Source organism: Chlamydotis macqueenii, chromosome 8, assembly GCF_036417535.1.
Source record: "Chlamydotis macqueenii isolate bChlMac1 chromosome 8, bChlMac1.mat, whole genome shotgun sequence".
NCBI classification, from domain to species: Eukaryota; Metazoa; Chordata; class Aves; order Otidiformes; family Otididae; genus Chlamydotis; species Chlamydotis macqueenii.
This window is the reverse complement of record NC_141563.1, coordinates 26,172,820-26,302,819: the sequence shown is the minus strand read 5'-3', so window position 1 is coordinate 26,302,819 and position 130,000 is coordinate 26,172,820. Positions and strand designations below refer to the sequence as shown.

The 130,000-nt window shown below is 51.4% G+C and overlaps 3 protein-coding genes across 10 annotated transcripts; 2 read left to right on the top strand and 1 right to left on the bottom strand.

Annotated features, from left to right (window-relative positions):
• Positions 1-46,365: 46,365 nt before the first annotated feature.
• HYI (hydroxypyruvate isomerase (putative)) lies at positions 46,366-49,102 on the top strand. Of its 2 annotated transcripts, XM_086754149.1 has the most exons (8): positions 46,366-46,561; positions 46,660-46,771; positions 47,678-47,792; positions 47,917-47,995; positions 48,163-48,212; positions 48,406-48,475; positions 48,618-48,752; positions 48,965-49,095. In XM_086754149.1, the coding sequence occupies exons 1-8, from the start codon at positions 46,366-46,368 to the stop codon at positions 49,051-49,053; spliced, it is 846 nt and encodes a 281-aa protein (XP_086610275.1). In that variant the 3' UTR covers positions 49,054-49,095. The 2 variants fall into 2 exon arrangements, with proteins under 2 accessions (XP_086610275.1, XP_086610276.1); XM_086754150.1 differs by lacking the exon at positions 48,163-48,212 and having other exon boundaries at positions 48,965-49,102.
• Positions 49,103-49,702: 600 nt separating this feature from the next.
• Positions 49,703-108,232, bottom strand: SZT2 (SZT2 subunit of KICSTOR complex). 7 transcript variants are annotated; one of them, XM_086754142.1, is made up of 73 exons: positions 108,202-108,232; positions 107,815-107,940; positions 107,475-107,648; positions 106,962-107,132; positions 104,951-105,082; positions 101,315-101,474; positions 100,734-100,840; positions 100,340-100,550; positions 98,710-98,880; positions 92,697-92,928; positions 91,901-92,030; positions 90,473-90,615; positions 89,663-89,815; positions 89,198-89,312; positions 86,459-86,664; positions 85,773-85,997; positions 85,283-85,361; positions 84,840-84,937; positions 84,411-84,579; positions 83,799-83,913; positions 82,585-82,698; positions 81,886-82,083; positions 81,654-81,766; positions 81,060-81,201; positions 80,370-80,534; positions 79,464-79,668; positions 79,134-79,246; positions 78,410-78,668; positions 76,808-76,973; positions 76,639-76,731; positions 76,378-76,459; positions 75,958-76,239; positions 75,454-75,592; positions 75,100-75,216; positions 74,922-74,985; positions 74,376-74,561; positions 73,967-74,305; positions 73,638-73,827; positions 73,167-73,241; positions 72,827-72,965; positions 72,471-72,591; positions 72,085-72,214; positions 71,835-71,987; positions 71,619-71,721; positions 71,118-71,235; positions 70,775-70,886; positions 70,198-70,316; positions 69,641-69,805; positions 68,969-69,053; positions 66,759-66,947; positions 66,440-66,637; positions 65,914-66,083; positions 65,561-65,727; positions 65,022-65,119; positions 64,757-64,889; positions 64,515-64,642; positions 64,088-64,218; positions 63,421-63,603; positions 62,710-62,980; positions 62,402-62,481; positions 61,927-62,052; positions 59,991-60,196; positions 59,775-59,868; positions 58,842-58,922; positions 58,354-58,428; positions 57,341-57,406; positions 55,881-56,094; positions 55,422-55,605; positions 54,716-54,838; positions 53,952-54,453; positions 53,511-53,627; positions 53,043-53,111; positions 49,703-50,444 (listed from the first exon to the last, which is right to left on the bottom strand). In XM_086754142.1, exons 1-73 carry the CDS (start codon positions 108,229-108,231, stop codon positions 50,301-50,303), a joined length of 10,983 nt encoding a protein of 3,660 aa, XP_086610268.1. In that variant the 5' UTR covers position 108,232; the 3' UTR covers positions 49,703-50,300. The 7 variants fall into 7 exon arrangements, with proteins under 7 accessions (XP_086610268.1, XP_086610270.1, XP_086610269.1 ...); XM_086754144.1 differs by having other exon boundaries at positions 59,775-59,865; XM_086754143.1 differs by having other exon boundaries at positions 72,471-72,588.
• A 55-nt stretch (positions 108,233-108,287) lies between these two features.
• Positions 108,288-118,219, top strand: MED8 (mediator complex subunit 8). Its single transcript, XM_086753469.1, has 7 exons — positions 108,288-108,359; positions 110,859-110,977; positions 112,088-112,232; positions 112,904-113,044; positions 113,463-113,544; positions 114,413-114,661; positions 117,744-118,219. Exons 1-7 carry the CDS (start codon positions 108,354-108,356, stop codon positions 117,806-117,808), a joined length of 807 nt encoding a protein of 268 aa, XP_086609595.1. The 5' UTR covers positions 108,288-108,353; the 3' UTR covers positions 117,809-118,219.
• The last annotated feature ends 11,781 nt before the right edge of the window (positions 118,220-130,000 follow it).

Below are 130,000 nucleotides of genomic sequence, written 5' to 3'. Positions count from 1 at the left end.
TTGAAGATTTTCACAATTTTTGTGTTGTCTCTGCACTACATTCCTCTGATACCAAGAATATTTCGCTTTGTCATATTTAATGACTGAAACCATCCAGCAGTATTCTGTCTTTTGTTTTTGGGTGCAAGCCAGCCTTTAGCTATTAGAGGTCAGGCTGAGAACGTGCTGAGAACAGAGCAGTCCACGTGTCCCATCAGTTTTTACACCTTCCTCTGCATCAGCTGCTGCTGGTCATGGCACGGCATGGGGCTACACGGATGGCTGGGCTGGGCTGAACTGTTCTGTGTTCCTGTTTCCCCAAGATCTTTGTTGATGCTGTTCAAGGTACCCCCTCAAAATTCACAAAACCAGGAAAATTATAGTCCTTTTTTTTTCTATTTTGCATTCCATGGGATGTTAGCAGGAAGCTAGCTTCTTGAAGGTGAGGGTTTTTTCCTCACATTTATACTTTGTATTTTTAATTACAGTAAGAACTCCACTTTTAAAAAAGACCCTGAAAGAAAATAGTGGGATCATCAGATCCATGTTTGGATTAAGTGATGGACTCAGTTTCTGCTCTCCCTATCCTCCAGCGGTTGAGTGGAAAAGAAAAGGAACAACTGAGTTCAGGAGGAGAGGTGTAATAAACTAGGTGATTTTTTAAAAAGCAAGAAAGAGCCCTGAATTCTCAAACAATTTGCCTCGGTGATCAAGAAATAAAACTGCCACTCAAAATCTCACTCTCATAAGATACAAAATGAGCTGTAAAAAAACTGTATAACTAAGTTCCCTTGGACATTCCTGGGGCACACCACAGTGTCCTGTACTGTCTCAGGAATTGATTTAGAGCAACCGAAACCAATAAAAAAGGAACTGCAAAGAAGGGGAGACAAGCCAGCTTCAGCTGCTGCAGTCAGGTATGGATCTGCTGTGGCAGTTGGGAGGAAGAGGAGCCCTTTTTCCCCCCTGTCTTCCTCCCAGAAGGTGAAGGTGTGCACGGGCTGGGCTGAGGAGCTGTGGCAGAGGGAAGGCAGGGCTGCTCTTCATGGCAGGGCTCCTTTGCGCTGTTGCTGGTGGACAGCTGACACTCCTTTCTGCAGCAGTGATAGTTTATGATGGCCTAAGTTATATGTAAAATTACAGCCTAATGTGAAGGGCATTGCTTTGTGCCTACTTTGAATTTAAAAGGCTTCCCTGGTTTAAAACATATATCAATACTTCCAGCCGTAAGACCAAAAGCACTGCATGCTTTGGTTCTACGTTTTGTGCTGGCGGTGTAAAGCAGCTGTAAATTCAGGTACCTGCTTTACATTGCCTTTGGGGCACAGCACAGCCAGCACTGGGGTGGAGCGGGGATGTACTTCATCCTTTTATACGTTGCATCAGAGAGACAAAAGGAGAAGAGAACTTCTGTGCTGGAGAGTGATTCATCTCCACCCTCCGGTTTTCCCGTCTCTGAGCAGGGAGGCAGTCCCTCACGGTAGCAACAGTAGCAATCCCCCCATCCCATCCCTGGCAACAAACACCCTCTTCTCCTCCTGTTTCCTCTCCAAGTCTCCATCCCAGTTCCCCAGCAGGATGCAGAGCCTGCGCCTTCCCGTTCGCAGCAGGCTGGAGGCACTGAGAGATGCTGGAGGGGAAGCGGAGGGAGGAGGGAGCTACTTGAAGGTAATCGCAGAGGTTTCTTACCCAAGGGGCATGAGCTGAGGATGGAGAAAGAAATAGGAGAAGGTGACCGGGATATAGACGTTGGCAGCTCTGCCACCAGAAACCTCCCCTCAGGTGGTTGCATTATGCCCCCAGCCTGCTGCTGGTAGCATCCCCCCTATCCCACTGCCCTCTCCAGCCTCCTGCTCCAGCACGGAGCTTCCCTAAACCCAGCTGCCCTCTCCCAGCCCTCCTCCATCCCACCCGCGAGCCCACTCTGGCTGCTGCCAACTCTGCCGTGCCTTTGGCAGGCTCCAGCTTCGGGCGATCTATTGCATCCCTTTGGAACCTGTTTAACTCTATTGCTGTTAAAAATGTGCATCTTAATTTCTAGTCTGAATTTGTCCAGTTTCATCTTTATTAGCTTTTATTATGCGGCTCTAATTTGCTAGAGAGCCCTTTAGTACTGAAAGGCTGGAGGCAGCCAGAATCTTCGCAAGATCTGGGTTCTTGTTTCAGGAACTGCAGCATATGCTCCTTGCAGAAAAGCTTTCAATTTGTTCAGTGTTCTCTCTATAAAAACATCCAAATGCAAGTTTATATCTGAATACCACTTTTTTTTTGAAGGGCGGTCGTGCTGCTGAAACTTGACTGTCTGGCTACAACTTTCTCCAGGTGCAGGGATTTTAGCAGGTTTCTGTGTTGTCCAAACCAGGCAAATGGGGATTGGAGCTACCTCTGGAGGCAGGAGGTAGATGTCCAGGCTGGGAGAAGATCTCTAGAAACATCAGTTTGTTTATGAGGAGTTCAGACAGCGCCACAGAGCACGTGGGCAGTGCTGTGGTGTTGTCCCCACGCTGTCCCATGCCGCCTGTCCCTGGGGAGGAAGGATTTGAGGAAAGGCTTGCCATGGAGATGATGTCCCTCAGAGTCTTCTTGGGGTGCCTCCTCAACCAACTCATTGCTCGCGTCTTATTTATGTCTCCCTAGTGCATGACCAGACGTGTTGTGAGACTCTGTATGAAAATGCTATAAAGTAAAGAAGAGTTTTTACTGCATCGGCTTAAAGACTGCCATCAGTCTTTCAAACGGCGTTTAGTATTGCCACTTTGACTCTATGGATACAGCTTTGTCATGCTGCCATCATAAACTTCAACTTACAGCTTTGACCACGCGGCTGCGCTTGGCAATGACAGCCCAGCCAAGGAGGACGCAATCCTTTCCCGAGCTGGAGATACATAACCCCGCGGAAAATAATTTGTAAGTGGAGAAAACACACATTAGCGGGATTTGTTGTTTGTATAACCCGAGAACAGTTTTAATTAAACAATAAATCTAAGAACCAATTAGGCAAAAAAAGGGGTTGAGAGAGAATTGGTATTTTGAGAGAAAGCTGAGCTATTGCAGTTTTAAAATCAGCCGGGCTGCATGTTCACCAAGGATCTGCGACAGCACCTGTGGAACAGCCACGGCATGGTGTTGCATAAATAGATGCCTATCAGGCGAGAAGCTCCATGGGTAGATATGTAATTATACAACTTAAAAAAAAAAAGAGCATAATATTTATACTGCAGCCTGGATTGGCTTCAATCATGTGCATAATACATTTATTTGAAAACATCTTAATTATGTGTTTACCTGACAGAAGGAGCCATTACAATCACCCTGGCATGTAAACCCATTTTATAAATCTGCCTGCTTTTGCCTTTACCCAGGAGACCTGCACCAACTGCACACTTATGATTATTTATATAAATCTGTGAAATATATAAATAATAGTATTCTTAAAAGGTATGATCAAAACATTCTGGACTTCTTTTTCTCCTCATTCTAGATTGCTGGGCTTTTTTTCTTGGAGCTTTTCCGAGCAGGGACATTGCATTTTATATGCAGGGAAAAAAAAAATGCATTCTTAACAGTCTGGAAATAATAACAAACTCCTTGAAAGATTTAAATTAGTTTGTTCCCTGAATTAAATGTCCCATCTGCTTCCCTTCCCTCCCCAAGCCTCTTCTCGCCACCCCCCGGAGTGCCTGCACATGGGTTTGGTTTGTGGGTTTGGTTTGTTTCTTTTTCTTTCTGGGTTGCTTCCGAATTCCAGCAAATGCACGGCTATTTCAGCCTGCTGGGGTTGTTCGGTGAAAGTCAGGGTTGGGGTTTGTGCTGGGCAGGCGGAAGGGCCAGGCTCCACACACACAGGCGCTGCGGGGGCTTTGCTGCGGTCTCGCCTGCGCGGCCAGCGGAGCAGTGGCCGGGTCCCTCGTGTCGGAGAAACACCGCGTGGGGGCCGTGTGCCTGCTTTACGCTGAGAGCGTGGGAGCGTTGGGGGGGAAGAAGGCTGTCGAGTATTGAGAATCCCAACAAGTTTGCAAACAGTCGTATGGGGAAGGGAAGTGAGTCTGGGGCTTGGAGACCTTGATAGTGTCTTTCTACACGATGTGGTTGTCTCATGTACTCGAAAAGCTAAAGGAAATTCTTATTTAGGGCTGACTCCATCCCGTACTCACAGGGCTCGCTGTCTGTCTCGATCTCTCTCTCCCTCACCACCCCCCCCCCCTTTTTTTCCTTTTTAGAGAGAATACTCCAGTCATATTAAAGGATGGCCTGGCAGCCTTAACTGCACATCATCTTCTCCCTCGTTAGAGATGAAATAGAACGTGTAAATATTTTCACACATGATGTTTTGTTGAATCTTTTTCTGTAAGTCATCCTAATCATTAGCTTGCATTTTAGGCATTTATAATGAAAATGTATTCATTTAAATTTACCCTTCCTTTTGGGAAATTTTTTTTTTTTTTTTTTTGGACAGGGGGAGACGTGGTTCTCCTTGCTGTTGCATGTCCTGCCAGCCTGATTACACAATCTGTTACAATTACGCTGAGCTCTGCAGACCTTCAGGGAGCCATGTATACAGTAGAATGACTGCTAATTGCTAGGGGTAAAACCTTGGGCCCGCCGAAGTCAATAGTGAAATTTCTACTAATTTCATAGAGAGTATTTTTGAGACCATCTTCAGAATGATAAACGTCGATATTATTTAAGGTACCAACCTAGCTGAAAGGAAAACGAAGTCTATCATTAATATTATACAGAGGCTAATAAAATCAGTTTCTTGAACACTTAAGTTACTTGAAATTTTAAAATCTTTAGGTCATCAATGTTAAGAAAAACAAAACTTCTTAATTTAAACTGACTGAGCTATTTCCTTCTAATACAATTTGTTATGCCATGGAAAATTTATGATGGAAAGCTGTATGACATGTCTGTGGTTTTTTTTATGCCCAGACAAAATGCAAAATGGCACGACAGATTTGCTGAAAGGCTTAAAAATGTCATCTGAGCTAGGATTCGACATCCAGCAGAATTTGTGTAAGGCAATTATGAGCAGCTTAAAGGGAATGTCTGAGATGTAGATGTATTTCAGCCATAATAGCTGTCTTCCCTTGCCGTAGTGTGAAAGGTGGCACCACACACTGGGGACACCGGGGATGGGTAGCTGGTGCTTAGGTCCCACCTCCTCAGAGAGCTGTGGTCCATCTGCTCCAGCATCACCTAGCTGTGCCTGGCTGCCTCCATCCCACTGCTTAGCTCCCGTGAGCACAGTGCTTCGGCGTGTGCCGTATCCCTTCTGCATGGCCTCCCTACAACTAAATTCACCCTCCCCTGAATTGATTTCCAGAACTAAATGATGAACGTACTAAACTATGTATACAATTTTTTAATAAGGTAGGGAGAATTTGAGAGAGGAATTGAAAATCAGAGCCATGGTCAGAAGCAGGAGAAAGCTCTTGCCAGTACTGACTCATGTGCATCCTTTCTTCAATTTCATATTTATTTCAAATTATCATTTCAGCTTCGGTTGAGCAGTATTTTCCGTTGCCGGAAGATAATCGCAAGCCAAACAAATTTAAGAATCAGCAAAGAAGAACCTGGAATCCTGACTAATCTTCATCATTTTTTAAAAGGAGAATCAGTCAGGGTGAAACTAGAAAGCTATGCCTAACATAATTAATTTTTAAAACCTTTTTTTTTTGGTAAGTGTATTTGGAATGAAAACAATCCTAACAGTAATATTGGTCTATTACTAGAAATGATGAAATTGTAAAAGCACAATTTGTTATAAATCATCATCGTCTGTCTTCAGAAGAAAAGATAGATGACATTGTCATGTTAAATGATGGTGAGACATAATTACCTCTCGTTGATCATGGATGGCAATGCATAGCACCATTTTAAAATCAGTAGCTTAGATAATTTGCATCTGAGAATTTTGTAGGAGCCAGTCAGGAAGCTATTCAGATCATTACTGTTGGTTTTCAAGAAGTTTTGGAACTAAGAAAAGTTCAGGGATCTGCTAAAAAACTTTTTTTTTTTTTACTATTTAAGCAGATACACAGTTGTCAGCCCTTCATCTGCCTTCGTGCCACAGCAGAAGAATGAAATGACTGATAGAGCACATTGGTGGAGAATTGAAACTGGCAAATGTAAACCATCCCCACTGAACGTATGGAAAATACCAAGCTAATTTGATATATTTTTGAATAGGTGACAAGTTCAATTTAAAAAAGTAATAGTCTATTAATACTATCTACAGCTAGACTTCTAATTGACTAATACCAAACAGTCTCCTTAATAAATGAGAAATGTGCAAGTAAACATGCTAAAGATTAAATGAATTGGAGAGTGGCTCCTTGACAGTTTTGACGTGGGTTTGACAGTGTAATGGTAAGTGAGGAACGCTCACAGGGGGAGATGTGACTGAAGAGCCCAAAGCCATCAGTTCCTGGCCATGCACATTTAAAAAGTTTTAGCAGTGAAGAAAAAAGAAAATATAAATTGTTAATCATTAGTTTGTCGATGGCACAAAAATTGTGGAAATACTCGAATCTGGAAAGGCCTGATACTAGATGAAAGAAGACAGCCTGCACCAAAGGCTTGTCTTGGCAAAATGCCTTCTTCACAGTATGCCCTAAAATAGCAATTGCATTCTCCATCAAAGGCTAAGAATATACCAGAAACCATAAGCTTACACTTAATACTTTTTATAATGCGTATGCAGAATGTTATACAGTTTATAGAAACCTAAGAACGTGTACTCAGTCGCTCAGGCCAGGGCGGAATTAGATAGAGCTGCAACACATCGGCACTTTTCAGCTTCTAAAAGAAAATTTGCAACCGCAGGATTGCGTTTCATTGCCACAAATGTGCCTATCCTTCATGAATATGTCTAATCCCATTCTAAGCCCATTTATACTCTGCAGTATCTTGTGGCAATGAATTCCAGCATTTTATATATATGGTTTATATATATATTTTTATATATATATCTCATGTGGGAAAGTACTTCCTTTTGTTGGTTTTACACCTGTGACCTATTTCAGCTGGGAGCTTGCCAGTTCCTGTGTAGTGATGAAGAGTGAGTAGTTTATCTTGGATCACTTTCTCTGTATCATTTTTTTTTTATTTTATAGGCTTCTCTGGTATCTCCTCAGCTCTGCCTTTTGCAGGATGAATAATCCTAATCTTTCCTTGCACAGGCGTTGTTCCACCGCTTGCTGCCCTCACAGGCCCCAAGAAGGTTATGGAGGCTTACACCAAAAGTCCATGGAGACCAAAGATAGGACAACAGCAAGTGCCTTGATGGTCTGCTCTCTATCATCTCACTCGTCACAACTCAGGCTTTTCCTAAGCCAGAAAAGGTGAGCCTTTCTTCGGTTTATAGACTATGATAACGTTTTCTCTAGTTCATAAGTTGCTTCGTGAATGCTATGATCCTTCGTCATGCTCAGCATCCTCTGCAGCAAAGTTCCTCGGCTCATTTGCTACTCCTCCAAAAGGGTATCTCCTCTGGTTGGTGCTGAACCTCTGTCTGGTCGCTTTGTTCATGCTACAAACCTCTGGTATTGAAAGAGGCATTGGACAGTAAATCCCCATTCAGCTTTTCCAGACTGTTCAGGACCTTATAAACATCCAGTACAGTTGTGTCAGTTCAGGTTAGGACTCCTCATCTGTTCAGCCATTCCTGTATCCCTCTGTACTTGGGGTTTTGAACTGCCCTCGATACTCTGCTCCCCTTTTTTCCAGCTCTGCCCTCTGCTTTTCCGACAGGGAAGGAGCTGCACCCAGCACCCACAGTGCGCAGCTTTTATACCGACTTGATGCTGTTTGCTGCTGTGGTCTGTATTCCTTCATCAGTGATTCTGCTTGCTTTTCTGATCTCTGCTGAACACTGGGATGACATTTCTAGACATTCCTCTGTGATAACCTTGAAATCTTTTCTCTGTGTGGTAACAGTCAAGTCACAGACCAACACATGTACTTCAATTAGATTTGTGTATTCTCATTACAGCACTTTGCAGATACCTACATTGCTTTTAATGACATTTTATTGTTCAGTCATTATAAATTGTATGATGCTTCTAATCTCTTCATGGTTAAGTTCTTGTCTTGTAACGTTGAATAACTACTGTCAACAAATTTTGTCACTTCACTATTCAAACTCTTTCTTTTCCAAACATCTGGTGACTATGCTGATAGCGTAGGCTTTCATACCTCTTCCTCTTCAATTGACATGATCTTGGAGTAGGGAGGGAAGGAAGATGAAGAAAAAAGAAGGAATCAGTGTTGGGTGCATTATTCAAGACATGGCTGTAAGGTGAGTTTAGAGAGCTACAGTGATTTCGTCTGGTTTATTCTCCACTCTTTTCTGAATAATCCCTGATCTTAGATTTACTTTTTTAGGCTGGCGCTCAGTGGTAAGGTTTTGTTTTCAGGGAGCCTTCTGCAGTGATTCCACAACCCCTTTCACAGGACTAACAGCTCCTTCAGGGCCCATGATTTTATATGTAGAGTTAAGGTTAGTTTTTTCCCCTGTGTATTATTTTGAAGCTGCAAACACTGAATTTCATTTTAGAACTCACTGAGTCAATATTATGAGATCACCCTCCACTCTTTGCAATCAGCTTTAGTTGTGTTTAGCTTCATTTCAGTAACCTGAATAATCTCGTATCATCCTCAGAGTGTGTCATCTCACTACTCACCCTCTGCTTCCACGTTTCTTCAAAGATGTCTCAAGAAACCTGTGCGCCTGCGATGGAGCGAGGGAACCCAACAAATGGTGTTTGCCAGCCTGCCAAGGATAAGTGGGTGGTGAAGGAGGAAAGCGAGCGCTCGTGTTGCCAGTTCCCTGCTTTGGGGAAGAAGGTCCCTTCAACTGGCATGAACCGTCACGCTGCCTGCCAGGAGCGGCGGCTGTTACCCCACAGCTGCCCGTCCAGGCGTCGCAGGTGATGAGCAGCAGAGAGTCGCTCACTAGGCAATCCAGACTGTGGTCTGTAAAACAGGAGCAGGCAAACAATATCTGTCTCAGTATGAGCAATAGTAAACTCATTTATCTAAAAACAAAGAAGAGGGCTACAAATAGAGAATGAGGACTTTGGAAGCGGTGACTCTGAGAAGGACTCATGGGTCTTGGCGGGGAATCGCTTGCAGTCGAGCTGCCAGAATGGTTTGGGGCCAAAAGAGCTGGTAAAGCTCTGGGGTGTTGAAATAGAGCACCCAAGTGCTGTCCAGGAGATCCCATTGCCTCTGTGCTTGGCCGTGGTGTGACCTCTTTGTTATTCTATGTAGTAATGTCTGTATAGCTGTATTATAAAAAGCTTAATTTATTCATATATAATATGTATATTATAGAAAGCTTTATTATTTCCCTTGATATAATTATTTCTTTTGATCATAGCCACTGGATGATGGGCTGACGTCAATCTCAGCTATTGTCATACCTCAGAAGTTAATTGAGACTGGTGAAATGGGGGAAGTGGGATGCCAGTGGGGTGAATGACAAGCAACAGTAAACTGCAGCCTGCTGATTGTATGGAGTTTTCAGCAGGTTGCCACAGGCCTAGTACTTAGGCAGAGTATTAATTAACTTCTCTAGTAATGATCTGCAATGGAGTATTAATAGCACACTGTGTGCATGCAGATGATCCTAAAGCCGGGGGTGTTGTACGCACCAGTGAAGAAGGAAAAATAATGCAAAAGGGTCATGAACCTCAGCAATACGTGCAGGAGCTACCGCAGTAGATGTGCTACACCTGGAAAGACATGAGTATTTTGGGGGGAGTAATTGAGACAATGGGGGAATGGAGTCCTGTGTTTCATTCATCCTTGTACAGCCTTTCAGAGATGAATATATTCTGCCTGGTCAAGAGATCGTGTTTTTAAGGTAAATCTCTACAGGGTCACGGCTCCTGCTGGAGGACTTTTACCTTTGCAAGGAGGTGTGATTTGGGCACCTGGAGATCTCAGGAGTCCCCCTTGGTACCGTTCTGCATACTTGAGCACCAACATTTAAAAACGTATTGTATGAACCTGTTGTGTTTGTACAGTGTCATTTTTGAGGGTCATGGTCAAAGGAGGACAAACTGCTGAGCTGTGAGTCTGTGAAGTTTGTGGAGCCCAACATGGGAGGCTGTGAGAGGATATAAACAGGAATTCTGGGCTGAAATCAAATGGAAGAAACTTAAATTAATAACAAAATGTTTCCCATGATGGTCTTACTGCAATGAGGGACACATCCCCAACACCAATGGTGGAAAGGAAAGCCTGCCTTTGGGAGCACCTTGCAGGGAATTGTGTCCACTGGGGAAGAGTCAAGCTGGTCACCAAAGAGCTTTAAATTGTGCCTGTGCTTGCGATCTCTTGCCAGCACCTGCCTAGGTGTCCCCTGAGGTCAACCTAGGATTGTCTCAGGCTCCAACCAAAAAAACTCCACGGGGTGGTTTTGCAGATGTGACCTTCTCAAATGCCTCTTCACCACTGTGTGGCAGCACTGGATACTGGATTTGTCCTCACCTGAGTCCTAGCCAGAATCTGCTCTGGATTTATGGAAGTGGGAGTAGGACCCTACCCTCCAAGGAGCTGCTCCGACACAGCCATGGGGATGGGTGGCAATGCCTGGTAGGTCTTACTGGAGTCTCCCTCCTGCCTTCTGTCCCAAATGGAGTGGTGAGGTACCCAGCACCCACCCTGACATCTCCCTGAGGAGAGGCCGCTCTGCCAATGAGACACTAACCCAAGCTGCCTGTCCCAGTGGGAGTGTGGAGCCCTGAGCTGCTGCTGCCTCAGGATGGGACAGGAGACAGTCCCTGCTCTGGGGCCACCAGCAGCTTCTCTCCACAGCAAACACACAAACCCTCCAGCTCACAGTGTGTCTCTGCTCTGCCAGGTGTTGTTTTGTTGGTGAGCCAGAGCTGCAGACTTCTTTCTGACTTTTATCTACAATTAGCAGTGCATGAGGAGTGGGCTCGTTGGCTGCTCCTTGCCACCATCCCTCCTGCTCATCGCTCCAACCTCGTGTGCCACAGGGAGCCGAGTGTCCTGGCCGGGGATGCTCACTGCTGAGGACGTCTTACATCCACCCTCAGCTTTTCCTCCTTAACGTCAGGCTCCTTGTCCTGCCATCTTCTGAGACTGTGAGTTAATTCCCTTCCTTCATTTATAGTTATCTTGAAGGTATTTATAGAGCAAGACTGCATCCCCTCTGACTCTTCATACCGCTATTTTATAAAACATTGATTCCTTCAGTTTTTCATAACCACATACTTTAATCCTGGCATCATTCATATTACTTACCTATTACCTGTATTTCTTGAAAGAGAGGGACATTTTTTTGTATTTTAAAGAGGGAACAACTTAAGTGGACACGCACTATGCCATGCTGCCTGCACCTCTGCTGCTCGGGTCCTTCTCCCCATGGGGAGGCAGGAGAGAAGAGCCCGGTGCAAGAGGGGTCCATCCTGAGGGCTGGTGCACAGCTGGCCCCTTTTTGGAACAAAAGAACAGGGTGAGGGACCACGCCGGCAGTGTTGCCGGCATTACCAAGGGCTGACGCCGGAGCCAGCACTTGCATGGCAGCTGCCGCACAGCACTCTTCCCAGCCCTCCACACTGAATGGCATCAGCTCTGTTCAGGACTGTTAAACTGCAAGATTATATGGTATTAGCTTGGCTCTCACCCCTTAGCCTTGATCTCACTGCTTTCCAGCTCCCCAAGCTATTCCTCTTTCTCTCCAAGGTTCCTGACTGCCGTTTGTCAGTGCTGGATCTTGTTGCATTCAGCCCGTGGCTGTAATGTTCCCAGGCGGATTTGGAGGCATCCGAGGCTGTGCTCAGTGCCCACTGGTGACACTGATATGAACGGTTTTACCTCATTCTCTGCTTAATGAAACTTTAAATGCAAGTGCCAGTCTTGTCTCCTGTGGTAACGTCATAAAACTGTTCCCAATTTTGAAGTTTCATTTTTATGGTTACTACCTGAGTCTGTGACTCATCAACCAATTTCTAGCCCACACCAAATTCTTTAAATCTACAGAGTTTTCATTCCGTTTTTAAGAAAACTTACTTATAGCACTAAAATAATGACTCTGAGAGGACCTGCCTCACAGGAGATGGAGAAGCAGGCTGCATAATGAGGATGATCTGTTCAAAAAGGGAAGAAAATGAGTTGCAACACATAGGGACAGAGTGGGTGAGAGCCAGAGCAGCCCCACCTCCACACCTGCTCATGTCCCTTCGGGTTGAAGAGAGCATGCGGTTGGGTTCCTTGCAGCAACTGATTGCAAAGCAGCTCTGATTACTGCCGAGGTCCCTGAACCACAAGCTGCTTGTGAGGCTCAAGGTGCAATCCTACATCGGCTTCCTCATCACCACATGTTTGCGCACTCAGCTGCAAGGTCTCTGATTCATCCCTGGCATGAGCTGTGTACTGGGAGGAGCTGGGCAAAGGGGAGTTTCCCCATCCTCAATAAACTTCATACCACTGATTCACTCAGCTTTTGCTCCCCACATCATACCAGCTCTCTCACATCTTGGTCCTTTCCCAAAACAAGAAAGAGCTGGAGAGGGGGGCAACGCATCTGCTTCCCAGCGAGGGAGAGAGATGTGCAGCTGCTCAGCGGGTTACCTGAGAATGGAGGTTATTGAAATTCTTATTTTCCAGGGGCTGCACTTAAAAAGGCTGTGGGTTGAGTATATGAGGCGCTGGAGTTTGAAAATAAGATGTAGAGTTAGCTTTTCCTCCCCACTGACATCCAGTTCCCTTTGGATTTGGGAAAAAGAAAAAAGCTCCATGTGCAAAAGCAAAGGTGGAGCACAAACACACCCGCTCCGACGTACGGTGAGGACTCAAACAGGGCTGTGTGTGCTGGCACGCAATGAGTACTGCGGGCAGGCTGCTTGGCCTCTGGGCTCCTGGCAGTTCTGTGCAGCCCTGGGAAGAGGCTGTAGGCTCTGTAACGCAGTAACAAGGAGAAGCAGAAAAGGAGGAGATGGAAGGATGAGAAAAAAATCCCAGTTTGAACTCTCCTGCCTGAGATCTGTGGGCAGGTGGGCAGCAGATTCCCGCCCCATATTCTCAACCTTTGGTTGTAACGAGGTGTACATTTGGCCTCTCCCAGGGCCCAGATAACTCCTGCGATGAAGGGAAGATTATTTTTCAAGATTGTCTTCAGAGATTTCTTTTAAAATTCTCAGGCGCACTGTGTCTGGACCTGCAGATTTACAATATGTAGGCTGAGTTTTGTCAGATACTCTTTTACCATCTCCATGTTTATCTTTGCTCTTGGCCTCTCCAGCTGCTCTCTCATAAATCCTCTGCTTCCTGCAGAAGAATCCCCAATTTCTTCATTATAATTACTGAAGGTAAGTGAGAGCCGTTCTTTCCAACCCAAACCGCCCTGGAGTCAGCCCAACTCAGCCTTCAGTTGCTGGAGGACTCGGATTTATTCCCTAATTCCTCTGCCCTTCTGTTCTTGTTTTTAAATAAAAATATTAATGCACAAACACCACAGTGTGACTAGAGCAAAGCTGCCCATGTGGAGGATGTTTAAAATACACAATTTGAGCATATATTGGTTCAGGTATACATTGTTTTGGCACTTGCTCGCCTTCATGTGGAGCTGGTGTGTTCATATGTTTGATAGATTAAATGAGTAGGGGATGGCTCTGCCCACATTTATGGACTATTTTCTTATTTCTTGTACCTTAACTCTCTCCTGTAATTTTGATGCTGTTTTTTATGCTTTCCTAGCTATGCATTTCCCATCTGCCATTTTATACCTATGGATTATCTATGAATCGCTGTGCTCACCACCCGACCACTCACACTGCAATTCTCTCCGCACTATGTCCTCCCAGCAGTCATTGCCCTGCTTGCAGCTAAATGAGGAGAGGACAAAGGTCCAGGCACTGACCCGCTGGCTCTGCCTAGTGAGTGGATTTATGAAGATGTAGCAGCATCTCCAAGGAGAACCTGGAAAACAGGTAAGTCATTGCCGAGCACTTGTGATGTCCCCTTGCTCTTGGGAGGTGTGGGGCTCGCCACCTCTGTTTGCTACTGCTCGACACCAAAGTGGTGGTGAAAACTCTGGACAGCTTCTGCTGGAGGGCTTGCATGTCACTGGGAAAGGGTATTCAACCTGGAGCCTGATGTTATTAACTATTTCCTTTTGATCACCGTGGGCATGATTCTGCAAGATGCTGAGCAGTGAGACATAGACACAGCAGAGCATCTGACACATCCACATATCCAACGTATGTCTGTCAGGACTCTGAAGCCTGGAGCTTGTAGGAAAGACTTGGTGCTTAGCACCTCCTGAGGCTGAGCCTTTTCAGTGAACCCCTGTGTATGGCATACTGATGTCTGGTAGCCCGAATTTAGATGCGGAAAACAGCATGGTTATAGAGACCAAAGGGAACAGATCAGTCTGGGTATCCCACACTCCCACAGAACTGGGGCAGGGCTCTTGGCAGAGCTGTCTCTCTTGGATTTAGGCAATTACCGGGTTTCCTACGGAAGGAACAGTCCACAGCCTATTTTAATCCTTTTTGCTGCGGTGGAACTGGCAGGACAGGGCTTGTGCAAGACAGGCTCTGCAAAGCCTCCTCCTCCTGTGCCAGACCCTGGCTGGCTTTGTGTTTAGCCGTGCTTAGCACTGCTAGCGCAGGCTGACGTCCCAGGTAGCACGGTTTTCGGGAGGCCAGGATCCTGCCATGGAGCTCACTGCCCCCCTTTTGTCCAGACCCATAGGGAACACCACATTTGTCCAGTGGGCACACCACATTTGTCCAGTGGGCACAAGAGAAAGACCCCGTGAAGACCCAATTGATAATCTGCTCCAGCGCCAAACGCCCACCTGGGCTTTCACAAGACAGGCCCATGGATGGCTCACCGGGGTTCACAGGGCCTGCGAACAGCAGGCCGGCGTCGGGCAGCAATCCCAGGGTCTGCTTAAAGGGTCTTCGTCTCCATGGCTTTAGCCTTTCCAGCGCTTGCTTCTCCGCCTGCCTAACGCCAGGCAATTTCTGACTGCAGCACTTCTCTCCTGAGGAAATGCGGGCCATAGATTTAGGAATAGATATTGCCAAATAGTATATTGTTTTCATAAATCTCCGTAGATCCGCTTTATATCCTAGAGGCTAGACATTCTAATTATTGCTTCTATTTTATCTAAATTGGCAACAAAGCCATCATAGCTCAGCTCAGAGCCAGTACAGGTAATTCTGCTAGACCAAATTTTGACCTTTTAAAGTTCATCCTGAAGTGTCTTCTCTGCTCTCTGCGGTTCTTACCCGACTCTTCGGTTCTGCTTTTTTAGACCCATCACCCGATTTAAAATAGCAGTCACCATAGCTTGAATACATCATACCTTAAAGATGGAGGCAATTACTGTGTGAAATATCTCAGGAGCAGGACTAATATCAAAGGGCATTCTCATACCCTTATAACATCCAAATAGCATATTAAAGATCTTGTTGAAGTTAGATTTAAGCTTGTCTCTTCACAGTTTATTTGCTGAAGCAAATGTCCTTCATTTCACAGTGATTTTTTTCCCTTTTGCTGAGAATCTGCCTGTCATACAGTGGTTTCACAGAACAATGTTAGTGTGTTGCAGATGCATTTAAATAATGTAAACCAAAGCAGCTCCCCCCTTAAGCTGGCTTTCAGTGACAGATACAGAATTCCCTCCATCTGAAATTTCTTACCCTTTCAGTAACTCCCAGATTTTCTATATTATCTTACATTTTTGCTTTACCCCTTAAAAGTGGGATTTTTTTTTTTTTTCTGTTGTGGAGAGCTCATTGAAGTAACCGATCTTTGGAGTTTAATGTGATATTCTCTTTCCAGACAGCCTCAGCCCAACCAGATATCTGAGAATCCTCCCAGGTTAAGTCTATTAGAGCAAATGTTTCTCCTACTTTGCAGCTGAATTTTTTTTTCAAATGTAAATGACATTCTGTGCGCCGACCTTTAAGCTAAAGTGGGACTCTGTCGCAAAGAGTGGGGAGTGGCACGGGGTGAATATCTCCCTAGATGTCATCCTGTGGCATTTACAGCAAAAATATTTCTAATTTCACAATTAGGAGAGGTTCTCAAGTGGCGCATCTGGATAGAATTGTTGGAAATGCATTACCTGGTGCTTGTTTAAAGACAAACAGTGTTGTATGTTATTATTCTTTTTTATATCCTAAATGCGAAGCAGTCTTTGCTATAGGCTCCTGATTAATTCCCTTAACTATTGTATGCTCTATTGCTTTCAAATGGTGATTTGCAAAGCGGTTTGTGCCCTTCCCCAGTCCCAGGCAAGGTGCTTGCTGCCTCCCCTCCAGCAAGCTCGCACTCTGCAGCCCCTCGCCCCGCGCCCATCGCCCCTCTGCCCACCACCCCTTGCCCGCATCCAGGGCTTAGGGCAGGGCTGGCTCAGTGCAGCACTGTCCAGCGCTCCAGTTTCAAGGATGCTTCTATAAGCCCATCTTTTCAGACATATTCGCCAGTTCTGAGCAATTTATTTTTGTCTGGTGAGGAGGAAGAAGTAAGTTTATATCCCACAAAGTTTCAGAGAAGGGTATCAAAACATAACGCAGCAACCTTCTCGGAAGCTGGAAGGCAAACAGCACCAAATATACGATATTCTGGTGCAATATACGATACCTCGGATCGAGGTATGGGGTTTTAGTGCTTGGCAATATTGCCAGCTTCTGGTGGCTGCACACCTGTTTCTCAATTTTTGGCCTTGAAAATTTCACTGCTCACTTGAACGTATTTGCCCCTCTGCAAGGGTTTGCTCTGCTGACATTCACTGCACGTGCAGTCTTGTCTCTGCCCTCTCTGCCAGAAGGCACCCTGGCACGACTCTGCCACTACCAGAGAGAATTATTTTCTGCTTCATTTGTGGCGTATTTGACTAAATGTGAAACGATTTTCGCCTTGCATTTCCAACAAAACTTAGAAAATAGGGACTCCCACCTGTCAGAAAATGTCTTACTCCCACTTTCTTCATTTTTTTTTTAGCTTTTTGTTTTGGAGATGATGCAATGTAAATAACTGCTTATTCTGCAGAGAAGGATTTAGAGCCTGGATGGCGGCTGCCAGCCTTTTCATCCTCCTGTCTTTAGGCGAGAGAGCCACGTACGGCCCGGCAGCCAACCTGCTGCCCAGGCTGAATTTCACCCCAAAAGCCTCTGGCTGAGGTTCAGGTTATGGCAGTTTCTCACAGCCCTCTGTAACTCATTTACTTAATGATCTTCTCCATACAAGCCTGTTGGTTATTAATGAGTCACTAAGTTTTGAACAATCCTATGTTTGAGCTTTAAGGTTTAAGCCTGTCACACGTACATCCGCTGATCTGCATTGCAATTAATTATGAATAAAAATGAGCTTTTCTTCTAAACAACAGCGGAGCCTCCCATGCGCCCCATGATCGGCACCAAGGCTCCATCCCGGTGTAAAAGGGCTTCACGGCTGCAGTGGTGGCTGCTGCCTTTCCTGTCATCTCCAGGATTTTGCTAATTCCTCCTCTTCGGTGTGCCTACTCAAGGGGCTGGCAGGCTGGTGCTCCTCTCTGTGGTTCCCCTCGCCGTGATCCCCACTGGTATTTCTGTCACATACCCTCCCACCAGGCCTCTGCAATGCCAGCTAAATCACAACCATCTTCATGCATGAGAACCTCTTATTCCCCTGCCTATCGCCTTGGTTTCCAACCTCAATGCAGAGACAGCTCTGACATATTTTGCTTATTCCCTGTCTAATTCTCCCTCTAAGTTGCCTATTCTCATCACAGCCTCATTTCCTTGCCTGTGCAGAGTCAGAAACCCTCATGCAGAGCCCTGATGTGGTGATACACCTCCTCTGGACCCCTTGGACCCTCTTCTTGCTGAGGGGGTGGCTGGTGCAGGGGCTCTACAGGAGATTAGCAAAGGAGATGAGCTCATTTCCCGAAACAATGCTTCTGTGTCCCCGCCGGGGCTGTAGCTGTTGCCCAAACAGAGACAAATGGAAAAACAACTTCATGAAAAATATCAATCTTGTTTCTGTTTTGCTTGGGTCCAGTGAAAGCTTTTCCTTAATTTGTTTCAGTTTCCAAAACCTGAGCCTTTCTGCACACCCTCCCTTGTTTTTATCCATCCACATTCTCTCCACCTGCTTCTTCATGGATTTCCCTTTCCTTCCCCTTTTGTGATTCCTTGAAAAAAAAAAAAAAACCAAATCCCAAACCCCTGTTTTTCTTAGTCTGCCATTCCAGATCACCAGAATTAGTGCTTCTTTTTTTTCCTCTTGTCACTTTTCCAAAGTTGAGGAAGTTTGGCCCAGTTCCAGCTAGAGAGGGAAAAGTCATAAGGCAGTCCCACCCACCATCCTTCTGCTCCACTCCGGAGCTGGAACAACTAATGGGAAAGGGTGGGAGAAGAGGCAGGGGAAATAACATACCAAACTTCCAAACTTTTTTATTTCACAAAATAGGTGTGTTTTCTTAAAAAACCAAACAAACTCAGAGCGTTGTTTTTGATCTGCAGCATTTTTTTTGCAAAATGACTCACTTGCACCTTCCAGAGAGGAGCAGGGTGCTTGGAGAGGTGCTTGGGTAGGGGCATGGACAAGGTGTGCTGATAGGGCTCGGCTTAGCACAAGGAGGATACCTGGTGCTGATTGACATGCTGCGTTTTCCCAGCATGGTCAGGATGTAGCCTAGAGGACATGGAGCAGAGCCACCGGCAAAGGCTCAGCATCCCAGACCACCTCTGAAGGACGTCCAACCCCGGTGCGCTGAGCAGCTCCCTGACCCTGCTGACCTGGACTCTCCATCCTGGGAAAGGAGGGAGAGAAGGAAACAAAATCAGTCCTGAGCCACTTCCTGCCGCCTGTGGCATGCAGGCCATGAACATCTTGAGGCCATCACATGCAGTCCTGGTGTCCTTAGGGCAGCCTGAAGCACCCTTGGGTGCATAAGAGGTTGTGCATAACAGGGCTACGGAGCTTCCCCAGAATCTGGATTTACCTGTCTCACATGCAGGAATTTGTTGTGAAATTGGTAAGTCTGCTGCCTTCTAGTCAGTTCTTCCAGCATCTCCCGCCCTCCTGCTAGGATCTTGTACCTTCTTTGCAGGCTGAATTTTTCTAACTTCTGCTTCAGCCTTCAGATCTTGTTGCTCCTCTGTGAGACGGCGACTGCTGAACTGTCAGGAACTCTTCTTGCCGAGGCCGGGGCATCTCTCAATCTTCTCTCCAGCAAGCTGGGCAGTTTGTACACTTCCAATCTCACACCAGAGCTTGTTTTCTGATACTCGGATGGTACATACGGCTTTCCTTTGTAGACCTTTGGTGTCCTTTTTAATTCTGGACACCCAAGTTGGAAATAATATCCATAGTCATTATTTCAACAGTAACGTGAATGAAGGCGAGATTGCTCCCTTAATTTTGTTTGATATTCTCCCATTATATATTCAAGGAAGGTGTTAGCTGCTTTCAGCGTGCTGTTGAAATGAGAGCTCGTGTAGAGGCAGTTACCTGCAATCATTCCTGAGCCTTCTTCTGAGTCGCAGTTTTCCAGGCCCCTTCCTGGAGATAAAGGCTGCAGTCTTTGTTTCCAGATGCTTTCCCTTGCATGCAGATGTATTAAAATGTATTTAGTTGGATTATGGCCATTTCACCAGGCAATTTGGAAGATACTAGAACAGCAACCTGGCCTGCTTGTTATTAAGATCCTTGCCAATTACTGCATCGCTTGCAGACTTCACCATCACAGCTTTTTTATGATCAGGTTGATCACTGGATAAAAGCATAAATAGCATTGCAACAGGAACAGGTTCCCCAAGGGACCCCGCTAAGGACACCTCCACCCTCTGAAGTCTCCCCAGTAACCACCACACGGTGAGATCTGTCCGAGACAGATTTTAGTCCATCTAGTGTGTGCCCTGATAATTCCTTCTATAGCATGGGGGTTTTTAATCCAAATGTCATGTAGTAATAAGAAAAATGCCTTGAGGAAATCCAAGTTTGCTATATTGGTACACCTGCCTTTATCAACCAGATCTTTAAGTCTGTCTGAAAAAAGACCCCACAAAAATGCATAAACAGACCGGTTGGTGTGCAGGTCTCAGGGCTGTGCCTTTAAATTTTTCTAAACACTGCAACTATGCTGACATTTCTCCAATCTTTTGGAATTTGCCCATTTTTCTAAGATCTGTTAAACTGTAGCATTGGCTTGAGCTAGTTCCTTCTAGACTCTTGAGCATCAGCTGTCCGGATGATCTGCAAATGCTGAATTCGAGGAGATCATGCCTCACATCCCCCATTGTTACAGATGGTAGGATTTATATTCCATCCACAGTATCATCTGGAGATGAATATATCCTCCTGCTTCATTCCAAATACAGAACAGAAATATCTACTAAACATTTCTGCCTTTCTGCACCAGTCACCATCTGGCAAGAGCCGGTAAGAAGCAGTGCTGAGTGCCAAGCTCGAGCAGTCCCGTGGGGAGGCTCGTGCCGTCCATGTGCCCCACACGCACCGGCGTGCCAGGTGGCCTTGGGGCACCCCGTACCCTGTTGCCCCATACCCCATCCCCATGCCTTTGCTGGCACTAACCAGTGTGGTTCCCTGCTGTGCCCTGGCAGTGGGCAGGGGCCTGGGGCAGACCCCCAGCCCCTACCACCTGCCCCAAGGGCAAGTCGGCAGCAGGGCACCGGTGAAAATTCCCCATTTAACCCTGGGCTGAAAGGGCCATTACCATGTAAATCACTGCCTGGAGGAGGCTGGAGGGCAGAGACTGGGGAGCAGCCTTGATGGAAGAGGTTGAGATAAGGGAGCTCTTACTGAAATTCAGAAATCTTTTTCTTTCCCCCCCAGCCACTCAACCAGCAGCTGAAAGCCAAACTGGGGCTTGCATGAAATCTGTTGGGGGAAAATACTGCAAAACACCCAAGCAGTGCTGCAAATGCTTTTCTTGGAGCGGGAGTCACCTCTTGTGCCGTTCATGTCATTCCCTTCCTCTTGTCCCCATCATGGCCTTGAGTGACATCCCCATGCCCTCACACCATCTGGGCTTACCAGTGCTTTCCCGGCTTTCTCTGGTCCCGCCGGTGGAGCGGGCAGCCCCATGGCCCTGCAGACTCCACTGGCATGGGGCCCTGGACCCCTGGGGCTGGTGTGAGTGTGATGCTGGGTAAAGGACTCCCAGCCTTTCCCTTGATCCTTTTTTTTTTTTTTACAACAGTGTTCTTTATTTACTCCTTATTGCATATGGCAAAGCCAGGAGGAGAGAAGGAGAAGAGAAAAAAGGCACAAAGTCTGCAGGGGAGAAAAGAGAGGCGTTATTGTGAATGTGTGTGTGTCCCTGGCTGGTGGCACAGCTCCTCCGTGGGATGCGGGATTCCCTGCTCCGAGGGCTGGCTCGCTGCCGTGCCGCAGGCAGCGGGGGCTGCTGTGGGAAAGGCCTGCGCTGGTGGCAGATTCATGCCTGGCAGCCATCACTGCACAGGGCAACAGTGCCAGGTTGGCCTGGCCGTGTCCCCCTCAGGAGCAACACGGACTCCGTTAATAATTAACCAGGTGCGGAGACAGGCATCACGTATGTAAGGGCATCGCAGACATCTGACACTCCTGATGGCCTCCTCGCACAGCCTCCGGCGGCAGGGCTGGCGGCTGACACCATCACCGCTCCTCAAGGTCATCTCTGCAGCCCTGTCTCCTCCCACCGGCTGTGCCCAAGCCCCTGCTGCCCGCACCCTTCGCCTCACGTCCCACCTCCGGGCAGAGGGCTTGGCACAGGGTCACAGCTTCACCCCTGGGATGGCTTTTGGGGCGAGTCACCTTCTCCGCAGCTGCCCTACTGCCTGCGGGAGGGCAGGGAGGTTCTGGGAAAAACCAAGGTGGGGTCCATCAACCAACCGTACTGCTGGGGTTGCTAGCAAGAAGCCATCCTACCTTTCATACAAATACATCCGCCCAGAAGCCCTCCAGTGCAAGTCAGTGGCCCCTGCGCCTGGGCTGTGACATGCAGCATCAGCACTGACTGCGTGTGATGGCTTTGCAGCCCCGTGCCCAGGTGACATGTGTGTGCGGCTCCTTGAGTGCTCCCAAGCTGTTAAAACACGTCTGGGGGTTGGCAGTGACATCGGGCACAGCAGGTCATGAGGAGGCACCAAACAAGGCCGCAGGGAGGGAAAGCCACCAGCAGTGCACGCGGAGTAGCGGCTCGGGCATCGCTGCAAAGGCTGGGGCTGCGCTGGGACTGGGGCACGCAGCCCCGTCCCCCAGCGCCACAGAGGAGCCTCTGCTGTGGAGTTTGGCCCTGAGATAAGGGACTGCTGGAGGCACCAAACTGCAGGGAGTCCCTCTGAAGAGACCACCCTGTGGTGAGGAGGCACCGAGGTCCCTGGAAGATGAAGGGAAAGGTTCAGGTAGGGGATTAGCAGGTGGGATTAAAGGCTCAGCGGCTCTTGAGATGGATCTAACCACCCTCTGAAGCAGCCGACCGCAGCACTGAGCAGTGAGGAATGGCTCCTTGTCTGGTTTAATTACACCTCATTGCCATGCCTTGCTTGCTGTTTGCGCTCACCTTTCCCTGGGGTCACAGCCTGGGTGCCCTGTGCGTCCCCGAGGGCAGCTCAGCCGTCACCGTGTCCGGCGCTGGCGTCCGAGGTGAGGGCGAGGAGGCCAGCAGCAGAGCTGCCACCCAAAATTGGTTTGGAAATGTGGAGAAATGTCGCTCATCCGTCAAACTTCAGTCATCAGCTAAGAGAATTAAATTTTAAGCACTGTTTGATTTTAAAGAGCCGGAGTCTGCCGCCAGCAGTGACGCGCTGCACTGTGACTTTTCATAGTCAGGAAAACTCTCACGTTTCCAAAAACAACTGGGGGGATGGAGGAGGCTCTGCCTGATGGTTCCTGTCTCCTGCTGAACGCCAGTAGCCCTGGGAAAAGGGCTGTGCCAAAGGTGACTCTGCTGGCAGATGGGTGGACGAGTGTGGATGTGAAAGCAGCCGAACGGGGGCGGGTGAAGCCGGCAGGTGCTGCCAGGGCTGCCCGCTCTTGCAGACCCCACAGATACGCAGAAAAAGGGCAGAAATGGGGCACGTGGGATGTGATCCCCCTCAGCAACCACCAGATCCGGCAGCCATCAGCTCCACAGTTTAACTGTATGTCGTAAGAAAATACTTCCTTGATTTTCAGCCTGCCAAATCGTCTAATTTGGGTGCTCTCCTTGTTTTGAGAGATACAGTGAATACTGATGAAGACTCACAGGCTACTGAATTTCTTCTAAACCGAAAACTTGACCACAGCTTGTGATCCCGCCTGAATGGTGCTGGGTCCCTCGCTGAGCTGGGACAGCCGCTGGCTGCACTCCTCAGGTCGTGGCTCTGCTGCAATGGCATGTGCTGCCCAAGTGGTCCCTGATTTCCTTGCAGCATCTGTCCATCCCTGTCCTTGTGGCCTTTCTGAGCACCACTGGTGCTTCAGCGAGGAGCCCGCAGGGACACCGAGGTCTCTTACCCAAACGGCAATTGAAAGCCCTGTCGCGTGTGAGCACTGGGGTTATTTTAATGCTGTGTGTGGCATTTTGCTTCACCCTGCTGCATTTCACTCCCCCACCACCACCGCTTTGCCGGTCTGTCTGTGGCCCTGGGGGACTGTGCTGGCTGGGGACACCGGGTGCAGAGGGGACACGGAGGGGACACAGAGGCGAGCAGGGCAGATGCTCCCCCCCGTGCAGCGTTGTCATATCAACAGGTTCCCTGGGGGAGCCCCTCGCTACAGATGCAGCTTTTTCGGATGCCGTGATGCGAGCCCTCCCAGCTCACTCTGAGCCCCGCGTGCTGCCATGGCCTCACGTCCCCGTGGGTGCACTCTCCTCTCCTCCTCCTCCTCAGGGCTCTGCCAGGTGATGCCTCGGGTGCGTTTTGCTTCTCCTGGCGTTGCCGGTTTGCAGTCTGCTGCCGGCACAGCAGAGCAGATCTCTGTCGCGCAACAGCACCTGGTCGTGAGCGCAAGGCAGCGACGTGAGCAGCTGCAGCCAGTGCTGAGGGGGACGAATGGGACACCGAGCCCACGGCTGGGCAAGGGAGGGAGCAGCGAGGATCCATGGCTGGTCCCGAAGCCCTGCAGCGTCCCCTTCCCTGCAGCGGCAGCGGGGCTGTCACCCCAGCCCACAGAAGGCAGAAGGGGGCCAACGGGAACTGCCTTTACTGATTTAAGAGCAGGAAGGGGAGTTTTATCCTCTGACACCAGCCGAAGCACCCAGGCAGTGGTGCTGGGTGCATCGTACTGAGACCCTCTTCCAAGACCTCTCCTGCCCCAGCATGGCTGTGCTCCGGCTGTCACAATCAGTGAGAAACACTGAAATCAGTGAGAAATGCCAAAATCTGTGAGAAACACCCCTTGACCGCTGGCAGGGTTGCATGGCGGAGACTTTTCATCTGGAAAAACCGGTCTGAGCAGGGGGCTGAGGCTGCCGGAGTGGGGTGGGGATCACCACCACCCTCCACCGAGGCTCCTGGCGGGATGGGGTGACAACGTGGGGTGCCCCCAGGAGGCTCCCGGGGAGCTGGGTGGGGAAGGCGGCGAAAACACGTGTGGGGTGAATGAAAACAGGGGACTGCAGGACAGCGAGGGGCGGCCGTGTCCCCGTAGATCAGGGCAAGGGGGCCTCGAAGTTGACAGAGGAGGCAGAGGGAGAGGAATTTGCTCTGGAGGCACTCGCTGCTTCAGATAGCTGGGATGCCGGAGCCGGGAGGGTGTTTGCATTCCCGCCCTTATCTGCGCGCAGGCACCCGTGGGGCCTCTTTCCCGCTGAACTGGGTCTCGGGGGCGGCAGCGGGGAGCTGGGCGCTAGCACTGGCCCTGAACTCTTCTCGGTGGCTGGGGTCGCCTGCGGGGATGGAGACATCGGATGGGGCAGCCGTGGGCCAAAGACCGATTGACCTTGTGTCTGCACGGGGCGTGTGGGCTGGGCGCTCCCCAGAGCACACCCCATCTCTCCTTCTGCATCCACATGTCTCCGGCTGGAATCTGGGAGTGTGTGTTGACTCTGAGTGACCCATCATGGTCTTGCTTGCTTGGCATCGCCTGGCAGGGTATAAATCCCCCTTTGCTTCCTGCACCTAGGAGACACGCATGCAAAAGGGTCCCACAGAGGAGCAGGGGGTTGTGGCATCCCCAAATGCGTCCGCCTCACCATCGTGCCGCGGGCAGACGGAGCTGTGCCCTGACCCTGGGGGCCTGTGGCTCTGCTCCAGAGGCAGGCACGGGCAGCACCTCTGGGTGCTGAGCCTTTCCCACCCCAGGCGCTGGCAGGGCAGAGGGTGACTCCAGATACGGGACATGCACAGCAGCGTGGCGTTGCCAGCCTGTCTGCTCACTAAGCTGAGCCTCGAGCGGGAGCTGCGTGAGCTCATCGCTTGGTTCCCCGGGGCCCACGCAGTGTCGCTACGTGCACTCGCCACCCGCACCCCCCAGCCGTGCAGCCCCACGGGCCCCCGCCAGCGGAGCAGCCGTGGGACGGTGGCTGTGCGCAGGGCAGCCGGAGCAGGGCTGGGGCTGTTCCCCGCGGCCAGGCTCCGGTGCTGGGGAAGCAGCCAGCTGTGCAGCGATCACGTCCGTCTCTCGTCTGGGCTGGTAATTGCCTGTTAGCAGGCGGGAGGGAGCCGCGGCCGTGCTGGCAGGGCTCTTGCCAGGGCTAATGACAGCAAAGCGGCAAACTGGACTGGGTAGCACTGCCAGATGAAGGAGGGAACTTCCTCAGCATGTGGAGCCGGAGGCGGCTGCGGGAGAGGTGGAAACTCCCAGAGCCCAGAGGAGAACAAAGGCTCGCTGGGGCCATGCCATGTGGCACCGTGCGCTGTGGGCCTGGGAAAGACACGAGCTCAGTGCAGGCTCTGCACGCTCCCACCTGCATCCATGCGTGGGCTGCCCATGAGCTCCGTGCCCCGGCACTGCCTGCAGCAGCCCCCTGGCTGTGTCCCTGCCGGGAGAGCTCGGCCCTGCCGGCACTGCTTTGCCCGTCAGCAGCCTCATACAAGAGCTGTGTGCCGAGATGCTGTGTCAGGACACTATGCGCCATGGGCGGCGTGGGAGAGCCCATCTGAACCCCAAAAGCCTTGGCCATGGCACCGGGGCTTTGCCACGACCTGCCTGCAAGGGCAGCGGGGGCTTTCCATGCCCACGGCGCCGCTGCTGGCGCTGCCATCGTGGGAGCAGAGGTGTCACCCACCCGGAGGGGCCGTGCCCTGCCCTGCACAAGAGCCTTGGGGTGGGGGACAGAGCCCAGCAAGCCTGGTGCTGCCCCAAACCACATCTCTGCTGCGATAACTATGGTGGCATGGCATGGGCTGAGAAGTGGGGACGGTACAGGGTGGTCTGCACAGCCATGCAGCAGTCGTGCCGATGCTCCTGCCCTCCTCCCTGCCAGGGATGCTTGCTCCAGCATGGCTCCGCGACTCTGCCATGACCTGCATGCCAGCACCACGCCTGCCACGTCCGACAGCCTCTCGGACCCTGCTGTACCTCAAAAATCCTGTCTCACACATTGCTGCTCCTTCTCTGCAGATTCCTCACGAATATGTTAAGTGACACAGGGCTGCAGCAGAGCCTGCAAGCCCCTGCAGCTGCCCTGCGCTGGGATGACAACTGCCGTCGATTCCTCCTCTGCTTTCTCTCTCTTAGTGAGCCTTTGATCCGTGGCAATACTTTGCCTCTCGCTCCACGACAACTTAATTTCTATAGTAACCTCCTGTGCTGGATCTTGTCAAAAGGCCTATTGAAAATCTGAATAAACTATGTCGAGTGGTTTTTCTTCTGCCCACTCTTTACTGAAGTATTAGGAGAACTCTAATGTAACAAATGAGGCTGGATGCTCCTGTGCAGAAGCTGTGCTGGCTCAAGCTGAGCGCCTTGCAATCTTCCAGCCACTCAGGTTTTGATAACCGGCTCCGTCAATTTGTCAAACACAAAGGATTTTTCCTCAGGATGCTCCCGCGGCACTGGCAGGGCCACCGCTTCCACAGCGGTCCCCAGGGACAACCTGGGGAGGTGTTCTGGGAGAACCCCGCTTCCTCCCTGGGCCAGCAGCAAGGGGGAATGCAGCAAACCACTTCAGCTCTTTACAAAATTTTAATTAATCTACAAAAATTTCTTATCTGCAAATAATTCAGACCTTATGAAATTCCAATAAAACCATTTATCACAGCTGGCAATTTGATGTTGCCAGCAGAGCTCTTGGACGCTTGGGGAGTAATTGATAGCCTAATATAATTTTAAATTAGGGTTTGTGTTATTAATTTCAGCCCTCTGGAAACACCTCTTTGTTTGGCCTAAGCCCCACTTCTCCTGCTGCCCTGCAGGCAGAGGGCGCATGCCCAGGGGGCTGGGGACCCCCAAGCATCCCCCGTGCGGGGCTGTGGCAGCGGAGCGGGGCCGGCTGGTGAGGCGGCTGTGCGTCCCTTGGGAGCAGGGGTGGCTCCCAAGCTGGGAGGGTTGCGGAGGGGTGGCAGAGCCGAGAGCGACGTGCACCCACGCTGGGGTTGAGTGCACCCCCGCACCCCAGCTCACCACTTTCGCAATAGCAGGAGCAGTGCAATGCTCAGTTTGGGTAATCTATGCTTACACATCCGTCACCTTTGGGGAATGTGGGATCCCTCTCCCCCTGCTGAGTAATTTCCCTGTGTGTCGCTAAACAGCCACTACACCCTGCTGAGGGCGGCTGCGCTTTGGAGGTGGGAAAAGGAAAATGATCCCTGTACTTACGGAGTGGTCTTAACTCCGAAAAGCGCTCCAAACCTTGCACAAGATGCCGAGCAACTGAATGTGTCATGACAGCCGAAATGTGACAGGCTCACTGTCCCTCTGCCACAGCGCTCACCAGTAATCCCAGTGACGACAGGAGCAGCAAGGCTCACAGCCCGTGGTGAGGGGGTGTCACGGGGCCCGTGGGCACCCCACTGCTGAGCTGGGGCCCCCTGCCGAGGCCAGGGCTGCCTCCGCGGAGCCCCAAGCCAGGGAAGGGGATGGTGGTGCCAAGGGGCCTGGGAAGACCTGGGGGTCAGGAGAGCCCGGCACGGAGAGGCCGGCGGGATACAAGGCGAGAGCACGTTTGATGTGGTTCGTTAGTTAATGGGCATGCCAGACTTTGAAAGTGCAAAGTACTAAAGAGGTGCAAAGGATTTCATGTTTTAAATTATTTATCTGGGCTTTTTTTTCTCTCCTTTTCTAACTAGACGCTGTGAGGAGCAGCCGTGCGTGCCTGACCGGGAGCAGCACAGCCGCTCTCGAGCCTGGCAGGGACCAAGTGCCTCTGCGTGGCAGCAGGGGAAAAAAAATATGCAGGGCTGGGTTTAATCTGCTGCTGCCGAGCCCTGGGATCAGCGTGGGAGCCAGACCCACGGGGCGCGGGCCGTGTGTGGGGCAGCGTGGCTGGCACACGCTCATCCCCAGCCAGGCTTCACGGGGCACCAGGCAGGTCTGTGGGCACTGAATGGCAGCTCTGGGGCATCGTAAAGTTGTTCCTAAAAACAGCCCTGTCCCCCTGCTGTACCCTCATCCCAAGAGCATGGCAGAGTGCAGCTGCTTGGGCACTTTCTTGGGGACCATCAGGGGACTGAGCCAAAGGCTTATTGAGCTGGGGAGCTATTACCATGTTAAAAATCTGGACACGACCCCGTAACGAGATTTGCAATTTGTCCCAGGCAGGCAGGCTGCAGCGTCCTCTCCCTGTTAGGGGCTGCATGTCGTTAGCAATCGCATTAGTGGGGCTGGGATTTAGCAGCAGGAAGTCAAAGTGGTCCCTGCAGACCCTGGCCCATCGCTCAGCGAGCTGGGCACCCGGCGGACACGGAGAGGCTGCTCGTCCCCACATGCTGCCCGGCCACAGCCTGTGCTGGGGTCTCCCCTGCTCCCACTGGTGCTGGAGCCATGAGGTCCTCCTGCTTGGTCACCCAGCCGCTGAGCTCTCTGGATGTCACCCAAACACAGTTTGTTCTTCTCTGGACTGTGCCAGAGCTGCGCCAGAGCAGCCCCCAACTCCTGGGAGCCTCCCTCTCGGCCATGCTGCCCTCGTTCACTGTTTTGTTCTTGGGATCTATTGGTTAAACAGATTTTAATCTACACACTCTGGAGCTATTGATGCCATGCCATGCTAATTTGTTAGCCGGCTGTCAAGTAGACGAAGTGAAACGCCAAATACGAAGTGAAATGTATTGTGGGGGCTGGCGCTGAGGTCCCTGTTTCCCGCGGGGGTCCCGCTCCTGCGCGGGACTCGGGGCGATTTGTACATCTCACCCACTTGCACTGGCTGCATGTCACCAGCCTGGGTCCCTCGTGATGGGTGCTCTTGGGGTACGCGCTGGCAGGTGGGACACCCATAGGCCCCGTCAATTTGAGGGGGGGACCAAGGATTGCCCCACTCTGTGCAGGAGCTGAGATGTCTGCCCCTACCCAGTCCCTGGTCTCTCACCCCTCTGTCCGCAGTGGGAGGATTGCAGTGCTGCACCCCAGCACCCATGACCCCCCCAGCTTGCTGGGTGCCCTCCCTGCCCCTCAGTGCGTGGCCCAGGGAGTGCTGCCAGCTCTCAGGGGATGGCAGAGGATGCTCTGCGCTGTGGGCTGGTGGGGGGGGGCGGACCCACTCCCTGAGCGCCGCGCCTGGGAGATTATTTATTTGGTGAGTTACGACTTTGTTTTCCCTTGTGTAAATATCTGGGAAGCGCAGCTAATGTTCTGTGCACAGCCAAGGCAATTACAGCCCTCAGCACAGCCCGGCCGTCCCCCGGCCCCCTCTTGCAAATCAGCTGTGCCCCCCCCGTGCCCCATTTAAAGGAAGAAACTCACATTAAACCACCACTGTGAAACATGGCCAGTGATGCCTGCAGCCCTCGGCCACCCCACTCCGGCCCCAAGGGGCTGGACATCCTCTTGGGGCTGGCCCTGGGCAGCCCCACATGCCCCAGCTGTGTCAGGGTCACCTTTCCAGCTGTGCTCCAGGTGACCCTCCCAGGTGCGCCAGGGTCACCTTTCCAGCTGTGTTCCAGGTGACTTTTCCAGCTGTGCCAGTGTCTGCAGATGTGCAGAGGTGATTTTCCAGCTGTGCCTGAAGGTGCCTCTCCAGCTGTGCAGGGCTGGCTCTTCCAGCTGTGCAAGGAGAGCTCAAGCTGCCTCCAAAAACTCAGGGGAAGAGCCCCACAGCCCCGCACAAAGGGGTACAGCCCCAGACCACTCTCCTGTAGACAGGATTGGGGCCGCTGCTCGTTGGCGGTAACGAGGATGGGTGTACCCATCTTGCCCCGTCCGCACCGGGGCCACGGAGCCTGGATGGTGGCGGTGTCTCCCAGGTCCTGGCCTGTCAATGACAGGCAGCCCCGAATCAGCTTCATTAAGAGCCATTGATCTGTTTCCTGCTTAATATATTTTTCATTTCCAAATGTTTTTTTCCAGGCTCCACGGCGTTTGCAGCTTGTACCAATTAAGGCAGCAGCACAGAATGAGCACTGCAGCCCATTAATTAAAATTATAGGGGGAGATTAAGTGCCCACTCCATTCTCCCTGGCAGCTCTCTCTGAGCAACAGGCATGCTGGGGACGGGAGCAAGGCTGAGCGCTCCTGTGCCGGTCGCCTGTCCTCTCTCCCTCCTCGCCATGTCCCCAGCAGGTGACACAGCCCCCATATCACTCAGCACCAGCCCCCGACCCATGGGTGCTCACCCCTGGCACAGTGTGGGCTGCGGCATCACCTGCGTCGGGAGAATGAGGGGTGCCAGGCTCCCATGCGCCAGGGTGGGCTCCTCCCGGCTCCACTCGGAGCGAGGATGCTGAGCTCAGTATCTGCACGTCGGTGCATCCATTTTGGGAAAGGGCGCAGAGCACATGGGGATGCTGCCTTCCCCCATGCCTGCAGGGACGGGGATCAGCGAGGACAGGCCTGCAGCGTCCACGCTGGCTCGCACTTGTGGAGGAGGGGCACCACTCACTGTGTTATGGTGCTCTTGAGCGGCTTCTCTCCCTGCCACGGGGCACGGGCACCTTGGCGAGGAGGTCCCCGGGTCCCCCCACTGCCTCTGCCGAGCCGGCTGTGGGCACAGCTCTGCCCCACTCCCTCAGAGCAGTGCTCAGGGACCAGCCATGGGTTTGCTGGGGTGGAGCTCAGGCCCGTGGGAGCCCCTCGCATCCCATTATTGGCAGCGGGCACCCACGCCATGCTCGTTCCCTCCAGGAGAAACACACCGACGCCTGGCTCCAGGCGCTGGCACTGACGCCGCCGAACAGTCGGCACTTGCACTGTCACACGGCATTGCCATGGAAATGATCACACTGTCACACGCTGACATCCTCCCACTCAGGGCACCTGGGTGGCCCCGCTGGCACCCACTTTGAGGCTGGCAACGCCGGCAGGCGGGCAACCTGCAGCCCTGCAGCAGGAGGGGATGCGGTAGGAGCTGCGCGGGTGCAGCAGAGGCAGGTCTCTGGGCACAGGTAACCTGTGATGGAAGTGATGGAAACGGACAAATGATGGAAAATGGAGCTGTGCTCAAAACCTGGAGCCTGGCCCGAACCGCGTGCCAGAGGCAGAGCCACTTTCCCCAGGACCGGGATGGCACAGAAACAGAGATGGTGCAAAAAGCAAAGACCAAGTGGGGAGATGCTGAGCTCAGCAAAACAGCAGAGGGTTCATCTGGGGTCACACCAAAGAGCTGGGAGGGGAACTGCTGCGTATCCCACACCAGCTGTGCACAACAGACCCGCTGCCTCTCTGGGCAGGAGCAGAGCCTGGCAGCTACGGGCAGCAGCACCAGCAGAGCACCACTGAAGCCCTGGTCCTCACGGGGAACTTCAAGCACCCGGATATCTGTTGGAGAGACAACACAGCAGAGCACAAACAATCCAGGAGGTTCCTGGAATGTGTGGCTGATAACTTCCTTCTGCAGGTGACAGAGGAGCCAACGAGGAGAGGTGCTATGCTGGGCCTTGTTCTCACCAACAAGGAGGGGCTGGTGGGGGATGTGGAGCTCGAGGGCAGCCTTGGCTGTAGGGACCATGAGATAATGGAGTCTGAGATCCTTAGGGCAGTGAGGAAGGTGCACAGCAAGCTCTCTGCCCAGGATTTCAGGAGAGCAGACTTTGGTCTCTTCAGGTCTCTGCTTGGCAGGGCACCATGGAATACAGCCCTGGAAGGAAGAGGGGCCCAAGAAAGCTGGCTAATCTTCAAGGACCACCTCCTCCAAGCTCAGGAGCAATGCATCCCAACAAAGAGGAAAAATGCCAGACGGCCTGCGTGGATGAACAAGGAGCTCCTGGACAAACTCAACACAAAAAGGAACCTTACTCCCTTTGGTGGTGGAAGCAAGGAGAGGTAGCCTGGGAGGAATACAGAGAAATTGTCTGAGCAACCAGGGATCAGGTTAGGAAAGTCAAAGCCCTGATAGAATTGAATCTGGCCAGGGACATCAAGGGCAACAAGAAAAGCTTCTATAGGTACATCAGCGATAAAAGGAAAACCAGGGAAAAGGTGGGCCCTCTCTGAAAGGAAACAGGAGCCGTGGTAACTTGGGACAAGGAGAAGGCTGAGTTACTCAAATTTTTTGCCTCAGTCTTCACCAGCGAGGGCTCTAGCCACACCACCCAAGTCACAGAAGCCAAAGGCAGCGACTGGGAGAATGAAGAACTGCCCACTGTAGGAGAAGAGCAGATATAAGACCTTCTAAGGAACTTGAAGGTGCACAAGTCCATGGAACCTGATGAGATGCATCCACTGGTCCTGAGGGAACTGGCGGATGAAGTTGCCAAGCTGCTGTCCATCATATTTGAGAAGCTGTGGCAGTCTGGTGAAGTTCCCACTGACTGGAAAAGAAGAAAGATAACCTCCAATTTTAAAAAGGGAAAAAGGAAGACCTGGGGAACTACACACCAGTTAGTCTCACCTCTGTGCCTGGGAAGGTAATGAAGCAGATTCTCCTGGAAACCATACTAAGGCACATGGAATATAACGAGGTGATTGGTGACAGTCAATATGACTTCACTAAGGGCAAATCGTGCCTGACAAATTTGGTGGCCTTCTACAATAGGGTTACAGTGCTGGTGGATAAGGGAAGAGCAACTGATGTCATCTACCTGGACTTGTGCAAAACATTTGGCACTGTCTCAAATGACATCCTTCTCTCTAAACTGGAGAGACATGGATTTGACAGATGAACCACTCTATGGATAAGGAACTGGCTGGATGGTTGCACTCAAAGAGTTGTGGTCAACAGCTTGATGTCAAAGTGGAGATCAGTGACGTGTAGCATTCCTCAGGGGTTAAGGGAGAGGATCTTCCCCCACTGCTCCATTCTGGTGAGACCCCACCTGCAGCACTACATCCAGCTCTGGAGCCCCCAACATAAGAAAGACATGGACTTGTTGGAGTGAGTCCGGATGCCCCGTTCCCGGGAACATTCAAGGTCAGGTTGGACGGGGCTTATTGAAGATGTTTTAGCTGATCTGGTTGAAGATGTCCCTGCTCACTGAAGGGGGGTTGCACTAGATGACCTTTAAAGGTTCCTTCCAACCCAAACTGCTCCATGATTATATGAATCTATGATTCTATGATTTCTCTCTAAGCATTTCACTTATTGCCACATGACATTTTGATTAAAAACTTGTTCTACGAGGAATTAAGCGGGCACAGTAGATGGATTAAAAACCCACTCATGGACAGATTCCCTAAACAGCCTTGTTAATGGGGAGGCATCAAGGAAGGGCTGTGCCAAGGAGAGGCTCTGGGGACCAGAACTGTTGACTGTTTGCACCAAAAGGCAATGTGAGGATGAAAAACTTCACTGGTATGGGGAAGACTTGTGAAATAATAATGAGGAAGAAGATGGTTAGCTGCAGCGTCACAGCCTGAGCTGCTGGGGAGAGTACAGCAGAGAGAACCGCAATGCAAGGAGTGATACTAGGAAGGTATTTAGGTGGAGATTTAAGGAGAAATGGGGTGTCCTCCTTCTCAAAATACATTTTAGTGCAGCTCTGTGGGCAGAGCACATAGACCCCTGAGATTTCTGTTTGTTCAGGTTTTCACCTTCTTGTGAATGTTTGCTCTGAAGCAGGACAGGATGCTCGTGGGAGAAAACAGCCCCCATCCCTGCTTTGGGATGCCCCACTGGCCGCTGCCCTCTGCTCACCCGACACCACCTGAACGCAGGGCAAAGGCACCCCACGCAAGGGCCGGGGTGAAGGGAGCACCCTGCCCGGTGTGGGGCACCCACCACCTGGGTCCCCATCAGCGGGGCTGGAAATGCCGTGCGTGGCTGGGCTGGTGGGTGCCAGGGCCGGACCACCCTCCCCTGCCTACGCTGCCATCGGTACCGGCATGGTGGCACCTGCTGCGTGACTCCGTGTTTCCCTGTCTCGTTGCTTTTGATTCAGCAGTTGCTAGAGAAACTAAAAGTTGCAGTTTGGGGAGCATCTGCATTTTAATTAGTAATTACCAGCAGTGCTGCTCCGGCCCAGCTGTTGCCGGCAGGGTCCCTGCTGCCTCTCAGGGCTGCCCGTGCTGGGGTGGGGTGGAGATCGCGGCGCTGCACCCGCCTCGTGCAGGGTGTCCCTGGCAGGTGCTGAAGGCGGCTGCGATCTCGGTGCTGGTGTGGTGCCCTGGCTGGGATGCTGCTCGGTGCCCTCCAAGTCCCCGCTCTGGGCAGCCAGAGATGCCCTCGCCCTGCCCACCCTGCGCTCCTCCCCATGCCATGAGCAGAGGGCAGCCTGCTGAGCAGGGCTCCAGTGTCCCGGCCGTGGTGCCGAGGGAGAGGAGCATCACTGTGCCATCTGCGCCCGCAGCCGGTTTGGTTTGTGCCTCAGTGGCTCCCTCCCACCCACCCACCCTGGCACCTTCCCTTACTGATGCCTGCGCTCGTCCCTGCTCCTCCACCTGAGTTAGTTCCTTGTGTGGCTTCCGAAATGCTGCCGCGATGCCTGGAGAGGGGACACCTGCCTGTCCCCCCTGCCTGGGAAGCAGCTTGCTTGGGAGAGAGCCTGAGGGAGAGTCCACAGGCACTGCAGCAACCTTCCCTTGCTCCCCTCTGGGGTGATGCCCGCCATTCGCATGCCCACCCTCCACCCCATGCCGGGTCCCCCTCTGCAATTCCCACTGTGTCCTGCCCCACAGCTCCGGGACGTGCAGGGGTCGAGGGCAGGACTCCCCTGCAGAGCCCCACTCCCGGCTGCTCCCGTCCCCTCCCTGGTTCGCTAGGCTGGCGGTTCATTTTAACAAGGCTTTTAGGCTTAAGTGCTGCTTGGCGTGACTGGGAGAAATTGATATTTTGAGAATGATCTTGCGAGGGGTCATGAATAATTCACGCCGGGGCGGTTCTGTTCCCATAAACAGGCTGCTAAAAAAACCAACCCAGTGCTTAACACGGAAACCAATCCCCATCCTGCAGAGCCCCAGACCCTGCAAGGCTCAGCCTCCGCTCAATTTTTCGTTTCCAGAAAGGGGTTCCCACACTGTGGCAGCAGCGAGGGGAGCCAGCCCCTGTGCCCTTTCTGGAGCATCCTGGGACCGTACCTGCTTCATGTGCTGGGATGGGTAGCACAGCCCCGGGGGACTCTGCCGGGGTCACTGGTGGCCGTGGCACCGAAGCCGTGCGAGCCCGTGGTCAGCAGCATGTCGCCAGCTCCATTAGGCCCTGTTTCACCTCTTTATTTCGTTAGGCCCCTCATTAAGAGCTACCCTGTGGGAGGTGGGTGGTAGGGCAGCATCCCCTTTGCCATGGCGATGGGGACAAGCGGGTGAAGTGTGTCACCCAGGGTGACTCTAGGGACAGGGATGGGACAATTCCAACCCAAGGGCAGGGAGCAAGGGACACAAAATGGCTGGAAGGAGTGTGGACAAGGAGCTGGGGAGGGGAGCCGAGCTCAGCCCTGCTGGCACAAATCCTGCTGTTCTTCCAAGAAGGTCCAAGACCTGCATCCCCCAGTGTGCTCTGAGCACACTGCAAGGATGAGCTCCCGGGAAGGTGCAGAGCTGCTGATCTGGAGCACGGTGTTGGCACAGGGATGATAGCTTTGCACTGGCCATGCATAAATTTAGGCTGGAAATTAGAAGCATGGTCCTCACTGACAGAGCAGCCGGCCCCAGCGCAGCCCCAAGACGGGGCTGCCCAGGGCGTGAGCCAGGTTGGGCTGGAGATGGAGCGGAGCCGCGTGTGGGGATGGATGGGTGTTGGTGGGATCCCAGCTCTGTGTGCCCTTCCTCCTGGGTGTGCCCACCCCGTGCCACTGAGGGCTCTGGTGTCCATCCAGCCAGACCCTTGTCCTCCTCTGCACTGCAGCTGGGGGACCTCCTGCGCAACCCTGGAACATTGCCCACTTCACCTGGTGCTGGTGTGGGGAGGTTGAGACCCCCTTCCCCACATGTTGGGGAAAGGACGGGGTCACCTGCTGCTCCCATCCCTTGCATGGGTCCATTGGGAAGTGCATCCAAGATCCTGCTCCCAGCACCGAGCTGGCAGCCTGCGCATGCCGGAGCCGCTGTGCAGCGACAGCAGCGTCTGTTTGCTGCCACCGAGGATCGCTCTCTCCCCAGTTGCTCATTACTGGACGCCTTCCAAGCGACGGGGCTGGATGACACGAATCTGGCTGGTTTCACTGCAAGAGCCCACATCGGCAAAGGCTTCAGCAGCTGCTCCACCACAGCTCTGCCGGGGAATGGGGCTACCAGGACTGGAGGCTGCCCAGATTTGTGCAGGGATCCCAGAGCATCCCAGCAAGGAGGCACCCTGGGAGGCAAATGTGGGATCAGAGCCCAGCTGGCAAGACTATGACCACCAGCACTGAGAGCCACGTGGAACCAGCTCCGCAGACGGCTCCCCCTACTCCCGTGCCTGCAGGAGAGGCAGACGCCGTGTAGCCCAGCCATCCCCTGTTGCTGGGAGGCTGCCAGAGGGGCTGGCACAGCAGCTGTACAGGGTCACCCTGGCAGTGCTGCCCTTCTCACAGGTGCTGGTCCTGTCTCCCGTCCCAGGGACCAGGATGCTGATGTCTTGCAGGGGTGTGGTGTCGTGAGACAAGAGGGCTGGAGCCAGTGCCGGGGCCTGAGGATGCCCAGTGAGGGGTGAGAGGGACAGTGTGGGCATCTGGCCCCTCCACAGGTGCCCGTGGCTGTGGCTGCAGCCGGAGCTTTGCAGCCCCTCTGCCAATCCAGCCCGACAGGGACTCAACCTCCCCCAGGCTGGGCATGTGGTGAGGGGGCAGAGAACCCCCCCGGCCTCTCCAGCAACACCCCACATCCTGGGGACAAGGACCCCCAAAGGGGTCGAGGGCCAGGCCAGGAGCACGGGGAGGGAGACACAGCACCTCGTCCCCGGGGAGCGGGGCGGGAGCCTCGGCACAGAGCCACACGGCGATTAGTGCGGAAGAGCCCTGCAGCCCTGCCCGCTGCGCAGGGAGAATTAACGGTAATAAGTCATGATCATCCCCTGATGACGAGCACTTAATGTGTGCCGGTTCTGCTATCAAAGTGCCTCTTAAACCCCAATCGCCCTGTCGATAGCCATGGCAGCAGCTGATGGATCCCCGGCCCCCCGGCCGCCTGGCCAGGTCGCTCCCGGCATGCCACAGGCAGGAGCATCGATTTCCCACAACTGCGAAGAGGCAAATATTTGAAAAGTGATAAATAAGGGGAGCTGCCGGCTCGGCTGCACGCGTCAGCGCCTGGGATTAAGGAAACGAGGTGAGACTGCCCAATTAAATCCCAATGAAATGGCTGCAAATTCAATTTTTCCCTTTGCCCGTATCCATCCTGAGGGCTGGGGGGGCTGATAACACGAGGTTCATCGATTGGCACTGCCGGGAAGAAATCTCTCTGAATTCAATTAGTTGGGAAAACACGGGAGGTGGCGCGGGGAGCGGGGCCGGGGCTGTGTTCCCTGGTCATACGCAGGGGGATGGAGCACCCAGCACCTGCTGCGGGTCACCACAGGACCGCTGGAGACAGCGGTGACAGCACCAGTGGGTGCCCACGCTGCCCTGGAGAGATGGGGGAGAAATGCTGTGCACTGGCATTTCTTTTAGTTTGCAACCCTTGGGGGTCACCCCGGGTCTGGTGCCCCGCAGCATCTGCGGGACACGGTGGCAGCTGTGCTGGGGAGCTGAGCATCCTGCTCCATCCCGGCGCTGATGGTGACTGACAGGGAACAGCTTGCGCAAAACTCGCTGCATCCCCAAGGGGTGCCTGGCCTGCGCGGACCCGCCTGGAGCCGGACTGGCCCCAGTGGGGACCAGGCTGCGGGTGCTCGGTGGGTCCCCACAGGGTGGGGAGCCGGGATGCTGGGCTGGGGTCTGCAGCTTCTTCCCAGCCCCTTCCTCCGGGGCTGCAGCGCAGAGGGATGACCCTGCTGGGATGAACAGCCATTACGTCTCATTGCCTTGGAAACCAAGCAGCAGCTCTGAGAAGTCTCTCCACCACCTCCTCCTCCTCCTCCTTCTCCTCCTCCTAGCTGAGCCCCACGGGAAGGGGCCAGGGGATTTGGGGTTTTGGGGCTCCCCAGGCTGTGCTGCTGGGTGCAGGCGGGGGGACTGCCCACCCATGCCAGCCACTGGGCACCCCGCTGCCTGCTGCCTTGCTTGGTTCCTCCTCCCTGGATGCGAGAAGTCATCTCCCATTAAAGCATGTGATGCTCAAATTAGTGTGAGCGATGGAGGGGGTCCCACTCTGTCCCCGTGTCGGGGACATGGGGCGAGATACAGTTCCAGTGGGTCCCTGCTGCTGTGGAGAGAAGAATCCTGATGATGGGTGAGGAAAAGCCCTCCCCAGCCCGAGAGCAGGGCTGTGGAGATGAGACTGCTGGGGCTGTGGAGAGCAAGCACCAGCATCCCTGGGGGGTGATCCTGTCTTCACAGCCCCCCCACCCTGGGGTGCAGCCTGGGCTCACTGTGCACTGGTGGGGACAGGAGCCCCAAGGCTGGGAGTGGGAGGCTGGGGGTGGGAGGATGGAGGCTGTTGGGACAGAAAGACCCAAGACAAGAGGGTGTCCCTGGACCCCAGCACGCCCCTCCTCTGCAGCACAACACCCCTGCACGGGGCATCACCATCAGCTGGCAGCCTGCATCTGGGGCCAGGCAGGGACCCCCGCTCTGCTTTCGGGGATACGGGGGCCGTTGTGAGGGATGGGACGGGGCTGTCACCCTGGCAGAGAAGGAAGGATGGCATTGGGAGTCTCTGGGGCAGCTGTGGGATGCTCTGCTCCTGGGGAAGGTGCTTCTGCCAGCTGCGGGCACAGCTGGGACCATGCTGCCTTGTGCACAGCCTCGCCTGCCACCAGGCCGAGCAGGGGCTGCGCGCCGGAGCGTGAGGGCTCAGTGCAGCGGTGCGGGCCAGCGAGCATCCTCCTCCCAGGGGGCCGTGGCCTGCTACGGGCCTTTCCTCGCCTGACAGCATGCGCTGCGGGCTGTGGGAGCACAGCCTGCCAGCTGCATGGACCCTGCCTGCAGCCTGCCTTCCTGCGGGAGCACGGCCTCGCACGGGGAGTCCTTTTGGCCCCATGCAGAGCATCCCCACGGCCCCACACAGGGCATCCCCACGGCCCCACGCAGAGCATCCCCATGGCACCACACAGGGCATCCCCACACAGGGCATCCCCACAGCCCACAGTGGTGCTCCAGGCTCACTCTGCACCAGGGCTCATCCCCTGCCAGGGAGGCCGTGCCGCCTCTCCCCGCCCCAGCCTCGCCGCAAGCATCCCTGGCAGCAGGGGATGCTGAACCCCACACAAGACAGTGGGTGAAGGGCTGGGGGGCCCAGCTGGCTCAGAGGACAGGACCCCCTTGCAGCGATGGCGGCCCCGTGCTGAGATTGCAGCGGTGACACGCAGCAGGGGTTTGCTAACTCTGAAGGCAGCGCGTGCAGGCACGGGGCCAGCATCGCCTGGGCCAGGAGGGAGCAGGGTCAGGGCAGGTCTCTGCCTCCCGCTGCCCTTTGCCTCCTCCCCCTCCAGCGCTGCAGCACCGAGTTGCCCGATAACCCTCTTCTTCCTCCTTCCTCCTCCTCCTCCCTGCAGCCCAGGAATGAATGTCTTACAAGGGTGAACTGGGCTGGAGATGGATGGACAGTGGTTTTCGGGAGCCCTATAGCCCCAGCCCTGGTGCAGGCTTAGCTAGTACAGAGGTTAGGGTCCGTGGCGCAGCGGGAAGCCTGCCCCAGAACACTGCGGGGGGCAGGTAGAGGGGCCCATGCAGGACACATGGCACAGGTGGGTGGTAGCCAAGGTGTGTCCAGGCCACCTGGCCCCACACACACGCTTCCACTGAGCCCACAGGAGCAGGCAGAGACCCCCCCACCCTGGGCATCCCCCCCCAGCCTCCCCTTCCTGCCTACAATGTCCCGGAGCGGCTCTGCACCCCAAAAGCTCCTGGGGCCTGAGCTGAGACTTGATATTCCACCCGCTCCCCTACACACATTGGCAATTAGATCATAATTGTAATATTTGCATATTCATAACAGCTGAAATTAATCGCATTTGCATAATGGTAATGAAAGGGACTTCATTAATTACTGTTTTTTTCTGGGGATTTTGCATACAAATGGATTCCATTAGGCAGGTTGAGCTGTGGCGGGTGTAGGGGTGGGATGGGAGTGGTGTCACCGGATTGGGACGGAGCTGCCAGGACCAGTGGCACCCCCACCACACCCCCTGCCCCAATTTGCGGTGCTCCACAGCCAGGGTCAGCCATGGCATGAGGGCTCGGCCGGTGGTTTCTGCCTTCCCCTTGCCACACTGACCCCACACCTGCCCCACACATCCTGCCACAGACACAGGAGTGCGGGTGGGAGCATGGGTGGGCTCCGGGGCTGCTGCGGCGGTGGGTTTGTCTTGCTCAGGGCAGCAGCAAGGCTGTGGGGACACAGAGAGAAGCTCCTGCAGCCACTGCAGGAATGGCGTCCCGCCCCATGCTCACAGCGAGGGTGACCGCTGCTGCCAGCACCTGTGCCTGGGGTCTCCCCATGTACAGGGAACCCCTGTCCTGCCCCACACCTGGCCCAGCACGGCTCCCTCCTGGGAATCGACAAATGCAGGTGAGAAACGTGTCAACGAAGCTCTTGGTGGGTGGCAGAGTCACAGGAGGTACTGACTGAAGCCAACGGAGAGAAAACCAACTCCAAGCAACAGCCGAATCTGGAGACAGGAGAAAGACAAGGAAGCTGCGGCTTTGGCATCTCTCTGTCCATCCCCGGAGAGTGAACACCTTCCTCTGCCTCTCCGCCCTCCTGCGTGCGTGGCCACCAGCCGGGAAAGTGGCAGGGTTTGATTTGTCCCCGGCCACGCGCTGCCATGGGGACAGCCCTGCTCTTGGCAGGAGGATGCTCTGGCCACAGAGCACCTCTGCTCCGCTCTGGCCATGCTTCCCCGGGAGACGGAGCTGGTTGCTTCCTTATTGATGGCTCCATCCCTCCTGCACGGCTGGGGAAGAGGCCTGCGGAATAAATCAGTGCACGAGACAGATTATGGCAGCTAAAGACTCCAAATGAGATGATAATTGCTGTGGTAATGACAGCGAAGACCTGATGCTGCCAATGAGGAAACATCTCCACTGCTGGTGGCTGGTGCCCGGCCAGGGGATTGGCAGGGGGACAGGGCTGGGGCACCCCTCCCCGTGCCCACCACGGGGCCCGGGTGCCCAGGGCCGGGGCTGTCGGTGCTGGTCCCCTGCCGCAGCGGGGATGGGATGGGGGCGCTGGGGGCCGGGCGAGGGGTGCGAGGCAGGCAGCCCTGGTGGGGCCGTTTGTCTGGGTCTCCCGCCGGCTGCGTGTCAGGTCTAATTAGGCAAACTTCTGTATTCATTGCGAGCCCAGCCAGCGGAGAATTCCACAATTGAATTTTAATGCCCTAAAAACACATTACAATCAGCCTGATTAATTAAGAGATGGCTTAACATGGTGACCGGGCTGCAGAGGGCCGTGCTGGCTCCTGCACCCCACGGCACGGGGCACGGGGCTGGAGTGTGCGGGGCTGGTCCCCGAGCCCCGTGGGGCTGCGGGAGGGGATGGGAGCCAGGGCCGGGCTGCGCCCTGAAGATGCCGGGCTGCACGGGACCCCTGCTCCCCGAGCCGGGGGGGCGGTGGGAGCATCCCCTTCCTTCCCTGGGCACCCTGGGGAATCCAAAGGCCCTCCTGCTGCAGCAGGATGAAGGGAAAAGGGGAGAATCCATAACCGCAGTGTAAAGGAGAGGTTGCAACCGGCAGGATATAAATCAGAGGGAAAGCGATAAAGGGAGCGTCTCGCCAGGAGGGGCCGGCAGTGGAGGGAGCATTGGCGACCGCATCTTGAGGCCAAAAGGAATTCTGGCAAGGCGATAAATCCTGCAGCTGCTGGAGCCTCTTGGGTGCCAATGATCAGGTGAACACGGCAGCCACGTTTAACAAATATTTCTGCTCTGTATTTGAAGAGAAGTGGGACAACATGCTTGAATCATACAAGAGTGATGAAGACCTCCATTAATTACTGCCGGGAATGTTAAACAACATCTGCCAGCTCAGCGAGCCCAGGCACCGCCTGCCCCGGCCTCCTCCAAGAGCTGGAGGAGAATTTGGCCTCCTCATTAATTTCCCATGAAATCTTGGAATAGCAAGAAAATCCCAGCCGGCCGATCAAGAGCCCACCCGCGCCGGGAGTCATGGGGACGTGGGAGTGCTTGGTCCTTGCTGGCTCTGCTGGGATTTATATCACGGTCCCACTCACCTGGTTCGATCCTCCCTAACGAAGAATAGCCATAAACTGGCAAAGGTTGGGCATTTGTTTCCCGTAATATGATGTATAGATTTTCCTTTTACCCCAGTGTTTTGGGAGGCTGTAAGAAAGGGAGGCCTGAGTGGGGCATTGTGCTCGTTAAGGCATCCCACAGAAATCATCATCACAGCTTTGGGAGGGGCTGGCTTCTTCCCCGGCATCTCCCAGGTGCTGCCCAGTGCTGGGGACCGGAGGGATGGAGGGCAGGGAGGGATGGGAGATGAGGGATGGAGGGGATGGATGGGGTGGAGGGAGAGGAGCAGCAGGACGAAGAAGAGGAGGAGGAAGAAGAAGAGGAGGAGGAGAAAGGGGCTCCCACCAGGAGGAGAGGATCCAGCAGGACTAGGATAAGCCCTGGCTACAGCACAGCCTTGCTGCCACTTGCAACGCAGGCAGGCCCTTCGTTTTGGGAGGGGAAACAGGCTGAGCAGCAAAGGTGGCTGCAAAGGGCACAGCAGACTTCAACGGCAGTAAAGCAGGTGGCTTGTCAGTAAAAAGAAGCTAATTAGCAAATTAACTCTGCAATGTAAGCACGGACCGAGGTACGTGGAGAAGGACCTGGCAGAATGATGAATCCAAACAAGGACTTCCCAGTGGGAACCAGGGCTGGCATGTCCCTTCGGTGCCAGGTCCCTGAGCCAAACCCCCAGCGGTGCCCTGAGCTGTGAAAACAGGGAGCTCCAAGGAATTGGGGTGGGATTATGGGCTGGGCTGGGAGGAGAGTTGGGGGTACAGGCGCAGCCGGCCGGGTCGCACCACGCAGCAAAGCCTGTCCCAGTGCGGCTGGAGGGGCAGGGAGCTGGGAGGGACGTCCTGGTGGGGCTAGGGGTGGCGGGGCAGAGGGCACAGCCATCACGGGGACACATTGGCCTCAGGGACACGGGTGGGAAATGGGGGCTGGGTCCCACTGGAGACAATTTTCATCACTTGGTCCCTTCTCATCCAGAGGGGATAGGTTTGAGGAAGACCGTTGGTGAAAAATCATGAGATTTAATACAAGCAAAGCTTTTGCAGCTGCCTCCCTGAGGTGCCAGGTCACACGTGGGTTATTTTTCTCAGCCTTTTTCTACACATAAAACAGCTAAAATTTACTCGCCTATAAAAGCCAGAAACCAAACATAGTTGCAAAATATTGGGGTGCTTTAGAGCAGAGAAGAAAGGCCAGGGAGGAAGGGACTCCCACAGTGCCCCCTCCCAGCCCCAGCCTCGCACAGCCGTGGGGCACAGGGGGAGCCAGACAGGTCTGGGGTGCCCAGGAGGGACGGGGGTGACAAGCCCGGTGGCACCCAGCCCATGGTGCCTCGGCCCTCCCAGCCCCTGGGATGTCAGTTGAGCCGCCCGGGAGCCCGGAGACAGGTAGTTAAAATACAGAAATGTCAATTTAAATTAAAAAGTGTTTCATAAAGAGGGAGAGAGATAAAACCTTCCCTGCAGCACAATGAGCTGCGGGATTCATGGGGTGCTGGGAGGACTGGTGTCCCCACTGCACTGGGCTCTGGTGGGGGGCTGGCTCAGCTGCTGCTGCTGGTGCCACGGGGTGCCCAAGGCACTGTACTGGGGCGTGGGGGCCACCCCCAACCTTCCCACCCTGGCAGTCATAGCTGCCGGATCCGGATCTGCACCGAGATGTCAGCTCGCTAATAAAACGGTCAGGAGCTACGTTTTCTTTGGGCCAATAAAACTGCCGAGCGGCGGCAGGGATGCTCAGCACCCAGCTGCCCTCCTGCGCCAGCGCCCCGCTTGGGCCCCTCTCCGTCTCCCTGGGGGGACATGGGGGCCCACCTGACCCCGCGCTCGTGCCAGCCCCCCAAAGCAGCGGGGGCCAGGCACAGTGCCGGCGTGGCACACCACTCCAGAGCCACCAGTTGCAGGGCAGACAGTAAATCCACTGCACCCTGTCAAGGTAAAGTGACAAAACACCGGCCTGCAATGCAGGAACCGCAGTTATAACGAGAGAAAATCAATGCGATATATTACCAGAGATATAAAGACGCCATCAATGCCTCAGCACGGAGCCTGGCTGCTTCGCTTGCCGTCTGCAGGGCAGGATTGCTGCGAGGGCTCCCCGCATTCCCATCTCGCTGCCCGGGTCTCCCACGCACTGGGCGCGGCGGTGTTAATTTGCTGCCCTGCCAGAAAAATTCTCCTGCTCCCACCCGCTGCCTCCTGGACTTTGCCCTTGCCACCTTTGCTGCCCGGAGACGTGGCCAGGAACGCCGAGGCTGGCATGGCACATGGCTTTGGCGGGTGCCTTCCCAGCCCCATGGCTCAAGGACCCAGTGAGGTTGCGCCCCTGAGCCAGGCAGGTGCCACCCTTCGTTTGGGAGCTCCCCGTGGCTGCACGGCTCTGCCACCCACCTGCCCGCGGGTGCTGGGCCCAGCGCACCCAGGCACCTCCTGGGCGCCATGGAAGAGCATGAGAAGCCCAGTGCACCGTGCAGCGGGGCTGCAGGAGGACGTGTGGAAGGCGCAGCGCTGCCTTGGCACAGCAGCTGCGGGCGAGGAGCAGCCCGTGTGCTGGGGACACGTGTGCTGGGGATGTGTGTGCTGGGGACACAGAGGCTGCTCCCCACAGCTGTCCATCATGGGGACAGTTTGGATTATTACTGAGAAGTTGAGCCAAGCTTCTTCTAATTGATTAATCAATAGCTTTAATTGAGTTGAGACTCTTTAATGGATAGCTTCGCCACTGCTTTCCCCTTTGCTGGCCCAGCCCTGACCTCCCACCGAAGCCCCCTGGCCATGGCCGACCTCTGCTGAGGCAGTGCTGCCGCCGGGCTCTCCCAAGGCACCGTGAATTCCTGGGCCACGGGACTGGGGGCTGCGGAGGACTCCTGCCGTGGCCATGGAGCAGCCAGGGCATGCCAGGCTCCCAGGCAGGGGCAGGCAGGTGGGAGCCCCTAGGGACAAGCTCAGCACACAGGGCTGTGAAATGTCGGCTCACGGTGGCACCACGGCTCATGGTGCCACCTCTGCCAGCCACGGCCCAGCCCCTGGGCACCCCCCCACCCCTGCCACCCGCGAGCTGGGCCTGGAGGTGGGCAGAGCACAGGGGACGGGGACTGGGGATGCAGGGCTGGGCAGGGGCACCACAGAGGTCAGAATCCCGCACACCGGAGCCACAGCTTCACTGAAGCGGAGATGAACATTTTACGGTAAAATATGCAGAGCGTGGGACAAAAGAGAAAGCGTTTCTGGCATAACGAGCCACTGCTGGAGACGAGCTCCCCGGGAAACCAATTAACACGGCGCTTTGCGTGTGTCAGGTAACACCTGGAAAAACACCTTTCCCACGAGGATGCCAGCCACGCCGTGCGACAACCACCTCCAGCACGGCCCCGTCCCGCAGCCCCTCTGACGAAGGCAGCAACCCCACCTGTGTCACAGGGCGTGGGGCCGCTGACCCACACGGGCCCCATGGGTGTGCACCGGGGCCGTCACCGCGCCGGCCGCTCGCTCACAGGGCAGCCAGAGCCGTGAGCTGCTGGGGAGAGGCTCCAGCCCTGCCCTAGCTGACACGGGCTCGCTGGCAGGCGAGGACCTCTCCCTGCAGCCCCACGCGTGGGTCGCCGCTGCCCACACCAGCCACTCGCCACGGCCCCGCCCCTACAGCCAATGGCCCCGCCCCTCTTGCCCCCGGCCCCGCCCCGCCGCCCGCCATGGCGCTGCGCTTCTCCGCCAACCTCTCCTGGCTCTTCACGGGGCTCCCGGAGCTCCCGGCGCGGCTGGAGGCGGCGGCGGCCGCCGGCTTCGGGGCGGTGGAGGCGGCCTGGCCCGCGGGCTGTCCGGCCCAGGCGCTGCGGGCCGCGGCGGAGCGGGCGGGGGTGCAGATCGTACTCCTCAACACCCCGCCCGGTACGGCCGCGCCTCCCCCCCTCGCCGTCCCCGGGCTGCGCGGGTGGGGGGCGCGGGGTTGCCCCGGTGCCGCTGACCGCCCCGCCGCTCTCTCCTAGGGGACCAGGAGGCGGGCGAGATGGGGTTGGCGGCCGTGCCGGGGAGGCAGGCCGCCTTCCGCCAGGGCCTGGCCACCGCGGTGCACTACGCCCGGGCGGTGGGCTGCCCCAGGTAGGTGCGAGGCTGGGCCCCCGGCCCTGCGCCCCCCGAACCCCGCGGCAGCCGCTTCCCGACCCCTGTGGCACCAAAGCTCCCCCCCGCCTGCCTCTTTCGAGCAGGACTGGCCCTTTGCACCGTGGTGCCTGCAGCTCACGGGGTCACGGAGCCTCTCGCCAGCAGCGTCACCCTGCTTGGCTGCGGCAGGCAGAGCCCTGCATGCGGGGTCACGGCCTTAAGGCGCTCGCTGGGAGCTGAGCCTCTCTCGTCGGACCCTGCTTTCTGTCCTGGGGGCTCTTGTTCACACCTCCCCACACCCTTCTCCATGATAATCCCCCCTTTCTCCTCCCCCATTACACTGGTCGTTTCCCCTGGGACACCACAGCAGTTGCTTTATTGAAGGCCACACTGATTACAGCACTACAGAGACACCGTAAGAGATGCAATTAGCCTGGCACAACCCCTTCAGAAAACCAGCATGGCCCTTTTATATCAGTTACTTTGCATCCAGAGCCCTGCGGAGGGCAGGGGCCAGGCAGGCTGGGGGTTGCCCAGACCCATTTGCACTCTCCTGCAACAGGCAGAGTGAAAAGGGTTTTGTTTCAACCCTACGCTTTCCTGAAACTCGCCGAAGAGCCTTGCTCTCGTTCAGCCCCTGAGCTTTGCACGGAGCCTGGCTTAGCCCAGTGCTGGCCCCCATCCCCTCCCTGCTCTAAACCAGCAAGTGGCAAGCTGAGGCATGGTGCAGGTTTGTGTCCCTGCAGCTCTGGTGCCTGTTGTGCCTCCTGCACAGAAGATGGCTCCTCTTACCCCCTTCTGTGTCTGCTCCCCAAGCCTAGCCCCATTTTCCAGCTGGCAGAGGAAGGTGCATTAGGTGCCACCAGCTGCCTGAAGAATGGAGCTGCTGCTTTCTCTGTGCAGGATCCACCTGATGGCTGGGCGCGTTCCCGTGGGCACAGACCGGGCAGCGGTGGCTGGTGAGATGGAAACCACCTTAATTGAGAATCTCAGATACGCCGCTGACCTCCTGGCCCAGGTAAGTGGGGAACAAAGAGCTGCTCCCTGGGTGCAGCTCTTAGGGTACCAAAAAATAGAGAATCCCCTACTCCATGCTGCAGAGGTGATGGGATGCTCCATAGGGTAACATTAATGTGTTACAGGAAGACATGATTGGACTGGTGGAGCCTATTAACAACCGCATCACTGACCCTCGCTACTTTCTGAACACCCCACACCAAGGTAAGGCAGACATCTTTCCCCAAAATCTCCCCAAAGTCTGAAAGGCAGGAGGTCACCTCACCTGCAGGGAGATGCTGAGGGAACACCGTTGATGAAGGGAGGACTCAGGGCTTCACCACAAAGCTTCCAGGCTGGAGGTGATGGTCTCTGCTTTCTTGCACACTTAGCTGCTGCCATCCTGGAGAAGGTGGGACAGCCCAACCTGAAGCTGCAGCTGGTGAGTCAGCGCTGAAGATCTCTAGGGTCCACCCTCCACCAGGGAACCTTGCACAGGCCCACAGGGGAGTCCTAGGGGCTGTGGGCTTGTTATCCCCTCCTGGGGAGGGGGGGGAGGGAGAGGGACCATAGCACAGCTGTCCTCGACGGCTTGCTGCTGAACAGCTGCACCATCCATCTCCTCTCTCCCACAGGACCTCTTCCACTGCCAGATCATGGATGGGAATTTATCACGCAACCTGGAGACTTACTTCCCACTCATCGGTAACACCCTGCACCCAAACTGGCTCCTCTGCAGCCATGGGGCAGGAGCAGCTTTGAGATGGGGCCCTACTGCCCCACACTCAGCTGTGGCTGGTGGCACCTAGAGAAGGCTGCGGGCAGAGCTGCTCCCTTTCCCTCCCAGGTCACATCCAGATTGCGCAAGTGCCAGGGCGGCACGAGCCCGACAGCCCTGGGGAGTTGAACTTCCCCTACATCTTCAAGTTCCTGGAGTCCCTTGGCTACACTGGTTACGTGGGGTGCGAGTATGCTCCAAAAGGTGAGCGGGCCTTTGGGCCGTGAGTGGTCCGAGCCCCAGTGGTAGGTCCCAGCGTGGACCAGTTGGCTGGGTGCTGTGCAAAGACAGGCAGTCCTGGAGGGTGGCAGGTAGTGGACATCAGAGTTCCTACCTGGGGACTTCTGCCCTGCCTAGAGCAGAAACTGCTCCAGCTCACTGGCGGTGGCAGCAGGAGACCTTGTCTGTCACTGCAGGAGATACCCTGGAAGGTCTGGGCTGGCTGCGCTCCTACTGGGAGAGCCGAGGGCTGCAGCATGGTGGCAGCAGCAAGGCAGCCGAGTAAAGCAAGGAAACCACTGGAATAAAAGTCAAAGCAATGGCTTCACATAGGAGCATGTCTGTCTTCTCTATGAAGAGGGGGTGGTGGTGGGTGGGATGATTTCTAGAGCAAGGTAAGGAGCATCTTTGTTGCATTTCCCTTCCCCAGGCCCTACTGGGCCAACCCAGCCAACCCTCATCTACACAAGGTACCATCTGCAGCATGGCTTGGGCACTGTAGGTGACTTCAGGTACACAGGAAAACCTTCACTTCCAGGCTGCAGGGGTGTCCAGGGAGAAATTTCCAGCGTCCCCAGCTGAGGGGAGCATTCAGTCCTTGGAAGGGTGTGAGTCTTCCCAGTCCAGCTCCAGCTGGTGCCTGGAGTTGTCGGAAGAGGGCTCTGGGCTTCCAGGCTGTGCAGTTCTCAAGGCTGCTGCCAGTGCTTGGCCCTGACCCTGCAGCAGGTGGGGAAAGTGAAGTGTGCAGCTCCCAGGCTACCCAAACCAAGGTAAGAGGCTGGGGGCTGCCTGCCCATGGACCCTCGGGGCTGTCTGTGCTGCTGCTCCTGCTCCGGAGCAAGTGTGAGGCTCTGGTGCAAACTCAGCCAGCCCCAAAGCCAGGGTGGCCTCTGCATTCCCTATGGGAGGCTTTCTACACCCCAACCAATGGCCTGTGAGCGGGGATCTGGTTCAGTTTATTTCACAGACACATCAATGGCTCTAATGTACATCTCCATAAAACCTTCCCCTGGTCCAGTTCACCCTTCCTGTCCCATTCGGTGCTCTCCTGATGAAAGCAAAGGGCCAGAAGTGGACAGCCTCACTGCCCAAAGTCCCAAAGTCCAGGAGTTTTTCCACCTAAAGCTAGAGCGCTGCGTGGTGCTGCCCTGTGCAGAAAAGGTGCTGTGCATGCTCCACGCCTTCCTGGCAGGCAGAACTCACCTGCAGATGCCAAAGCCATGTCCCTGAGAGTCGCTCTGCTTCAGCCAAGCCACAGCAGCCAAGCTCCTGCCCTTGCAGTTCGGTTCAAGGTCATCCAGTATCAAACCCACCGAAAACAGCACAGCAAGGGCCACCCCAGCCAGCCAGCGAACAATGGACCTGCACATCCCCAGGCTCCTCAACTCAATGCCCACGTGTGCTGCTAGCAGCGCTGCCTGCAGTGCCAGAGCACAGGTCCCCCCGGGCGCCTGTTCTTCCCCATCGTCACCCACGGCACAGCCATGCCAAGAGGTCCAGTACATGAGCTGCTCCAGGGCGTGGATGCCGGTGCTAGAGCAGGCCTGTCCAGAGGTTGAAGCAGGCAGTGTTGATAACCGACTCCAGGTGGTGGTACGTGGACACCAGCTGCGGCAGAGGGCTCTCGCTGTTCTGGGGCTGCACTGGGAACGGCTCCCGGAAAACGACGGTGAGGCTCTGCCGATAAGAAGAGCAGGTCAGGGGACAGGATTCAGAGAGCACTGTGCAGTCCCTAGCCCAGGTGTGTGGGCACTTTTTTGACAGTGTCAGGCAGATACTGGGAGAAGTCCCAAAATGCCACTAAGCTAGTGCCTCCTCCTGTGACAGAGCACGTTTGAGCCTCCTCCCACTTTTCTTAGTGGAAATTAGGTACAAGGACTTGCCCACTCCCTCTGTCCCAGCCCCCATGCATCTGCAGTTATACCAACCCCAGCAGCAGCCTCAGGAGAGGAGGGGATCCTACTGCCTCCACAGTAATAGGGGCTTCCAGGGAAATTAGAGGGAAATTTCTTCTTCTAAGGCAAAGAGTAGGAGTGCAACAAATGGGGAAGGGGAGGAGATTAAACATAATAACTGCAATCCTAAAAATAAATGCTGGCTGCTCCATTCTCATTAGTGAACGTACTGAGAAGACAGGGCAAGGGCAGAGGGGAGCAGAGAATAGGGTTCAGAAGAGAAGGCTGCAGGAACTGAAGCAGAAGAAAAACTGAAACGACTCAGTGCACCGAGATCAGCATCATGGAGGCAAGATATGGGGACTGGATGTTCTCCAGAGCTGAAACGCAACACATCTAGTAGCCAGAGTCCCCTAACAAACTCAAAGCCATGAGAACAGCTGTGTAACTGCAAAACTGCAAATCATCAAGAGAGAAGAGAAAATTATTTGTGAGCCTAACTCACAAGACTTTAGAGCAGGCTTGGAGAGAATGAACTATGAAGAAAACGCAGCTCTGTGTTACCAAAGTGATGTCCTAACGCTAGAGTTCTCTTTGATAAGGTAATATTTCTAGACAAAGGAATCACGGTATATCTTATCTGAGCTTCAGGAAGGATTTGATGTAGTGCCACATGGGAAATTTGGGTAAGCTGAAAAGATAGGAATTAACACAAAAATTATAAGGTGAAAATGGTTGTGCTGAAAGTAGAAGTAGCACGGTGGAGAGAGGCTACAAATGGAGTTCCTCTAGGACAGGTTTTGGGACTCACGTTGCCTAGTACTTTAATGAGTCTGGCACGAAGATGAGAAACACGCTGATAAAAATTGAGGCAGTAATACAAAAGTGGATTGGGATAACACAAAAAAAGCCCTGGAGACTTTTGAGAGGCCACAGGAATAGGATGAATGTTAAGCGTGAAAGAAAAAGTGGGGAACATGAACGATTTCTGTTATAAGAAGGGAGGCATTGGAGAGGTGACGGAGAGCCTGGGTGTATCCTGTTAATGACCACAAGGTGACACTGTGACCAGGAGACGACCATGAAAAGGCAAATACCACCCTAGGCTGTTCCAAAAGCACCCGGCAGGGGCAGAAAACCCTTAGCGCAATCACAGAAGGCTCTGCTGAGACTCCTCAGGAATACTGGGTGCGGTCCTAGACACCTGTATTGACAAAGACTGACCTGAGCCCTGAAGGATCTGAAGGGCTCTGAAAGACAATGAAGCCATTGGAGAAGGAAAGGCAGGCTTAAGAGCTCGGCTTCCTGAACACAGCAACACGGAGTTAGCAAAAATTCCACCTTCAGATGCGGAAGTGAACCTAGGGGACTGGGGAGAAAGCAGGTATCCACACAGTAAAGAGCGGTTTCAGCTCCGAGCTACCACTGGCATGAAGAGGATAGAACTGGCCACGCCAAACATCCAGCAAACGGGAAGGACTCTTCACCATCAGGTGGCAGGAGGCACTGAGCAACCTTCCAGCAGGCACCTCCTCTTCTGTCTCCTGTCCTGTCTCCCCTACCTGCTTTTCAGATGGAGTGTGATTTATTTACAAAGGGATCGGTTATGCTGCAGTCTTTGCAAAAACCTCGCTGTGGACTGGTGTATCGCCTGCTCTCACATGGAGCTGCATTCCCTGGGACCCACCCTGCACCCTGCCTGGGAGCACAGCTGAAAGCAGAGTATTTCTGCCCTCAAGGTGATGAAAGCCAAGGCCAGTGCAGGTTTGCTGGGACACTCACAGTGGAGGTCCCCTTCCTTTCTGCCCAGGTAGGAGCAGCCTGCAGCACTGGCAACCCCTCCCAGCCAGACTCAGCATCCTCTGCCTTTTGACAGAACACAAAAGAACTCTGTAGCCTGGACAGAGAGACAGCTGAGAGCACAATCCAAAAGCAACCCTGTGAAGGAAAAGGGCATCAACTGCTCACTGTTTTCCAGTGAGGGGAGGAAAAAAAAAAAAAAAAAAAAAAAAAAAAGAACGGGGCAGCACAGGAAAAGAGCAGAAGGAGGTTCAAAAAAGTCCAGGAAGGTAGCTCTTCACCTACACTGTAACTGGATCATGGAGCAGCAAATCAGGGGAAATCATGGATGCTACACGTTAACCAAAGGAAATAAAGCTGTGGAGGGCTATTAAACAAATGCAAAGGCCACCTCTAGCTCAGGACAGGCCTGGGCTGCAGTTTGTCAGATGTTGGGACAGTAACAGGGAAAGGTGTTAACAGGCTTCTTGACTTGCTCTTATTCTCCCCATGGGCACCTGGCCTTGGCAAGTGCTGGATGAATCCAGACAGACTCCTGGCCTGAGCCACTACAGCTGCTCTTATGTTCCCAAATTCTTACCGTCTTTCCTGAATGGGAATCGAGAAACACAAGAACAAAGCAATCTGTGAACTTCTGGTTGAGCACAACCTGTCAAGAGAGCCACAGCACACATTGCAAAGGAGACAGCACAAACCTCAGGACACCACCCACGCAGGGACATGCTGACATGCAGGACGAGCAGCATGATAGAGCCGTGAAGGTGCAAGTCCACCTGGCTCACAGGTGGCACTGCCAAACCATGGGGATATACATGGCATGAGGCTCTGGGTGTGAACAGCGTCCTGCCTGCCTGAGGTCAGACAGACACTGCTCTACCACTGGAGCACACACCTCATGCTGCACCAGAAGCAGAGTGGAGAGCAGCATAACGACAGTGCCCACACTGTCATGGCAGCACGCGCCAGGCTCACACTGCGAGAAGCCACAGCAGGCGGGGGCCCTGGACAGGGGAGAGCAGCTGCAGGTGGGTGATGGGCTGGGACTTACCAGATACTGGGTGCCGGTTTCAGCATTGTGGAAGTGCCGGCAGCTCTGAGGAAAGCGGCTCAATAGCACTTTGATGAGGCTCTGGTACCAGGAGACTGTCATGGTAAGGAAACATCCCTGAGGGCACAGAAAAGGGCTAATTTCAACCTCCCTCTAGCCACAGCATCAGCAGCCATAATGCTACAGCAGCCTACAGACCCCAAATCAAATGTATTCATCACAGCCCACTGAGAAATGCTGAACAAGAGCCCACCAGAAATGCTACTCTCCATAGACAAGTCTATGCAGCCTTCCCCTGCCAGCTAGGAGCTATGCTCCTGCCTCTATCTTCCCACCAAGCAGGCAGAGATGTGCCCTGCAGGCCTTTCACTCAGCACCCCACTCCCTCCCCAAAGCAGAACAGCAGCTGCTGTGCACCATGACTCTGTCCGTGCTGCTCACCAGCTGGGGGTCAACATCAGCAATGGATTTCCCATGCACGGCATCGAGCAGTTCCTCCAGCTCCACCAGCGAGAGCTTGCCCAGCTTCAGCTTGTCAGAAGCCAGAGGCTCCAGAAGGAAGAGGCGCTTCCAGAGGTTGTCCCTGCGGCAGTGGCACTTGGCCAGCTGCACCATGCTGCTGAGCTGCTTCTGGGCTGAGGCTACCTCGGAGGCCAGCAAGGGGAAGAGCGGTGAGGTGTAGAAGAGCCCAGGCCCCAGTTTGACTTGCGTGCCCCCCACATAGAATTCACTGCTGTCCTCCACGTCCTGCCACATATCCCGCTCCGCTGGTTGCTGCTGCCTCAGGCTCGTCTCCGGCTCCGCTGCCTCCCACGCTGCCCGGCCCACCACAGGCTCCAGCACTTCCCGCTGCAAGTGCGGCAGCTTTTTGAAGCGTCGCATATCGGCCGTGAGTCGTGGGAAGAGCTCCCGCTGGCTAGTCATGATGACGTAGAAACGCAAGCTGAGAGCAAGGAGACACTCGTTACCTGGGGAAGGGCTGCTTCCTTCTCAGTTGGGCTACAAATGAATCATGGGCCTCTCCGTCCCTGCCAGTAATGGTGCTTCTCTGCCCAGACAAGGACAGATGCCTAGTTCCCTGCGAGGATCCTCCCCAGGCAGCACCAAACCTGCTTGTGATGTCCCAGATAGAGCCAGTCCCTCCCAGAACCCTCCTTCCCAATCAGTAAGCTTTGGCGTCACTTCGCTGGGCCCCCAGTGCTCACCGGAGCATGCGTCTCTCTGCCTCACTCTGCTCCTCAAACGGTGCTGCACTGTGACACACCAGGAGGGATACATCGAAGTCATCATGATGACGTAGACCTTCAGAGTCTTTGTAGGAGCCCGAGCTGGGAGTAAAAGCACATCAGCATGAAGGAGACATACATACGATGCTTTATAGAATCATAGAATAGTTTGAGTTGGAAGGGACCTTTAAAGGCCATCTTTTAGTCCAACCCCCTGCAAGGAGCAGGGACATCTCCAACCATCAGGTTGCTCAGAGCCCCATCCAACCTGGCCTTGAATGTTTCCAGGGATGGGGCATCCCCCACCTCTCTGGGCAACCTCTGCCAGTGTTCCACCACCCTCATTGTAAAAAAAAATTTTCCTTATATCAAATCTGAATCTACCTCCTCCTATTTTAAAACCAGTACACCCCTTTGTTCCCCTATAGGTCTTAGTCACAACAGAACTACTGTGCACGGGGAATTTGACACAGCAGGACTCCTCAGAAGTGCTACAGGAAATGCCAAATGCATGTGCACACATGCACAACTCTCCTTTTGGCCGTCTCAGAAAAGCTAGGCAGAACTGCTGCCTGGCACTACATAGAACAGTCAGCTTTGCTGGCACCTTGGGGCAGTGTCCTCAGGACTGGGGAGTGCCCACCAATCTCTGGCAGCTCCGGGAACTTGCAGCAGATGCACTCACCTGTTCCAAATAGAGACCAGTGCATATTCGTTCTGCTCTGTGCCTGGTGTCCCCTTCTTGTTGTCACTGCCCGCAGCCGGCCGGGCCATGCGTAGGGGTTTCATGTGGTAGGTATTGGCGTGGTCAGCGATGTAGTTGTACAGCTGGTGTGCAGTGATCATGTTGGTGGGCAGGGCCAGCATGCCTAGTGGAGGAGGACATACTGCTATCACAGGAGCCGCTCAGTGCCTCTTACCTGGTGTCCTACAAACTACTCTGGGGGACAGAGCTCTAGAGCAACCTGCCTCCCTTCCACAACAGGGCAAAGACTTCCTCTGAAGCTGGGTCCCTCATGTCACTCTCCCTGTTGTCTCCCTGGGTACTCCCAGGGTCAAGTTTATTTGTAAAGTACTTGAGAACTTTTTGCTGAGTTATGGGCTGGTGATGAACCCCAGACTGATCATATGTTGAGCTACTCACCTTGGAAAACATGGTTGCGGCCAAATTTGGGGATGTCGGGGTGGTGGGCAATGAAATCCTCCAGGAAGCTGGTGAGATGGTAGCCCTGGCGGAGAGTCATGTGGGAACCCAGCAGATACTGGTGGACTATACGCAAGTGGAAGTCGTAACTGAATGAATGCACATGCATGAGGTCGCGGACTTTGTCACACTCCTCCGTGAAGAGCATGGAGAGCTGTGGAGGGACAGGGAGTCAAGGCAGGAACATTATCAGGCATGTCACACCCTCCTGCAAAGCCCTGCTCACAGCAAGGCATCACAAAGCCAGTGCAGCCACCCCTGCCCCGACACCAGAGCAAGATGCAGCCAAGAAGCTGTGTGCACAGTGCAAATAGCAGACCTGCAGGTCTGACCCCTAAGGATCCAGCTTGGTGGCTCCTTCCACACTTGACCCCACTCCTGGTCTCCAGTAGCAGCACGGACTGAAGGACACTGCCTCCCTTTTGGCATAAGGTTCATCCCCACCTTGAGCTGAAAGCCATGTGGCTGGGAAGGAGGACACAGCCCCCTTTCAGCCAAGTGTTGCTCTGCACTGCCTTGTCCCCAAGCAGGTACAGGACACACCAGAGCTGGAGGCCCAGGAAGTTCTAGATCTACAGGCAAAGACTGACTCCCTGGATGTCCCTTGAGAGCTGGAGGCAGCACAGGGGCCTGTGGGGAGTCGCTGGACCCAGAGATGGGCAACAACAGAACTGCAAATGCCCTGTGCTCAGTAACTACAGGGACCTAGGCTGGCTGCTGGGAAGCCAGACCCAGCGGTGGCTGATGTGTCACAGCTGTGCCCAGAGAAGATCCCTCCGGCACATGGCCATCACCTCTGCTCAGTGTGCTGGTCCTTTACTGGGGCAGCACCAGCCTTCACACACACACACCCCACACCACAACCGCAACTACGGTGCCAGACGACAGCGTTGGTGAAGGCCTCAGCATTCCTCTCAGGTCAGGAGCCAGTTTTAATGCGTTTTGGCTCTCTGACCCCTTTGAGCAGTTGACCCACACCATAATCCCTTGGTTTAAGAAAAGGGCAAGCAGGGAAAACCAGCAAGCATGAGGCATTGGCACGAGAACAGACTGCCCCAGCTCCTGCACCACCCGCATTGCTGCTGCCATGAGCCAGAGGGCAACCCGCACAGCCAGGACCAGCCTGAAGAGGAGCCTGTAGCTCTGCCCCAGGAAAGGCAGGATGAAGAGCAAGAAACACAAGGCACTGTCCCCATGCCAGCACCCAGGGCCCACCCCATCCTCCTCCCAAGCTGGGCTGCCCACTGTGGCATGTACTGCTACAGAAGGCACTGGCACAGAAGGCAAGAGGCAGCTCCTGCTGCCGGGCCCTGGGGCAGGAAGCACAGCCAGTGGGAGGTTCAGCCCTGCACTGGCAGGTCCTGCTGTGCCCAGCACGGCAGTGGGAGGAGAGGACGTACCGCAGACTCAGAGACGGAGCTGGGTCCCATGCAGCTCTTGCTGCGAGCTCTGGCTGTAAGAGTGCCCTGATGGAGAGAGATGCACAGCCAGTGGGAAGAGGGACAATGCACTGCCCAGCCCTGTTCCTGCATCCAGCCTGCCCTGCACAGGCTCAGGGTGGAACAAAGGGAGAGAAGGGGCAGAGGAGCCCAACTGCGTCACCTGGAGGAACTCTGGGCTAGACCCAGCATGTGGGAAGGCCAGCCAGGCCCCTGCAGCAAGCCTCACGCCTCTTGCCCACTGCCCACAGGACCATCCCTTCCCACTGCAAAACCAGGCAAAGTCCTTTCCCAAGGCAGCCAGAGACAGCCTGGATGTTCCCTGCAATGCCAGCTGCAGCCTGGTAACCCTGCCCTGTGCACATGCGGGCTTTCCAGGAAAGGCTCAGCAAACCCTCAGGCGAGGTCCTGGCAGGCTCTAAGCTTAGGACAGCCACTCTTGGCATATATAAGACGCAGCCTTGCTACAGAGCCACCTTGGAAAGGACAGTATGGTCGTGCACGCCTCTTGCTCAGACAGGCTGGAGCTGGCTAGCCACTAGACAGCCACCCCAGTGCCCTCGGGACAGGCAAGAGACACCCTGACATACCAAAATAGAAGGGAGCAGGCAACCCCAATGGTGCTGTAGAGCAAGGCACAGAGGTATCAAGAACCAGGGCTCATGGTACATAAAGTTATCTCCTTCAGCAAAAGGCAGCCATCCATGTTCACAGGTCTCTGTTCCCATTCTGCTTCCCTTTTGCTCCAAGGTAAGCAGAGAGCTTCTGGCTTTCTCCGGAGCAGTCTTCTTTGCCAGATTTGCTCTTGCTCCTCCCTAGCCTACTCTATGTTACTCCCCAAGTCAGGACACGAGCCTCTTGCCAAACCTCCCACTCCCTTTCACTGTACTACAGATCTGCTCAAACAGATCGCTGCCTTCCCCAAAGCAGCCCCTGACCCTGAGGATAATCAGCTGTGCCTGCAAAGCCATTACCTGTGAGTTCACAGACTGGCCCATGGGGATCCGTGAGCACTCCAGCGCATACTGCTTCACACAGAAGTAATAGCCCTGGAAGAGAGAGCACATGAGGACAGCACGCACCTTGCGCCTCTCCAGGGAAGGAGAACAGTCCCCATGCTTCACTCTCTGAGCTGGGTCCCAGATACTTTTGCTCCAGGTTTTGTCTCCTCTCCTGCCTGAACCAAGCTGGCCCAAGCCAACACATGGCCGAACACAGAGCATACTACCTGGTGCTGAGCCGTTGCATCTTTTATTAGGCCCCCCTCCAGGCAACTCTTGCTGCTCTGAGCCCTGCAAAACCATCTCTAGCTAATCCACAGTCCTGCAGGACCATGGAAGAGGCAGGACAAGAGAAGAAGGATCACATGTTCCTCCTGCACCACTCCTCATCACTCACTTTGTCACCTCTGAAGACCATCCCCGAACCCCCAGATTGTACTTTGTTTCTTGTTCTTTCTTACCTGGAAGGCCAACTCCATCAGCACAATCCCACCTGGAAGAGCTCTCTGTAGATGATAGGTGGCAACAGCAGGGCTTGTGCTCTGGGGAGAGAAGGACAAAGCTGGAGAGGCTGCATGGCACAGGAGAGCAGCCTGCACACCAGGGTGCAAGGCTGCCACGAGGCTCTGGGCAGAGGTGGAAATAGAGGAACCTCATCAACCAAGCACCCTCATTGGAGGGAGGAGAGCTGACATGTAAGCTCTTGTGTTCACAAAACCTTTATCAAAAAGCCACTGTTAACTGCTGCACAAAGAAACATTCCCTTTTGCTCCCAGTACTTTCATTTGACAGTGCCTCGGTGCTGTATAGAATAAGACAGCAAGGAGTCAATCCCTTTCCAGGCTACCTGCGATTTGGTAGAGCTCTGTCCTGTCCCTCCACTAGTCACCACTTCTTTAGAAATGAAAAGCCTCAGCCTGCTCTTGCAGTAGAGCCACTGCAGGCTTATCTTCTCTGATCTCTTCAACTTCACCATTCATCTCACTTTAACTAAAGATCCTTCTGCCCCAGAATTGCCCTTCACCATAGATGTTGAGGCTTCTTGGACAGGTAAACCTCCAGAACCATACCAAAGACAGCTGTCCTGGCCCCAGGTCACCCAGTTCCTCTTCTGAGCCCCCTACAAGTTGTTGCCATCCTTTTGGGATCTGCCCTGGTCCACCTAGTCCCAGGAAGGGGCTGCAGGAAGACATGCAGGAGGGCAAGGAGGTCTCATCTGACCCAAGATCCTAAAGATATGATGGTCTAGACAGGCTTTTTTTGACTTTGGTGCTTTCTCTACCCTCTTACATCCTTTCTGTCTGAAACCAATTCAAAAGGGAACTGTAAGAACTGCCCCACTCCACAGCCTGACTTCCATCCCAGTTCCACCCCTCTAACAAACATACACTCACCTTTGGACTCCCCTCTGCTTTTGGCTTTGTGTAGGAAAAGGACCCTCTCCCCTCCACACCCATTGCTGCTAGAGCTCGGATCCGGCTTGTGCTACTGGAAATGACAGCAGAGAGAGCCTTGAGCAGGGGAGACAATGTCTCCTGTTGCATCAAACCAAGGCATAGCTCAGTGTGTTGGCCCTTCTCCAACAACAGAGTTCCCAGAACGTCACTGACCTGCGAGTGGTGGGTGAGGGTGGCCGCACCTGGACCAGAATGAAGCCCATGCTCTGCAGGTACTGGATGTATTGCTGCAAGAAGGCACTGCACATCTCCTGCAGCCAGGGCTCCTCCTTCACCTTGCAGGGCAGTGCTTCCGTTGAGTCACAGCTGTGGCTGCGGTCCCTCCCTGAGGCTGTAGAGTCATTTGAGCGGTGGCGCTTCTGAAAGAGAAAATAATTTCCTAAGGAGACCTGCTGCCTCTGGCCCTAGCAGGTGACACTTACTGGGACACCATCAGATGCTCCGGTTGAGCAGGGGGCAGATCTCCCTCTGCCAGAAAGCACTAACAGCTGGTTTCCCAAACACTGTCCTAGTGCATGTGCTGAAACACAGGATTCAAATTTTACCCAGCCATGGACTGACCTAACAGCACTCCAGCAGACTGCAGGAAAAGGTGCCCTGGCAGAAGGGGATAATTCACGTCTTCCCCCACAGAACAGCTTCCACAAAGTTTTAGTGGCTCACAACTGGTTCACACAAGGCTCACAGAGCTTCAGCTCCTACTGCCACTTTAAGAGTCCAATTCCCTCATGAATTCTGCTGACTTCTCAGGATTTCCTAATAGCTCAGCAGCACGGAGGAACAGGAATAGTGTTTCCTTTTAACTATTTTCAGTTCTTCTTTTGCATCTTGAATACTCCTTGTCTTTGTGCTGTGAAAGACTGAGGTTTCTTTTCTTGATCTCTCAAGCCTGTGGCTCTTATATATTTCTATCTGCGCTTTCATTCACCTGGGGGTCTCTCTGGCTACTCTCTGACCTTCTTCCAGTCTCTCTAGTTCAGTGCCTTTGCCACAAGTTGCTTGGTCTCACACTTACTGTCCAGCTGAAGACTTTAATACACTAGTATTTTAGAAACTTATTGGAACATTACCCTTAATACTAACACCCCTTTCTGATGTACTTTTGTACACCAGAACAGTTTGCCTTTTGTATGCAACTGTTCAGAAATTGAAGTCCACTGAGCTCTCTGCTCTGTACAGGCTCTGCAGTTAGTGTAAAATACAGAAGGAATTAAAATTTCTCTCCACACTGTGCACTATTTTACTGGGAACCAGGTCCCAGCTCTCACATTACCTCTCATTTCACAGGCTACTCAGGTCCCTTTCGAGTTCCTTGCAGTCTTTTTCTGTTCTGACCAATCTGAACAGCCACATAGCATTGCAAAGCTTGGCATCTCGTATGTACTGCGATAAATGATCTGGAGATACAGAACCCGATACACAACCTTGAAATCTCTGCTGCCAGGCTCTTCAAATTGAATAACCAATTTTCATTTTGCTCTGTTCCAAAAAACAAAGTGAAGTTTTCATTCTGTGATGATACTTTTCCTTTCTCTTGTGAGCGCTCAATTTCTGTAGCAACCTCTTTTTAAAGACCCTGTCAGAATCCTTTTGACATTCAGATAAATTACAGCAGCCTGTTCTTCCCTTCTGACACACAAACAGACCGTGAACAGCCGGTGCGGGCCCTGCACCAGTTAGAGTCTGTCAGGTTGCAACCTGCTCAGGATTCAGCTGGTTTGCTTTCAATTGTTCCAGCTATTTGCTGGGTCCAGACAAGGTTTACCAGGTTTGGCTGTTGAATGCATAAAGTGAAGTTTTGTTTCCTCAACAGATCAGTACCACACAGCACTCTGCGATGGCTTTGCTAGACTTAGCTCTGAATTCCCTGGGTAAAAAACAGAAGTCAGTCTTCCCCAGGGATGGTGTGGCTGCAGGTGAAAGGCTCTGAGAACCCAAGGATTTTCTCAATCTCCGTCTAACAGGGTGCAAATTCATCCTGTAATGCAGGGCTGAGCTCAGAGCAGCCCTGGTCTTGAGAAAAGATTGCAAAACCATCCTTTGCCTCAGTGCACAAAGCCTAACCCCACTGGCGCTTGCTGACACTCACCTTCCCCTCTACCTTGCCCTGCTGGTCAGTTTGAATTTGCTGCCGGAAGGCCGGGTCGAAGAGCAAGGGAGTAGCACAGTAGTGAACCAGGCGTGAGGATTGTTTCAGGGTCTCCAGGTCTGCCAGCTGCACAGCACAAGAGGAACATGGTTACAGCTTGACATTCCTTGTCAAGCCTGCGAACAAGCTGTTGCAACACTGTGCTGTTGCTTAAGTGGAGATCAAACTCTACAGGAAATGCCCCAGCTTTACAGCCTTTCCAGTGCTGGGCAGCAAGGCCCCATTCCCAAGTCTGGTGCTAGTGCCCAGCAACCCCAGAAGTTCAAGTGGAGAGCACTGCTCCACTGCCAAACACCATCCCCAACACACAGACTGCTCTGAGCCCCAGTGCTCCCCTTTGCCATAGGCAAGCTGGTGTTCCCAGCGTGCTGTAAGAAGGTCCAACCTGCCACCCGCCCGCCCGGGCTGCACTCACACTGATGGGCATGTTGGATTGCGCTGATCTCTGCTGCCAGGTAACAAAGAGATTCTCAATCTTCATCTGCTTCTCCAGTTCTGGAGGAAAGAGAGCAGCACCAAGAGTATAAAAACACAGCCCCAGGTATTGCCACTCCCCTTCATTCCCATCCTACTCAGGTCGTAACCCATCCCTCCACAGCACCTTGGCAGGAGCAGCTGAAAACCGTCCCCTCTTCCAGAACTCTTGTTCTGCTCTTTCTGAGCTCCTTTTTCAGGAACAAGACAACTAGGCAGACTCCTGTGACATCAAGCCCCTTGCTTTACCTTTCCTCTCCATGCTCTTGATTTCCAGGAACTGGGCCCCATGCCGAGACACAGGATCAAAAGGTCCTGACTCTGGCCCGTATGGTATGCGCTTGATGGTGGTAACATCCCGCAGAGCTTCGTCAAAGGGCACCACATCGGGATGGAAGTGCAGAGATGGCAGGCTGCGGGCAGAGCTGCTCAGCCGGCCTTGTTCCTTGCTAGGTGGAGGGCTGGAGCTCCGGATCAGTGCATCCACCTCCAAAGTGGAGTTTAGGAAAGGATTTGGCTCCTAAACAAGCAGACACAGCCATGAAAGCTTCCTTGCTGCCAGCCTTGGAGAAATGACCCACAAGAACAGAGTAAATCCACTTTTGGCCATCTCCAGACATATCTGTTGGCCTTCTCTGTCACCAGTCCTTAGGAGAGCAGGCGTTGGCCCAATATGGCCCCAGTGTGCAGTGGGAAGCCCATTCCCCAGCCTCCTCCATCCCAAATAATCTAGTCACAGGTAAGTGCTGCCAACAGCAGAACCTGCTTCCGTTGTCACTCCAAGAACAGACAGCAACAGCCTGGCTGGACACAGCCACAGTCAAACACATGAGCACCTGGGGACGCCTTGCCAGCCAGCACACAAAAGCACAGAACTGACTGCAACCTTTATCAGATTCCCAAGCCACCAAGGCCCCTCCTGAAGAGGAAAGGACTGCCCTACCTGGCAGGGTGCCCTACCTGCTTGCTGTCCTCATGCCATGGTGTGTCCATGAAGCAGTGGTGGTGGAAAAGTCCCAGCTTCTGGCTGAGCAGGCAGTGCACAATGTGGGACCGGGCATTCTGCCACTGCAGCAGGCGAGTAAGTGAGCAGTTCAGGTTGGCTCCCAGGTCTGGGGACCAGTTGTAGGTGTAGAGCGTCAGCTGGAGAGAGAGGAGGGAGAGGAAGGCTGAGGGACCTGCTTAGAGAGAGCCTGCATGGTGACACAGGCTGCCCCAGGTGCTCTGAGCGGTACTTGCTACAGCTCCAACCAGTTTCAAATGGCAACAGCTCATTCACGGCCCTCCCTGTTAACAGGGGTACTGGTGGTGGTACTTGAACTGGCAGCACAAGTGCCCAGCCTGATGTGGGCCTTGCTGTGGAGAGGGAAAGGGCAACTATAGACCCTATAGTGGGGCAGCCGAAATCAGAGACAGTGACGGCTGCTGACCCCCCACAGCACTCCCCACAGTGCTGTATGGAACCCTCAGCTCTGCTTGCAGCACGAAACGTCCTGCACAGCTGCTTTGGAGGGCTCCTGCCTAGGGAAGGTTGGTGGCCTGCAAAGGCATTCTTCCTCTCCTCTTTCTAGCCCTGGGACAGCTGGGAACAGCTGGGCTTTCAGGAGACAACAAGCACCACTCCTACCTTTTTGTCAATGATCTCCAAGAAGAGGAACCTTTGCCGAGGTGCCAGGTCTCGTCCGACAAGGCTTGGGTCAGAGCCTCTCTCTGCTGAGCTGAATTCCATAGCTTCAAAGCGCTGGAGCCCTTTGTGAGCTGCAAGAAGGCAGAGTTATGACCCTCAGACCAGTTCATCCCACTTTTACAATGCACATGCTATTAAGGTGGCACGACAAGATGTTTTGCCACAGTACTGCTGAGCTGATCTTGAAATAAGCGGTTATGAAATAAGCAAATTTGAGAATAAGGTCTCAGAAGATGAAAAGAGACAACCCACTGTCCACCCCCAGGCACAAGCAGTCTGTCCCACCAAAGAGGGGAACCCTGCTCATACATTTCCCAACCCAAGAGCCCCCAGCACACAGTCCTGCGGACCCTGGTCAGGCACTCACCCTGTTCTGTGCTGCAACGCCACTGCTGAAAGTTGCGTCCCAGCAGGATGAAGTGTCTGACAGCCGCAGGACGAGGGCTGGCGCTCTGGCCAGGCTTATAGGGCAGGAAGGCGGTGCCCCGATGGTAACTGCAAAGAAGAGCACCAAAGGTAGCTGACAACTAGAGCCATGGGACTAGAGGCTGGCACAGCTGACTGGCATTTGCTGGTGCCAAACAGCTCCCTGTGAACCGAGTAACTCACCAGATCTGCTCAAACACCTTGACAGTGGTGTCGCTTGCCAGGGCAGTGACCAGGCTCACCACTTCCACCAGGATGGAGGACAGGAGGAAACGGGACACAATCTCCATTGAGCACTGCTGCACTGACGGGCACCCTGCATGGAAGAAATACTGTAGGACAAGGTGCCAAACTGCTCCAAAACCAAGCCTTGCCTGCTCAGGCAGCAGAGAGGGTAGAAAGGCCCACTCCCAGCCCATCTGGAGGAGCTGGGGCCCGAGACACATACCCAGGTGGTTCATGAATGCCATCCACTGCTGGCAGGTTTGACTGAAGAGTGGGTGCATGGTACCTACATCCCCTTCTTCCAATTGGCAGGCTCGGCGCCTGGGAAAAGGGAAGAGAAGCACAGTTACACCAGAGCAGTCAACAGCAACGAAGGCACAGAAGTGCAACGGTCCCCTCCCAGCTTCAGAGCAGAGCCCTGGGAGCCTCCTTTTTCAGTTGTTACAGCCCTTGAGCTTGGTCTCTCTGGCTCAGCAGCTTGCAGTGTCAGGTGTTGCACAGCGCCCCACAACGCAGGGAAGGGATCTCTGGCAGGGAGAACCAGCAATGGTCCCAGCAGCACTTCAAGAATAAGGATTGAGGTTTTGTGTGTGGAAGGCAGGTCCTCTAATCAGCTGTGTAAGGGAGAAACTACAAGGAAAGCGGACGTGGTCCAGAGGGTTGAGACACATATAGAGCCAGCAGGATGTTAGGCTGAGGAGTGATGTACAGCAGATGGAAGGGAACTACACCCCAGCTGCCCAGCCTGCAGGCTATGCTTGCCTCTGTGCCTGTTCCAGCTCAGCTGTGGCTGCGGCCCGATCCTGGCTCAGGTGCTGCTTGACACTCTCAGTCTTGTGCCGCCGCCTCGTGCGAGCCTCTTCTGGCCTCTCCAGCACAATGTCATCAGTAGTCTTGGGGCTGCCCAGCTCTGAGGACTCTGTCTTGCTCTAGGTAGAAGCGGGGTAAGTCAATGCTGTGCACATGCACAGCCCAGCTAGCACCCTGATTTCAAAGTCCCTGCTACCAGCCTGGCCTCCCAACACCAGCCAGACCCCTCCACTCCACTCCTCCTGGCCTGACACACCATCAGGACTTACAGGCCCTGCTCCTCACTGGTCCCTCAGCAACATTACCAGCATGTCCCAGAAGCTGCGGCGTCCCAGCTTGCTCGTGGGTGTCACTGGCTCCCCAGAGCTGGACGAAGGGGCAGAGGTGAAGTGCAAGGGTGGAGGACAGGTCCTGCCAGCTCCACCAGTGGCCAGGGCCAGGCCCTTAGTCTCTGACATGGTTCTCCTTAGGCCTCCTGTGGGGACAGAGCAAATCAGACTCCCCGGAGACTCCCAGGGTGACACTACTGATGTTCCCGTGTACCCCACTGTGGCTGGTCAGAGCCTGGCTGGAGAGAAGGGGAAGAGCCCTCCAGCAAAGTGGATTCAGTCTTGGGGAGCAGACAGACCTTTAAATATCTCTTCCAACCCTAATTTCTACGATGCTTCTTCCCCGAGCATCATACAGCACAGTTTGCAGAGGGGAGAGCAGCCTCCTCCCTGCCAGCACCCCCAACCTGAGTCTCCCCAGCACAGCCAAGCTCCCACAGACCAGGTGGGAGGAGTGAGGCTGGCTGGGGGCTCAGGGTGGCCATCCTGGCCAGGATCTCACCTGCAGAGCTCAGCTCCTCCAGGTCTGCAGCACCCAGGGGACAGGCAGTTTCCACACAGAGTGGGGCCGGCAGCACGAGGAACTCCATGACGGCATCGCAGAGAGCGTGGCGCAAGGCCCCACGCAGCTTCTCCGACAGCTGCAGCAAGCTGATGTTACCCTTTTCCCAGATATCCAGGCGCACCAGCACACGGGGCTCTGTGGGGCAAGCACAGTCCTGCGTGGCTCTGAATCCCCACCTTCACTAGCCCTCCTAGGTGCCCCAGGGGATGCAGAGGCAGCAGAGAAGTGGCAGCTTGCGGCCTGTTTCACTCCCTACCTGAATGCAGGGTGCCAGCCTCTGGCTGGTGCCTGCTGACTGCAGTGAGGCTTTCAAAGTCGCTGTCCTGCAGCAGGCCCACAATGGGCGAGGAGGAAGGCAACTTCAGGGAGTCAGGCCTCTCCCCGTGGAGCAGCGAGGTGGGGTTGCCATGCTCATCCACAAATGTCAGTGCAATGCACGCGATTCCTGCGTGGGAGAGCCCAAAACAGCCCCTGTCAGCCCAGCACTGAGTACAGCCCTGCAAGGCCTGCCTACAGCTTTCCACCCCGCACCTGGGACCGTCATGTCACACAGTGCCATGTGGCAGGCAGGGCCCATAGGAAGGGATGCAGCCAGGGGAGCAGAGGCTAGCTGTGCCTGTGGGGAGCCAGGGTAAGCAGCATGGTATTTGGCACAGAATGTCCCCATCACTCTGAGAATCTCTCTCACGCAGAGTCACAGCAGCTTTCACCTTGCCCTGCAGGAGCTTCCTGGGTTGTCCAGCCTCATATGCAAGGGGAAAGTATCTCCACTTGCCCCAGGAGGGCCTTTATGCAGACACATGACACCTGGTTGCAGATTACACTCACAGCCCCCTCCTCACTGTACACCCGTACAAGATCAGATGCCTCCCCCATGCACTCCAACCAGCACGACTGGGGACAAAGCAGATTGACACCTAGTATTAGCCTGGAGTTGCTGCAGAGTAAAATTCAGGCCCTGCCTGTAGCCTGTCTATGCTGAGCCCTACACACACACAACGGGACAGTTCAGAGATGTAGAGCAGTAGTGTGGTGCTTGCTTCACAGTCCACCTGCTGCGTGCCCTGGGCCATGCAGGAGAAGGCCTGCTGTGGACCACAGCTGAAACAGGAGCTCACTCCCTACAGCCCAGCTCGATGGCCAGGGCACCAGGGAAGCAGCAGCATGGACACAACTGTGAGGTCCAAACCCCACGCCGTAACCCTAGATGTAACCATTCCCTTTCAAAGCCCCTTGACTAAGCCAGATGCAAACAACCTCAGCCTCACAGCATTGCTGAGCCAATACTCTGTCCCTCTCCATCCCAGCAAGGATGGGAGTGACACCAGACTCTGCTGACAAAGAGCAACCAAACTGGATCCACAGCACCATGTGAAGGATGGGTGCCCTCTCTGTGCTGAGACAAATCCAGCCCCAGCAGACTGTGCCCAGGTCTAACCAGCAGCACAACCACCTGGTCTCCATAATTCCTAATGAAGCGTAAGCTCTGCAGCAACCTTTCCTCCAAGACATGCCCGTTGTCAGGGAGGAGATGCCTTTTTGGACTTGTCGGGAAAAAAGGGTGCAGGATTTTCGAGTTCACTGCTTGCAAGCTAACAGCACACGGACCCTCAGCAACCAGGGACTGCAGAGCTGCCATCTCAGGGCAGCAGGTTCTGTTTGCTAATTTGTCCAGCCAGCAAGAAAGAGGAGGCTCAGCTAAACGGACACACACACAAACACACAGAGGAGTCAGAGCTGAAGCCACAAGACAAGGAAAACAAGAACAGCAGGGACCAGAGGGGCCAGGGAGCTGCACAGGAAAGGGAACCAGAGTAATACTTGGAGCCACAGGTGCTACCTTGGAAGTGGGAGAGTGGAAAGAGGTGCTGCACAAGGTCCGACATGGTACCTACATAACAGAAGAACATTCAGACGCTGCAGAAGGGGCACGAGACACATGATGGCCAGGTGACAGACCACATGGCCTGGACAAAACATAACATGGCAGCCTGCTGCAGGATGGGCCCTATCCAATCCTTCCTCCAGCAGTCCAGAGAAAAGAGCAAGGACATTTCCCCCACATCCTGTGCTCAGTTACATGTAGCATCCAACTACCCTTTCGCAGCAAGGCTCCTTCCTGCAACAGCTGTCCCTGTTCCCACCTCCAGTCCCACAGGAGCCTCTGTGCCCCACACTTACTGAGGTCTCCCTGCATTTTGCCCCACAGCTACTGCAACCTAGAGCTGCTTCCTACAGCAACAAGTCAAGCTTAGCAAGTTGCTTTATGGGAGGTCTTAGCTCGCTCCACCATATGTGCAAGGGTGTGCAGTCCCCCAAACACACACTCTGCCGCCCTCCCAGCCATCGGAGGAACACACTACCAGGACTGGCCCTTCTCAGTCACTCAGAACTCTCCAACACGGGATGCAGCTCCCCAACACACAGCCCCACATCCTGTTTCAGATAAAGGGTTGAGCATGATACCTTTTCCACCAGTGCCTTGGCCACCTGGCTTGTTGTACAGATAGAGATCCTGGTCAGGGATGCTCCCACTGTGATTGAAGTAGTGCTAAGGAGAGCGGGGAAGAACAGTGGCAGAGATTAGAGAACTTGCCTTAACTGGAAGCAGAGGCCCATGTGTGTGCAGACCTGATCTCTGCACCTGTAGCCTACTTAAAAGGCTGCCAGCACAGCCTGCGCCACTGCTGGGCTGAAGGAACCCCCTATAGCTCTGTACGGAATTATACAGCACTACACATCCGGCCTCACCCTCTAACCCTGCTATGGCAATGCTGCAGGGGTGGGTAGCTGCTTCCAAACTTTTATTAATCCTGACATTTCAGTCCTTATATCTGAGGAAGCCATACAAGGAGCCAAGCTCAGCTTTGCAAAGGGGTCTCCTCCCCTGCCCCTGGAAGATGACTGGGGAGATAAGCTTTGTGGTTGCTGCTTTTTGCACAGCAAGTGACCATCCAGGCCAAACAGGAACTGTTCACAGTCCTGCAAAACTCCTCCAGGCTTCATTATTCAGTGTCAGTTCCTCCCTACCACTCCACAGCAGAGCTGGGAACATGGAGATTGAGCTGCCCCAACAAATGCCCACAGCAGTAGATAGAAGCTAGGCAGACTACTGTCCCAACTCACAGCCCTCCTCACCTTGAAGTGGTGCTCCACATTACTGTCCGTGTACTTTGGGGTATGCAGGAAGATGAGCAGGTTCTGGCGCAGATAGTAGGCCACTGCATGCAGCCAAGGCAGGGCACAGGGTGGCAGTGTGAACTGCAGGACCTCTGTGGGTGGCGTCCCAGAGGGCTGGATAAACTGCAGAGAGAAAGCTTTAAAACTCAGCTGAGACTAGCAGGATGCCCTGGGGCTCTGATACCAATCCAAATTATGTCAGCTGGCTATGCGAATGGAGAGGGTGGTGGGCAGAACCCAGGCCCATAGACAGCACCCTCAGACAGATGTGGGCAGATATTCCAGGGGTATTCACAGAGAGGCTCTGCCATGCTGCAAACCCTAGCAAAGGGGATGTTCTATCTACCCTGGTACCCACACAGTATATACCTCATTGAACACCAGCCTGAGCAAACACTGGAGCAGGGAATGGGATGCAGCAAGCCATCCCAGGGGCAGGAGAGGCCAAGACAGGTCAAAAAGTAGGAAAGTGTTATGGGCTCTGGGATGAGCAGAGCAGATATCCAGTGAGGTACCTCCACATCTGCTGGGGTGAGCTTGCAGTTCCGCACCAGCATCACAGTGATGATATCCAGGGTGGCCTCATCCAGGCGTCTGCGCAGCACTTTCACCAGCTCATCTGTGATCTCAGGCCCTGACAAGTAAGCAGAGGTACACGCAGCTTTTTCACCCCATCCAGTAAGAATGACCACAGCCACCCCTCCCTGCCTGTTCAGGATGTCCCATCCTCACACTCACTTCCCACAGGGAACATGTCTGTCTTTCCCCACCATCAATTTCTTAAGGCATTTCTTTGTACCCACTCACAATCACAAAGGACTGCTGGTACCGCAAAGGGTACAAATGCACTCCTGCATAGGGAATGTTGGCATAAGCCACCTGGTCTGCAGGAGGCTTCATTGTGGTCCATGGATCCTTTCGTTACTTTTCCATCTGGACAGAACAGAGAGCAGCTCTGGACTAAGGACGGGCAGCTTGCTCAGGAGGGAAATACCTTCTCTGCTCCTCATGCAAAGTGGGCAGGGAGGAGAGCTCTATTCCTCTGCTTTACATCAGCACAGTCCGTCTGCTGCCAGGTGCTATAACACTTACCTGCTGGGGCAACACCATGGACCATCAGTTGGATGTGCCTGTCTACCTGTCCCACAGGGCGAGCAGAGTCCACACTACGGCATGAGGCTGCGTCCAGAGAGGAACGAGAACCCTGGAGAAGCAAAAACAGCCATGTGGAAGCTGTTTCCATGTGAATTCTAGATCCATCATTGTCCCGGGCTGTCAGCAAGGTCAGGCAGAACCCACCCACTGCTGCCCCACTCCACACATCTACAATGTAAGTTTTACCTTATGTAAAATCCAGGTTGTGGAAACTACTGAGTTCCCTCCTCTCCTGTGACCAAGAGCATTCCCATCCACTCCCAGAGAACAGCATACTCACCATTACATCCTCAGTGTAAATGGGCTCCTGGCTGCGTGTCAGTGCCAACGAGCGAGATCCTGGACTATGGACGCTCTCTGCTTCCCACACCTTCCCACTGTAGGTGGTTTCAGTCAGTCTGAATATAGGAGAAAGACACATCAGTCTCCATTCCCAAGGACAACAGCATCATACCTTCACAGAAGATCCACGTCTTCCTTGTACTCCCCTGTGCACTTTTGGGGGATTAGTCCTTATGATACAGTGTTTGTGGAAAAATTGCTCTCTGGCTCCCTCAAAAAAATAATCCTTTTCCCTCCCATGTAAAGGCTTAGCATAGGGAGAGCAGGGCAGGGCCTGGCTTGATGTGACTCTCAATCATCAGAAATCAGATATTTGCTGTTTGGGTCACAGGAGGGTCCCTGAGGTGGGGCAGACACTTTCTGCCCCAAGGAGCTCTCAGTCTGGTGTAACACACGTAGCGGGGCAGGGTCAGGCCAATAAGTCACAATGGCTTCTTACCGGAGGTAGAAAACAGATTTAGTGGCACGTTCCTGGTAGACAAACATATTCTTCCTGTTCACCACAGAGAAGGCGTTGAGTACAGAGCGAAGCGCCTGGATAGCTGTGGGCAATGTGGGATGTTAGCTATCCCACATACCCTCCTCTGGTGTGCCAATCCAGCCAGAAGCCAGACACTTGACACACAAAATGAGAGGGAACCTGGGCTGTACGCACCTCGCGAGACTCCCATGTTGGGGCCCATCTTGAGGCGTGAATGCACATGGATGAGTGTGCTCCACACAACATCACAAGCAAAGTGCCCTGGCATGAACTGCATGGTGGCAGCCAAGTAGTCCCGGGGCTGGTAGCTCTCCTCTACAGAGTAATCTACAAAGAACATGGGACATAGGTTGGGCCATAGCATGGAAGTCATGACCTTTTTAGTCACTCTGCTGCTGAGGCAGGGCCAAGAGAGTATTCATACCATCTGTGGGCATGACACGCTGCCTGTACGAAGTATAGGGCGTTTCATTCTTCCAGATGTCCTCCTCACTTTCTGCCACCAGTAATGAGTTGCATATGTGGCTGTCATGCAGGTCTTGCAGCAGCAAGCGCTGCAAAGGATGAGAAAAGATTGGTTCTGTTGCTTGCACAGCCCACAGAAGACGGCAAGGAGAAGGGCTTAGGGCCTGACTGAGTCCCATGTCCTTTGATCCTCCAGTCCCATGTTCTTTGGGACTCCACCAGCTGAACTGGCTCCCCAAGCCCTCCTCTGAGCTGGACCCAGACCAGACAACCTCCAGAGGTCCCTTCTCATCTAAGCCATCTTATGACTAGCAGCTCTGTCCCTGCCCTCTGCAGATTTGTTACCTGATTGACAACCCTGCAGATTTCACTGATCTTCTTTACCACCACCTGGTTGAGACTCTGGCATTCCCCTGGCTGCTCCTCTTCTGCCTCTGCTGACATCACTTTCTCCACACTCAGGCTGCTTTACAGGGAAGGGGAGAGAGAGGTCAGCAAGGCACCTGGACAGTGCCTGTCCCCATGTACTGGGAACAGGAACACAGTGGGAAAAGATGGCAGCTTTCCCCTTATGGAGCACCAGTCTAGTCCTGCAGCTCCCCACCCACACTTGGCAGGAAGGACATCCTGTTCAGAGGTGAGTGAATGGCAATAAGGCCCTGGTACATGGAAGCAGTGGCCAGACAGGGGACCCTCCTTACCGTGTGTGGTAATAGACCTCCACTTGGTCCTGCTGGATTTTTATGATGAGCCAGAAATCTGGCATGAGGGGACACCTGGGTTCCTGGTCGCTCATTAGCGCCTCCTCATACTCCGAGTCACTGCTTCCCCCATCGTAACCTGCAATGTATCCTCACTTCAGTCCCAGGTCTGGCAGCCTCCCTGGACACAGCAGGCTCTGGGAGATCAGAGCCACTCACGAGCCCTGTCCTCAGGGCTCACCCCAGCCCAGGCACACAGTCGCCCCACAGCCCTGCACAACTATGTCACTGCCAGCGTCTGGCTGCATGCTGTCGGTCACCCCTGCCCCAGCAGACTCACCCAGGTGGTCGGAGTCCATGCTGCCCTGGCTCGACACTAGGCTCTGCACGCGGCTGGGACGCTGCTTGCTGGAGCCTGCAAGGAGGAGTTTGATCGTGAAAGCACTTGCTAAGCCCCTTCACATGGCCTATGTGCAGGAGTAACATTACACCACAGGATAATCAGGCAGTGCTGGCCATGGGGAGGCAGTGCTAGGGAATGGGGCCCTTGCAGCCGTTACTGGAGTCACCAGGAACTTCAAGTCATTAGGGATATCAGCGTGGCAGCACAGCCTGGTAACCTGGGCACTGTTAGGCAGTGAATTGCCAGCACCCTGGCAAGCAAGGGACTAACAGTCTTGAGTATGAACTCTGGTGTTTAGGGACTGGAATGGGAGTTGCAGTCATATTTTGTATGCCACAGCCAGAACTGGCTCTTCCCTGAAAAGTTCCCAAGGCTGAGGTACATCCTGCCCAGATTCACAGCTCCTACCTTCCCTGCCCTGTGCTACGGAGTCAGCCAGGCTTGCTGCAGATGGTGTCACCAATGGTGATTTCTCACTGTTGCCCTTTTCAGAGGATGAGGATGGCAATGACTGTACAGTTGTCTCTGGAGCTGCCTCCTCTAGGGAGTCATGGCCAGGAGCTCTGCTCTGTTCAAGGCTCAGTGGTTCTCCTGGGACCTGCACACAAGACAAGGTTGCAAAAATTACCAGAAAACAGGCACCAAAAAGAGTTCTCTCATCCTCCTGCATCCTTCTACCTTCTGCTACCAGAGCATCCCACACCCTTCTACCAACAGATCATCTCAGTGTCTCTCACCTCATCTTGCATGTTGCTGCCCCCACCTACAGGGTTTCCTGCGTCTGGCACAACGCGTGTCTCGCTCTCTGGCCACCCCCAGAGACCCTGGGCTACTTCTGGGAGGACACAGCTTGCATGGTGTAGCTCAGAGCCCTCTGCCTCTGCTTCACTGCTCCCCTCCTGGCCTGCCTGGCCCAGGGTTGTCCTGGTGCCCTCTCCAGCTGGCTGCTGCAAGCAAGGTGTCCCTGAAGGGTCTGGAGCTGCCCGCTTGGAGTGCAGGCGGCTGATGGATACGTAGTGGTAGTCATTGCCTTCTGCATTAAGCATGTAGCCCGGCAGAGCCATTCTTCTGAACTCCTGCAACACAGGGAAGAATAAGCATCCCTCTAGACAAGTGTATGATGCCGCCTCAGGACTTTCTCTTTACCTCCTTGAACTTCTCTAGAGAGTGCTCTGGTCCAAAGACAAACTGGAGTAGCACCACTTCACTGTGGCAGCTGGGTCGTCCCTTGGAGTTATAGATGTGGGTGGCCACCCGGTGCAGGATGGAGGTGCTGATGACCTGCGAGTGGCGCAGCGCAGACACAATCTCATCATCCAGGAGCCAGCGAATCTGAGCAGAGCAAGGACATAGAGCAAGACCTAGGTGACCTGCATTTGCAAGGCTGCCTCAATTCTGATCCAAGTCCCAACAGGATAAGGCGAGCCCCTCTCATCATCTACATCCCTCATCTCCTTCTGAATGTACCTAAGAAAAGGCCTTTGGAAGACAGCTCTGCCTGTCCCACCCCAGCTGCTTTAAGAATTTTGTCAGGGTAATCCCAGACATTTTTGGGGTGCACAAGGCCAACAGCCTCTATGATACCAGCACAGTGTGACAGTCAGTTCACCTGACAGAAGTTGCTTGCAGCTTGGAGCAGGCTGGGAAGTGTGGAGCAGCAGCTGAAGCAAGAAGATGACAAGGCTGGCTTACCTCATTCATAGTGGCTTCAATAGCCTGCCTATGCACTCCAGGAAGGTTGGAAAGTGCAGGGTGCCTAGGAGAGAGGAGATTAATCAGCCAGTCATTCTCATTCATATAGCCACCACAGCGCAGCTCCTAAGTAGCAAAAGGAATCTGTGAGGTGCTTGCTACACCTGCAGTGCCATACCTCTCATCTCCTGTGGACGGGAGCCGTTCCAAGTTGTGCATGATATCCTCATCTGAGCGGAAAGAGGATGGTTGCCCTGGAGAGCGTGTGAAGGACACACTGCTCTCTGATGTGCATCTGTCACAGGAGAGAAAGAGGCTGAGCATCAGCTTTTGAGCCAGAGAGGATAAACACAGACAAGTTCCAGAGAGGTGAAAAGGGTTCTCTAGAGAAAGCGAGCCTGTCTTGGAAAAATTTTAGTTTTCTTAGGCTCTGTGAGAAGGAGAATCCCGAGTCTCAGCACACAGAGAGAAGCAGATTGGCTAGCTGGGAAGGGCAGGCAAAGGGTGGGTGACTGGGCTTCTTTCCGCCCACCTGTTGTGGAGAATGTCTGCATTCACAACTTCTATCTCCAGGGGCAGCGTCAGCACAAAGATGTCCAGGGTAACACAGAGGTCCCCCAAGTCAATGGTGTTCAAGCCCTGACAGCTTTCCAGGCAGCCCAGAACTTCCCCTGAGGAGAGATCACAGACGAAGGGGATCAAGCAACAAACTGCTCTGCTTACACACATACACAGCCTGGTGGCAAGTACAGAGACTGCAAGAGGTGGCTGTCCCACACACCCAGATAGGATCAAGAAGGCCACCATCCTCCATGATCCTTTCAAACTTCCACGACCAATCCCACAGCAAGTGGGACATCTGGTAATAAAAGCTCTTCTCTGATGCTGGGAGACCCTGGGGGCTCTGTTCAAGGAGGGCTGTTCCAGAAGGACTGCTGTTTAGGACACAGCATGTTTGTTCCAGGGGTGGCTCACCCAGCAGGGACTGGACAGAAGCCCTACTACCCTTTAACCTCACAGCAAGGCTTGCTTTTACCTAGACAAGTTGGCAGGGATTGCACAGGCATGGAGCTGTGCTGGCTACGCAGCTTCACTGAGCAAGTAAGATGTACAAAGAGCGGTGGCATCTCCTGCTCCAGGAACTCCTGCTCATTGAGTGAGTCCCCTCCCAGCACACTGAAGGAATCATCATCCTGGTTCACCGTGTTGGAGTCCGAGAGGGAATCTGTGTCTGGGAACTCGTGCTCCAGCTTCTCACGGTACTCCACCTCCAGCTCTGGGTCACTCTCTGTGGCAATGCAGCACCCAGACACAGTTCCTGTTGATAAAGGTTCCCTGTTAGCAAACCAGGGCCATGTCCCCAGAGACCCCACCAGACACAGCCAAGCTCCGAAAGGCATCACCACAATGATACTATGGACATTTTCTTCTCCAGGACAGAGCAAGCAAATTTTACCTTCTTCAGCTGCCAGTTCTGCCTCTGATCCCTCCATATCCTCACTTCCTTTCCTGTCTGCCTGATCCCGAGATGCCTCTTCCTGAGACGGAGAGAGGAAGGGCAGACACTAGAACCACGCCAGTCAAGAAGGCTCTTGATGGGCCTCCCAGGGGCTCAGTCTACCCATGAGTCTGCCAGCCCCAAATCCAGATTTAACACCAAGCAAAGCTACTTCTCTCTACAATGACTAGATGCCTGCCAGGGCAGCACCATGCCTACCTCTTTCTTGGCTGATGGTGGGCAATAGAAGAAATAGTGAGGATTTGATGGCACTGGCTTGAAATGTAAACTTCCAATTTCCAGGAATTTTTCCTACAAGAGAAATTCCAAACATGAAGCTGACATTCCACTCTACCCTCCTGCAGAAGCCAAGCCGAGCATTCCTCACCTGGATAATTTTATGTAAGTCAGGGTGCGCCTGGCAGGGCTGTCCAATTTCCAGCAGTGAAAGGGGAAACTCTGAACAGCAGCTGGTGCCCATACTGCTCTTTGGCTCCTCTGTGGGGCTAGCAACGTTATGGGAGTCCTGCTCACTGTAGTCCTCCATTTCCGCACTGACAGGATCGTGGACGGGTCAGACAGGCAAATCGAGAGACGAGAGTAGTTATACATATTATCTACCCTGCAAGCACCCCACTTCACAGCTCCCCACGCCTCATCTGTGTAAACACGATGCAATTTACACAGCCCCCACCTCTACAGGCCCAGAAACCCTCCTGCCACCCACTAAGGTAGATAAGTGCTCAGGTGTCTGAAGCCAGGCCAGAGATGGTTTAACCATGCTGATCTCGTGGCTACAGCATGCTACTCACCCTCCCTGGGAAACAAAGACGCCTGTCTGAGTACAGGGACAGGCCTGGGCAATACAAATTATCAACATCCAGTCCAGGCATCTCACAGCAAATACCACCATGCCAGCAACCCTAGCGTCTTGGCAGCACAGAGTGGAGCACAAAGCTCAGGCCCATGCTCGCTCAGCAACTCCACGACAGAATCAGTCCCCAAAACTCAGAAAAAGCAATCTGGGCAGTGGGATGTCGGCTGGTCAAAGCACTCCCAAAGTACAAGGTTCTCAAATTAGTAACACAGATGGCAGGTCTCTGTGCAATGTGTCACAAGCTGTACATTCTTCAATAAAGTTTATACAATCTGCATTGGGATAGGTGACTTGTAATATCTTATAAACATAAAAAAATTCCCACAGTTTTTCTCTGATAAAGAAGCACTTGAAGTAATCTGACTTTCCAAACACCAAGTGTTCTTCAAAAATCACAGCCTCATTTCAATGACTTACAGTACAAGAAATAAGATTGGGGATTCCTAGCAAACACTAGTGAATTCACACAAAGGAGCCGAGAATAGTCAAGTGCAAAGAGAAGACAAAGGACCTAAAGAGGGTGTTTCTTCAACAGACATTAAGGCACGATAGAGTACTTTTTTTTCCTCCTTAAGTTTCCGATGCAATACAAACCTCATAAATACCCTAAGGAATAGAAGGACAGAAGTTTAACACCAAGCATATTCCAATTCTGCCTTCACATTTCTCTTGTGATTTTTTTTTCTAGAGTTTTAATTTTAAAAATGATACTTTATTAATCAGAAAATTATAACAAACCTGTCATTTTCACCAGAGTCAACAGCAAACACAAACGAGTTAAGCAGCAGGAGATGTGTAATTTCTCCAAAAACAACAAGCCTGAGAGTTACTTGCAGACAAACTGCCCTCCAGCTCAGGCCAGATGGGACAGTAATGAGCTAAGACTACAAGAGAAAGCAAAAGGATGGACGTCACCAGAGATTATAAAAAGAGAGAAGTTCTGGGTGGACACCATACCAGGTGGGTATTCCACTGGAAATATCTGTTCTTACATGTGGCTCTGTTAGACCCTGCCCTACAACATTCCTTCTAGCAGGCAGTAGAAGATGCTTAAAGAAAAATCTGTCCTGCCCCAATGCCAAGCATAGAAGCAAGATCAAGGTGAGCCCCTACCTTGATTCAGAGACCAAGACACCCCGTTCCCTGGAGCTCTGCTCTTCTTCTTGCTCTATGCTGCCCACTTGGAAGCTGGCTGTCTTGGAGTTCGTACGGAAATGCTGGTGGCTCTCTCGGAATGAGCGGACATGGCTGCACACGGTCAGCAGGAAGTTGGTGATATCAATCTCTTGGAGCAGCTCCTCACAGTAGTCCATGGCTGTAAGTAGGTCCTGGGAGTTGATGCTGTGTGACTGCTGAAGGCTCTTGAACAGCCCTAAAGATCAAACACAGTGCTTGAGCGTCCCACATCAAGGATGCAAGGTGATGGGAGTCAGGCAATAGCCACATACAGATTTTCACCAAGTCCCAACACAGAGTTGCAGTCAGTGCAGGTGCTGGGAGACAAGACTCAGCCAGGATGCCCAATGCTGTGTGCTAGCCCGGGCTTGTGTCACGCCAGAGTGCCCTAGGGGTCTGCCACCCTGAAGGTGAGAGGAAAATGTCAAAGAAGGGACCCTTCTCCACAGCACTGCACAGCTCCAGGAACAGTCTACGCAAGGCCCATAGGGAACGTGCAGAGGCATCTTTAAATCCCTCCCAGTGGGAGATCAGTCCCACAGCTCCTCCCTTTGCTCTGTGTAAGATCACGAGAAAAATGAGATGTTGCTTTCATAAAAGAAGATCCAGGGTCCAGCCCCAACCCCAACCCTGTCTCAGCTCCCATCACGCTGCTCCTCACCTTTCACGTAGCACTGGTGGGAGTGCTCCTGCAGCAGTGTGCAGTAACTCACCAACTCCTTATGCTTGTGGTCTAGCCAAGCAGCAGTAGGAGGACGTTCCAGAGACTGAGACCTGGAAAAGAGGAGCCGCAGCCTTCAGTGCCAATGAAGCACATCTTAGACTATAAACAGCTCTGGCACCAGTAAAGCAGGGCCCTAGGGCATGCACAGGCCATGGCTGCTGTAAGGCAGAGAGGCCAAGTCAAGAGAGTAAGGCAGGGCTAGAGCCAGCCTCTTGTCAAGGAAGCTCCTCTGCTTCCTGTCTAGGAATCAAGTATGGTTGGTATTACCTGAAAAAGATGTCCCGGGGAGGACGATGTGCCCGTGGGCTGACAAGCTGCTCTCTTAACAGCTCCAAAGAGCAGCTGTAGATGTAAATGGGGCAGCGAAATCGGCGGCACTCGCCTAGCTCAGATTGTGAGTTCTGGCGACAGAAGGAGATATGTACATCTCTCCGCGAGGGGCCACCTTGTTCTCCAGGGTCACGGCTCACTTCTGCAAAATAAACAATATTGAGATAAAGGCCTTCAGTGTGGTCCTCGTTCCTGGTCTGAGAGATCACAGCCCTCAAAGCAACACCCACAGGCAGGTGTTTTACAAGATTCTCACCACTGAAACCTCAGGGGCCATTCTCCTCACCCAACACCTAATCACTCAGCCCAGTGCTTCGGCTACTTTGATCCCCTTCTTGGGCAGTCAATGGCTGTTCACTACCACCACCTTCTGCAGCAGCACAACCCTCCATCCTCATTGCAGGCCTGTCTGACTGCACCAGGGGCTGTGCAATCAAACCCCATGTACCTCAAGACCTGTGCCCTTCTCCCTAAGACAATGTGCTGCTGGTAATGCCAGCCTGCATCATGACACAAGTAGCTGACTTTCCAGTGCAGCCCAGTACTGCCATTCCTAGTAGCTTCTATCTACCTCCAACCTCCTTGCCCACAGGGAGCCAGCCTTGGGCTGTGGGCACTCAGCTCACGTTACACTCCCTCATCCCCTCCACGCACATCATGAAAGCTGGCTGAGGCTTCACTGTGCCCCTTGTCCTGACTCTGACTCTGCTGACTGCCAGGTAGGAGCTGACAGGCTGTAGTAGTCTGTTTTTCCTCCTACCTCAATCTGCCCAACAGTGTGCTCGGGAATAGCAAGGACTCTAATACTAATACTTCAGCAAAGGGCTGTCCTGAGGGCAGTACCGTGGGCTGGTGTTACGCTGAGGGTAGGCAATGGCACTGCAGCATCCCCTTCTTCAGCCGCAGCCCTGACTTGCTCTGCACAGACAGGTCCCAGGGTATACTCTCCAGATCGACTCTCATCCTTCGGAGGTTTGTCCAAACCGCAAGCCATCAGCTTCTGTACATCTGGAAGAAAACAAAATAAAATCACCCTCTGTCCAGTGAGAACAGTTTAACCCCTCCACCTACATCCCCAAGAGGGTAGATGATCCTGCTACCTCTTTCTGTGTGGAAGCAGCTCCACAGAGCACTTCCAGCTGAGCCTAGCAGCCTTCACCAGCAGCTCAGTGGAAGCCAGACTAGTGCCAATGCCCAGAAACGGGGACTCACACAGACATCCCATTAGCATCTCCTTAATCCATTAACAACCCTACTGGGAAAATGGTCCAATAGCTGCAGCCAGCAAACCTCTGAAAGCCACATCCCCTGCCTGAAAACACTATGGGAGCAGCACCATGTCCAGGGAGAGAACAGCAAGACATTCAGCACTTTGCACTTTATTCCTGGCCATATGGTGCAAAAAGACTGGTTCTAGACTCCACTGTTCAATTTTCTCTCCATCGTACCAGAGCTGATCGTGCTTTTGCTGTTTTCCTGGGGAGGCGCTTGGGACTGCTACCTCCTCTCGCTCCTCACAACAGGGAACCTCACCTGAGAAGGTGGCTGGCAGGAAGGTCAGGAACACGTGCTGCGGGTTGACCAGCTTGGCATAACATCGCCATTGTGGGGGAAACGGCCCCGTCGTATCACTCAGGGTCACATCATCCTCAGGCAGCTCTGTGTTGCCGAGGCTCTGATGAAAGAGCAGAAGCTGGATAAGCTCATAGCACATGGCACAGGCCTACCCTGAGGCAGGCAGCAACCACACAGAGCAAGTTCCTCCATGACTGCTGATTGGCACAGTGCTGAAATCACCCATCACCATTCTCAGAGCAGCCTGGCTCCAGGAAACACAGCACACACAGTCAGGAGATGCTTAGCCAGCTTTGCTGGGGCCAGTTATGACCTCTAGGCAACGACTGCCCATGGTTTCTGTTCAATCTGCAGCATAGCACCAGTGCTGCTGTAACAGGCTGGGCCCATGGTGAGTGCAACTATCCACACACCTACCAGATCCCTGCTTGACTGGGGAAAACCCCAGTCTTTCAATCTTTTCTCAACTCTTCTACTAACTCTCCTGCTCTTCAACGGCTGCTGCCTTGCCTTCAGAGAGGGCTCAGGAGAAGGACAGCAGCACAGCAGTACCTGCAGAGTACTTGTGGAGCCAGTCATATCCCTGGTGCCATTGCTGCCAACAAGATGATAGGATGCAGAAGCATCCTGCTGCTCTAGGGTCCCAGAGCCTTTCAGGGTTTCTTCTGAAATGGAGCACAAAGAAACCAACATGAGAAACATGACCTGAGGAAGAGGCTTGAAAGCAAGGCTTTTGAAACACCCCAGCTCCCAGTGTCACTGCTGCCACTCTCCTGGCCCTTACCTCTGATCATAGGGAGTGTGAAGGGGGGCTGATGGCCATCACGATCCCGTTGCAGAACCTGCTCCATGAAAGCCACATGATCAGCATCAGCCATGGGGATCTCCCGGTCACTGAGGTCGTGCTGCAGGCAGCCATGGAAGAGGTTTAGCAGCATTTCATTGGGCACAAATGAAGAGTCCTTGGTCACCTCCTCATTCTCTGCTCCAAAAAAGAACCATGGCAGTTTCAGAGACAGCATCTCCATAGCCACCACCTGCCCAGGCCCCCAGGAGACAGCCTTTTGCAAAGTGACACTTCCACACAGCCAAGAGTTTCCCCTAGCACCTCTGCAAGGCTGACTTGGAGAGGGCTGAAGAAGTCCTGCAGTTCCATCATCATTAGCTATCCTGCACTGACTCACTCTGCTGCTGTAACTGTTCCGGAGATGTCTGGTGCTAAAGACAAGAAACCAGTACCACAGAGCAACAGCCTGTGTTTAACGTTTTCAAAAGCAACTCTTCTAAAACTACTATCCCAAGAAAGACAGCAATACACCTAGACAGCCCTGGAGCTGCAGAGATGGGAAGAAGAGCACTGAGCTACCAAAAGAGACATGGCAGCTTTCACACGCCTGCTGCCCAGGGACACAAGCACACAGAGCACGGTGCCCAGCGCCACGGAGAGAGGACAGGAGAAAGCAGGCGGTGAAGAGGCACCTACCTTTTGTCAGCATTAGGAAGAACATTTCAACCTGCTGGCACCTGGGCAACAGCTTCATGAGGTTGAACTGGAATGGGATCTCATGCACTCGAAAACCAGCCCCCATGTCTGGATCTGCAACAAGAACTGGTAATGTAATATGCTTGTAGGCATCACATAACCCTGCCTCCCAGGCCACCTCCACATGCACAGTGCCAGCCCTAAATGCAGTGCAGGTAGCACAAGTGAAGGTACACAGCAACACTACCGCAACACCCTCTGCTTAGGAGGGCAGAGAGATAAAAAGAACGAATATGGGGAAAGGGCAAAGCCTGCCGGAGGCTGCAGCAAGTTGAGAGCTACCTCCAGAAAAGTATCTCGCTGGAAGAGTCCCCTGGGCTTATTGCCACTTTCGTACAAGGAGGGACAGGGAGCCGCCACAAGGCTTTACAGAGCTCGAGCCTGGAGCTGCCAGGGTACAAAAACTGAACATCGGGGTCACAGGTAACACTGCTGGAGAGCATTGACCACGCTGGGAGCCAGAGGCAGCCTGAATTACGAGTGCAGGCAGAAACAAGGACCCCCATGCTCTTGGGAGAGGATCTCCCATCTGGCAGGGTCTGCACATCCCTGTAGGCATTTCCTGTCCTCTTCCTCAGGAAGGAGTCTCTGCCCTCCAGGCCTTTCCTGGCCCTCTCCCCTCCCACAGGGCCAGTGATATGATCCCTCAGGTCCTGCCCTCAACCTTTCGGGAGATCATGGCTCCCCCAAACCCACCCAATATCTGCTGTCTTATTCACTGCAAGGCAAGGAAACAAAACATCTAGGATGGGGTGAACTAGTGACAGGAAAGCAAAAATAGTGAGGTTCTGGAACAGATTGCCTGACACGGGTGAACCCCCCACATACTCCTGGAGTTCTCAGTGAACTACGTTACTCAGATCAGGTACACAATCCTATCCTGAAGGAAGAGGACAGACAAGGCCTCTTAAGGTCCCCTTCCCTATCTTTGTGGGCTAACGGAGCACTCACAGAAGGACCAGAGATGAACAGGACCAGCAGAAAGCAAGCATCTCACAAAGTGCAACAAAGTGACACACAGCCATCAAAGTCTAGAAAGTTGTTGTTAAAATACCTCTTCTACCTTCCAGACACCCTTAACAGCCCCCAAGACATTCAGGGCCTAGCTGCCTCTTACTCCATCAAACCTGTTAAGACATATATGCTGGACTCACCTTCAGTAGCTTTGGTGTCTGAAGGAGGGCAGACCCATTCCTTGTTCTGGCACAACTGGCTGATGTACTCAAAAGTGAGCATGGTGGCAATGCATGCGAGGTCCCGAGGGTAGAGCTGTAATAAGCAGTCAAGACTCAGCTGTATGCAGCAGAATTATTACCCCCAAATGCAGGAGAAAACAGTCTAAAAGCAAGGAGAGGAAACACCCATAATCCTGTCCCCTGACTTGCCCTGTTCTCACTCATTGCTTCCTCCTTCTCTACCAGCCCTTTAGACTCTTTTTGCCTTGCTCAGGAGGTGTATTGGCAGCACTGCCTGCAATCCCTGCTCTGGTCCAGCTCACTCTCCTCCAATGGAACGGCTCTTGACAAAGCAATTTGCATTTTCCCATCTATCCCAGAGCAGCATTGCATCCGCTGCCTTGCAATCCAGGAACCTTTTCTGTTCAGTAGCCCAGCTCCTCTTTTAGAAATCTCAGGCTCTTTTGTTAACAGCATTCCCATCTCTTCTGGCCCTCAGTAATTCACTTGCAGTGTTACAGCACACTTGCAATAAACCCTTCTCCCTCCACACAAGAGCCCGTGTCCCTACCCACCCCTTCAGGGACTCACTGCTTTAGGTATTTTCTGGTAGGGCAAGCCATGGAGATGCTTCCAATTCTCAGCAGTACTGTGGACGTGGCCACTCTGTGGCTCTACCCAGCACTCAGTGACCAGGTTCAGTTCTGTGTCCACCTCAATGGCCTCCACCTCTGTATCATTGTCATCATCTGTAGAAAAGCTGGAGGAAAGACATAAGGCAAGTCCTGTGAGACCGCAGGGAGTCAGCAGCCCACTGCAGCTCCTCTCAGAGCTGTGAAAGCAGCCATGCAAACTCTGGGTTTGGAGGCAAAGCCTCATCTAACTGGTGAGCAATCTGACAGCTAGTTGTCTGTACTAGATGATGGAGGATTCCCCTCTTCCCACACTGCCCACACAGGGCAAAGTCTGGAGCTGTGACTCTGCTGCCAGCCCTCCCTGGGAGCACGGCAACAGCCTCACCTGTCCTTGGTGGAGGTGGAGTGTGGCGGGAAGAGGATGTACTGGACAACACAGGTGTGCTTCTCCCTGCTGCTGCTGCTCTCACTTGAGCCATCAATCTGGAGGGGAAATACTGCATGAGCCTGGCCAGCAACAACAGTCCACACCCACCCAGTGCCCCCCTTACACAATAGAGCCCCAGTGCCCAGCTCTGCTAGCAGCAGTGGAGAGAGAGAGCCTGTCCCAGCCCCAAGAACTCCTCCAGTACAGCATACCCCTACTAGCAAAGCAGCTCTCTAACTGCAGATGAAGACAGGTAAATACTCGGCTCAGAAGCTTCAGGGGAGGAGGCACATGTCAATGGTGTGTGCTAGAAGCAGATGTGAAATCCCATCACAGAAGGGTGAATACACCTCAGAAGAAACAATGAAGGATTGTGTCCATACTGCAGCACCCACACTCACCTGTATGGGCAGCTCCAGCACCATGTTGATAATTCCATCCCCGCTGGATGCAAAGTGGAAGCCCTCTGACAGACGGACCCTGGCAACAGAGAGGCAGTCAGACACGGAGGACTCCTCTACCCATACTGCAAGTCTTAAATACGAGAATGACTATACCCTTCACACCATAACGCTTCCCTTCCCAAGACAGGGAACTACACACAAAGAATGGGGACACTTTGCACAGGACAGCCTGTGTATCAGCATACTCCAGACACAGTAACATCTCTTGCCCTTTTGTATGTTTTCCAGGACTCTCTTTTTCCTCAATCGCAGTTGTAGAACTGGGTAAAGCACTGGCCCAAGTAGCTCTAAAAACTGCATACAGGCTCAAATCCCTCTGCACAGCAGCTTCAGCTGTTACCTATAACAAGGCCTCATATCCACCCTGCTTTCTCTGCATCCCCAGGACCGGCTGGAGAAAGCATCCCCATTCAGGTGTGCAACTTACTCTGTGAGCGTGGAAAGGAGCTGGGCTACAGCAGTGATAGGCACAGCCGGTGCCAGCCCTGACTGGACACTCCAGATCCAACGCTGGTGATAGAAGTAGCGAGACAGTGAGGCCAGGGTGGAAGAAGCAGTACGATTGGCCACCATAGTGAGTGGGCCAGACACCGGGGGATGCTCCAGGTTGAGAACGAAGGGGGCTCGATAGTCAGAAGGCAGCTTCTCATACCTAGGAGAGGGCAGAACTGTGGCTCGGTGAGGTGGAAGAAAATGCTCTGCTCAGGGCCAGGGCTGTCTGATTCACTGGGCCTACAACAGAGCCCTCCAGCAGCAGAACATGGCTAGCCCAACATAGGATCCCACTCAGACAGCGGTAGCTAAATTTACTTCTGCATCATATTAGTTAGGAATAACAAATCTGCCAGTCTACCATGACTACAGTCTACCATGACTACAGTCTACCATGACTACAGTCTACCATGACTACATCTGCCAGTCTACCATGACTACAAGTCACAGCCTGCCCAGACTACAGCTGCCATTCCCAGCCACTCAACCCAAACCCATCCCAATAAGCAACAGCTTCACAGCACTCCCATCCTGCAACTGGCAGCACCATCCACAGATCCTCCTCTCTCCCACCTCCCAGGGCAAGGAGGCTGTGCTGGTGGCCTGGATCTCCATCACTACCTGATGAGTAGCTTCTCCAAGGGTTTCTGCAGCACAACGAGGCAGGGTCTGTCTGAAAGGGCTGACTGGGCCCCAGCCACAGGTGGAGACTTGGAGGGAGAACTACTGCCAAACATTTTCCTCTTTGCTTTTGGAGTTGCCTCCTTGCTCTGGACCCTGTGGGGAAAGCGCAGCTGCAAGATTCGGTCCCGTAACTCCTCCACTATCTGTCATGGCAAAAGCAAAACGTAAATGTGACCAGCTTTGTCTGGAGGCATAAGCTACTCAAAATAAGCTTCCAGAACAAAAGCCTGACTAAAAGGAATAGAACATTCCTTGAATATACACATGAGCAGGAGTTAAAGGTCATTTTACTTCTGAAGCACTAGCAAGACCAAGATCAAGATGACACAAGACTCTCAGGTCCACATTTTAACAACTACAAACATTTTTAAAAGCAAAAGAAAGGTCAAAAAAACCCCAAAGATTATTTCAAGGCTGAAGAAATCGCCTTTCATAACTCTGATGAAAAACAAATTAATTGCATGCCAGCTCCTCATTCCTCCCCTCCTCAGCAGCCTACAGTAAATGTAACTCATACATACAAGACAGAGCCAGACTGCTCCCACAGCTGATGTGCTCCCCCACTACCACGTTCATGGGTCAGACCTTTATGGTAAAAGGTTTCAAGGGCTTAGGTTATTTTTTTTAGGCTATTTTTTTCCAAGATACTTTCAAAATGACTCCCTGATTACTCTTTTTAGCTTTTAGTAGCTCTGAATATGGTCTTACCCACACCAGCATCTGAGCCCCACAATATCTCAGTGTTTTCTCTGAAATTTCCATAGTTAGGTCTATTTTAATGATCTTTGTTCAACTTGTTTTAATCTCCATTACCATCGTAGGCAGACAGGAGAACAGCAGCTCTCCATTTTCCTCATCAACACTAATTATTCCAGCAATTTTCCCCATCATTATTATATCTTTTTCAAGGAAGGGAGTGTCCCCAGACCCAAATGTTAAGTAGAGCTCTTTCCTGCACTAAGACACCACCTGGGTCTCCTTCATGGTTTCACACTGATAACACAGAATTGCTCATGGTGTTTAAGCTCCCAAATCCAAGGTGCATTATTCTGTAGTTATCAATACTGGCTTCCAGCCACTATAGTGCTGCTTAGGTGTCCACAAAGCACATAGGTTGAAAGGACAGAGAAAAACAAATAGTTTTGTGACACCTGCAGATTTGCCAAGCTCACTACCTGCTACCTATCCACAGATGAGTTCTCTACCCTTCGAATAGTAAAAAGACTGGGAAAACCACAAATAGCTTCGGTGTTGATGAGAACAGAGCACTTCAATTTCCTTGCTTTGTTCCCTGACAGGCTGTTTTATGACACCCATTCCTACTCCAGTTCTACAGCTGTGCTCTACACAGAGTCTCACCAAAAGCCTTCTGAAAGTCAGACTGTACCAGGTGCTTTCCTTCCCTTAAACATTGGAAATGTGAATAGCTCAACACAAAAAACCCTGCCCTTTAAACAGAGTCGGCTAAGTTTTACTGCCATTCTCCACACTGGGTAGCTAATCAGCCCTATGGTTGGAGAAAAAAAAAAAAAAAAAAATAAAATTGTGCATGATACAACTTATGATCTACATACAGCTCCTGCTGCAACGAACCGGAGCTTGCCCAGAGCTGCAGGGTACAGTGCCTGTCTCACACCTTCTTCATGAGACAGGTATTAACTTCCACCTGTCAGAGGTAATTCCTTCATAAAACCTGTCACTCGGCATTACCAGCCCACATGTTGGCCCAGCAACCAGTCCCCAAAGCCTGGATCCCCTGAAGACATGAAAGAGCAGACCCTCCAGAGTGCCAGAGCATTTAGTGTTATACGGGTTCACTCTCTCAGAAAGAGATGGTCCTTCCCATGTTTGTCAGTTTCTCCTCAGACTAATCTAACACTAAAGCTAAGTGAGCCAAATAAAAAATTTCTTTCATGAAGAAAAAAACATCAAGGTTTAATGATAAGCCTATTGTTTTTAACAAAAGGTTCACACAGCTTAATAGCAGGACATTTTTCTCATACTTACTGTTTCACCAAGGAGCACTTCAACTTGCCTGAGCCATTAGAGCTGGAGAAACAGTCCACACAGTAACCCCACCTTCTGCATCTGACTAGGGCAACCCATTTCTTTTGATACATAGAGGTTATTAAAAGTCTCTTTAAAACATTTTCTGGGTATTACAATTTTTTCTCCCCCTGCACTGCTCATGCAGGGCACTGTTTGCATTTTAACTCTCACCTGTCCTTGCCCAAACAACACAATATACATATTCACCACCTACTGAAGCAGACAGCCTAGGAAACATGTGGTACCTCCATCACAGAGGTCCTTAAAGATGAGTCAGACACCACTATCTGCTGCTCCTGACAGAGAGTATCGATTGTGCTTTGGTCACACAAGGATAGACTAGATAACCTTTGAGTCATTTCAGGCCCCACAGTTGAATTAAGCAGTGGGAAAAACATTCCTGTGATCAGGTATTCTATTGATGTTCAAGTCTTTGGGTTTAGATCTTTCACACACTTAACACAGAAAGCTTTGTCCAAACCCTCCCTTCCACCACCTAAGACTTAACATAGTAGTTAGTCATTAGAGGATACCCGCTCACAGTGTCGCCTGCGATCTACCCACCACTTCCATATCCAGAATTTCTTGCTCTGCTCCTACCCCAGGAAGCATCCAGCCAGCTCTCACCTTGTTCCTGGCCTGTGCAGGTGTGCCAATGGGGAACCCCAGCCGGAGAACCATGCAGGGAGCTTTGGAGATGATTCGCACCACATAAAACGAGGAAGGCGTGGGATCCTCAGAGCTAGGGAGGAGGGATTAAGACAGGGCTGAAATAGCACGGATCTTGCTGCTCTGTTGTATCAGACCAAGTGGAGGCCTGCTCCACAAAGCTCAACAGCCCACACAACCTGGCAGCAACACATGTCAGTTCTAGAGTGCAAAAACCTCCCAGCTGGCTTCCCTCTCCCTCTGGGCTGCACCTGGAACACTATGGCAGCAGTTCAGAATACACAGGACTTCATACCTGCTTGTCTTGCTCCCATCCTCTCCTCTAGACATCTGCTTCTGGCCCATCACAGCATACTGGTCTAACTGGATCTTTGGTCTGGCCATATGCCCGATTCCCCACAGGACTGCTTCAGAGCCACTCACCCATGTATCAGTTTGACATAGGAGTAGCCCTCCACCAGCACAAAGCTGCTCCAGTCCCGCAGCAAGGAGGTGAGCGCTGAGTGAGAGATGCGGCACTGGATGGTGCTGTAGCGGCCATTGTTGCCTGGTGTGTGCAGGTGCTTGGGCACAGGCCTGCAGAGTGTGGCGGAAAGGTATTTCAGAACCACAGTTTTTCTTCTTTCCCCAAAGTCCAGAGAGATTTTGCTACATCCATTCCAATTCATCCTCTGACTGGTACATCAGCCTTACTCCTCCACGGCAGCCAATACCCAGGCACCTCCCCTACCTGTGCCTGTTGGCAAGAGCCACACTCCCTGAGCGCACAGGAATCCTGCTCTCCACCTTGCAGAGAGACACCCTTGCACCATTTCTATCTCCCTCCATGCAATATATGGCTATTATTCACATAACTGTGCAACTAGGACCAGCCTCAGGGAAGCAATGCTTTTGGGGAAGATATTTTCCAGCAGGAAACAAAAACACGCGGGATAGCTCCAACTGGATGGTCCGCACTCCCTGCAATCAGGAAATCCAAACCCAAGAGGGACTTGAAAAACAACTTATGGTCCTGAGAACAGCCCTCCTCTTGACAAAGATGACTTCCCAGCCCACAGTCCCTCTCAGATAGGTGAGCCTTCACCATTCACCAGGTCCCATTATGGAGGCCCTTCCCTAGGCCATAGGCACCTGCAAGACAGCTGCAACTCTACAATTTTACTGAACTGGATGCCCTGCTTTCCCAGGCTGGCCCACACTCGGCACATGAGCTCAGCCCTGCCAGTTACATACGTGTCATGCTCCAGAAGTACGACTATACGATGCATGTGCAGCCATCTCTGCCAGAAGTTGGCATCCATGGAAAGGATAGGCTTCCAGTAAGAGGCAAACTGGGAATGGCTCGAGTCAGACCCACTGTGCTGCAGGGACAGCACCTGAGAAAATGACACAGCAACAATCATCAAGAAACTGGTTCCACGCAGACAGTGCGGGAATTTCTCTAGTGGCTGAGCTACGTAGGCCTAAAGAGCTAGCCACATTCCTGCCTTTCGGTAACTGCCTCTCAGCAGAGTAACTAACTGCATTCACATTGAAACCTGCTTCAGTGTGTACAGTACAGTGTAAGCAAAAATAAATCAGGTTCCTGAAATGTCAGCTTAATTAGGAATTTAACTACTTAGCATCAAGTAAATCAGGCATGGAAAAGATGGCATATGTAATGGTGTGCTTTCTGATTGAGAGGGGATATACGGTCATGTCAGCAGGGCAATTAAACACTGAGATAACTCATCTGAGAGTGCTCATGCAAACAGGGTACCCGCAATGGGTGGCATTGGGCAACTCCAACATGTTTGTATGGTAACACTGTGATTCCACCAACTATAGCAACCCTGCTGACACAGAAATAAAGTGGTGGCTAGCCAGAAGATGGGATGCTCCAGATATACTGTGGGATACATAACCTCACAGAGTGAAAATTCACTAGGCGAACCTTAAGAAATAAAGAGCTTAAGCAATAAAATTAAAGAGAGAGTTCTCTTAAATTCAAGCTCCCCTAGGTTTGATATCTGCTAGTCATCTTCTACCAATGCCAAGGACACTGCTAGCAGGGAACAGATAACATGCTAGCGCTTCTGCTCAGTGAGCTTCAATGAGTTTGAATTTTGCAGTAGAAACTATTTGCTCATATTTTGTTTAGCTTCTGCTGTGCAGGTGACAAGTATCTCTCTTGCACCTTCCAAATGAGTGCTCAGAGCAATGAGCCCATTAAAAAGTAACTATTCAGCATATTCTGTATCTTCATCTGATAGTGTACATCACCAGGGCACAACACTGCCAGCAACAACTCCACAAGTATGAGGTATCCACTGAAAAAGCATGGCAAAAATAAGTATGTCAGCCTCCCCATTGGTCTCACACATCACATCACTGCAGGAGAAGGCTTCACAGCACACTTAGGAGACTTGCTGTGGGACTTAGAGGTGTAGCTGCAGCAATAAAGACACAGGGTGATGTCTCAGAGGGGAAAAGGTATGGAATGAAATGTTCACAGGCACTGCATTGCACCTGAACACTGTTACTGAGCAGGACAAAGAGCAAGAGATGAAACCTGAGAGTATTCTGTCCTGCACTGCTGGGACTCAGTGTCCCAAGGTGCAGGACAGAATAGGCAGGAGGGACAACCTATCCCATATTAAATGGGAGAGAGAGGGAACATACCGGAGTGGTGGAGCCCGGTGGGATGTAGAAGAGGGGCACCCCATTCTTGGTGCTTTCAGGAATGGTGAAGTGTTCTGGGACTGTGTCAAAAGACTGCAGATGAACCAACATCTGATCTGTCTGGTTGATGCTGGAAGAGAAGAGGCAGTTAGCCACAAAAGTCCACACTCTCCCCCTTCCTTCCCCAGTTAGCCCAGTGTCTGCACACACAGCACTCCCTACGGTATTGGGAACCCATCTACACCAATATAGCTTTCTAGGGCAGTGCTGGGATTCAACGCCTGATTGCAAAGAGCACGTTACAGGAGTTCAAGCGTAACAGACTAAGGAGGTTGATCAGAATGAATGGGAATGAAGTGCTAGAAAAGGAATCTGCCGAACAGCAGGGAGTAACAGTCACCCTGGCCAGGAAATGGTTATAAACCACAGGTCCTTCAGGCCTAGAGACAGGATATGCTGCTCCTAGTGTGACCACGCAGCACAGCTGCAAGGTAGCGCTGTAAAAACACATCACTTCCACGGGATGGCAGTCAGAGTTAAGGTTTACATCACAGGATTAGGACTCAGGGGCAGCAATACCTTCACCATGAAACAATCTTACAGAACACAGGCCAGTTCGAGTCTTTTCATTGGCTAGAAGGCAAACTTGTCACCAGTGATGCTTCCTCCTCAGAGCACATTCCTTTGGGACCCTGGGTTGGGATGGCTATTTGCATAACCCATGCCCTAGCATGCCAAGCAAGGAATTTCTTGGTTACACTGGACACTAGGAACTGCTAGGGATAGCCTGGCTCACCTCTGCAAGGTGTTCCAGAAGCGTCGGATGACTGTAGTGCGGTACAGACTGGTGATAGGCTTCCTCATGGTGCAACTGATGTCATGCAAGATGTCATAGCTTCCCTCCATCGTCACCTCCACCCATGTGCTGCGCTTTGATGGGTCCAGAGGCCAGGGTGTCACAGCTAAGTACTCTATCCTCATGTTATGCTTCCAAAGCAGCACTAGTTTCACCTCCAGCTGCGACCCACCTTCATGGGAGCAGAGGAATAAGTTCAAGTGCTTGTTTGGTACACATTTGAGCTTTATCTTTGACCAAGGACTCACAAGTACTCTGAGATTGTTAGATCGCTATGAGGAGGACAAAGTAATCTAACGACTATTTGCCCTAGCTGAAGTCATTCTCTCTCCCCCCCAACAGAGGGAGGCCTTGCTTAAATAGTAGCATTCAGTGAACAGTTTTTTAGATCTACTGGTATTATCTACACTAGAAAAGGCAACCGAAACTTGAAGCAAGGGTTGACATTTGCAATGGACTCTTGTCTTCACAGTCTCATCTTTGTTTCCAAGAAAACTGCTGCTTTGCACAGATGAGCAGAGCCTTTAAGCTATAAAGTTTTTTCATTTGCACTCTGCAGAGTTAATATATACCATTACAGAAACACGGACATTTGGACATGATGTGCCCAGACCACAAAAGACCTGGAAGGTGAGGCCCAGTTCTTTAATTAAATTCCATGTTCTGCCTGCACAGGCAGTATTTCATGCATCACCATGTTAACTCCCTAACTTTAGTAGGAGAAGAGAGTAAAGAATGAATATTCACCCATTCTTCAACTGTACATTTTCACGTTTTTCTTTAAGCGGGTATTGTGTCTCTAGCAAGATTAACACAAACACCTGACAGCAAGCCTCATCGAGCCAGAAGAGCAGAAAACCGTCATACTCCTGCTGACTGTGCATGTGTATTTGTACTGAAACAACCCAGGGAAACACATGACTTTCTATAACTGTGCCGCGCTGCTGTTTCAACTGCTCAATCATCTATTCTGATGTCCAGCCTGCTCTATAGTTTGCTAGACTTGCAGCATTTGTCAGATACAAGACTGGATGTGCTGGAAACTGTTGGAACAGTTCGAGCATAGCCTGGGTCCTATGTGTTCTGCACAGTTGCATTTGCTGCTGTCATAGGCACATCATGCCATACCCTTCACAGGATGATTACACTCAATTTTAAAGCCATCTTGCTTTTTGCTCCCGTAATCCCTGCTGGAAGGCTCCCTCAGAGTACTCTTCCCCCATCAATGTTTAGAAGAAACCTTCCAGAGTACATGCCAAATTCATGCTCCGTTGTTCTTTTGATTAAATTGTTTTTATTCCAAGAAGCTTCATCTCCATAACTTTGACAAGAAGTGTGTACCAGGGGGAGAAATCTTTACCCAGTTTCAGCTGTCACTGTGCAGGTTAAACCAAGCCATGGTCATTGGCCTATGACAGAATATCCATTCCCCTTAACAGTCCTAGATCTTTCTGCACTTCAATAATTCATCTTTCCTGAAAAGAGATGATCAAAGGTGTATTTCACCTGTATTTCATCTGAGGGATTACTAGGATTTTATTTAAGGTCACTAATATTTTCCGCAATGGGTGCTTTGTGTTTTGCATTCACCAGGGTTGTACCATCTGTTGTTTCCCTATGAAGATTGTCTAGTTTATCAGAGAGGCTAAACAAGAATTTATAAAATTTGTCTCTCTCCATTTCATGCTGTCACTTCACTGTTATTTCTTTAGTGCTCCTCCGCTGCTTTCTGCACAATATTTTGATTCTCATAACAAAGCCTTTCTACTTCATCAACAGCAAACATGATAAGTAAATTCCCACATTTTTTGCCTAGATCATTAATGAAAATATTTCCTACTTCCACTTGTGTTTCCATTAGTCATCCTGGCTTCACTCCTGTGATCCAACACAAGCAAAACTGAAAACATAGGCAAAATATTTGCTTAGTTTGAAGTCATACTTAGATGAATCTTTAGCTTGTTCTTACTGCAAAGCAATCTATTTATGGTTATTGACTTTATAGCTAAAAAAAGTTTTTGCTGCTTTGATTACTTTCCTAAAGTCTAGCTCCGACTTTTAGAAAACTCACTTTGTCTTCCCAACTCCTGACACTGAAAATAGCCATTCTCACCGGCCAGCTTGTGTCCAGCCATTTTTGGTGCTGGACCAATCCACAGAGGAAGATGAGGTTTTGAAAAATGTCCTCCAGGCTCTCCTCCACACACAGCAACACAAAATGGTCAGTGAGACTTTTTTTTTTTGTTACAGAGGGCAATCCTCTGACATTGTCCCAGGAAGAAACAGGAAAGGAGCTGATCTCCATCACATCCCATGGCTTCTCAGACACAGCTTCTCTCCCTTCCATGCCTTCCAATCCTCCCCCTTTTGCAAGCACTTCTGCATTCCTAACTAACCATAGTAGACTTCTAAACGCCTCAATATCTAAAATCAAACAGTGAGGGTAACCAGAGCACTTATAAATATCACAAACAACCTCTTCAGGCAACCCCGAGCACAAAGCTAGCTATTTACTCTACTTTGCCTTTGGCAAAGTGGCAGTGTCAAAGTCCACAACTGCACTCTTTCCTCTTGCTTCACAACCAGCTGGCTCCTTAACAGTCTTTAGTTTGCAAGTTTTGGCAAGAGCTCTTGGCAATACAGGTTAATTCACTGTTCTTTGTTACACACTTCTCTACAGAATGGCCTGGAGAGGCTCAATTAGCCAAACATGCTTTTCCTTAGCAGAGGCAGTGCTGAATGTCTAAATGTCTTGATTTCTTATAAATTCTACTTTAAGATGTTAGTACAGCAGATTTTCTGATCACAGCCAACAACTACCCAGAGCGTTTAGCCTTTCCAAAGTATAAGTAACATTATCTGCTACTATTCTGAAGGCTGGCATAGAAATACATACTCTATTTTTGATAGTTCAGACATTTCATTTTTAAATTCCTTCTAAAAAAACTTTAAAAAAAATACATAGAAAGTATTTCTAGCTTAGGGAGCCCCTGAGCTGCAAACAGCTAGAGAGTGCTCAAAGGGAAGAAATAAGGAAAGGAGAAAGGAGATACCATGTATGTTTACCCTATTCTTACCCCTCCCTTCACATCTGCCCATAGTTATTCACCACAGAAGGTAACTAACTCAGTGCAGCTGCTCCTCTACTCTCTACTCTTGTAAAAACAGAAGACCAATCCATTTAGCATTCCAAGGGCTAAAAGGTGGCAGGAAGAGACCTGGAAGAAAATGCAGGGAGCATGGTGAACATGTGGTGGTATTTCTGATACATTCTTCCACAGTCCAGAATATGCTGCTTTATGCTACCCTGAGACAGAAGTGCTGCAAAAAGGTGCAATGTGCATTTGTCCGATTGCTTTTTGAATGATTCACACCTGCCACCTCTTCCAGCATTTCTATATAGGACTTCACAGTCACAAGAGCTGCCTGATTAAAGAAAGGCTCTGTCTCCAGCATTGTCCAAACTATAAGTGAACTGGTGGGCAGAAGCATAAGACACAATACTGAGCCCAGCTTGGACAGGACCCAACTCATTGGACTGTTTCATAGACACTCCAAGACAAAGAGAGTGCAACGGACCATAGGAGGGCCACAAAGACGATCAGAGGGCTGGAGCACCTCTCCTGTGAGGACAGGGTGAGAGAGTTGGGGTTGTTCAGTCTGGAGAACAGAAGGCTCCAGGGAGACTTTACTGCGGCCTTTCAGTACTTAAAGGGGGCTTATAAGAAAGATGGGGACAACTTTTTTAGCAGGGCCTCTTGTGACAGGACAGGGGGTGACGGTTTTAAACTAGAAGGAGGTCAATTCAGACTAGACATTAGGAAGGAATTGTTTACAATGAGGGTGGTGGAACACTGGAACAGGTTGCCCAGAGAGGTGGTTGATACCCCATCCCTGGAAACATTCAAGGCCAGGTTGGATGGGGCTCTGGGCAACCTGATCTAGTGGAAGGTGTCCCTGCTGACTGCAGGTAGGTTGGACTAGACCTTTAAAGGTCCCTTCCAACCCAAACTATTCTATGACCTAATCTGCTTGGACTTAAGGGAAACATCTCATGCCACACCTACAGAAGATTAGTGAAAGCAATCTGCAGACATTATTAGAAGAGCTGTCTCAATGGGAAACCTTGGCAGATTCTCACTTTTAACAGAAAACTCCTGAAACAAGAAATCAGGTATATTCCTGGAAGATCAAATTTAGAAATTATCCCACCCAATACAACTGTTAGCAACCTTCCCCAAAAAGCTGGTTTAGACCCATTCAGTTTGTAAGAAGCATCAAGCCAAAAGAACTGCAATTCCCAGTCATCACAGAGGAATAGTGAGCTGAACTGAGTGAGACGAACTTTAGAGTACTATTATGTGAAAAACAGCACCTTTAGGGACTACTAAACAAACAAACAAACGAAAAAAATCAATAAAACACTCCTAAGAACTCATCAGCTGGAAGCAAAGGTGCATGAAAGACGCAGGGATTTCCATGCTAACAATGCAATGCAATCATGGAGAAAGCTCCTGTGAATCATGTATTTTACTTCAGAAGCAGAGAAGTATTAGCATTACTGAAGAAAGCATCAATAAAACCACATCTACAACACTCTTATCAACTGTTTCAAGAAATATGAGACCAAACTGTGAAAAGCAAACAACTGAGGGGAAATTTTAAGAAGTGCTATTAAGACAAATAAACAGAACAGAAAGCCTGCCCTTACAAAAGGAGGCTGAAACATGGGCTTGCTTAACCTGCCAAAAGTAAGGCTACAAGGAGAAAGGCATTGTTATTAAATATATTAGTGCAATGCCAAAGAAGGAGGATAAACTTAATTAAGGATAATAAAGTCACACAGGTCTAATTTGGTCTAAGTGAGTTTAGAAAGGAAGCTAGAAAAAGAGCAGTGAAGCTCTGGGACAATCTTCCAAGCAGAGCAACGGCATAAGGTACCCACATGGTTCTAAGGCAGATCACAGTAAATTCACAGAAAACATCATATGGCAAGTTTGGAATTATTCTGGAGTTACATTACAGTCTTTGATTTTCTGACATAAAACATATTCTGTGTACCAATATCCCAAAAAGAATAGTTAAGACATTGGATCACCATGTGTTGTACAAGTTTACACTGTGTTTTAAGAACCCCACCCTCTAGGCTTTCTGCTGGTTATTGCAAATGTCAAGAATAATTTCTTCTCTTGCTTGCAATTCGTAACTTGCATTTGACTTTCTCATGTACCCTTCAGTTAAAGTACTAGCAACTATTCACAGCTGGAGATGGAAAGTTAGGTAGGGCTTACTGGCACTCCTTGGGATACTCATATCCCTCAAGGTCCCTACTCAGTGGCTAGTTCTCACCCTCCAGGTGCCATAATCTCTAGCAAGTCAAGATGAGAGAAGAGGACCACTGGATTGTTTTATATTCTTCTAGTATTGGTCATGGTCCTGACTGATCTGGCATTTTCACCTAACAACATCCTTGTTTCCCCCAGTTTCTTCCTTTGGAAGACTGTAGTTTGGAGGCATTAAATATGTTGTACCACAGGGCTCCACTTTGTTTTAGTATTTTGGAGTGCATTTAGCAAAGGACAAGAAAGGGATGAAAAAAGGAGAAATACAGAGGAAATTCCAGAAAACTCTGCAAAACCCCAAGTTCTGTCAGTAGTTTCCCTGGGGAATTGTGGGGACTCACTTCCAAGATGCAAAGAGTCAGTTTGTCTGTCCCTCCCCAGGCACTTACAGTCTCAGAGAATGAGCCCAGCAAGTGCAAAACTGCACAACAATACTGGACAGTCCTGCATCAGGCAATTGTTGACAAAAACAAACTTAAGAGTTTGAATAAAATGGCTCCTTCCTTCACAACACCAGTCACTCTGCTTAGATGGCAGACCCTGCACTTTCCTCTAAACAGCTGAGAGCAGAGCCCTATCTGAGCCTCCAGCCCCCAACACAGTGCAGTCACCTTTTGTGATGTTGACCTCACGGATGCTGTAGCCCTCGCGCAGCCGGACTGAGACAATGCTCACAAGGTCAGCATGCACCTCCTTCTCCGTGTGCTTCTTCCTCCTCATTGCCAGAGCAGGGTTGCTGCTCGCAGACACCAGGTGCTCATTGAACAGTCTGTGCTGGGACACTGCAAACAGCAGAGATGAGGTTTGTGAGGGAGCAACTCCCTTGGTCCTCATCCTACAGCAACAGCCCCCCCAAAGTGCTTTACAAAAGCTGCCAGGAACACTTGCTGGCCTGAACAACAGTACGTCCTTCAGGCACCACTTAGACCCACTCCTGATTCTGCCATGGAGCAAACAGATTCACTAGCATGGCCAAGAGCCCTGGGAGAGGGGCAGGATGTGGTGCCAGGCCCTGCTTCCTCTGGGGCAGCATTTGTGACAAGGCACACGTTAGGAGTTACACATTTAGGCTAGGCAGGCAGAAACTGCACTGCTGTTGCGACAGTCACACAGCAACCCTTTGGGCTTTTCCTCTTTCCCTTGAAAACTTTGAATTCCCAGGTGCTTTCTAAAAGGTTTCAGAATGTGGAAGCCTGGAGTTTAAACCACTAACACCTGATGTTTTTAAGATTCAACATTTCCAAGTCCCAGGCCAGTTCTCTTCAAACTTGTCACTGTATGCAGCTTCTGCTGTCAAGTTACAGAAAGCACAAGTGGGCACCAGCACACTGCCAGGGCATGAAAGGGTGTTTCCACATCTTACTGGTAACTAATCTTTCCTGGCATACTCTCAGTCACTAACATTAAAAGATAAGAACAATCAAAAGAGGCATTTAGGACTGTTCTCAGGGGTCTAGTTTTTCAACCCAAACTGCCATCTGCAAGCCAAATAAAGACAAGCTCTAAAGAGCTTGTCAAAACTGGACCGACACTCCAAATGAAATGCTTTTAAGACCATGTCTGCTCATCAATTTACTGATTCTTCCTTCCCCTAGCTCTTAGGATGATTCTTCCCTCTTGCCTTGCACCTCAACTGTGGAAACACTCACAAAGCTCCACAGAAATATGAAGATGTCAAGGCCTGCACAGAGGCAGGTGGAAGACCATTCATACTCCATACGCAATATCAGGTTTCTGGGTTTTTCCACTAACATAGGTTTTGTCATTTGCCTCTAACACACCGAAGTAACAATATTAAAATAACACTCCCTTCCAAAGTTAAGAAGCTGGAGATGTATCTATTCTCTTTCTATTGTTCTACCACTCTTTTAGCCTTTCTTTTTGCAGAACTTAATTTTGGAACACAGACAACTTGACAGCACCCTCTTCATAACATGTAAACGTCAAAATGTCCTGGAACTGTCCTGCTCCCTGTCCCACCATTCCCTCTGTCCTGCTCCCTGACTCTATTTCTTTTTCACTCCCTCTCTGTCCTGCTGCCCACCCTAGACAATTTCTCCATCTCCCTCCTGCTCCCTGTCCTTGTTTTTCTGTCTCTGTTCCGCTCTCTTTTTCTGCCTCTCCTCTTCTGTCCCTGCTGCTTCTTTCTCCATCTCTGTCTCCAGATCCCCAAAGAGCCACCCCAAAGAGAGGTGCTGCAAGACATCAGTCTGCTGGAAGGAGGACATGCACACTCCTCACCGCAGTAGTATTCTGGATTCAGGGACTCCCCAGTACGCAGAAAGGAATACAGCAGAAATGCCTTGTGATACACATTCAGATCCAGGCTCAGGGGATCCAGCTCAGGGCACGTGGAGAGGTAAGCACCAAAAGTGGCCATGGCAATGAATTTCATCAGTTCCACATTGGGAACGTGGCCAAAGCTGCAATCGTATGAGTAGACACCGCCCACCTATGGGATGGATAAAGAAGATACCTGAGAGAGTACAGCACTGCTGAGGACAAGGGAGAGAACCAGTAAAGGCCTTGGACAGGCAAAGAAGTTCCCTCTGGAGGTGAACACTACTGACAGCAACTCTCCTCCTTCCTTCTTGCAGGCAGCTGCCTGCACACTCGCTGCTAACAGCGGACATACCTGTACAAAGGAGCAGGCCACAGTGCCACTGCGGAGCTGATTGAGTAAAGTCTCGCACACAGCCACATCAGGGACACTAGTCACACCGTCCGTAATTATTATTATACCTGTAAAGAAGGCAGTATCTTAGTGCATCCTCCACCTCAACCAGATACCCCTCTCCAGCTATATCCCCCAGGGGTAAAATTTAGGCAGGGCAAATGTAGAAAGGAAAATCATGAGGTTGGTTTATAGCTTCCAAGGTGTTCTGGAGCCGGCAAACTTCCTAACTAGGTACAGGAAAGCCCTCAGGCTGGGCACAGCTCTGCTCACCCCGGGCTGTCCTGAGCAACAGTCACAGATGTGTTTCCTCACAAACTCCCTAGCGCTGATACACAGCAAGTGGTGCAGTGTTGTTCTCCTCCCCATTCCCACCAGCACAATTTGTCCACAGAGCGCAGAGCAAAAGCTGCTATTGAGATTCCATCCCTAACAGAAGGGTCGACACGTTAGCCCTTATAAAATTGGTATCAGCCTGAGGCAGGATGAATACAACCCTTTGCAAACAACCGGCCAACCCTTAACCCAGAGGATGAACCAACCTGCACTGGAGTTAGAGGGCAGCAGCTGAAGCGCTAGGATGCCCTGCCGGACCATGCTGACAAGGCCAACATCAGCAGTGACAACAGACACACTGGGCTTTCTCCCAGATGGCTCCTGTACGTCACCAGGGCTCTCTTGGCTCACGGGCGACAAATCCATCTGGAAAAGTTAAAGAAAGAAACAAAACACAAGGCCTCATGAGACTGACTTCAGGCTATCTCTAGTTGTGACTCTTCCAAACAGCCTTCAGTCTAGCAGCCCCATGGCACCACAGCCCTAGAGCACTTCAGCAGACTCCACTTCTAGCTTTGATTTCCAGGTGCTCTCACAGTCCTGGTCATTGGGGCCCCTCAGAGCAGCTGGGCAAGTCTGCTTGGGGGTGGAGGAGCTCAGAGCTCTACTATATGCTGATTTTCCTACTATGGGAAAGAAGAGACACTTTGGGGTCACTAAAGCTCCTCTGCAGAACAAAGCAATTCCCAAAGATACGGTGAATACCTCTCTTTTCCTTGTCATTTAGTAGAAGCTGCAGCTATTGAGTATCTACTCAAGTAAGGCCCAGAAACACCGGAGAGGCAGACACAGCTATGTCTCAGCTATGAAGCGCTGAAGCAAAGCGGGTAAGAAAGCTTGTAAGGACAAAGTCTAGTGCCTATACATTTAACTCTGTTCAAACAGTGCTAGTTATGCAATGCTGATATAAGCAAATGCAGGTCAGCTTCTCCTGCATCTTCTATAAAAAATATCCCCTAGGTAAAGCTTGAAATTTGTATAATTACACTGGTGAGGAACCTACTGCGTTCATAGTCCTCCCATCTCCAAAAGCTCCAGCAGTTCAGCCCTGTAATAAACTATTGCTTCATTTTTACTGCCAATACAAAGAATGGGCAAGACCCTCCCCTGTGAAGCTACGGATGACTGGAGCTGGGAAAAGAAAATTAGAACTAAATAAACATTTATTTTGCAGAAATGGGAACAGTCTGTGGCTGTAAGCAAAAAAAACCTGACTATCCATCACTTTAATTTGGCAGATGCCAAATTCAGACACTTGTTGACAATGATACAGCTAATGCAACTTCAAAAATAAAAAAAAGTTTCAGTCCCTGCCCTTCCCCTGGGGCGTTCCACCTCCACTCCACAGCCAGTGGCAGGACTCTCCAGTCCCTCTGGCCTGCAAGCGCGTCTCTTTCCCTCATTTGCATGCAAAGAGTTACAGGGTAGTTTACCACGAGAGAAATACTGCAGCAGGCAGGAATGCATACAAAGCACTGCAAAAACACCAGCTGGACACACTGGTAAAGGTATTTACTTCCTATAATCTTCTTTCTGTTCTAGGACTGACAGTTCTAGCATTCAAAGATATAAATTTCAGCTAGGATATTTGAAGCACTTCAGATATGCAACTGCAATAGGCTGTGAGTAGTCCATGCTTATCTGATTTTGAGACATTTTTTTTTCCTTTTAGACCAAATTCTAATAACTAATGCTAAATAAGGACTAAATAACCTCAGCCAGGCCAGTAATGCCTTTGACTGTAAGAAGGGTGTCCATAGATATGATTGTGACTGCCACGTGAACGTGGCAGTATCACAATGTAACCTTTACATTCTTCATTTCCAAGATCAAGAGAGATGATCTGGATGAGAAATCCAGGATATTCTGAATCCCTACAGAGCCTCACTTTTAATTTAATCCTAAGCTTTATTTTATAGTGCTATCATTAGCTTGCTGATACCTATATCCTTGGCTACTAAACAGCATCTACCATAGATTTCAAGGAGTTTAGAAACTGCACCGGCTGCTTATTCAGTTTCACAGCCAGTTTTTGCGGTAACAAGAACCTATTTTCATTCCAGAAATGTAACAAGGTCCAAGGGCATATTCACAGCTATTTATAGATTAACGATACAGGCATAACCACATCTCCCACCATCTTCTCCAGAGAGAAACCACATCCTACAGTTTGTCCCACGATGTGCAAGACGTCAGGCTGCTTTATTGCACAATAATCTTGGGGAAGGTAACCATTCTCTTCAGCCCTTCTAAACACTTACTGGTTCTGCTTTCATAGAATCATAGAATCATAGAATGGTTAGGGTTGGAAGGGACCTTCAAAGGTCATCTAGTCCAACCCCCCTGCAAGGAGCAAGGACATCCCTGACTAGGTCAGGTTGCTCAGAGCCTCATCCAGCCTGGCCTTGAACGATTCCAGGGATGGGGCATCCACCACCTTTCTGGGCAACCTGTTCCAGTGTTCTATAACCCGCATCGTAAAAAATTTTTTCCTAATTTCTAATCTAAATCTACCCCCCTCTATTTTAAAACCATTACTTCTTGTCCTATCACAACAGGCCCTACTGAACAGCCTATCCCCATCTTTCTTGTAGGCCCCCTTGAGGTAATGGAAGACCGCTATCAGGTCTCCCCGGAGCCTCCTCTTCTCCAGGCTGAACAGCCCCAACTCTCTCAGCCTGTCCTCATAGGAAAGGTGCTCCAGCCCTTTTATCATCTTCGTGGCCCTCCTCTGGACCTTCTCCAACTGGTCCATGTCCTTCTTGTGCTGGGGGCTCCAGAACTGGACACAGTACTCCAGGTGGGGTCTCACCAGGGCAGAGTAGAGGGGGAGAATCACCTCCCTCGACCTGCTGGCCACGCTTCTCTTGATGCAGCCCAGGATGCGGTTGGCCTTCTGGGCCGCAAGGGCACATTGCCTGCTCATGTTAAGCTTCTCATCCACCAGCACTCCCAAGTCCTTCTCCTCCGGGCTGCTCTCAATCCATTCCCCGCCCAGCCTGGATTTGTGCCTGGGATTGCCGTGACCCAGGTGCAGGACCTTGCACTTGGCCTGGTTGAACTTCATGAGGTTGGCACGGGCCCACCTCTCCAGCCTGTCAAGGTCCCTCTGGATGGCATCCCTCCCTTCCAGCGTGTCAACGGCAACACACAACTTGGTGTTGTCGGCAAACTTGCTGAGGGTGCACTCTATTCCACTATCCATGTCGCCGACAAAGATGTTGAACAGGGCCGGGCCCAGCACGGACCCCTGAGGGACGCCACTCGTGACCGGTCTCCACATGGACATTGAGCCGTTGACCACCACTCTCTGAGTGCGGCCATCCAGCCAACTCCTTATCCACCGAGTGGTCCGTCCATCAAACCCATGTCTCTCTAGTTTAGAGAGAAGGATGTCGTGCGGGACAGTGTCAAAGGCTTTGCACAAGTCCAGGTAGATGATGTCAGTTGCTCGTCCCTTGTCCACCGATGCCGTCACCCCGTCATAGAAGGCCACCAAATTGGTCAGGCACAATCTGCCCTTGGTGAAGCCATGTTGGCTGTCACCAACCACCTCCTTGCTCTCCATGTGCCTTAGCATGGTTTCCAGGAGAATCTGCTCCATGACCTTGCCAGGCACAGAGGTGAGGCTGACCGGCCTGTAGTTACCCGGGTCTTCCTTATTCCCCTTTCCTCAGTGTTAATTTCTCATTACTGGATCCCACAAAGTTCTCTTACAAACTCCTTAGCTGTTCCTTCTCCAGACTTATGCAGCTGTTCCTCTTGCCACCCCACTCCATAGGGGACTCAGAGCACAGAACTCCAGGGAGCAAAGAGACCCCAATCACCTCTGCCCTCCTTACCTGCGGTTTGGGTTCATACTGTTGCTGGAGCATCTCTGCCACTTTGTTCTCAAAGGCACATAGCTGTGTGTAAACTTGGTGCAGAAAGACCTCTCGCTTGGTCTCATCCAGCTGACAGCCCTGGAAGAGTACCTGCCCCAAAGATACACATGTCAGTCAGTCATCAAGTCAGGGTTTTATAGTACCAGCCCCCGTAACAGTACGTGGCCACGCAGTTCTGCACGGTGCGGTTCAGCCACGTCCTTGACAAAGCACAGGTACAACACAGGCCTCTTCTCACTACTCCTGCTCAATGCCAACTCTCTGTGAGCAGTGGTGTCTTGTGGCAACTGCAGTGCACTCCGCAGCAGATTCTCACATCACTCTTTGGGAAATCTTCTTGGAGAAGAAATTTGATCCTTGTTAGAAGCCATTAACTCTGGTCTGATGTTTCTAAGGAAGGCCTGTTTGTTCTAATCTAACTCACCTATAGACTGATCCAATTATTTTCCAGTAATTGCTGGACAAAGGAACAGCAAATTGAAATAACGGGAAAAAAAAAAAAAAATTAGACTGGACTTTACAGAAGAGGCTGGGTGATGTGACAGAAGGAGCCTGCCACCACAGAAACTCCCTAAGCTGACAGGCATGACACTTGTCTTTACAGACATCACCATTGTACAGGCACTCTCTGCCTACAACCAGCCATCCCAGAACAAGGAGGCAAAGAAGATACAACATGCAGATAAAGAACTCAACAGACAGGTGGCACGCTGCACATTATCCACATTCCCTCGAGCTCACATGGGCAAGACCTCATAAAAACATGGAAAAAGTAAATGATTACAATATAGACAGGCTTTCCTGGATGAGTGATACACATGTATGCCTTTTTCTCCACAAGAGGAACACAAAGCTTATTCAGTTGTACCCAGAGATTACAGTTCCTGGCCTCATATAATAAACAGGTCTTTAGAGAGTTCCAAAGAAGAAACACATAGCAACTTCAGAGTGCTCAATTTAGTGTAAATAGAGGAGATACTGAGGCAAAGCACGATGGTGTCTGCAGGAGAGCTGGACAAGATGCCACACAAAATATCACAAGCAAATGGGGAAACTCCTGCTATGCTTACTTTGGTAGCACCTAAGAACAGACTGAAGCGAGGGCTGTGCCCGTCAAGCACTGTACAGACCAGCACAGGCCGCAGCCTCCCCAGAAGGCTTGGGCAGAGGCGGGCCGGGAGGAGAGAGGGAGGGAACAAGCATAGACTAACAGGCTCCTCCTGTTACCACCCACTTTCCCTGATATTAGCAAAGGGATGAAATACACCACTAGAAATGTGAAAATAATGTGAAAATACTGTGAGGTGGAAGAGACCAATACAAGAAGGATAAACGTCAGAAACCACAGTGGCACCATAAACCAGACTTCAATTTACAGACCTGCCCTGGCTCAAGTAAAATATCCCTGAGATTACTGAGGCTGGCTGCTCTCTCCAGCAAGAAGAAACATATTCACACCAGCACAAAAAGAGAGCAAGGTTTGTAGGAAGAGGCAATTATCTTTGAATAAACCACTGCTACACAGTTGGACCAGGCAGACAAGCTTCTGGGCACACCACCTCTTCTTGAATGCTTCAAGCTAATTACAACAGGACAAAAAGAATTAGTCAACAGAAATTAGGGGGAAAAAAAAAACAAACCAAAACCAACACAACAACAACAACAACCACACATTCAACATGAGGGAAATATTCACTGTGGCCCAACTCTGGGACTGTGCCTGTGGGTGGCGTTCTCTGCTGGGCCCTGCTGCTCCAGGAGAAACTTCCACTTCCTGCCCAGAAAGGAGAAGTTGCTCACACACACTTCCCCACTGCACCAGGCTGCACATTTTAACGAGACAGGTCTGCAGCACCACAGATAACAGAGCCAGCTACCACGTGCCCCGACTTTGCTCTGTGTTCACAGGAAGCCCGTACAGCGAGCTGCTTACACACTAAGACGTGCCAAGGGAGAGGCTGGACATTACCTGATGGGACTGCAGGCCAATGATGGAGGAATACGCCTGGATGGTGACAAAGATCTCTGGCTGGTAGATAATGTCTGAACCAGGGATACGAAAGGGCCTTAACAATCCCACCAAGCATCGGGAAAGGGCATGAAACACTTCATCAAAAATTATCTCCCCTGTTGAGTCATCCTACAGAAAGAGAGAAAGGGAACAGCTTTTTCATCATCTAGGACTTTCAATCTCATTGCTGGTTGCCCCACCACACAGAGCCTACAGCAAACATTCTTCTGCAATGGCAGCTGGATTAAAATGACAGCTCCCCATAAACAAAAGTCATATACTGAGCATTCAGCAGAGAAACGGGATCTACCATTAAGCTGCCCAGCTAGGGGCACTGCACACTTCACTCCCGGGAAAAGCAAGAGCTCTGAAAGTTAAAACTAACACAGAGAGGAACAAGCCTTCCCAGAAATAGAAACAGGCCCAACCTTTTAACACAGAACACCCCAAAGAGGCAGTTTCTGCGCTTACCACAATCCCCGTGGAAGGGCTCAGATCAAGTTCAATCACAAATCGGTACTGGCGGGCCAGGAAGGTGACACGTGTAGAGGGGACGAGGAGGTAGGGCCTGGGCTGGACGGGCTCATCTGGCTGCCACCCGTTAGGCAAGATGCTGAGAACATCAAGTTCATTTTCTGACTTTACCTACAAGTAAATAGTAAGTGACAGAACATCAAGCCAAGCCAAAGGAAGAACCAGAGAAAGGAACTGGGTTAAAATCTTCTGCAGGGTCCAGCCGCCCATGAGTGGCGCAGAGCCAGCTTGCCACACCAGGCCGTGGTGACACCGTCCAGCCCGGGCACCAACTCACCAGCTCCGGCTCGGGCACGGCCCAGATGACCTGATGGAGTCGGCTCAGGACCCAGGCGAGGCGTACGTTGCGGGAGATGCGATAGTCTTTCTTCATCAGGAGGAAGACGTGCCCTGCCTCCTCCACCTGCGGCGGAAGCACAGCGGCCCAGGTCACCCCGGGGCTCGGCGGGCACCCCAGGCGGGCACCCCGGCCTGCCGCTCGCCCCTGGGCTGCTTCTGCCCCGCAGTCCTCACCTTCCCCCACAGGCCAGGCCCCCCTGCAGCCCTGTGCCCCGCACCGCGGCTTCCCCTCACCTCGCTCCTGCCCCTGGCTCGCCGATTGCCCCCTCCCCAGCCCAGCCCAGCCCAGCCCAGCCCGCGGCTGGCACCCCCGCTCCGCTCCCACCTCCGAGTCCGGCCTCTCGGCGGCCGCCATGTCCGGCCCGGCCCCGCCCCGCGCCCTCTGACCTCCGCCCCGGCGCCCGCCCGGCCCCGCCCCCTGCGGCGCGCGGCTGACCCGGAAGCGCCGCTCTCCCGTGGCAACGGGACGGTGCCGCCATGCAGGTGAGGGGCGGCGGGGCCGGGCCGGGCCGGTGCGGTGCGGTGCGGGGGCGGGGAGGCGCTGCAGGCCCGGCCGGGCCGCTGCCGGGGACGGGAGGCCAGCGCGGCCGCTCCGTGGCGGGGCCGGACGCCGCGTTTCGGTGCCTTCCTCCACGGGGCTCGGCCTGAGGCGGTGAAACCCACCCGGGCTGAAGGAGCCTGGGTGGGAGACTGAGGTCGCCCTTAACGCTCTCCTGCGCAACAGCCTCCTCCTGCAGCACGGCTGTGGGGTGACCCTGCGTACGGAGTGCGCCTCTGCCCCTGCTGCAGCCCTGGGTGAGGGGCAGCAAGGCACGGGTCGCACCCCTCCACCCAGCTGCCCGGCTTTGCCACGGGCCGGGAAGCCGCTGCTCAAAAGAAGCTGTGAGAGCAAAATAAGCTACTGATGTAATTCTATATAAATTATTGCTAGCGCATCCTTGAATGGATTTTCGTTGATGGAAGGAAGATCTAGTTACTTTTTGAAGCGCTGTGACTTTTTAACATCCATAGTGTCCAATGGAAAAGAGTTGCAGAGGTTAACGGGCTGTAAAGATCCACCTCCTTTGGTTTGTTTGAAACGTGCTTCGTGCATTGTCTCCCGGCTGTCCTACCAGAAGAGAAAATGAAAATGGATTGTCCTGTAATTCCTCATCTGTAGAGTTTGTTATGTTGTCTCTTCATTTCAGCGGCTCGCGCATGCTGGTCTCTTTTCTGTTTTTAACAGCTGCATCTATAGAACTGATGAATATTCTTGATCATCCTTGTTGCCTTTATTGGTACCTATTCCTACTATATCCCTTTTCAGTTGGGGGGACAGGAGTGACACATATTATTCAAGATGTAAATGAGGCAAGCATTTATATGATGACATAACGATCCTTAGCAACAGTTTTCTGTTGCTTTCCTAATAAAGCCTATTATCACTTTGACTTCCTTGACTGCTTCTTGAGCTTTGGGCAGATGTTTTCATGGGTTACCCTCAGATAATCCTGAGGAATCCTGAGGTCTTGTTTCTGAGTGATAACATTATTAGCTCAGAGAATGTAACTGTGTACAGAAGGTCAGGATTGGGGTTTTTTTTTTTTACTTTGTTTTGCCACATGCATGGCTTTATGTTTACCTAGTCTGAATGTCACCTTTACCTCTCAGTTGCTCCGTATCAGGAGGTCCTTCAGCAGCCCCTCCCATAAGCCCTATCTACTACCTCGGGGCAATTTAGTATTGCTCCCAAACTCCTTGAAGCGCCGCTTGAATAGAGCTGTGCCTGCGAGAGACACAGCATTCATTGGAAACACCAGTCGGTTTTATTGCATGCATGCTTTGCAGTGCTTACGTCTGCTTCCAGCTCTTCTCAGAATATAAATAAATAAATTTATTGTCTTGTCAGACTATAAATAAAATCGAATAGTTCTGTGTTCTTGCAAAAGTGGAAGATACCTGATAACATCTCCAGTGAAGCTCACACTGGTCCAGTGTATTTAAACAGAACAACAACAAACTCAGTAGCAAGCGTGCCAGCAGCCTGAGTCACTCTGCTTTCCCAATCGGCATTCCCTTTCTATTATTTGATTGCTTTGTCCTGCCCTCCTCATGGATTATTATTGTACAGTTCTTGACTTACTTGAGCAGTTCATTAGGGCTGGGACTTTAATTATATTTTGCGCAATACTGTACTATGAATAAGTTAGGACTGATAAGATTCAATGGGGTTTTTGCAAGAGTCAAGGATATGCCTTGGTGTCTTTGGCAACAGACCCCTGTCCTGAAACTTTGTCTGTCACCATTCTCCCTCACCTGGGGATGTCAGTGGAAAAGGTGATTTAAACAATGTAATCCAGAGCAAAAGGCAGGAGATGATGTGTGCATGTGTCAGTACGTGCGGTCTCTGTCATGGCATGGCCTCCCACGGCTGGTAAGGCATGAGTAGAATAGGAGCTGCCAGCTTCCCTAGCAGCTGGAAGTGGCACTTGCGCAGGAAGGAAGTAAAGAATTGAGGTGAAGGGCAGAAACTGCAGTCTTTAGGCCACGGACCTGATACTTATTTTGCAAAGGGCTGTTTTGGAGGAAGATATCACTGTGCCTGCCTCTGCTGTCAGAGGAGGCTGAGGGAATGCTAATCTACTTTGTGCTGGGTTAGCTTAAATGGCTCACAAAGGTGGCATGAGCTAACTTTGATGGCTTTGCCTGATGTGATAAAAAGCACATATAAGTGATAATGTCTTCACTCATCTAGATCTTAAAGAGGACAGCTAGCCAAGGGTTCATCTCAGGCACCAGTCTCTTGCTTAAATGTTCTGAGCCAAGGGGATGGGGTGACTGTGAAACCATAGGATTTTTATCTCCAGAGTCTGTTTGCTTCCCCTGAAAAGGAGGCTTTCTGTAGGAGAGACTGGACTATGGATTCATGTGTGTGAATCCACAAAACCTTGGGAAGGTGTTAAGCTTTGTCCTCATCCCTTGTCTTTCTTGCCCTTTTTTTAGAGGGAGGAGAAGCAACTGGAGCTGACCCTGGAGGCGCTCATCAGTCAGGTGGCCGACCTGAAGAACTCCTTGGTCAGTTTTATCTACAAGCTGGAGAACGAGTATGACCGACTCACATGGTAAGGTGTCTCCCAGAGCTGAGGGCACTGTTAATCCCTGCTGAAGCTGTTCCAGACACAACTCAAAGGACCACAAAGTATAATTAAAAACCATTAGCTTGTCAGTAGTTTTCAATTTGGTTTTCACATTTCTGCTGGAGGAACCACTACACGTCTTCCACCAGAAAACCAGTTGAAGTCCCTTGGTTTCATGCTGTATAGTTACAGAGTCATGCTAACACCTTTTCATCTAGACACTTTATGAGAACTAGACTTGCATCTGCAGTGACTGGAAGCTTCTCAGACAAAATGTCTTAGAGACCCACATACACTGTAAAGTGAGCAATGGTTCTTTCTGCATTTCTTGACCTTTCTGGCTTTTTCTGGCTCTGGTATAAACTGAGCTCTTATGTTTTGCTGGTTCTGCATGTTTTACCAGACAGTTTGAGAGACTTGCAAGGTGGCATTCTCTTCCTGATGAAGCATAAAGATGTTATAGCTACAGCTTAATAAACTGTACAGTCTCTTACACAGTGTCTGCCACTGCAGAAAAGCTTCACAGGCAGTTAGCGTTTATAGTTCAGATTGCACAAGGCAGGAGAGGTGATGAATCTCCCAGAGACAGCAAGCTGAAGAGGACCTCTTTGACAAGATTATCAGTTATTTTGCTTCATTATTGCTTGTTCTGGATAGCCAAGCTACAAATATTGTCTCTCCTGGCTGTACTGCTTAGGAGTTAAATTGTTTCTCAGACGTTGCTCTAGAATTGCACTGGGAGAGTTAGTGATAAGGAAAGCACTGCTTCTGTGTATGTTACTGAAATCCCAAACAACTGCCACTGCCAGTGGTACTGGTTGTAACATCCCTGAGCTATTTGCAGCATTTGAGCTACTTGCAGTAGGAACTGGGATTTGTCCACACCTGCTCATTCAGACCTAGGTTTTACTGCTTGCTGTCTGGTGTAGACTGATTTGAGGAGTAATAGTGTTATCTCCTCACTTCTCAGCCATTTGAGTGAAGAAAAGATCACAGAATCATAGAATCATAGAATGATTAGGGTTGGAAGGGACCTGATAAAAGCCATCTGTAGCATCCCTTTCCATGTTCTGCCCTCTTTATTTACTTTCCCAGGCCTTCAGTTCTGGACAGCTTTGCATTGCTCTCAGGGCAGCTGAACACCTTGAATAAAGTGCTGAAGCATGAGAAGACCCCGCTATTGCGAAACCAGGTCATCATACCCCTAGTGCTGTCTCCAGATCGTGATGAGGAGATCATGGTAAGAAACTTCCCTCTGAGTGTTGGCTCTGGAGTATCAGAAAGTGCTTGTGTATCTGCTCCAGCTTGCCATTCCTTGTGCTTGGCATTCCTCAGCTCTGGGTGTAGAGAAAGAAAAGGTAGTTCTGCCTCAGAGCTGCTTTACTCAGGGGGGTTTCACCTACAAACACTTGCACTGGATATACTTTACAGGAGGTGTTCCTGTTCATAAATACATTATTTTCATTATGTTGAGGCTGAAAGAGATAGTGTCTTCTTGTGTAACTGGGAGGTCTCATTGCAAGCTCCTGGTTTTCTCTGCCATAGCTGTGCTGTTTCTGTCAGACATCTGCATCTAGATTTGCACTGTTTGTCAAGCGACCAACATGGGGTGTGTCACAGAACCTCCAGCGTGCGCTGGTAACGTTTATTCTCTACTAGAGTGAGAAAACTTTTCAACTGATCATGGCCATGCTGGTGGGATTGCACTGCAGACCCCCGTGGGTTGCTCTGACTGAACAGGCACAGTGCAAATTCCTAGAAAAATTGTTGAAACTTCCTAATGCTGCCCAGATCAAGGTTTCCCCACAGCATGCTACTAGCCTTGTTCCAGCACCATGGCTCTGATCTCGAGCTGTCTGAGTGCTGGGCTGGAGAAGGAGGCTCTGAGTGTGGCTTCTCCAACTATTGCAGCGGCAAACAGAGGGGCGTGTGCCGGTGTTCAGCCATGAGGTAGTGCCTGATCATCTTCGAACTAAGCCTGACCCTGAGGTGGAGGAGCAGGAGAAGCAGCTGATCACAGATGCAGCTCGAATTAGCCCTGATGTGGCCCAGGTAGGTGAAGAAGAGTTCGACACTTTGGCCTCACAGTCCTAGGGCACAAGATGCCCTTTAACTCTGCTTCCTTCACCCTTCCATCTGACAGTTTTCTTTTTTTGTTGTGTCCTTTTCTAAGATTTCTCCAGCTGACCCTAGCTGAGATTTGGTTTCCTCCACAGTTTCACAAAACAAGGGTATCCAGCCTGCTGGCTGTTCACAGGAGGTGCCAATCACACCAGCCAGAGAAGGCTGAAGGATATCCCATCCCCATTGTGCCCTCCTGCGTGCATTAGCACTGGGCTCTAAGCTCTGCTACCAAAATGCTTATGTTTGGTTGCACAGACCCTGGGAAGAGAAAGCTTGTTCGTTTACGTTGCTGACTTATACTGAGTTGGAGGTATTCTTGCAGTTTCTGATGGTTTTCATTTTGCAGAAACAGATCCAAAGTCTGAACAAAATGTGCTCAAATCTGCTGGAGAAAATCAGTAAGGAGGAGCGCGAATCTGAAAGTGGAGGTATGTCACAGAGGTGGAAGTGGGGTAAAGAGTCCAAGCAGCAGGCTTGAGAGAGTAGTGGCAAAATAGGTAAATCAGAGAGCTGAAGCATGGGAAATGCAGATGAGCAGCATAGACAAAAGCATTCCAGAAGATCAACTTGGATCAACAAAATAGCTGTGAAAATGCAGTGGCAATGAATGGGAAACCCCTTAGCTGTGTTCTGAATGAGTCCACAACATGTTTGTTGGCAGGCTTTTGTGTGACGTCCGCTAGATGATGGCTGTTTCAGACTCATGGTCAACCTTTTCTGGTTCTCACTCTGATGCTGGACATCATTATTTTATTGGTCTCTGCCACCAGCTGTTCACTGTTCCTGAGAATGCTATGCACATCTCTCAAAGGCAGTGGCGGGGAGGGTTTTGGTCATCTTTCACACAGACATAGTGTAAGCAAGGACAGGCTGTGTCTGGTTTCCAGGATTGATATTGTAACTGGGCAGGTGAGTGATAGAAGAACTTAGAGACACCATGCTGCTCATTAGTCTCCAAAAGGGGATGTTGCTATTGTTTATCTGAAACACAGTGCTTGTTACCTGCCATAGGATTCAGCATGGAAGAGCCTTTAGTGGGAACATTCTCAGGCGCATGGAGGAGTTGACTCCTTCTGTCCTCTTTCCCTGAGCGGCATATACCCTCCTCTCAGTGGATCACCACTGTCCCTGGATTTTGCAGCTTCTTTGACCCTGCTGAGACTCTTGTAGGATAGCTTGTTAGCAGCTGATCTCTATTACATGCACTTAAATAGCAGAAAAGTAAATTCAGGACCAGCTACGCTACTTTTTAGAGATGAGTGCTAAAATTCTCCAAAATAACTTATTTTTCTACAGGTTTACGACAGAACAAGCAGACTTTCAACCCTGCAGATACCAATGCGCTGGTAGCAGCCGTGGCCTTTGGGAAAGGACTGTCAAATCGGAGACCCCCTGGCACTGGAGGATCTGTCCAGTCAGGCCAACCAGGAGCTGGTGCCATCATTGCAGGTGCTTCAGGCATGCAGCAGGTCCCAATGTCAGGTGCACCAGCTCAGCAGCAGCCGATGCTGGCAGGAGTGCAGATGGCACAAGCAGGACAGCCAGGTAAATAAGTTGCATATCTGACAGCAGTTGAAATGCAGGGAGCAAGAAAGACAAATGCAGATGTAGAGATTCTTCCCCAGTCACCTTTTAGTCACCGAGTAAGAGGTTCCTTTCTGGCCTTAGTAACATGAGTCAGGTTGTAACAATGGAGTAATAGCTGCTTAATTAGCTCACAGGTTGAAATGGATCCCAGCCATCCAGCTTCAGCTTTCTAACTCACAGTGCAATACTATTTGAATGACAGACTTGGTGAACATAGGAATCAATACGGAGGGAGATCACAGTGTAGTTTTGCAGGGATCTATGCTGGGAGTTTTGCTGTCAAATTTTAAGTTGTGGGTAGACAATAAAGTGGAAAAGTTTGTTAATGAGTTACTTAAGGTAAGAAAAAAAAAGCTGTCTGTAAAGAGTCACAGAAGGATTTCATGTATCAAGTGACTTCACTTAATAATAGTAGATTACCTTTGTATTAAATGCAAAGTGAAACACATAGACACAGCAATTTGACTTTAAATGTCCAGCACCTGGACTTGACCCTAGTTACTTGTATTTGGGAAATGGATACACTATATAATAGTTCTGTAAAGACATCAATTGGATATTCAGTTAGCGCAAAAATGCAAACCAAATGTTAGGAATTACTAGGAAAGGAACAGAGAAACAGAGGATATCATTAGGCCATTGCATAAACCCATTGGGCACCCACACCTGCAATACTATGTGCACTTCTGATCTCTTCTCTGCTACTGGGGATAACTTTGGGGTAGGGAGAAGGAAGTGTGGAAGTCTTATAGACTTTATAGATTTTATAAATCCCAGATTGTATACAGCAGGTGACTGGGGAATGATTGATCACTGTTTCCTATGATACAGAAGGATCCATGAAAGAGCACCAATTATTATAGATTCAGGACAAAGGGGAGATACTTTTCTGAATACTAAATAATTACACTGTAGGGCACATTGCCAACTGTCTGATAGGTAGATAAAGTTTATATGAGATGGAAAAGTAAGTAAGTAGGTACATTTCTGGATGAAAAATCAGTCAACAGCTAATCCTGAAGATACCATCTCTGACTCCAAGTCCCTGAGCCACAATATGTTAGAGAAGCTGAGGGGGTATTCTGCAGAGGTAGCAGTATCAGTGCAGGCTTGCCTTGTTCTGGTGTTCCCCCTTAAACGTCCCCTGCTCTCAGGCATGGGTTTGGCCTGGGGGACCTACAAGCCTAACCCTGTACTGTCATTCTTACGTTCGCGTTAATTGAGATTTTGGATATCAGATACCCTAATTGGTGTTTTCTTGCCTGTATGATGACTGTTGTTGAGAAATGAAGTTGAGCAACAGTATTAATCCTATGCTAATTATGTATTTATGTAAGAGTTAGAAAGTCACTTCAACTCTGATTTGGAAACAAAGAAGTCCCCTATGATTTCTGGCTGCATACCCACAAACACTGTCTCCAAGATGGGAGGACAGTTGCTTCTGCGCACCAAGCAGAGCGCGCTGGTAACAAGAGCACTTGTCCAGCCTGTGTTTTGGGAAGTTCCCTTTTGATAAGAGCAGCTATACTGGGTTTTGCCAAAGGTCAGTCCCACTATCATGCTTTTGATAGTGCCCACAGCCGAGGCTGAAAGAATATAAGAACAAAGTATATCCTGACAGCAGTTGTTGTTTAGGAATTTTAAGCCAGAGTTTGGTTTGAGACCAGTGGGTATAGCAACCATCAATTTCTGCAGTTCCTTTTTCAATTACAATTTTGACTTCTACAACAGCTACAGCAATACACTCCACAGCTTTATCGCATGTTTTGCTTAAAAAAAAAAATAGCCTTTTTATGTTTAAATCTTGTGCCTAATAATTTTGCGTGTTTCCTTTTTACCTGTCTTGTGAGAAATGGCGAATAATCATTCCTCATTTACTTTCTCCATACTGGTTTTCATTTTTTGGAAGTCAGTCATATCCTCCCGCTTTGTCCATCTTTTTTTTTTTCCTCACAGCTAATGAGTCCTGTTCTGTTTAATATGTCTTTGTCTGAAAATTATATTATATCTTGGACTGTCCTTGTCACTCTCAGCTGCACCTTTTCTCTTTGTTTTCAAGACTGGGAACTAGAACCACTCACAATATTCCAGATGTGAGTGAACCATACAGTCTTGTTCACTTTTCCTTCTGGAGCAATGTCTAACAGTATTTGTCTGCTGATTGTTAGCACTGAAGTGACATCACATTGCCTGCCAATTCATTGAGGAAATGGCCTGCTTTGGATATGCTTGAGAAAGTTTAATAATCTTTATTCTTTTAGTCATTTGCTCATCAAATTTTTTCTTGTCCTGCTGCACTACAGTTTTATTTTTCAGAAGTTGTCCTTCTTTTCTGTCCTAATTTGAACACACATTCCACTTTCTGAAGGAGTGTTCTTTGAATATTCCTCTGTGCTGCTCTTTAATCAGTCTTTTTGTTTATTTTTCTCATCATCTTAGTTTTGTCTAGCACTGTACACTTGTTGTAAGCTGATAGTAGGTTGAACACACTCCCATGTGTGACTGGTATCAGCAAAGAGTAATAATGCTGAAGAGGTAGATGTGATTAAGAGAAATTAAGACATCTGAGAGAGACTTAGTAATTTAAATATACACCCTGACTATAAGTAATGCTACATGGAACAGGTTACAGGCTGTTGTGTTTGCCTCTCTGAAGTGGAAGTGGAGATCAATCGGGATACTTCTGTGAGTGCTGCTGCCAGCAACTTCTGTGAGACTGAAAAATCCCACACTCTTGTAGGAGCCTTCTGACAAAGAGAAAGGCTTGTTTAAGATGGAACAAGGACAGAATTTGAGGGGATAGCAGGGGGACAAAGGAATTGTTAAGGAGATTTCTCAACAGAGAAACATGCCAATTTGTAGAAGAGATTGATTGTGTTAGGTCAGAAGCTGGAAGATGCTGTAGCAAGTAAGCCTAATGTGGTACCTGGAGTGGGACAGGAAAAGCCCAGACAGGGTTGTTGTGAGTCTTGCATGCTCCTGAGCAAATGTCTTCTCATATAGACAATTTTGCACTGCTTTTTCTCTTTTCTCTCTCCAGGAAAAATGCCGAGCGGCATAAAAACAAACATCAAATCTGCCTCAATGCATCCATATCAGAGATGAGCTGAGATGAAACAGACCCAGGGAACAGCAGTTACCAGCATGGTTCCTGCTGCAGCTACCACACCTGAATTCCTTCTAGGACTTCTAAGTCCCTTCATATATCCACACCCCACATCCAGGGAGACAGGGGTTATGAGGCTCTTCCCTGGGTTTTATTTAGTGCTGGGTGGTATGTGTGGAGCTGCTAGTGGCCATGTCTCCTGGACCCAAGTACTGCTTTGTTCAGTCAGAGCAGAGGACTTTGCTTCTGGTACTGATCCCATCTTCTTCAGTTCTGGCCTGGAGGACAACTACCCTTTCCTGATACAGAACCTAAAGAGGTGCACGGAGCACTATGCTCCTTGCTTCTGCTTGTTCACTTGGGATGTTCTTTCTATACTCCCTCTTGTTGAATAAAGACCTTGGTATGCACACTGTGAGGCACCGGTGTCCATCTCTCGGGTCATAAGGACTCTCATTTTCCTTTGGGTAAGGCTACAGAGCAGCTCCAATCTAAAATACACAGAAAATGTTGGAAGCTGAGTGCTGGAGCTGCAGGTTTATGTGTAAAGAGCTGTTATAAAGTGAGTCAGCAGGGTACACACATAAGCAGTAAACATCTTGTTCATTGTAAACCCATTATGACTATTCCCCAGAAAGCAAAATACTGGGAAAGACTATTACAAGGCCCACAGCAAGAAGGCAGCATTTCCGGAAGAGAAGCACCGAGCTTTTTTATTCTGAGGCTGCTGCAAATCCCAGCTAGATCTGGTTTCACTTTCATAGTTCTCTGCTTCTGTGTTTCCTATAAAGTTTCTTAGCTACTTCAGGAGTAATTTGTCAGTTCAGAGAGGTATTTCGATTTACTCAGGACTGTGGCACCTCTGAATTGGCCAGGCTGTGAGATCTGGCCCATTTCTCTTCGGAACTGGGCATTGTGAAGCCATCCCTGTTCTACTTTCTGCCCTTGAGCTGTAACATATAATCTGCCTATTGAAAGATTCCTCTGAGAATTGAGGGTGGGGACTCATGCCCACAGAGCATGTCAGTACATACAGCGCTGTCCTAAAGACAACTGTCATGCCTCTTGCTGCCTTTGCCTGGACTTCCTTTTTGACTTGTGGTGAAAGCCAGCAATGTATTTTACTCAATAGCATCTGTCAGCAATCTTATGGGTGAGGAAATCTCCACTCAGCAGATACAGCCTGCAGCTGTTCCTGCACTGCTTGCCTCTGAGCTAATTGGATCCAGCTTACTTGTGGAGGCTGTGGGCTGGTGGAGAACCTCAGAAGCAGAGAAGACGCCAAAACAAAACCTTTCACAAAGCTGTGACTAGGACAGTTACTGACCCATTTTGATGTGTGGGCCCTTGAAAAGCACTGAACCGGGACGTAGAAAGTTGAGCTGGAAAGACAAGCAGCTTATGCGATAAGCAAAGCTGCAAGCCGCTCCGCTATGAATGAGCCCAGCAATGTGTCTGCAGTGGCAGCAGCCCAGCCAGACTGATGGGATTGCTTTTTGCTTCTAACGACCAGGGAGCTCCTGGCTCCCTCGGGAGCCACTGCCTGCAGCAGGGAGCTGGTGCAAAGGCAGGGGCACGCTGCTGGCTCCGGTGTGAGCGTTTTGTGCAATGCCTGGAGCTCAATGGCAGGGGAGTCGGAACCTGCAGGGTGTCTCGTCTCTGCTCTATCTCATGTCCCAGCTTTGGTTGGGAAGGAAGGCAGAAAACTGTCAGAGGAATGTGTGTCAGATCCCTGGCACTCGTCATCCATGGAGCCTCAGCTCTAGGATACTGCTTCACTTCGCCTCCCCAGACTGGCTTCCTTATAAAGCTAAAATGTCCCAGCGCAGGAGCGCTGGGGCCAAGCGGCTGGCCGGGGCAATTTGTGCAGCCTGGGACAACAGGCGGAGCGTGGCTGCCTGCTACCCGCGCTAACCTGGCTCTCCCGAAAACGCCTCCAGTGAGGCAGGCCAGACCTTTCACACACTTGGACTGGAGGAAGGGAAATACAAGCAGGGTTTTTTCCGTAGATTATAGAGCTGGGGAGGCCGGCTAGGCTTGCCAGCGTAACTTCCTGCATGACACAGGCTGCCCTGAATTAGTTCTTGTGTAAATTAGAGCACTGTTAGGAAAACAGTTGATCTTGAACGAATAGGTCTCTGCTACAGTGGCTCGTAGGTTGTTCCAAAGGTTAATTTTCTTAGTGCTCCTTACGTTGAGGCTGCATTTCTTTAGTTCCCTTCAAGTCTTCTCAGCCAGGGAGTGAGCCTCTGAGCTGTTAGTCCCAGAGAGAGGGGTCGGATATTATGACCAAGCTTTCCTGATCCTTTTTTACGATAAACTGAACTGATGGAAGTCCCTTTTGCTTTAAGGCGTATTTTCCATTTTCCACTTCTTGGCTCACGTCCAAATCTCCTTATCCATCTGTGTCCTTTGGGACACTGGACTAGGACACGCTATTCTAATTGTGGAAATGGGAGTTTCAAATGCAGAGCGACTTTAACCTCTTATCCAGTCACTGCCAGTGCTTGAATGGGAACAGAAACAAGCCTTTTACCCACAAAGTTGTGGTGGAAATTCATGGTCCACTGCTTGTCACTGTGGCCTGCAAGTCCAGCAGGGATTCACCATTCCTGGTGCACTGCGTCAGAATAAAAGCACAGCCCTGGGTCAGGGCAAAGGCTCGGTCTGTGCCCCGCTGCGGTGGGGGCCAAGCACATGATCAGGGAGGCACGCTCTCCCCGCGAGCAGGGGATGTGCTGCCATGTTTTTTTCCCTGCCCTGTCCAATCCCTTTTTGAACTTGTCTCTTCCTAGTAGGATAATTTCAGCAGCGAGGGGGCTCAGCCCTGGCACAGGACAGGGCTGTCTGGTCCCCAGTTTGGGTGCGGGAGTGTGATGGAGAGCACGAGCACTGGTTTGTTCTGGTCCCCCAAGCCCCTCCTCAGTACCAGTCAGGCTCTAGTGCAGAGGATGGACACCTTTCGCTGTGTGGCCCTGCTGCCCCCAGGATCCCAAGGGCTCCGCATTGCTGACGTGTCCCCTGCTCCCCCATGCTTTACCTGTGATGACTTAGTTTCCTTCCAAGTCATCAGCTTTACGCTATTTAGCACTCCCTGCTAGAAACACATCCTCAGTGCCAATTCCCTGCGAAACATCTCCTCTGCTTGGCCAGTTCGCCAATGCTCTCATTCCTTGATTGCACAGGCTGCCATACCAGACAGCTTGCTCCCCAATATTTAAGAGTATACAGTGCCACAAAAATTATCATGTTAGTTTGACAGGTTTATTGCCTGTAATCCCTGATGATTGGTATTTATATTTCTCTGTCTTTATCAATACAATCACATATTTTTCGGTCATTATTTTGTATAGGATGACTGTCAAAAAGATACCTGTTTACAATGCCATCCTCTTTAGTTTTTTTAAACACTGGGATAACATCAGCTTCCTTGTTCTCCGGAGCTCCTCCAGACTTCCTTGTCTTACTAAATGTTAGCATTAATTGTTTGGATTTTTAAAAACAGATTTTTTTTTTTTATTTTTTATTTCGAGATGCAGGACAGCCGGACTGCTGAGTTTTTAACATTTGCCTCATGCAACTGCTGTTTAACATCTTCCTGAGTTACTGTTAAAGTGGAAAGCATTTCACCCTCGTGACAGGAATGCTTCATCTGGCTTCCTCCCAAATGCAGGAGCGAGATGTTTATTGCCTTTCCTTCCTGCCCAGCTATCCGCAGTCCCACCATTCCCAGCCTGTATCACGCATGCAGCCGTGCTGGGTGCTGCCCACGGCCTGTCCTGCTGCTGCTCTGGGCCTGCTCGCTTCTGGAAGCTGCGGAGCTTGGCGTGGTGCCACCACTTCCCTGTATCTCTCTGCATCCACTGATCAGCACGACTAACATCTGCTGTGTGTTTGTTCTCTTCTCCCATCACCAAGTGGAGATGTGCACACAGGTGTCTTCTTTTGTTTAAAAAAGAAAAACATAACACTTTTGTTTGTTTTTTTAACCTACAGATCTTTTAAGTGGGTGTCATTAAGCCTTTACAGTGGAGGTGAAGTACATAAAGTGTGAGGGCAGATGTGACTGAAAAGATCAGGGGGACAGCTGAGAAGGAGGAAACCTCTGTAGTTCTCCACTCTCCATACTGCAGCTAAGGCAGGAAGGCAGGCTGTTGGCGTGGGCTGGGAGTCTGGTTTCCATCCTCCTGCTAGGATGGGGCCTTTCTGACAGAAACATCTGGGACCAAAGAAGTCTTCTGGTGGCTGAGTTGAGGGAGCCTCAGCACTTTTTTATGCTAAGAAGCAACATAATGGGGTGTGTAGTGCCAAAAGGCAGGAAGTCAAGTTTTGCATCTGCATTGCTCCCAAAGCAGCTTCACCTGCAGCTCACAGAGCAGAAGCAAACACATGGAAACAGCAGCAAAACATGCCTCTGAACCAGCCACTGAAAAACTTGGGAACTGCTTGAAAGTCAAAGGCGCCAACGGGGGGGAAATGGCCGAGTGGTGGAAGCAGAAACCCCAGGTTGGCTCTCCACTTTCCCCTGGGCTCCCACCATGAGTTTGGTGGCCCCAGGAGAGCCAGAGCATGTCTACGTGACAGCTGTTGCCTACAAATTAATATACAGGCGCTTTGGAAAAATCCCATGGAGCTCCTCCTTCCAACCAAGTGCAATAAATGTTCATTGGTCTTAGAAGTAAAATGTTACCACTTTGTACCTCGCATAGATGCTGTGGTAGTAAATGTATAGGCTCAAGAGGCGGGATGTTTGGGTGTATTTGTAATATATACCATAAAAATAGTTCAGGGTGATGTGACTCCATAGTTTATTTATTGTCCTTATGATACTGTAGCTCTCTGGCTGGATCCATGAACATTGCCTTGGTGGAAACCTGCACTTAAAAATTAATGAAAACCTTCTGCAATTTGCTCAGGGGTAACCCTGTACATGAGGAAGCACCTAAGAGTAATGCAAAGTGTGCTGGCTGGCTCCTCTGAAGGAGCAGCTTTTGTCTTCTTTTTTTTTTTTTAGTGTGTGTTTTCTAAAGAAGGGAAATTACTGCATGTATTTTTCTGACTGAGACGCATATTTTCCAAAGTCAGGGGACCAAGAGCTGTGGTTTGTGCAGCGGCTATCTTGTCACTGCTGCTCAGATTCTGTCACTGATTTACCCGCTTCCCGTAAAGCTTCTCCCTTTGCTACCATCACAGAGGTGTGCTGATCCCGCAGGAACTGGGCTTTGAAATGTGCAGTGGATGTTTACGTGGAGTTTATTTTTGGTTCTGATGCAGTACTGAAGTCAGGGTCCTGCTGTGTGGGATAGGAGAGATGACTCTTCTCTCCTGCTGTGCTGCAGCAGCATGGTGGGACTTCAAAGTGCTGCCTAAAGAGCTAATGGCAGTAGCTAATACAGGACGTGTTTGTATCCCCCTTGAGAAATGCATCCTGCGTAAGTGGGGCTGAGGAGCCATAATTTTGGCTGTCTTGTTTTTATACAGCTGATAAAGAGGTTCCCATGGGCATCACAGCGATAGAAACAGCCACAGTCATCATCATCATCATCACAGTGCAGCCTGTTTTGCCCCAGTCAGCAGAACAGTGCATCAGGTTGTGTCTTGACTGCACGGGGCTCTGGGGGAGCACACATCATGCGCAGCCCCACGCCGCAGAGCCCGGGGCTGGGCAGGGAGCTGGGCAGCAGGACCTGCAGCCCTGGGCTGCCCAAGCCCCCCACAGCAGCTGATGAGCCAAGGATGACTCACACCGCCCACCATCACTCTTAACCATTTGTAGTCACTCACATAGGGAATAAAAAGAAATAGGAATTCACAGGAATGCTCCAACTCACATTTTGAGCACGCAGCTCCCTCCCCTCTGCTTTTTCCTGTCCTGTGCTCCCTGCTGTGTCTTGCTGGAGCTCAAGTGCAAGATTCTTGTCCCCATACACAGTGCAGGCACAAGGGCATCCAAGGAGGCTTGCGATGTTCACCATCAACAACACTTTTTGGAGAGGTAAGTATTTACAGAAAGGAGGCCACTACGTTCTCCGCCCACTATCTCAGAGCAGTTTACTGCATATCTCTGTTTTCCTCCTGGTTTTATCTGTCCCTTGAAGGCAGGACGGTTGCTCCCAGCTATCTGGGAGAAACACCTCAGCCCCTCACCATGGGAGCTCCCCCACTGCTGTTATCCTCTGCCCTCATGCCCCTTGGACCTGCCAGGCAGGTGCGGGAGCGCATGGCAGGACCTGCCATGAGTTCTATTATCCCTCAATTTCCTTTTCCTCCACACCTGCTGTGGTTCTCAGCACTGTGCTGCTGACTGTGGTGGTGGAGAACCTCAGAAGCAGAGAAGATGCCAAGCAGGCTGGAGAGGGTGGCAGCCAGTGGGGAGTGGGCAGTGTCCCCTGCCAGCCTGCAGCCTGGATGGGCAGGCAAAGTCCAGCCCCGGCTGGACCTAAAACACGGCCTCATTTCACGGCAAAACAATCCTCCTTTGTGTGGTCTGTTCTCCCAGAACAATCCTCTGCTCTGACAATGTCCTTTCTGTGGCTTAGTCCCTGCAGAGCGACCAGCAGCATGCTCAGCCTGACGCCTGGCAGCTTGCAGCAGCGGTGCCCACAGCCCTGCTGCCCCGCGGCCGAGGTGCAGCACCTGGACCCCCAACCTGGGCAGCCCCTGCTCGGGACTGTGGCTGCTTCAGGTCAAGGCAAAGTCTTCCCAGGGAAGTCTCCAGCAAAGCCTGGAGTGTTTGGGAGGGGTTTTTCCTCTGGCTTTGTTCGCTCCATGGAGCTGCACGGTGCCGTTGCACCACACGTGAGGAGGGCAGCCCTGGGACGCAGTTGTGGAGCGTGGCATGTGGGTGTCAAGTCACCAAATCTGACTGTAATCCCAACTGCTTGCCGGGGATGGAGAAGTCACCTGGCTTTCCCAACTGCTCTCTCAGGCTCCAGGCAGTCTGGGACAGGTTGCCAGAGCAGATCAACTCCTGTGGGCTTTAAATCATGGAGATGAAACAAAATGGATTCAGATGGAGAAGGAAACTCCAAGAATGAGCAGGACCATGGCTTTCCCATCACCTGCATTTTCTTTCTTCAGGAGCCCATGAGGCAGCCTTGAAAGCTCTCTGAGAAAGGGCAGCTCTCAGGGCCCTACCAGAGACAGAGCTCACAGAGCTGCCGTGGTCTTCTGCCACGGCACGCTGCATATGGACAGTCACAAACGCTTGCACTGGTGACCAAGGACTCCTGTTGTGCAGCTTGTTTTGAAGCCCCCAAACCTCCTGACCCTTTCCAGCCTCTGACCATAAGGTTATCCCATAGGCCACAGGAACTAATGGGCATGCTTTAGCAGGTCCAGAGCGGGTTGAGACTTCTGGCATGTCTGTGGAGGACCCCAGGGTGCCACGCATTGCTGGGGTGGTGTTGCCAGCCCACGGAGCTGGGCATCAGGGCTCATGTCGGAGAGGCTGCTGGCTTTTATACAGCTGATAAAGAGTTCTCGTCGGGTCAGGAAACCGCAGTCACGTGTGCTGCCTACCCCGGGTGGCAGGCAAAGTCCAGCAATTAAAGACACCAGAGTGAAAGTCTGCCATCAAAGTATCTGTGCTCCAGCTCACCACCACGGTGCCTGCAAGCTTCCGGGTGATGCTTCTGCCTTCCCTTTTATCTCGAAGCATGGCTTTTCCCAGGTGATGTTTTAAAGTAAAACTACAGCATCATGTTACAGCAGGGATTTCAGTGGGGTCATTTCATGCCTGCTGGCTACAGAAATGTTGTGAGTTGTTTCCTGGTAGCTTGAGGGGCTCCTAGGGACTTCGGATTCCAGGACTGAAGGTATTTCTTCTGGCTGAAGGGGAAGAGGGCAACACTGACAGCGATGGGGTAATCAGCCTGTACTGCCAGGATGATGTAATCAGCACAAAAAACAGACAAAAGTTTGCACAAGATGAGTCACTTAATGTTGGTATCAACTGTGGAAGGAGGTAGCACATCAAGCCTGAGCTTAGCAAAGCATGCGCGCTCCGGCATGGCCTATCTGCCCATCTCCATTTATTGAAATCGCAAACTGATATTATGGTGTTTAATGGTCCTTCAGGCTCCAAGTCATGTCATCTGTCTCCAATTCAGTGGCCATGAAAGCCTTGTTTTATTCTCTCAGTATAGACAGAGGTGGTGTAGAAGCATTTACTGGATGTTTTACGGTTGCCAGTGTCATCAACTTGTCACTTTTTGTAGCAGAGTCACAGAGAAGGGGTGCAGCAATGGTGTGTGGTTGACAGTGCTTTAGGGTCCAACCTCAGGAGAAACATCAAGCAACATCAGAGAGCCAGTTTACATTCAATGTTTTTATCTGATGGCATGCAAAATTGCTGGCTTTTCAGGATTAAAAAGAAAAGAATGGGAGGATGTAGAAATCATCTTTTCACTCCCCAAGTGCAACAGGGTAGGTGAATTTGCTCACTATGTATGTCAAATACATTACTGAAAAATTACAGGGCCAAGCACACATGTGTTTCATTTGTCAATATTTTTGCCACATAAAAAGCTCACAATTCAATTTTTCAGTATTTAAAAAAAATAAATTAATAGTTATAAGTTCAGTGAATAAGAGACTATAACCTTACTATATAAATCAGACATGATCAAAAAGATATTTTAGTTCCCCAGAAAGCCATGATTTTGAGAATTTCTATCTCTGTCATAAAACCTGAGAAACTTAGCACCTGGAGGGGCTGAAACCCCCTTTTGCCCACCCAGCTGCATGGTGATCCGAAGCCACTCTTCAAGACTGGCACCAGAAAAGGCACAACACTGAGAAACTGCATCAACATCTCTCATCACATGCAGAGGAAATTATCATTACTACTTCCTAAGGTTATAACCTTTCATTGAACCTCATTCCTTCTTCATTGCTTAGCTTCTCCAGACCTTCCCATCTGATAGTCTGCTAATCCCCTGTGCTGATGATGGCTTCCATCTTTGCGCCTTCAGCAAGTTACGTTATTGCACACCAGCTTTTTGCACCAAGACAGAATGACAAGGAGAAAGAGAGGCACACCTGGCTCTGCAAGAAGCAAGGAGAGAGCAGAAGACAAGGACTGTAGGAGGAAACAATGGAAAGGAGGAGTGAAGAGACTCACACCCACCTCCCTCTGGTCAGATCTCCATGTTGACAGGGATCAGCAAGACCCTCACTACAGCTACCGTGGAAATGGTGTATTGTTCTCCAGCATAAGCGATGGAGGAAGGAGCTTAACTTCTCCCAAACCGGCGCCTGGTGCAGCCCAGGCTGCTGGGACCAAGAGCACAATAGCCAGGTTGTTTCCTGAATCACAGGTGAGGAGTGAATGACCTGTAGGGCTTTGCCACTGCAGGAGTGGTTGCTGCAGGAAGAACACCCTTGTGCAGGTGACTACTGATCATGGCTGGTTCGGCAGCCCAGATCACCGTCAGAGCCACACACTGGGCTGGCTGCAAAGAGCTTCTCTCCCAGATTTCAGGTCACACAGGCAGGATTCAAGATGGAAGCAGAAGATTATCCATTTACAAAAGTCCCTCTCTAGACACTTTGGGAACATCAGGCTGGACACAATGGGTCACATCACTCTGGCCTGGTCTCCCTCACCCTCACCTCCCTTGTTTTTGAGGGACTTTCTTTGCTACATGTGCTCGTGCTACCCTGGTTCCAAGGAGGCTGGAAGGCAGAGACCCAGACCCACAACATGCAGCGGATTAAAGTCCTTGCTGGAGGCCTGTCCCCAAGCGTTACGAAGGGACTCTCCATCACCCCCCCAACCAGCTGTAACTGGGCTAGCACTCGGCCGCAGCCCAGGGTCCTCACATCAGCTGGAGCTTCCGTCCAGTCTGCGGCAGCTCCAGGAATGTGGTGGGAAGGGGGAACGCCAAAGAACTGCAGACACGGAGCATGAGAATTGAAAAAAGGCAGACACGCAAACGTAACCCATCAAAGCAAGTGAGTGTGAAAAGAAAAAACAACTAATAGAGGAGAAGTAAAATGGAAAAATATATTTCATAAAATCCTTCACAGACTCTTTAAGATCATCAAGTCCATTTGATGTGCTAGAGAATTAAGGAGAGAAACGGAAGATGCGGTAGCAAGGGAAAACGAAAGAACAAATAGCGCATAGGAATATTGGTGGAGATGGCAGATGCAACAGGAAAGTAGAGTCCAGGACTGAGAGACCGGAGAAAGAAATTACATTCAGAGCAGAAGAAAAGAGAGTGACCTGGAAATTTATTCCAATAGCAGGAAGAGGCTGGGCTGTGCAATTTGGGGCTCATTGTTAGAGCATGACAAGCCTGCCAGCAAGGGTGGATCCAGAGCAGAGGAGGAACGCTTGGAGAAAGCTATGAGGTGTGGGATACAAGGTGGAAAACTACCTAGTAGGGAGGGTGAAGGAATCCACTGGTAATCTCTCATTTAATGACAAACAACATAGCAAGATTTCCACTGAACTGGACCACGAATCAACTAAAAATAGAGTAATGGTGCAAAATAAAAAGAGGACAAAAAAGAAAAAGTGAAGAATAGCAAACAGGACCGACACCGAAAGAGTGATCCAGACAGCTGCAGGCCTCCCAACCTGATGGTAATAGCACTCAATTACAGAGTGATGCAGCACGTGGACAGGAAATGGAAAGTGGGATAAAATATAGTCTATTATGTCTGACTAAACTGATAGTTAAAAAAACCTTTCTATAAAGCTATAGGCCCTGTGTGGACTCCAGGGAAGAAGCCGAGAACCTTGGTACCAGTTGGGAACCTTGGTAGATGTTGGGGCAGAAATGAGTATGGGGAATTTCATGTGGGAAGGAGTGGTTAAGATCAAGATGAAAGCAGAGCCTGGTGAAAGGGCGTATATCAGGATACGCAGAAGGTTGCTACTGAGGTACCTTGTGGCTGTTCTTATAAATAGTTTTCCTTAAGGACTGGCATAAGTATTAGGTGTAATCTGAGGAAATCAGAATGTTGTGGTGCATTGGCACTGTAGTGGCATGTAAAGGAATGCTGTACCTCCAACAAAAGGCATGAAAGTCACCAGGAGTGCAGTTCTTTACTTCATTTGGGGGACTTTGTGAGCTGCAAGCACCTGAAGAAGAGGACTTACAGGAGTAACCGGCCACAGAGTTACTCTGAGCTGTCACTGCAAAGCAGGACTGAGAAGGGTGAATCTAGATGGGGAATTCTCACTAGGTGAGCACAAAGTCTTTGACCACTCCTGGTCACCCATCTTCAGGAGAGGGAACTTGAATAGCAACATGGCCAGAAGAATTACCATGCAGGGTACAGGGACAGGCTGGCTAGTAGGAAAACACTGGAAAATCTTGTTTAGTCTTCCATGTAATGTCTGAGAGGGAGATGATTGCTGTCTACAAATACATTGGAACATAAATAGCAAGACAAGGACCTATGTGAGATGAAAGACAATGTTGGTGCAGGAACATGGATATTAACTGGCTGTGCATCAAATTAAGCTGGAAATGAGAAGATGATTCCTAACAATTACAATAGTGAATTCCTAAACTGCCTTCAGATCAGATGAGTGTGTCAAAGCCCCGCCACTGTTTAAGATTAAGCTTGATAAGTCTATGAAGACAACACAGGATGAAGTGGTGCTGGAAACAACATGCAGACTTAACATCTCTGGGATGTCCTTCTGCCCTCTGTTTCCAAACGCTCACAGTAGCTGTTGTGGTGTCACTGGGAAAAAAAATGACCATATGTGCCACTTGTTTATTGTTGTCTCCTAAAAGTCTAAGACTGGAAGATTCCACCTAAACCATCCAAGTTGAGGGCCTCCCGTTGACACTGAGCTCCTGTGAAGGTGAAGGCACCGGCACCTGTGAGTGCCCAGGAGGCTGTGCCTTGGCTGCAGGTGATGATGCTGGCTTCACCTGGCCTCTCTGCCCACTCTGCTTCACCTGCTGGGGGTGGAGCACGGCCACTGGGCCGGTTTCACCTCCCAAGCACCAGAGAAAGCAGAGGTCGGAGTGAAAGCAATGCCAGGACCCCCTTTCCGCCATTTCCCTCGGGCCCTCACCACCACCCTCCAGCCAACCCTCCACACCCCACCCTGCCCAAACTCCCTGCCTTTTCCCAGTCATTTTTGCATTTTTCCCCCCTCCAGCCCTCGAGACGGCTGCCTCGCCCAGCTGATTTTTAAATCAGCTAAACCCGCCCCAAAA

Excerpts from the sequence above, each read along its gene's own strand:
- HYI (XM_086754149.1), top strand. The coding sequence starts at position 46,366 with ATGGCGCTGCGCTTCTCCGCCAACCTCTCCTGGCTCTTCACGGGGCTC. Across the intron at positions 47,793-47,916 it reads CCGCTGACCTCCTGGCCCAG|GAAGACATGATTGGACTGGT; the intron begins GTAAGTGGGGAA and ends AATGTGTTACAG. Across the intron at positions 48,476-48,617 it reads GACTTACTTCCCACTCATCG|GTCACATCCAGATTGCGCAA; the intron begins GTAACACCCTGC and ends TTTCCCTCCCAG.
- SZT2 (XM_086754142.1), bottom strand. The coding sequence starts at position 108,231 with ATGGCGGCCGCCGAGAGGCCGGACTCGGAG. Across the intron at positions 89,313-89,662 it reads TATGTCAAACTGATACATGG|CTCTGAGGATCCCACGCCTT; the intron begins GTGAGTGGCTCT and ends CCTCCTCCCTAG. Across the intron at positions 81,767-81,885 it reads CACACTCCCTATGATCAGAG|AAGAAACCCTGAAAGGCTCT; the intron begins GTAAGGGCCAGG and ends GCTCCATTTCAG.
- MED8 (XM_086753469.1), top strand. Across the intron at positions 113,045-113,462 it reads TTAGCCCTGATGTGGCCCAG|AAACAGATCCAAAGTCTGAA; the intron begins GTAGGTGAAGAA and ends TTCATTTTGCAG. Across the intron at positions 113,545-114,412 it reads GCGCGAATCTGAAAGTGGAG|GTTTACGACAGAACAAGCAG; the intron begins GTATGTCACAGA and ends ATTTTTCTACAG.